Consider the following 144,179-nt stretch of genomic DNA (forward strand, 5'->3'; position numbering starts at 1 on the left):
AAGATTCCGGATCATCACTCAACGGAATCGCGGAGTACATCGCATAACCACCAATCAATGAAACAACATATGAATCAAGTTGCTCAAGTTATAAAGGCTCAACGAAACAAGAAATGAAATAATGAAACGAGCATTGACACATGTTTCAAAGCAACAAACCCCATGACAATGGGTTAACGGTCCACCACTAGCCCTCACCTTCATCAAATCAAGCCAATCGAACAAAACAAACCATATTTCCAATATGCACGTCAAATCCCACTTCATATAACAATATCATTGGCTAAATATGAAAATTAACAATTTATAGGAAAAATGATTATAAAACCATTTCATATTCACATATATTAAAGTCACTCACATTTCATCATAACATACCATCTATGTAAATCAAACACCTTTCGAATATGCACGTCAATTCACATACCACGATCATCATCAGTACACAAGCCAAATCATGTTTGATAAACATAGGTCTATGGCTAAATATATATAAATATATATATAACCACATTTCAATAGAATCACATTATAAGACCAAGTCAAATTCACAGATAATACCAATATAAGAAATCAAGGTAATAACCATATCACATATGTTCAAGTCACTCTCTAACCAATGTAGACCCATTAGACTTCACTTAAGTCTCCCATAGTACTAATTTTATTATTTAGAACATTCCGAGACATGTTGACCATAAATCAATTCTCGGTCAACGATGGGGTCCACAACAATCCGCAAATCAGATTTATGATCCATAACTTCCCAAAGTCCACATTATGCTTCGAGAATAACATACTAAAGTTTCATTTTGATCCAATGGTCGAATTCTCGTCAATCACACACACAAGTGGCGGTCCAAATTGATCACCACACCAAACAATTGAATCTTTGGAAACCAAGCTAGATATAGGTTCACATGGTCACTAGAAGGTATTTAAAACCTAGACAACACTCGTGAACGATCCCACGCACCGCCACACGCGGTGGAAGTCAAGATGGAGGGTTTACAAATCCCGAATTTCAACATTAACTAGATGAGCTCAAATTTACGTAGTAGCTAGAGCTCAACAAGGGAAACACTTTTCACAACTAGGCCGACGATAAATTCTAACCGGAAACCGTCCAATTTCACCGGAGAAAACCGGATTTCTAGGGTTCTAAACACCCAACTCTAAAATGAATATGAAAGCACAAACTAAGCATACCCACTTGAAGATTATGAAGAGTAGATGAAGTTTCATACCTCACTCGAAGGAAATCGTTGCCGGAATCGCCGGAAAAATGATAAAACCGCCAGAAAAGTCGTGGAGACCTCGAACTGCAAAGATGGAAAAAAAATGGGAAAATCTAACATCACAGAGATGTAGGGCTCGTCAAGAGCTTTCCATGGACACCAAGATCATCCAAAACGGAGCTCGGATGAAAAAGATACAAACGGGTCAAGTTTGGTGGGTTTATGGGTCAAATTCTCCCTAAAACGGGTTAGGCAGCTCTCCCCCTTTCATTTTCTAAAAACCTCCCCCTTTTCTGGAGGTTTCCCTCCCATTTATAGCATTTTGGTAATATTACCAAAATGCCACCAACTTTAAACGACTATAACTTCTTCGTTCGGACTCGGAAATAAAATCTGTTTACGCCTACGCGCTCATGAAATCGAACTCTACCTAACCAATTCAAGAGTTGACCGAAAAGGTCGAGAAAATTGGAAATGACTAAAGTAACCCTCACTTCGTTTTTCTCAAATTTGGAGAAATAAAGAACTAGTTCCAATCAAATCTTCGAAATACGTCAAGAATAAAATAAAATAATAATTTTAGTAAAAGTGACTACACATCCTGTATCTCTTATAATCCTTGCTTTGCTAAATTAGAACCAGCAAAACTCACCATCACGGAAGTTACAAGATAATTTGTGTTAGGAACATGTGCTGAATCAAGATTTCCGTTCCGCTCTTTGTAACCCTGATCCATATTATACAAAATTCGAACTTAATATTATAAATTAGGAGTAGAATTTGGCCACATTATTAATATTATTATATATGCCATAAATGTCAGAATATGAGCATAAGTATGAATATGTGGATTAAGATATTTGATTCAAGATTGGATAAGAAGTCTTGTTGAGAATGGATTTGTAATCCATGTTATACTGAAACACTATGTATGAGGAATTGGTTGTCTCTATGGATTCTAATAGGGGAACCCTCGTAAGACTTAGCTAGGATTATTATGCATATAAAGTGGCCTCTACTCTCACAGTTACTATGCTCTATTCTTTTGGACTAAGATCGACAATTAGTTAAGAGCAATCTGATTACTGAAGAGAGGAGAAGGTGCACTGCTACTTTGCTTCAGAAATTGAACATGGCTGCTTCCTCGAATTCATCTGCAGGTAAGTTTTTCCTTATGTGTTGAAGGGGTTATGGACATGGGTTTGTATTTGAAGTATTGTGTTTCATATTGCATGTTTCTGGTGATATGTTTATGTTAACATGTGGTATCAGAGCCTGAATTACATGTTTATGGATTCAGCCTTAAAATCGAATGGTTCGTAAATAAAAAAAATTGCAAACATGAGGAATCGAACACGGGTTCCAAGTTGCAAATAAACAGATAACGACAAAACAGCTTTGAAAATTTACCGTTGGGTTTCTGAAAAATGTTACCGTTAGATTTCCTATAATTATTTTGGATGGGGCCTTTCTGATTAGGTTTCAATTAAAACTTCTTCATATGAAATCTTGTTTGGGTTTTTCCTTGTGAATTAAAAATAAACTTCGTTCAATTGGATGACTGATTCCGCTGCGCTGTTCCAAATTGAAATCATCTACCGAAGGCATGCCTTGTTTTTCATACTGCCTTGTAGAAGTCGTTCATCCAAGTTTATTCTGATGCTTAAATTGAATCTAGGTTTTCTTTTGAGTTTTATCAAAATTCTAATGTAGAAGACAGGATGATCAAAATTGGTTCAAGGAAATTTAACATTCTGTGATATTAATGATGAAGACTTTATATAAAAGACTAACTATTCTGATGAAGGATGCAATTATTTCGATATCTTGCAAAAATAAAAATAAAAAAACCATCTGCAGCATGCATGAGACACTTGAGAACTGTCTATTATTGCATATCTGATTGTGATTTACTAAGTTCTCGATGAGTGTATGCTTGTCAACCATGTGTTGATAAGTCTCTATGCATGGATCATTGACATAAGTTATGATGTGCAAACTGCAAAAGAAATCAGGAACATAATTGGTTCGTGTTTGTGATTTCATCTGCAGTGTCTGCAATATCCTTGAAGACTTTGAACTTAGCAAATATCCCAATTCTCACTGGAGGGAGTAACTACAAGAAATGGAGGAGAAAAATTGGCTTGTTGTTGACAATAAATGAGTATGACATCGCCATTGATACTCAAAATACCAATGATTTTAGATCAAAGTACAAAGGTTGAGAAGACTGATCATGAAAGATGGACAAGAGCCAATAAAGTGGCACTTTCAATCCTGGAAAGTGGCTGACTGATACAGTTTGTGGAGGCATTAAGAAACATGAACTAGCAGCTGATTATTTGAAGGCCATTGAGAAGAAGTTCAAAGAATCACATAAGGCAGAGATCATCCAATACATGTCAACGTTGACAACTTACAAAATTGATAATGTTGGTTCAATCAGGGATCACATTATGAAAATGACTGATGCTGTAAAGAAATTGAATTCAATGGATGTCAATATTGGTGAAAAACAATTGGTCTTCATGATTCTTCAAGCTCCTCCAATGAAGTACTCTCAACTGAAGGTGTCTTAAAATACACAGGACAAGAGTTGGGATGTAGATGAACTAATTGCACAATGTGTTCAAGAAGAAACTCGGCAAAGGCAAGAAAAAGGCAAGGATGTTGAGACTACGAATTTTGTGCAAGGAGGAAGAGGGAAGAAATCATACAATACTAGAAATAATTCAGGTAAGAACTTCAAGAACTCTAGGAATTCTGATAAGAGTGATATTTCTACTAAAATATTTTAATCTTCCAAAGGGTCTAACAATCTTAAACCTAAAGTTAAAAACGTAGCTAAACTTAAATGTTTTTTTCTGCAAAATTCGAGGTCATTTAAGAAAAGATTGTGAACTATTTAAGGACTATCTAAAAGCTAATGGGAAAAAAATAGTTAACTTATGTGTAGAGTCAAACTTAATTGAGGTTCCATTTAACTCTTGGTGGTTTGATACCGGCTACACAATTCACATAACAAACTCAATGCATGGTTTTAATGTTTTTGTGGGGGAAGGGACAAAAGTTGCAGTTAAAGTTGTTGGGTCAATTAGGTTAAAACTAAATTCTGGTTTCATTTTAGAATTGAAGAATGTGCTTTATGTGCCAAAGATAAGAAATTTGATCTCAGCCTCTAAACCTATGAAAAATTGTTTTTCTTTCCTAGGTGATTGATAAGATTTTTAGTACCTACAAAAAGAAGGTTAAAATCACACAAAATACTTGCAAGAGTACAAGGTTGTTGTAGTATAGATGCTCATGCAATGTCGTTCTCCACAAGAACAATTTTAATAATTTATGCAAAAACAATTCCTAATATGAAGCCTAAAAGTTGAGAAAGGAGATTTTGAATTTGCTTAATATTAAAAACAAATAATAAATTCGCCCAAAACTAATACGATAAAAGAAAAAAGTTTAAATACCAATTTATAAAAGTACTAGGGTTCCACCATCACTTAGCAATCCTATGTATTCTTACCAATTACTATGATATACACATGCTACTTTGAAAGTTAGGTTTTCCTAATATACATTCTACTTGAAACCTTCAACATAGAACGTATATCTAACATGCAATCCGTCTAGACATTCGGATCAAATATGAACATAAGAAACTCATTATGTTTTATGAAAACCCTTTGAAAAAACCATGCAACCCTTAAGACGCGTGTTCATTTTAAGTGAAATTACAATTACTAACCACAAGAAGCCAGCATCAATTTCAGGGAACCTTCTAACCAAAATTGCATCAAATTATTTTTCTAAAGATCCTAATGATCACGAATCATTAAGACACTTAGATAGTTTAAAATGGTGATTAATAATTCAAAGAATGCATGCATAATATCATAAGGAAATTGAAAATAAACTACATATTCTTGCTAAAGCTCGTGAACTCGCCCTAGCAAAAGAACGTCGAGTAATGCTATTCATACCATATTTTTATACCACATTTTTATACCACTTTAGGTAGCATCTAATGTGGATAACCACATCATTTGAAAAATTTGCAAAACCCAAGGAGAGGAAGGAGAAAGACTCCTCATATACCACAATCATCATTTAATTAACAAGTTTTTCTTAATTATTAGTTTATTGAATAATGAATTAAGTTTAAAAATCTGATTAATTCAAATGATGTGGTTGTGTACATCAAATGCTACCTAAGGTGGTATGAAAATGTGGTACAAAAACATGGTATGAATAACATTACTCTAGAACGTCACTTTTTCAGCAATATGTGCTGGTCATTTATTCTAAGGCCAGAAAATAACCGCTTAGTGGAAAAATCTGATATTTTGACACAATCAAGCTAAGGGACTCATGAACGTTCTCCAATTGGAATTACTCCAAAATTCATCCATTTGGACACATTTTGCACTAGAGAAAGTTGAAAGTCCTATATTGAAAATATAAAACAAAATATCAAAATTCTTCAAAAATAATAGCCAAAATATACTAAGAATATGGTTAAATAATTAATATAAAATCTATTTATCAGTGATGATGAATGTTTGCAACTTTTTCAAAAGAACTATCTTAATTCCACTTTAGGGATTGCTAGCTTAGTTGAAAACTTATGGCAGTTGGAGTGTAGTGTGGTCTTTAATGTACATCATGCACTATATACAAGCACTAAGACAATGTTAAACACTGACACTTCTTACATTCTTTGGCACAAGAGATTAAGTCATATATCAAAAGAAAGAATCATTAAATTGTCAAAAGCAAACTTGATTCCTTCACTTGATTTTGAAACTGCAACTGAATGTATGGATTGTCACATCCCAGCCTGGGCCCTCACCACATTCCGGGCTCAACTCCACCGTAACACAATATTGTCCGCTTTGGGCCCCGACCACGCCCTCACGGTTTTATTTCTGGAAACTCACACGAGAACTTCCAAGTGGGTCACCTATCCTGGGATTGCTCTCACATGAACTCGCTTAACTTCGAAGTTCCTACAGAACTCGAAGCCAGTGAGCTCCCAAAATGTCTCGTGCTAGGTAAAAATGGGAATATACATATAAGGCTTACAGGAACCACTCCCCTGGGCGATGTGGGATGTTACAATCCACCCCCCTTAAGGGTCCGACGTCCTCGTCAGCACACTTCCGACCAGGGATTGGCCCTGATACCAAATTGTCACATCCCGGCTCGTGCCCCCACCACATCCCGGGCTCGACTCCATCGTAGCACGATATTGTTCGCTTTGGGCCCCGACCACGCCCTCACGATTTTATTTCTGGGAACTCACACGAGAACTTCCCAATGGGTCACCTATCCTGGGATTGCTCTCGCATGAACTCGCTTAACTTCGGAGTTCCTACGGAACCCGAAGCTAGTGAGCTCCCAAAAGGCCTCGTGCTAGGTAGAGATGGGAATATACATATAAGGCTTACAGGATCCACTCCCTTGGGCGATGTGGGATGTTACAATAGATTGTTTCAAAGGAAAGTTAACTAATTTTCAAAATTTTGAAGCCAAAAGAAGTAAAAAAACTACTTGAGATTATTCATATTGATGTTTATGGTCCTTTCTCAACTAAAACGATTTGTGGAAACAATTACTTTGTTAATTTCATTGATGATTTTTCAAGATTTGGTTATACCTTTTTAATGAGTGAAAAGTCAGCTGTTCTTAAATGTTTCACAATCTTTAAGACTAGCGTAGAAATACAATTAAATAAATCCATTAAGATTGTTACATCGGATAGGGGTGGAAAATATTTGGCACGTACACAAAGTCTGGACAACATTAGCGTGACATCTCATCCTGAGATTTATCGTATTTTATTCTCAATATTAATGAAATTATCAAAATACCCCTTAGATGCCACATAAGCCTTCCATGTGGACCTCAATTTGCCTTTCACTTTTCCAATCTTATTTTACTATTTTTGAATTGTATTCATTTTTACGAACTTGTTGTCGCAAATAGAACTCAATTCGGAGTTATAACGAACAAATTATGTTCGAAACAGTGTAAATTTAACTGTGGCTTCATGAAGTAGGCTGCCTTGGTCTTATCTGTCTGGTGAACCTCGTGTAGACTAAAGGCATGCATAGGTTTGAAAAATTGAACATTTCAAAATGACTAGGTCCATTTCAAGTTGACATGGGTATATATATAATCTCAGTCCAAGCTCATTCCTTTTGTCAACAACTTTTATACTTCAATGGTAACTTTATTAAGTATGAACCCTGACACCAAAAAATACATTATTCTGCCAACTCAATCAATTTGGACCATTGAAATTTGATCTAACGGCTACAAATAAGGGGCCTCTTTAAAACTTAATAATAACTTTGGCTGTTGGATCAAATTTTAAAGGTCCGGATGAGGTGATTGGATGAATTTGGAGGAAAGAATTCGGAGATAATCCCCTTCCTTAGTTAACAGCCTAATCTCCCTAAAAACAGGTATAAATCCTAAAAAGCCAAAAAAAACCACCTCCATCAACTAGAAGGATAAAGTGAGAATTGAGAAACCAACAAATACCACTTTTATCTAAAATAAACAAACTAATGACATGTAAATGAAAAATACTTAGGTAGATATTAGTCAAAGCGTCTTAGTAAAATCTTTGAAAGACACAAATGTTTTATAAAAAAAATATGTAAAAAAGAGTGAGGAATTCTAATTTCTTGGAGGACTGTATTAGCCCTTTATAAATGACCTATTTGTCTATTTGCCTCTCCAACATTGAACTTGTATGAAGCTGTCAATTTCACCCTTGAATTGTAATTTTAGTGGATTACCCTCCAAAACTTTATTAATATCTAATTTTCACCTTGGCGTTAGATTTTTACATTTTCATCTAATTTTTCATCTATCTTGCTCATATGAACAACACATGACAATTGTATAGGTCAAAAAGGTAGTTTGCTTTAGTAAATTGGGAAGAAGAAGAAAAAGAAAAAGTAGAGAGCTGCTAGACCCACACTATTGTCTTATTTCCTCACCTATGTTATAACCCTACCCACTGTAATAAGTTAAAAAAATTAAAATACTATTTCCTCACTCACTATTATTCCTAAAGTAACCCTTAATATATGAACAGATGTGAACCAATCCACCATTGCAGCTCCAAGGGACTTGCACTACTGACCAGAAGCCTAACTAATCATAATATTGTAGGCAAAAGTTAAATATAAATCATAGCCATAAAGGTATGCAAATTCAATAAAAAAAACCACTGAGCTATGGGAATGTAAATGAAAAGTTCGATGGCGACAAATTCAATTGTACAGTGCCAACAAGTTCAAATGACCCACACATAAAATTATTCATCTACCTCTTCTGAAAACTTAATTTTCTACTTCTTACGTATAGAAGCTCATCTTCTACCTCTTTAATGAAAACATCATCTTCTAAGTTCATTCTTTTTTGTTTACTATGAATGAAAGGAGGTGGGAGGATGAGTTTGGATTTAAGATTGACAAATCGTTTAAACAGAGCGTGAGAGTTATCATGCCCAAACTTTTCTTTAAAATAAAAAATAAAAAAATTAACACAAAAGAGGGTAAGTAGTCATTTTACAAATGGACAAATTTGTAATTAAAAAAATTCATTAAAAGGTGGGTAAGAAGGTAAGACATTAGAGAGGGAATAACATCACTCAAAAAGTAATATAATGTCCACATTAGGTGATGCAGTGCATGAGGAACATATATATTTAAGGCTATAGTGACTTCTCATAATGATGCAGTGCATGGGGAACATATATATTTAAGGCTGTAGTGACTTCTCATCTCTCCAAACCTTTTTCACCTTCTCTTTTAATTGAGTTGCCTAGTAACTATCCTACTATAAAATATTTATCCTACCAATGCTTTGTAATCTCCCTATTTAAAGGGCTCTCCAAATGTATCTTTAACGAAGTGAATTTAGTGAATTATAATCAATCAAAGAAGAGAGTGAGTTTTCACCTTCCTTAAATCAAGTGAGGCTTGGTCGTATTGAGTGAATCCACTATTAGCAACGTGAGTGATTCCGTTGCCTCTAGTTGAGTGATTCTCAAATTATCATCCCTCGTAAAGACGTGGGTGATTCCGTCCCCCCTGGTTGAGAGATTTCCAGGTTATATCCCTTGTCTTTTTGAGACCCTTGGTCTAGACTAACCAAACGTATCAATTATTGGCTCGGGGAACATGTCAATTATTGCAGGGGTTACATAAAACCTGTAGAATTCAGGGGAAGCATGTCAAACATTGCAGGGGTTACATGAAACTTGTAGAATTCAGTCATCCATATTTACTTGGCAATAAAGTGGTTAAGTAAATATATTCAAATTTATATAATGTTATCATATCCTCTAAGCATTTGGGATTGGAGCTAGTGCACACCAAGCAAGCAATAGAAACATGCAGTTGCAATTTGCTACATGGATAGAATGTTCCCCTCATGGGTTTTAAGTTTAGAATTTCTTCATCTTCTAATTTTGTAAGAGTATCAAACTTGAGGAATTTTTGGATTGGGGAATTTTTGGATTGGCTTAGTTATGTAAAAGAGGTTATGGAGTTCAAGTACATATAAATCCTTAAAATAAATATAATATCATCCATTACCAAAATTTTACACTCAATAATCACCAAAATCTTACAATTATTTAAGACATACCAGCATGGCGATCATAGCTCTTCATATTCTGTGCCTCTTGTGTAAGGTACTCTGCTGCTTTATGCACAATCTTTATTCGTATGACGGAATCCACAACTTTTTGGTTGGACATCACTTCCGTATGCCAACACAAGGATCTCTATTTCATCATCTATCGTCTCCACAACCCCATGAGAATCGCAACCGATATATTTCCTCATGTGTGTAACACCGAACACCCTTGTTAACCATGATGCCCCAAAAGAACCACCTCTCTTGTCATAAACAACTGACACTTACTTAAGCATACCATTTTTACAACAAAACGGCCCTAGAACTCCCAACATTGACCACCACCAACATATACCTGCCCTAAAAGTACATTAAATATTGCTGAATCACTTGAAACTACTAACACCCCAAAGCCTACTTGTTTGATTTGTCCATAATTCCTTTCTCAGTTCCAAGATATGCTGCACCGAGTGCATGCGCCATGGCTACCCAGGTCCAGAACTCGGGATCTGCTATGGTATTTTCAAAAAGATTAGATTGCAAGTATGCAGGAACATCATGACCCAATAAGCCATAAATAATGCTAAATAGCCCTATTTCATGATCACCGAGAGGGTTACCAGTCTGCCTAAAATCTGCAACACCATAACTCTGTATAAGGATATTGTATGCTTCATTTACCACATGGAAGACATATGTGGCATTTACATTCTGTGAGGCATTTGAAATCTCGCTTCCTTTCCCAGAAACAAGAATATTTATTCATGAAAATGAACCAATTCTCGGACAGGAGTATCCTAATTCTGCCTAACCCAAAATTTTCTTTCTTGCTGTCGGGAATTTGACTAATTATCATGAACGATGTGGGGATAATACTTGTAAATTTGAAGTCTTCACTAGAATTAGAAGCAAGTGAAAAGAGAATTGGGGAATGATGTCAAGAGAAATGAAGAGAAGATCATCAGCTTCCACAATCGATAGAATAGAACATGCACAACGATAGTAAGTAACATTAGCACCACAAGTCTCCCACTAAAAACCGTTTCCATGGCTTAATCAACTGGGGCATAACGATAGAATAGAACAATATAACACTGAGAAACAAAGTTTTACTCACCTTCCTCAAACAGTAGGGGTAGAAAACCCTTAAGCCTGTAGTTCATCAACTGGGGCACAGCTATTCCATGTGTTAATTTCTAATTCGAAAGGCTTGAATTGCCTACCTTGACTGCAAGGTGAAACTATATGAAAAATGAGAAATATAATTGGTCTTTCAACCAAACACTTGTTCTACATGATGAAATTTTTTGAAAGGCCAAAGAATACAAAAATCCGTTACAGTTGAAGTTAGCAAATAACTAAATGGTGCCTGGCACCGAGAGAACTTGACCTTTTACGTCCGGTTGACCTTTTATGTCCGGTCTGGCTACATATGCTCTGGGCACTAAACTTTCTTTCTTCAGTGCAAAATACAAAACTAAAAGACACAAGTTTATGAATGGTAACCTGGCTTAGCATACGAAAACTTTACAATGACCTTATTACTGGACACAACTACTTCCCTACCTGAATCTTACTTGATACTGCAGCATCAGATTAGAAAATATTTTCTAGTGCTTTAGCAGAGACGACCTGAAGAAAAGCCTATATGCTAGACTATTCTTTACATAAATAATCAGACTAATAACGTAACTGTAACAAGAGTAGTGTGTGTACACATATTAGTCAAATGAAGACGGTGATAGATACAGTAAGGCTGGGATGGTTACCTTGTTCGAGGAAAGAGGATATACGCTTATCGGTTGTACTGATGCCCCCCTAAGGATATGAAAGAAGCCTTGAAATTTTTATGAAGAGAGGGGGAAACAAGGAGAATTACCATTGTGTATGTTTTTTGTTTCTTATCACAGAAAAGAGAGGAATTCAATTCAGTTAAAACAAGGGAAGAAAGTCTAACAATTCTTTCGTTTGAATGGGCTGACAACATCACAGAACAATTCAGTCAAAACTTTAATAATTATTGATGAACCACTAGAACTAGAGATTGAACTGAATTTTTTTCTTCTGGTAGAGGTTGATGCTTCTTTTGTTAAGTTTAAGCTGAAGCAATCTCCACACTTAACCCCCAATTTCCTCACTGAAGGCTTCTCTTCGATGATTGTTCGATTTCCACGCAAGATTCATTGGCAAAAAAGATAGGAAACAATTTGACGGCCAAAAAGTAAAATAAAACTGTTCCTGACACAAAACGAGGGGAAGAACTATTGCAATCTCAACCTTATCAGGCATCTAGCACACAGTAGTAAGGACGAGGGTTTGAGTAGTCATTCTCCAACAATACATGAGTTATCATTTGGATTCTTTCCCATGTGTAGATGATATATAGCATGATCAATTAGGGATTAAGGTATTGACACAATTCATTCTGCACTTAATCGGATATCCAAGATGTTGCGGTTCAGCACAAATGCACTCCGATGATGATTGAAAATGCTTGGGGAAATGTTGGTAAAGACTCAAGTATGTTCTGCTAATTTATTGTTGCGATTGGTTGGCAGTCAAGACCAGAAGAGCTATCCAGGGATGATCTCGTTTGCATAGTTTGAGTTTATAACAATATAGATAGCAAGCCTTCTCTAGCACATGAGCTGCAGGTTTGCACCATATTTCACTCAATCGTGAACACAACAATATATACAGCAAGCTGGAAAATTTCCAAATACTGTTCCTAGAAATAGAAGAAATCGTTCGCGACCTTGTTTCTAGCAATTTATTTGACTGATAATTATGGTTTGCAATGCATAATGCTGTAATATTATGAAGTTGACAAAAAATATTATCACTCGTGTCGTCGTGTTTGTTATAAGACCCGCAAGAAGGTTACCCCCAATTAAATTTTTTGCACAGATATGAACAAGAAGACCAATTTTCTCATTCAACACAAACAAAACCTTTAATCATCAAGCCCACAATGTCATACATTTCCATTCCATGACATAAACAAAACCATAAATTAGAAAAAACAATACAACAAAAAACTCACTGTATTCATGTCCTTGCGAATCGTCGGATTCATCGCATTCATCGCAGTGCAAAATGCAACACAACTCCTCTGTTTTGCTCTGTTTCCACCCAACTCACCCATGAAACTGGTACACAAGCTCCAAAGCCCTCTCCTTTGAGCCCTGAGCGTCAAAACTCTTCACACTCCCCAAAAACCCATCACCGTTAAGCCGCCTTTCCTCCGCCAGGGCGGCCGCAGAAGGAGAAAGCCGCCTTTTGGGCCGCTTGTTCTTGATGAAGCAATCCCTCATCTGCTCCTCAACCATGTCAATTTTGGGCCCAGAATTCCCCTCTCCAAAGCCATCACAGTCATCGTCGCCTAAAGAAATGGATAAAAAAGACAATTCATCTCGTTGGTTGTATATTTTGCATATGGAATTAACTTCCTGCTGAACATTTCAGCGGGAATTTCTGCTTACACCCAATCACGGGTTGACACGTGTCTACGTTTTGATTTTTTTAATCAAAATTTGGACACATGTACACTCAGAATTGGGTGTAAACAGAACCTCCTGAGAAATTTCTGCTTACACCCAATCACGGGGTGGACACGTATCCAAGTTTTGATTTTTTTAATCAAAATTTGGACACGTATACACTCAGAATTGGATGTAAACAGAACCTCCTGCTGAAATTTCAGCTGCGAAGTCTTGTTCTTTGCATATTACATGGAAATAGCGCAAACAGTATCATTATTAATTAAGTGATATTATTTGAACACACAAAATTAATGCATTTATACAAACACACTTCACATCTTATTTACTTGTCACGTAAAATTGACACTCGTTGACACACTCTTTAATCTAGTACATATGGAATATAATAGTAGGGCCACCAATCTTAGCTAGAGTTTGTGTCCACATAATTTTATTGATACAATAATAGTAGGAACATTTATTTCAATGGTAAACTTCAATAAGAAATCTCAAACCAAGCGTATAAGTGATGTTATAGTGAGTGAACCCAACAGTCAAAAAGATCTTTTTCCATTCTGATTCGCTACGCTCTTTGCCAGTGATGGTAGACATCATCAGCATATCATACCTGAGCTAGTTGTCAACTGATTTCTCATCCACCATATTCTTGTTACTAGACATACCCAACAACTATGTTTATGATGATAATCTTCTTATTCCCTCCCTTGTTTTTGCTTAAAATATTGTTTCTCTACACTTCTTCAATATCTTCACATTTTTTTTCTTTGTTCCAGTCATGCAAAATGCACTTAGATATAAATCGTTAATTATTTTCATACATTACCCAATTAGTCACAACATTTCCCAATTAATCTCTATATAAAAGGAGGATAGTACACACAACTACATCAACAATGTATGTATGCATATGATATACTTGCTTGTCGGCACTTTTTACATATCAATAATTCTATTTAAGCACACTCGCTCATATTTTCTTTAACAGAGGTGGACCCTAGCATGCACGTGGGACAAGGATGCTAGCTAGAACTTGCAAAGACAAGGGTGAGATGTTTTTACTAACAAAAGGTCATTCATTTGGAAACTAACTAACAAGATAAGATAAATAGAGAAAACTAGATTTTAATCTTTAAATAAGATAAAATTTAGAAAAATGTCTTATATAAGATTTTTTTTATTTTTTTATTTATTTTTTTTAACAAACGACAGTATCTACACTAAGGGGGTAAGAGAGTGGGCTAAACCTTACAATGGGCTTGGACCAAAATTAATTTTTAATCTTGTACACAAGATTAAAAATTAATTTTAGTCCCTAGACTCTATTTAATGTCAGCGCATGCATTCAATTTCTTTTTTTTTTTTTTTTTTTGAATAATTTTAAACTTTCCATAAACTAAATTTTATGAAAATATTGTAAATTTAGTACTCTTTTGAATTTCAATGAATTAGCTCTTATTTTTTTAACGTTTTGCATCACCAATTTATGCTAAGTATCTTATATAAAAAATATTTTGGTAGAAATTTCTATGGACTCTCTGCTACTCATATTTTTGGCACAATATTTTATAATGTTAATACATGAATCGACGTTAAACAGTGAATTGGTAGAAACTCTCCTAAGCATATCTCTTCAAGTAATATATTATACCTAGAAATATAGTAACCTTTAATAAATGACCTATTTGTCGACTTCCTCCCCTCAACGTTGTATAGAGTTACCATTTTTCCCTCTGGCGTTATTTTGAAAATTTTCATCCAATTTAATTTCCATCCATTTTGGTCACCCGGACAACACATGGCAATTGTATGAGGTAAAAAAGGTAATTGTGTTTTAGAAAATTGGGCACTTAGCCAATACTTTGTAGCTACTAATTGGACTCTCGTGGCTAATTCAAACAGAAAATTGAAGCCAACTAGCGAAAGATAAAACTATGTTGGAGCCAACTAGCGAAAGAAGAAGGAAAAAGCAATATGCTATCCACTAGGGATAAAACTATTTTATTGCCCTCAAAGATCTACCATGTGACCCAAATGGATAAAAAATAATTGAATAGAAAATTCCAAAATTTAACACCAGGAGAAATTGGTTAATAATAAAAGTTGAAGGATAATTGGCTAAAATTAAAATTCATGGGGAAAATTAGCAACTCCTTACAAGTTTGAGAGGAAATCGGCAAATACCTCTTTATAAATTAATGCATATACGCAGTGCCAACCACTTGGGTTAATCCAATGATGAAGGTGAGTTGAATGATGGATAAAAATAGGATAGGTTTAGAAACCAAACGTATCAACTATTGGCTCGGGGGAAACATGCCAATTAATACATAACCCCTACAGATTTCCAATTGTAGCTAGTGCAGACCACGCAAGCAATAGAAACATGCAGGTGCAACCGGCTATATAGACAGGGTGTTGAATTTGGACAATGATTGTCTGCCCTCCCACTTTCGGTGTCCTCCCGTGTCCTTTTGTTTTGTGTAATCACGGTTAAGCCACGTCAACATTTTATATTGTTTTTTTTATAGAGATAATAAGACAAAAATGAATAGTAATATAAAATGTTGACATAGCTTAACCGTGGCCACACAAACAGGACGGCACGGGAGGGCACCGGAAGTGGAAGGGCAGATAATCCTTGTCCGTTGCATTTCTACATATATGTGACAGTTAGAATCTTCCCTCTTAAATTATTGTAATAATTTCAAACTCTCCTCTCCTTTGAAAAAAAGTAAATCTATGCTGGGTTTGCGACTTGTAGGACATGCTAACAAGAAAATTATCCCCCTCCCCTTAACAATAATAAATTAAAAAGAAAAATTAGGAATGGGTTTGCTACATGTAAAACATGCAATTTTTCCACATGTACAGTAAAATATTGGACACTTATGCCACACACTTATCTTTGGTGTGAAGACAATATAGGTTTGATTAGTCTCTAAACAGTGGTCATACTTAACACTAAACATGTTAAAATTGATTATTACTTTATTAATAAATTTTAATGTAGTGACTTATCATGATTTGTCATTCTGACATATGTTTTACTAACGAGGGCATCCACATGATGATGCGAGGTTTAAAACATTATAAAACATGTAGAAAGTTCTAAATATATATGATATACAATACTATTTATATACATGTGATTCATGTGGAAGCTTAAAAGATGTTGTACAAACTTCCATCAAACAAAAGGACCAAATGTTTAGCTCCACACATTCAAGTGAAACTTGATAAATCGTGCGGAGCACAAAAGTAAATGGAACAGAATTTTGTTGCATCAAGATCAGTGGACTCATGAATTGTGTTCTTGATAATCAGAATATATGATTAAACATAGTGCCTTGCTGGACAATTAATGGAGCCATTAAAAAAAAAAAAACCAATTTACTTCTTCGATCCTAATTACAAAACCAATTGGCATATTGTTAGGTTGATATTTTACATATGTTTTGTATCTCCTTTACTTAATTTTTAGTCATAATTTAGTTGGGTTTAATGCATTTATGCAATTTTGATAGAAATTATAATTTGAGAATAAAACATTAATTTGACGACGAAAATATGAGAAACCCAAAGAGTTATCCAAGTTCACTACAAGAAAAGTGGGCTGAGAACACAATTGATTTGTGTCCTTTTCAATTTCATTGAGCACAAATACATATATGTGCGTTTTGAGTATCATTGAACACAAAACTATTTTATATGTGCTCTCTAAGCAAAAGGAACAGTGGTTTGTGCCGAAAATGAAGTGTATTTGTGCCTATTTGCATGTATCACCTTTAAATGTCAGAAATGAGATTTGTTTATTAATTTACGAAAGCGCAATAAAAGTTTTCGTGCTCTCTGATGTAATATATTGAAATTAAAAGTAGGTTTTCGTGTCCATTGCTTTTACTTTTTCCCATTCTCAATTCCTTTACATTATTAGTTCACGCCTTTCCTCTCTCTCCTCCCTCTTAAATTCTACTCCTTGTCCTCCTCAGCAATCTTCCATTCTTCCTCCCTCCTCCTCTCCCTCCTCTTTCATGCAACAAAGCCGCTGTCCAGCCGTCACCAACGACCGTCTAATTATACCTCTAGAATCCTCTTGTCGTCCTCTTTCCAACTCCCAAGTTTGCTTCTCCAAATTCTTAGCCAAATTTCCTCAATTTCACATCTAAGCAACGGTGATCGTGGGCTTTCCGGCCAATTTCCGGCAAAGGCTGCCGGAATTGGACCTCGATGCAAGAGGTAAAAATGATCTCTCTTTCCTCTTCTTTCTTTCTCATCTCTCTTTCCCTCTCTCTCTCTCATCTATCCTTCTCCCTACTTTCATGTTCTGCTCTGCCTCCCTCAGACTCTCTTTCTCTCACCTCTGTCTCTCTCTCCGACTCCCTTTCTCTCTCTACCTTCCCAGATTCGGTCCATCTCTTTTCCTTTTCCCGATCTGGTGGTTTTTGATGAAACAATTCAAAGCATAACTCCCAGATTCGGTCCATCTTTATTCTCTATCTACATTCTCAAATCCCAAATTCGGTCTCTCTCTAATTCTCTCTTATTTGATTTGATTTTCTTCCCTACTATTGTCTTCTTCAAGCTACATTGATCTGGATTTGATGAAGGAGAATCTTCGAGTCAGAAAGATGTGGGCAAGCAAAAAAGTAGGGTTGCCGGAGGGCGCCCTAGAAACCACCATTGGCATCTTCACCGTCAAGGTAAATTCTCCCTCTTCCCAAACTTTCCCTTCAATTTTCTTTCACTTTCTCTGTAACCAAACAGACAATTCAATCCATAAAGTTTGTATCTTTGACATTATTTGTGTTTTCAAATCGTTAACAATAGTAGCTTTATTACAAACACTCGCTGAGGACTTGCAAGAACTTCATCAGGCTCGCTAGCAGAGGATGTTACGACAACGTAATTTCACAAAATCATCCAGGTTTCATATTTTCTGCTTTTGTAGTGTGTGTATATATATATATATATTTTTTTTTTTTACTGACGGTTAACTTGGAGTTGGGGTAGAATTTCATAGGGCAAGGTGGTGATCCCACCGGGGCAGGAAAGGGTGGCGAATCCATTTATGGGTAAAAAAAAAAAATTCCCTTGAATTTACCCATAATGTATTGAAATTTGCTTTATTATTTTTTACCCCCGATTTTAATTAGATTTGAGAACCATAGTGAAGAACTTGTTTTGTATAATGAGTTTCAGGGGAAAGTTTGAGGACGAGATAAAACAAGAGTTGAAGCATATTGGAGCTGGCATCTTATCGATGGCGAATGCTGGTCCGAATACAAATGGAAGCCAGTTCTTTTTCATGTTGGCACCGTGCCCATCATTGGATGGTATGCTAATTTTTACCCAGTAATGTTAAGACTGTTTTTTACTACTAAATGTGCAGTATTTGACTTTTTGTTTTACTTAATCTGCATAAAAGTGATTAAAAAGCAGTAAACGTTTTTGCCTTAAGATGGTATGTGTATCTTGCGTACAATGTGGTTTGGTGGACTTGTGACCTGTTGACTTTAGAAATTATTTGCACGAGACATCAGTTCATCGCTCTGTGACCTATTAAAATATCTGGAGACTGAAAAACAGTTCTTGCTATACTACCATTTCTTTGTGATTTTGCTATGAGGATTTTATGATTTGACATGCACACGCAATCTGAATATAGTTATGAGTTGTATTTGTGTACGGGAATCTTTAGGCTTTAGTTGACTTTCAGGTGACTATAATAATCTACACCATCACCATTAGGATTCTGTTTGAGTTCTAAAGTGACTAAAGTAAAACTCCTACCCGTTTCTTGATTTAGCATTCTTATGAAAGATTTTGACTATGTATGTTGAACACGAGGTTGTGAAGGTATAAAACCGGCTCCCTGCACTGAATAATTAAAAAAAAAAACCTCAGTGTATTTCAATTTTGTGACTCATGTGATTCCTCCCAAACTTGATTATCTGTATGCCTTGAATTTTCATGTGCCTTGCTAATTGATTGTGATTTATGAGTACAAATTTGTAGTAGATTTAGAAGTGGTAAATCGCAGTTTAGCATAGGGATTTGTAGATTCAAATATCAATGTTTGTTCATTAGTTCCCCTAAACATCACACATTTTGCTTGTTGTTTTCTAGTTTGCTCGACTTTGTCCGTTGGATCAGAAAGACGTGGCCCTTGCCTTCATCCATTTGATGAAAATTTTGCTTCTGTTATTACAGAAGTTTTTTCAATTTATTATTTTTTTATGACTTGTTATTTGTATATAATGTTTGATTTTGGATTATACATATTTTTACAGGATTGATGGGAATATATTATGTTGTAGAGGTGTACTTTACCTTCGTGCTATTTCTCATCTTTGTAAGTGGTTAATGTACCATACATTAATAAGTTTGGTTTTTATTTGCTTGAAATATATACAACATTATTAGAGGTCCTATTAATGTTTTGCTCTTATTATATATAAAATAACTATTTTTTATTTTTTATGAAACTTATATTTACTAAATTTCTTTCTTTTCCAGGAAGAGGATGAACTTCCTTCTACAATTATGGTTCACTGTGTCGATATGGATTTGCTTCCTTGTCTTGTTAAGGTACATTGGACATTTAGTTGTACCAATGGTAAAATGTTCACTTTTTTGTCGGAGAAAATGAAACTCTTATTGTTATAAGATATGTGTAAAGCTAATGAATTCTCAATGTTGATTGGATGTTTGGGTAACATCACTGGAAATATGTGATCCTTTCCATTTTTCATTTTTCTTTTGGTTTGGATTTCCGGAAGGTGATTGCATAATCCACCGAGCTGGGAAAAAGGGTAAAATCAATTATGGGGGGCTATAAGTAGGAATGCATGGATACATTGATAGGAAAATCTCATTATTTTGTTGGTCTTTTATCTTGAACACTTGTAAACATGTTCTTTATTAGGAATATTTATGTAGTTTCATTATAGACATTCCATTTCTCCTATTGGATTGCTTTTTACAGCCAAGACTGCCATCTTTGATTTTATGAAAAATTTAAATTTTTGGTTTTATTTCAAAATTTTACATTTCTCTTTTTTTTTTTTTTTTTTTTTTTTTTTTTTTTTTTTTTTTTTATAGAACCTACTGGGCACAATAACAAAAATAATGCAAACATGGATGGAGAATGTCATCTGACAAGTTGTCAGAACAAGGACACAAAAAGGCCTTTATTTGTGCCTGCCTCTTTGAGCACCAAACAGTCTATTGTGCCCTTTTAGCAATGGTGACGCTCATAGAGGGCACATACACAAAGATAGTAGCTACACTGTTGCTATTGGTCTATGAGCACAATTGTTGGTGCTTTTTGGCCTCAAAGGGCATAGATAATTTATTGTCCACAGTGCTCATTTTTTTTTTTGTAGTGGTTGGACTGTATGAGCTGTGCAGATCGGTGCAGAATTTGAATTATTTGGCTTAGTGCACGTCTGTTTGGCTTCGCGGCTCTCCCAACTCGGATTTCCTAATGTGGTTGGTTTTATTTATTTACCCTGTTGGGTTAGGGTTGTTGACCTAGCAATGAGGTAAGGGTAAGGATTTTGATGCGAAGCTTTCTCGGTTGCCCTAAGTTGATAATGTTTTCCTAATCTAATTGGGCTGCTGCATTCCCAGTCTAGTGGTGCGAATTGGTTTAATTGGTGTCGATTACTTGGCCCATATTTTTAGGAGCAGTGCCTTTGTTTCCATCAACGATTGGGAATCATCTCCTTGTTGCGAGAGACAAAGGAAGAAAAGAAGATAAAATATAAAAAGGATATGTGGCACCAATTAAGGAGAACCTCCCTGCACCACACACGCACACATACAGAGACGGAGAGAAGCCGAGAGCATAAGAAGGAAATGGAGAATTCAAAAGTAATGCATTTGTACAAACACACTTCACTTATTATTTATTTGTCACATAAACTGACACTCGTTGGTGTACTCTTTATTCTAATACATATGGAATATAATAGTAGGGCCACCTATATTCACTACAGCGTGTGTCCACATAATTTTATTGATACAATACTAGTAGGAAGATTTACTTTCAAGGGTAAAGTTCAATAAGAGACCTGAAACCAAACGTATGAGTGATGTTATAGTGAGTGAAACCAGCAGCCGAAAAGATTTTTTTCCATTCTGATTCGCTACGCTCTTTGCCAGTGACGGTAGACATCATCAGCATATCAAACATCAGTTGGGTTTCAATGGATTTCTTATCCACCATTTTCTCCTTGTTATCGACATGTCCCACAACTATGTCTATGATGATAATCTTTTTATTCCCTTCATCGTTTTTGCTCGGAAGTATTGCTTCTCTACACTTCTTCAATATCTTCACGCTTTCTTCATCGCTCCAATCATGCAAAATCCACTGAGATATAGATTATTAATTAATTTCATACATTACCCAATTAGTCACAATGTTTCCACAATTAATCTATAAATAAAACGAGGATATGTGCACACAACTACATCAACAATGTATATACTTGCTTGTCGGCACCTTTTACGTATCAATAATCCTATTTAATACACTTGTTCATACTTTCTTTAATAGAGCTGGAAGATGTTTTTACCAACAAAAAGGTTATTAATTACGAAATTAACTAAGAAACAAGTACCTTGAGCAAAATTGCATTTGCTGGGGGTATTTCCACAAACATGTCTCCCCCCACAAAACCCAAATTATGGGTGGTTCCTTGCAAGTCAGCCACCACATGTGGTTGGTCAAACACAATGCAGTTGATGCTGGGGAATGCATTGGCAATGGCCTTGGCCATGGTTCCTGTTCCTCCTCCAACATCCACCAGGGATTTCAAGCCCTCAAAAACTCCTCCACACTTTTCCACCACCTCCCTTCCGATAAGCTTGGAGTCAGCCTCCATTGCTTCATCAAACAAGTTACCGAACCTTGGTTCCTGAGCTGCAAAATCCCAACAAGGCATTCCATTTTCCATTTTAAATGGTGTACATATAGTAGCTGGATCATCACCACCGTTCATCTGCAACCAAGCTCCCATCAAGTGAAATGGGGTTGTCATTACCTGATAAGGTAAAACCTAGTTAGGATTCCTTGTTCCACAAGTATTGTAATTAACTAAATGTAAATTAGTTTTTCTTGCTTTCCTAGTAATCATAATATTCACTGTCATTAAATCCCAAGACTTGCGATGTATATATAAAGAATGGAGACTTTAGATGCGGTCTCTAGCTATCAATGTTTTTCTGGTTTTTTATCGAAATTTCTGATATTAATGTAATGGTGTGGTTCTCTGTAGGTTATTACATTTTTAAAAATAAAAACTGAAATTTGTACTTGGTTACATTAGTGAGATTTTAAATAAAACCCATAATTTGTGGGATTAAAAATATCAAAAGAATAAATTATGCTTTCCAATAAATTGTATACATATAAACATGGGTAGATTCATTAAAATTATCAAAAAATTATTGTACCAAAACATGAATACATTTTTCAAAACTACACCCAAAAAAAATAGATATGAGGCCTAGTGACATTATTAAATTTCTTCAACCAAACTTGACATGGATACATTCTCAAATCAATGAAATAGAATGTAACAACATAAGTTTAAAAATGGATTAGAAAAAAAAATTGAGTAAATTTTATATATAAAAAAAAAGGGTACATTTTATATTAGAAAATGGTACATTTTACATATAGCAAATTGTATATTTAAGAATTGGTACATTTAAGATTAGAGAAAATTGCAAAATTATATAAATGGGTGCATTTAGGATTAAAAATTTTAAAAATCCTTTTTATAAAAAAAATTTTAAAAAAAAAGTAATGGGTATAAACTTATTCTAAATTTTTTTTTTTTTTTTTTTTTTTTTTTTTTTGGAAATGTTTGGATTGAAAATTAATTAGGTAATAAGGGTGTGAGTATTAAACCCTAATCAACTACTAATTTTTATTTTAAATTTTATGTAACTGACATGTAAATTCGCTAATGTTAGGGACTTCGATCAGAATATGAAAACTAATAAGGTTTCCGTCAATGAACATTCTTAAGTAGGGACCGGCTAATAATTTTTCCTATAAAGAATATTACCCTTTAAATAATATATATCAAATTCAATATACACTACCGGATCGAGTATCATGAGTATAAGTGGTGTGGTGTTTGATGGCCCGTCTTTGAGAAGAAGCCTAGAAGTTGATGTTAGGCTATACAATACAACAGCTTCTTCATCCTCCACATCGTCACAATCATGATGAACATGATGATGTTGTGCAAAGAAATCAGAGTGAACGAGGATGCGCATCAGGCGTGAGACGAAATGAGCTCTTGAAGGGTGGACATTGAGCGCAGCGACGAGCTCGGAAAGAGAGATGCGTTGGCCGTGGTTGTGAATCACATCTGGGATGCCTAGTTGAACTGCACATTTGAGTGCCATTGAGTTTATGAACTGGAACATGTGGTTCCAAATCTGAGCTTGAGCTCCAAGAAGCTCATGACTAGTGGCACCCACTCCACCATCACTCAAACCCATGTGTGTATGTGTGTGTAATAAGTCTGTCGCTTCCACAATATTTTGATTGATTATTCTCTTGCTATATTAGTTTTGAATACATGGGTACATAGATCGGGATATATATAGCACCGCCCAGTGCCCACATACAAAATTGAAGTGAAAAATCATATTACACTCGACACCCTACCTATCGAGGTTTCATCTTTCACGCTTCCTTTAAGCATGTCAATTGCTTTCTAATTATTTAGGGGTGGGCAAATGTGTAGAGGAACCGAAGGTCGGGATGGGTAGTTTAGGTTCCAGGTATGGGCCAATTCCAAATATTTTAGAGAATAAACGGGGCGGGCTGAGGCAGGGCGCTATCAATTATGGGGCAGGACGCTGACATGTAAATATTTTATTATTAAAATAATGACGTGAATAAAAATAAAAAAACCTTGATCAATAACTAAAAAGGAATAATGTTTCAATCAATAAAATAGAAAAAATAAGGAATAAGAACCTAATTTCTTAAAAATAAATAAATAATAATAATAATAATATCAGAACCCTAACCAAACGTATCAATTATTGGCTTGGGGAAAACGTGTCGATTATTGCAGGGGCAACATGAATCACATGAATCAAGTAGAATTATATCATTTGGCATCAATTATTGGCTTGGGGAAAACAAGTCAATTATTGGCTTGGGGAAAACAAGTCAATTATTGCAGGGGCAACATGAATCATGTAGAATTATCCTCTAAATATAATGCAATTGTAGATAGTGCATAGTAGGAATTTTACGTGGGAAAGGGATCCTCTTCGGATCTCTTATTTTTAATCCATCAAATCAGGGAATCCGTACTATTAAAATTTGATACAACGACTATAAATAGAGATCCACTTTAAAAGTTATAATAACTTCCGTCGTTGAATCAAATTTCAATAGCATAGATCCCCTGATTTGGTATATTAGAAGAAAAGGATCCGGATGGATCCCTTTCCTTTCATGTGCGATGGGGGCCATTGACAGGCCATATGATACAAAAGAAAAGATAATCAAATCTTTCAAATTTGACAACGTTTAGAAAAATACAAGACACAAAAGAATTATTTACTCAATCATGTATCTAAACGATGGAATTGGATCAGCTCTGGACCTTAGAGTCTGGAGCTTCCAAATCAAGTAATCTGGGCCGTTAATTGGTGTGCAAGTCAAATCAGGACCGTTGGTTGTGTGTAGTGAGCCAGGAAAATGAATTAATGGAAGCCGTTAGATTAAATTTGTGCAGCACAAATTGCTTGATTTGGAAGCTCGGGACACTAAGATCTGGAGTGGATCCAATTCCCTAAAGGACGGATGAGGATCCTCTTTGTGTGGATTAGGAGGGATCTCCAGATCCCTTTCCTTTTATGTGCGATGGACAGGCCATATGAAACAAAAGAAAAGATAAGGAAAGATACTCAAATCTTTCAAATTTGGCAATGTTTAAAAAAATACAAGACACAAAACAATTGTTTACTTAATCGTGTATCTAAAGGACTTAATCGTGTATCTAAAGGACGGATGAGGATCCTCTTTGTGAGGATCTTAAGAATCTTCACATCATAATTATTCATCGTATATCGTATTGTCAGTTTTCATTAAGTACTACTTATGTTTTTTTTTTTTTTAGAGAAACACGATATTAGATATTCAATTCAAACAACATAGAACAAGTACAAACTGACAACAAACTGAGAATAGTGTACATACTGGGCCTCAATAAAACCTTGTCGAAGCTTTCAATCCAGTCGAAGGAAAGAGCGTATATCCATTGCTGTGCTATGAGCGTCAACCGTGCGGCAAAGTAAGCGACCATGGCTTCCAGAGTCCTTTCCACACGCTGCAAAACCAACCTGAACCACCAGCTGAAAGCCTTCAAACAGGTGCACTCCACATAGAATCAAAATGACAGAACAATGGCAAAATACGAAGTAAAATCTAACAAAAAAAGGCCACCACATGACTGGTCGCCTAAAAACTGGTAAAGTAGTGGCTCATGAAAGGGAGAGATAGCTAGTGGGGCAAATAGCATCTCTACAAAGCCTAATACATTATTCAAATCCGGTACAACTGGAAAACATGCCCCCATAATATTTTAATTATCTTGCTCCAACCCCCGACCCCCGCCTATCGACCCAACCATCACTGACTCCTCCGTTGCAATCACCACCGCCCGCGGTGGACAAACACCAAGCACACCATTGAACCCTCGATAGGAATAATAGGTTGCCACCCTTAGCTCCTCTGCAATAAGCGTCAACCGTGTGGCTAATACTACGAGCACCGGAACCAGATAACCACGGTGCCATACACCGTAAGCAACTTCCGGTCGCTGCTCTCCTAGAGAAACCTAGAAACTGGGGAACCCTAAAGAGCAATTAGGACCCTTTTAGCATCAAAAAATAAAGAATTGAAAGAGGAGAAAGGCTCGGTGCAACACTCATTGTTGCAGCCATGGTGGATGTCTCCACCTCCAACAACATTCCTTTGCAGGGTCTGCGCGAATGCGCTAGGGAAGGGAAGTGAGCAGGGGAGATGGATTTAGCACCATTTTCCTTGGCGCACATAGATCGGAGCCTAGGATGGGGTGCGGGTGGAATATGATGGGGTGAGGTAGAGAGGAAAGGTGGGGGATAAGCACAGGGAAGGATGGAGTCCAAGCTCACAAAATCAAACAGAAAATTGAAAAGGAAAAAACTGAAATTAGAGCAAGAGGGAAGAAGAGAGGAAGAGAGAGGGGAAGAGAGGCTGCCACAGGCCCCTAGCCATAGCCAAAGGCCGGAGGCTATGAAGTGACGGCTGGGGTTTTTTCTTTGCAGAGAGATACTACATATGTTTAATTTTAAATAAAAAATTCAAAATAATTTATGACGATGTACAATGAACAAATAAGAAATAAGGATCCTTAAGATTCCCATAATTTGTATCTCAAATCCAAATCCCTAGTGGACACTCATCATTCTTTCAAATGTCAGAAAATCATTTATCATTGATTTTTGACATTTGACAGAATGTCAAAATGATTGACGAAGATTTTTAACATAATGACTAAAATAATTGACGATGAACAATTTAATAAATCAATTCTATCGATTTTAAATTTTATAGGCCAAAATACGAAATTATGACAATCTTAGTAACCATTTTAGCTATAAAAAAAAAATTTTAAAAATGGCAGTGGAATTTAACTTGATTTTCTGTGCGGCTGTCATGCAGTCCTTCCTGGTGATTTTTGGGGGTCAAGTATACAGGTAAAAGAATGTCACCATTTCAACTAGAAAAACCTAAGTTATTAATATAAAGTAAGAGAAGTGTTATTGGCACTCCAAAAATCTCATTCTACACTCCTCACAAGTGTATTTTTCTTTCCAAATATAGAAAGTTTGGAGTGTAGAATGAGATATTTTTGGAGTGCCAATAACAATTCCCTAAAGTAAACTTGTTATAAGTTCAATTTGTGAGTCATTATTAGGTTTAGTCCACTTTGTTGAGTTAGGTCCATTCATTGATTATTCAACATTCACATCAGATTATTTTTTATTAAATTGTGATCAATGTTATCCTTTATTTATACTAGCAACCGACACACATGCTATACATGTGCAACTCAACTTTCTTTTCATTGTGATATGAGTTATTATCCATGTGCAATGTAAACGCATTTTGAAAATTCTTTTCGTTGTGGTATGAGTTACATAACTTATGGAAAACGAATTACTAACATTAGTGAAATAAAACCAAACTCATGAGTTAAGTAATACTTTGCATGGGGGAAATGCAGAAGATGTGGGAGAAGTTGTTGGGTGATGGGTCTGGCAGAGAGCGATTAGGGTTTTGGAGGAGAGGAAGAGCCTACATAATTTGCAGGTGGGTTAGAGGCAGGTGGGATGGGAGAAGGGGATGAAGGAGGTGGGGTGGTTAGAGCGGTTAAAGAGGATTTGGCGAGAAAGATGCAGAGAGAAGCCAAAGAGAGCTGATGAGAGAGAAGGTTGTGTGCCAAATTTGTAATTTAATTTAGGATTTTTAAATGTTTGTTATTATTACCTAGTTGTGAGGTTCACATAAAAAACAATAAAAATTGGTGATCCTACGTAACACTACTAAATTGCCCATATTTTTATTTATGGTCAGTTTTAATTAAAGGATTAGAGTGATAATTTTATAGAGATTTGGTCAATAACCAGAGTTCTATTAATATATGTAGTTTAGATAAATTTTTTTTTTTTTACTCAATTTTAGAATTAAATTAAAATATTGTATCTCATTCGTTCTAAAGAGCAATTCATGCTTTTTCTCAAAATCCCTCCCGAGTAGGAGATATTTTTCAATGTGCCTAGAATACGAAGTGTTACATCACATGCTACTATACAAGTAGTTGTTGGAGTAAGAGTATGAAACGTAATTGAAGAATAACTATAATATTGAATGAATTATTGACTGGAAAAGTCTTGATAATATGCTCAATTGAATCCTATTCTTTGTAGGATTATAAATGCTTTCAGTGTTCCATTGTGAAAAGGATTTAGATTCTGCATTGATTGATTTTGTACACTTATAATGATAAGGTTTTGTTTTAGAGTTCAACGCCAAGTCTAATAGGAGAATGAGTTGGATTAATGCTGTATATAACCTCAATCACTGCTCTTGCAAAGATTGCTGCTCATCTTGTGTTGAATACCTATTATTCAAAGAGCTTTCTAGTTTTGCTAAAGAGGAGAAGATTGCTTGGTTGTGAAGCTGCTATAGCTTCTTCCGGTTCGAGTTCTGCAAGTATGTTCTTGACAATTTTTGTTCAAGTTTATAGCTTTGTTATTTAGTTTGATTCTTGGAGTGCTGGTGATTCAGTTGGCATATCAATGATCTGTGATATAGTTCTTACATGTGGTATCAAAGCACTGGTTGATGAATTGTCATTAAGTTCGAGACTTTGAACAAGAATTTGGACAAGATGCTATGAACTTAAATTTTTCAAACCCAAAAACGCATAATCTAGTTTAGAAAAATGACACCGTTAAAAAAAAAGGAAAAAAAAGAAAAAGATCGTTATGTTTGCTGGGTCTGCGTCTTTTCCTTTTCTTGTTTCTGGGATTATGATGATTCAAGAAATCTTGTGCTTTTGGTTCCTCTCATTGAAAACCGTCCTTACTTACGACTTGGGTTTACTCCAAACTCATGCTAATTGCATTCTTCGATTGTTTTAAAGGAATGTTTGTAAGTTTAAACTTAAATTTAGGTTAAAAATCTAAGTTGAAGAACACCATGTATCTGCATAATAATACTTGCATCTTGCCAATTCGAACCAAAATTATCAAACTGAATAAACTAAATTAACTATTTTAATGTTTTCGCTGCTGTATTATATTGAGTTTATTGAATTTTGATTCTCGACACATGCGGTGTGATATATGAAAATTATTCTTCTGAATATGATTCCTGAATATGCAATCTTCTATGAATTGTTTACTCTGTATATGGTTATCTTTGTCAAAGTCTAAGACCATATGTATGAAAAAATTGACTCACCATGAGGATTACATGGAGAAATAGATAGAAATCATGAATCCCCAAAGATTCAAAGTGATGATTTCATTGTTATCTTCTGCAGTTTCACTAAAAACAATGAATTCGGCTACTGTGCCTATCCTCACTGGTGAGAGCAACTACAAAAAGTGGAGAAGGAAAATAGAATTGCTTTTGACACTGAATGAGTATGATATAGCACTTGATACACCACAACCTGCACCTCTCCCTAAAAAGAATTCAAAGGCTGAAAAGGTTGAGTTCGAAATATGTACCAAAGCTAACAAAGTGGCATTATCTATTTTGGAAAGTGGGATGACTGATACTGTTCATGGAGGTGTCAAAAGGTGTGATCTAGCAAAGGACTATTTTAAAGCCATTAAAAGCAAATTCAAGGAATCACAATCTACAAGTTTGAAGGGGGTGGTTCAGTTAGAGATTACATTATGAAGATGACTGATGTGGCTAAAAAGCTTAATTCATTAGACATGAATATTTGTGAAAAACAACTGGTGTTCATGATTCTGCAGCAAGAGGAAAATCGATAGAAGCAAGACAAAAGAAAGGAAGCTGAAATTGTCAATTTTGTGCAAACTTCTAAGAAGAAGGATTTCAATGTGAATTTTGGTAAATCTTTCCAATTCAAACACCCTGATAAATCTTTTGTCTGCTAAGAATCCCCATTCCTCTAAGTCTAACAATGTTAGGAAAATGGATGTTAACAGAAGTAAAAATTTTCTTGAGATTATACACACAGATGTTTATGGACCTTTTCCTATCAAAACCATTTATGGAAATTCATATGTTGTGAGTTTAATAGATGACTTCTCCATTCATAGTTACATATTTCTAATAAAAGAAAAGTCAGTAGTTCTTGAGTGTTTTAAAGTTTTCAAAGGTGAAGTAGAAAAACAATTAAACCTTGTGATTAAGATTGTTAGATCAGATAGGGGAGCGGAATATTTTGGCAGACACACAGAGGTAGGACAACAAAAGGGTCCTTTGCACAGTTTCTTAAGCAGTAATTTATTGTGGCCCAGTATACAACTTCAGGCACACCCCAACAGGATGGAGTGGCTGAGAGCAGAAACCAAACTTTGATGGGAATGGTCAGAAGTCTCATTTCAAGGTCAAAGTTACCTGGTTTTCTGTGGGGAGAAGCATTGAGGACATCTAACTATATGTTGAACTGAGTGCCTACAAAGTTAGTGCCAAAAACACCTTTTGAGTTATAGACTGGAAGAATACCAAATTTTCATCATTTCCATATGTGGGGTTGCAAAGCAGAAGCTAGGTTTTACAATCCAAATGAAAGGAAGCTCGATTCTGGAACCAGTTCATGCTACTTTGTGGGATATTCAAAGAAATCTAAGGGTTTTAAGTTTTATTGTCCTCAAGCACATACAAGAATTCAAGAGACTCATAATGCAGTTTCTTAGAAGATCAAGATGTATCAGACTTGGTTCATGGCACTTTTGAGTTTGAAGAATCAGAACAACTCGATGCCTCAATTCCAATGGACTACAATCATATCTCAGTGCTACCAAGAACTCATACAGAGGTAGATGATTTTGATGAAGAGATGACACATGAAATAGGTGCTGAAATGCAAAATAAACATAAGAATGCTTCATGTGCACAAGATATATCCCTAATCACTCAAAGTTCTCATATAGAGAGAGTTACATGTCAAGTCAATGATCAATTAAATTTGAGGAAGTCAAGTAGAGTCAAGAAACCAGCCATTTCAGCTAATTAGGTCTATCTCCAAGAGGCAGAATAAAACATAGGTGACATAGATGATCCAGTTACCTACTGACAAGCAATTCAATGTCCTCAAGTTGCATTATGGAACAAGAGTTGGATTCCATGTCCAAGAATAAGTTATGGACACTTGTGAACTCTATTTCAAATGTTAAACCAATCGGTTGCAAATGGGTTTACAAACTAAAAGGGATGTAGCAGGGAGAATAGAGAGATACAAGGCTTAGTTAGTAGCCAAAGGCTTCACTCAAAAAGAGGGGATTCATTGCAAGGACACGTTTTCACCTGTTTCTTCCAAAGATTCTATGAAGATCATCATGGCTTTGACATCTCATTTTGATCTGGAGCTACACCAGATGGATGTTAAAACTGTCTTTTTGAATGGTGATCTAGAGGATGACATATACATGGTGCAACCTCCCGAATTTGTTAAAAGGGGGAAAAAGAATATGGTCTACAAACGGAATAAATCGATTTATGGTTCTTAACAAAACCAGATGGATGATTGCATCTATTTAAAACACAAAGGATCGAAGTTTATTTTTCTAGTTTTGTATGTTGATGATATTCTGCTTGCAAGTTGTGACATACAATTGCTTAAAGAGACCAAGACTGTTTTGAGTACTAATTGTGAAATGAAGGATTTAGGGGAAGCACATTATGTTCTGGGGATTGAAATAACAAGAGATAGAAAGAAAAAGCTTATGGGGTTGTATCAAAAGGGCTACATTGAAAGGGTATTGAATAGATTCAATATGGAGAAATGTAATAAGGCGGATGTTCCAGTTAATAAAGGTGACAAGTTTTCTAGAGATCAGTGTCCAATGAATGAGAATGAAGTCAAGTTAATGAAGATGAAGCCTTATGCTTCATTAGTTGGAAGCATTATGTATGCCAACATTTGCACATGGCCTAACTTAGCATTCATTGTTGGAATGTTAGGTAGGTTTCAATCAAATCCAGGAGAATCTCATTGGGTGGCTGCAAAGAAAGTGTTGAGGTATATGCAGAGAACTTATCAGTTAGTTAATGGAAGAGATGATACTTTGGAGTTGATTGGGTTTACAGATTCAGATCTTGTTAGGGATGTAGATGAGAGGAAATCAATTGGGGTTTGGGGGTTACATCTTTATGCTAAATGGTGGTGCTATCTCCTAGAAAAGTGCTAAACAAGCAATAGTGTCTACTTCTACAATGGAGGCTGAATTCGTTGTGTGTTTTGAAGGAATGAAACAGGCAGTATAGTTGAGAAATTTTGTTGCTGAGATGAGAATTGTTGACTCAGTTAAAAGGCCTTTAAAGATGTTTTGTGACAATAATGCTGATGTGTTTTTCTCCAAGAACAATCAGAGAAGGGGTGTGATATCCACACACCCCATTTTACTTCTCACACACCCTTCTAATTTTCGGTCGTTGAATCGGATGAATTAAGAAGATCAACGAACAAAAATTAACAAGGGGTGTGTGAGAAGTAATTTAGGGTGTGTGGATAGCACATCCCTAAGAGAACTTCAGCTTCAAGACTAATGGATCTGAAGTTTCTTAAAGTCAGAGAAATGGTGAAGAAAAGAGAGATCGAAATTCTATATTTGTCTACTGAAAAGATGATTGTTGATCCTCTTACTAAAGCCTTGCCAAATAATGTGTTTAAGGCACATGTTGCTAGAATGGGAGTGTTAGAATCTTTTGATAAATGGGAGTAAGCAGTGATCAGGTTTGGGATTATTTTAAGGCTGCAGTGTTTATATGTTGCTACAATTGAAGATTTCTCAAGTTCAGTTAGTTGTGACAAGCTGGTATCTTTATTTAGCTAGTTTTCCAACTTGACTTTTATTTTGGTTTTCCTCAATATTCAATTTATCCGTTTTAGTGATTGGTTGTTTCAGAAAGCTAGTATTGAAATAAGAATAGTTTGAGTTTGCTAGTAAATCAGTTTGTGATTTTATTGAGGTATACTTTGGAACTATTTAGAGTACAGTTTTGTTTTTGAATGGTTGTTGTTTTGGTTGTTTCCTGATATTTTAACTGTGATTGGGTTAAAATTGACATAAATTAGCGGGAGTAATGAGTATTGGCATTACCGTGATTGTTGATTCATATAGTTACAAAATGCAAATTTGGATATGTTGTGATTCTTGGATGAAATCTGAGATTGTGCAGATAAAGTTCCAGAGTTCCATATTTTGAATTGCCTAGGTGAGTTTGAATACGAAATTGAGAGCCTTATTCTTAGACTTAGTGATCACTTCCATGATTCAATTAGTTAATCATTGCGTTTTCATACTCAAGTGGGAGAATGTTGGAGTATGATTATGAAACGTAATTGAAGAATAACTATAATATTGATTGAATTATTGACTGAAAAAATCTTGATAATATGCTCGATTGAATCCTATGATTATAAGTACTTTCAATGTTCCATCGTGAAAAGGATTTAGATTCTGCGCTGATTGATTTTGTACACTTATAATATGATAAGGTTATGTTTTAGAGTTCAACGCTAATTCTAATAGGAGAATGAGTTGGATTAATGTTGTATATAACCTTAATCACTACTCTTGCCAGGATTGCTGCTCATCTTGTGTTGAATACCTATTATTCAAAGAGCTTTCTAGTTTTGCTAAAGAGGAGAAGATTGCTTGGTTGTGAAGCTGCTATGACTTCTTCCAATTCGAGTTCTGCAGGTATGTTCTTGACAATTTTTGTTCAAGTTTATAGCTTTGTTATTTAGTTTGATTCTTGGAGTGTTGGTGATTTAGTTGGCATATCAATGATATGTGATATAGTTCTTACAGTAGTGAGATACTTGTGTTAAAAAATTAACAACTTAAAAAATAAAATTTCTCACTATTTATATGACGACACGTGATGTATTATCCATATTCCGGGCACAACAAAAAATTTCTCGGGAAGAAGGCCATGGGTAGTCCATACACAGCTCCTCTACTGGTACAGGAGAGATTTTTTTTTTGCAGGAGCCGGAGTAGGGTGTTTGTAAGAGGAATATGTAGTAGGTATGGGGTGGTTTTTGTATCTCTGGTTGTAGGCATTCTAGAAAAAATACTGAAAATTTTGAAACCGACCGAACCCGTACCGAAACCAAACAAATCCCGAATTGACAATACCAAAACTTCGGTACCCGAAACCAAACCAATACCGAAAATTTCAATACAAAATACGATATACGATATACGAAATACGATATATATATATATATATATATATATATAATTTTAATTATTATAGCCCGCTAGGCTTGGTTGAGATTTAATCAACCTTTCAATAAAATTAAACCCTTTTCTCTCTCTCGACCTCAACTGTCTGTCTCTTTTGACTCCTCTGCCCAAAGCCAAAAGACTCAAGCTCTCCTCCTCCCCTAACTTCGTCGCCCAATACGCAGTCCACCCACACCACATCCACACCTATCTCTGATTCTCTTTCTCGAAACTCCTCTCAATCTTCATGAACTTGAGCTTTCAAGTTTTAACTAATTTTAAATTCATTTAGAATTTCGGTTTGTAACTTAATTTTTTACTTTTGTGTTTGTAACTTAACTTATTTCATTTTGGTTGCATGTTTAATTTAAGTAGTAGTTGTTAGTATAAAGATGGTAATTAGTAATGATGCATTGATACTAATGAACATGATTTGCTTGTAGTTTGTTACTATAAAATTATAAATTGTGCAAAGAAATGTGGTGATAAATAAAATTGGTATGAATTGGACTGACAAAATTGGCATGAATTGGTATGAATCGGGCGAACCAAATTGGTATGAATCAAATTAGGCTAACCAAACTAAGATAAGTTACACATTCAAAAGGCCCCAAAATTGGGCAAACCAAATTTCAACCCAAATCTAGATCAAATTAGAAAGCCCAAAAATTGGACCTAAAGGCCCATTCCTGATCCCAAACCGAAAAATCGAAATAATTTTTGTATCACTAAATTTCAAGAAACTAAAATTTTGGTTCAGTTTCGATTTTGAAAATTTCATCCTGAAAGTTTTTAGTTTGATTTTCGGTATTCAAGTATCGGTTTGGTATCTCGAACCGAACCAACCCTAGCTGTGGGAAATGTGGTCTGGTTTCCGGACCACAAAATTTCTCCTCAAGCAAATAAGGTATCAACTCAATATAAACAGGCTAATAAACTGCTTCAAAATTATTAGCGTTGGTGAATCACTGGTGGTTAGGGGTAGGCTTGTATACCTCTACAAGTCTTCCCATCTATTGAAAGAATGGACTGTCGTGCTAACCCCCTTTTCATAAAAGAAATAAAAAAAAAACTTTCAAAAATTAGCACACTATAAACATCAATGATGGGTTTGCTACTTTAACACGCAATTTTTCCACATGTAAAACAATATTAGTTCGATTAGCCTCTAAACAATGATCATGCTTAACACTAAACATGTTGAAATCGATTCTTACCTTTTTTATTAAATAATAATGTGGTCACGTATCATGATCTATCATTGTGATATATATTATTTCTACTCACAACCAATCGGCTGATGCACTCAGATTGAAAGTTTGTTATTCTTCTCGGCCAGTTTACAGTTCGTGAAGCTCCTTGAGCTTAATTGAAGAGCATGAGGAGAAATTAAGGGGCTCGTTTGGTACCTCGTATGTTCAACGTTAAGAAAATATTATGCCACCTAGTACTGCAGTCTAATAGTATTGTTCTTTCACTTATAAGTAGGGTCAAATCCTCAAGGATTTTCATGTAAAAATATACAATCATATAACAAAAACTAGGAAGAAGGGTCATGCGACCCTCTTGGCCTTCATTGGCTCCATCAATGCTTGTGAGCAAATAGTTCGTGGACGGCGAGTTTCATTACCAAACTATGATGACATTGCTCAATGTGAGGGTTAACCGAAATCCTCTACCCATTAGTATAAATATATCTGTCTTAAATAAACAAACATACATACAAACAAACATGCAAACAAAAGTACTTATTAGCAAAAGTGTTTCCTGCAAAAGCATTCCTAACAAACCCAAAACTTTGAAGGATAAAATTTGCGATCTGCATCGTAGCTAGGTAAGGGAGCCTCCAAGTTGAGGAATTTTTGGATTGGCTTAGTTATGTAAAAGAGGTTATGGAGTTCAAGTACTTATAAATCCTTAAAATAAATATAACTAGAAAATAAGCCCGCGCGTTGCGGCAGGGAACCAACTGTTCCAGGCGTAATTGCATAAATAAGACACATTTAACCTGAACAAATTCAACACAATCATGAATGAACAGAGGGACACATGAGTGAATGAGGTCGATAAGATAAACAGCTTGACTTTTATATACATTCAACTGAGTTGACATGTAAAGACACTGCACAATTAGTAGGAAGAAACTGAACGTTCTTGATCACAAAGACATGGTTGCCAAAAAAAGTTATGTTTACATAAGAAACAGAAGCAACATGCAGTTCACACATATTTTGCCCTTGTAGTTAAGATGGCAATATATGTGTCCAGCAGGGCAGGCACCTATTTCAGCAGTTAATAAAAAACATAGAAAGTGTTCAATACTTGTTCAAGTAGCTAATTTTCCAAGCACAAATGTTCAAAGCCAAAAATATGCAGAACCCATGTTTCCATATGAAAGAGAAGAAACAGAAGCAACATGCAGCTCACACTTATTTTGCCACTGCAATTACGATGGCAAAATATATGTCCTGCAGGCTAGGCACCTGTTTTAGCAGTTCACAAAAAACCAAACAAAAAAAAAGTTCCGTTCTTGTTTGAGCAGAGCTAGTCAAGCACAGATGTTCAAACCAAAAAATTGAAAAGTCTCCCTTGGGTATGATCGACAAAACCACAACAAAGGTAGCTAGTTATGTTAATATCATGCCACATGATTCGAATTAATTTATCATAACCATAGTCTGTAACACAGTGGAAATATCACGCCACATGATTCAAATTAATTTATCACTAATCTAAATCCTAAAATGGTAAAGGTGAGAAAATATACCTATCACCCTGCTCGCTGTGCTTTGTGTAATCCAAGTTCCACTGTGTGACCGTTTGCACACCTGCGTAACCTCCGGTGGCGAACACCCTGAAAAGGTTTAAATTGGCAGCAGATCGCCAATTAGAACTGAAAGGCAGAAACATCATTCCACATATTTCCACTGTGCTACAAATTCACTACTAAATAACAAAGATATTCAGACTTGAGCTCTTAAGTTGTCTTTTTTGAAAATTTCAAGCATATAGTGAAGAATCAAGATTGGTCCCTTGTAACTCAATTGAACAACACACCTAACTAAGCAACACAGAAAACTTCTTTTTACGAAATTGTGTCTGATATTTCTTTTTCCATTTACATACACCCAGCGATCGGGAAAATGATAAGTCTACTATACAGATGCAAAATAGTGGAAAATGAAGTGTGGAAGTTCGAGCAATAAAAAACTATGGATATGATGCGAATGTTTGTGAAATGAATAAATTTGAGATTAAGTTATACATACTGTATTTTGGAACTTGTAAAAATGATTCCAGAATTGATTGGGGCTGCCTTGGTATTCAGAATTTAAAAAACACAAATCCTGTCAAAATCCACTTTCATGTGAGTCACAATTTTAAATTGGGTAACATGTAACGAGAATGTAAGGAAATCAGAGTATATAACTCATCCCTCCCTGCATAAACATTTAAAAAACCAAATGCCGGTTAGTGGAAAACCGAATTACCTGGCCAAATTCTTCATTTTATTCAAACAGCCATCTCCACTTGCTCTAAATAAAAAGGACGGAGTGTGTGAACCACAACAATTGCCATCTCCATTTGCCCTGCATGCAAAAGAGCAAAAGTGTACAGAGACGCTCTCATTTTTGCCTATGTACAAAGAATAATAGTGTACAGAGATGCTGTTATTTTTTGGAATTCACCAAACGGAATGACTGATGCATGCATATACATTATAAAACTTGATGACTCGAATGCATCAATGGTGCACTAAAAAGGCGGTACGAACGGAATCAGACCCACAAATGCACCAATGCAGATAACACACATTGCGACATTAGAACTTGTATAAAAGATTATGTTCAAAAGATATGAACGATTGTGTCATAGAAGATTAATACGTTTGAAATGGAAAATGGTAGGAAAACTTTCACATACATAATATAATTCACATACAAAAGATCAAAGTCTTTTTTTCTATCTACATGCAAAAATAAAGAAACAAAAGATTGACACATTCCAGTTAGGTAGTTTCTGTGGCTTTTGATTAACAGTCTACTTATATACAAAAAAGGTAAAGTAGTCGAACACAAATGAAAGAAAGACGGATCAAATTATTAAGAAATCTAAGTTAAAGTTGTTAAAATTCACCTTCATCAGTACAATTCAAACTTCCACACATTTGTTCAAACATTTTACCAATTGTGCACACTGCTAATTGCCAAGCTAGCAGGATAATGAATTCCATGAACGAAAAAAAAAACGATACACAACTTCAACTTACCATGCCAAAGAAGCTCCATAATAGTAGCTTCCTCCTTACTTTATGCTTCAAAAGCATTGCAACTGTGGATCCTAGAAATTATAAAAATCCATCCAGTCCAGAGACAATGTAATAGTTGCGGGCAGGTGCAATCAAGAATCTAAGATATACTCAACAAATTAGCGATTCTATTATAATATCACACAAAAAAAAAAAAAAAAAAAAAAAGGATCAAATTTTAATTTAAAGAAAACAATCCATCTGTTAGACTGTTACGGATCGGACCAACCAAATAAGAATCTATTAACATGATTTTCAACCTAACTATAAAAAGGAGCTTTATAACAGCACAATCAACATCATTTCAACCCAACTGAAAAGAAACTGATTGTACGTCATACGTTTATAAACACGGACTAAATATATTAACTTTCATAACTAATTAAAAGCTTACAAACGTCAGGTAAGAACATACTCAAAGTTTCCAAATGTCAGGTAAGAACATACTCAAAATAATGAATTTCACGATACATGTATAATGTATTTCAATTCACAAACCACAAAGAAAGTGAAATTCCCATTGCATCAAATGAAATTCAATCAGAAAAAAATGAAGAAAAACCCAGAAGAGCTATCCAAAAACTAAAAGAAAGCCACTTGCTGTTTAGCTCACCAACCCCATTGAATCAAAACAAATTCAATCAGAAAATAAAATATATTAATGCCACACATGTACAAAATGTTTGTGGGGATGAGCAATACCTTATCATGGCCATGTATAACTTAATCAAAGCAACATGACAATTCCTTAAGGATAAGATTATTTTTAACCATACACAAATTCACATGCTAGTCATTTGATACTTTTCACTAATTCTGCAAGTTGTATTTCTGTAAATGGGAATGAAAATGTAACTTTTGGTCTTATACTTTCAGAACCAATACACATCTCAAATGAGGGAGTCTCAAAAGTTGTTTCATTTATTTCATTCTAAAGAAATTTTTTGTTTGGACAGATATTCGAACACAATACTCTGTGATTGACACTCACTTAGACACCTTAGAAGAACTCACGTTTCTCTACCGCAAAAGGAGTTTAGCGATACGAAAAAACTACTTAATACCAAAAGCATAAACCACACTCAATACAATCAATAACTAAACTAAAAATATATTCAACAATTTATCAAAAACACCATCAAATTAAATACATTTAAACCATAAAAACCAGAGGAACAAACCATATAATTAATGAGTGGTGAGTGCAGACTTTCTGGCATTCAGGGCACCAATCATCCTAACAGAGAACACGTTTTGGTCCTCCTCCTTTGCCATTTCCTCCTCATCCCCTGCATCCCCATCATCTCCATGTTCCAACACTGTCTCGAGAAGCGCATCAGCAAACACCAAGGAGGAAAAACTAATTATTTTTTTTAAGACAAATATTAGTACAATACAGAAATACATCATCTATAATAAGCAAACACGTGAATGCCTGAAAACACTAAAAGAACATAAAACAAATTGTATGATTGAACCCCTGAGTATTCGGTGGCTATAAGAATTACCTTTGTTCAACCGGTTGCAGATGTCTCCACTATTTTTTCTTCATATTGTTTTGACTCTTTTATTACTTCAATCTACAACCTCATGATCATTAAAAGCAAGAAATAATTGGAAAAAAAGTTGCTTATAATCTGTTTGTTAGGTGAAAAACTGCAAAAAGAGAAACAAAAAACTAAAATTAAAAGCAGGAAATAATATATTTTTACAGAGACATCCGTACAAAGATGAAGAAGTTATATATATTTTGGTGGTGTAAATTGCAAAAGAGAACCTGATTTTCTCTTGTACGTTGTTGATGTTTTCTTAATTAGAAAACGTCTCCTGATTCAGACTTCAGTACCTTAAACCAAAATGAGGAATACCTCCACATGAAAAAATTGTACTCTCCTACATTGAACTCCATAATCTTTTGGTAGACTATCTCATCAACAAATAGGAGGTATCAGTTCAACCATGTATAAAGGAATAGAATTGAAGGAGGTCAACAATGTAATCCATTGATAACTCATATAGTCCATTGATAGCTTCATATTGTCTTGAATCAATTCTTACTTACAATTAACAATATAGGTTGAATATTTATATGTATAAGCCATCAAATTACCTATCAGCACCCCCCAAAGAAACCCTTATGATGCCACTAAGAAGCTTAAACCTGAATCAAAATGCCACTGTTTGACAAAAATAAACTCAATATTTACTAATTGAATGTAGACATTGTATTGCATAATATGCCTACTTCATATAATTACTAATAAAAGGAACAATTGCTTATCTTTATGGAACATCAATTTTCCAGGTGTCTGATGCATCAAGAAAGGCCAAAGACAATTGCAAGAGTAAAAAGGTTAAGTGCATGGCAGCAGTTCAGGGGAAGATCATTGTAGGGAGCAAGGACTCAAGCATACAAGTCAATTTAAAGGTCACGTATAAAGTAAATCATGCACTCGTGCACTCATTAAAACAACATTACAAGGCATCTCACTGTATTTAGGAGTTTTCTATGATGAACAATTGGGCGCAAGAGATTAAAGCAGCAATGATTTCCGGAAGCTGCAAAAAAGGCCCACCAATGCAATTGTCACGTACAAAGATTGCCTCTACAGTGGAAGTTCAATCGTGGAAGGTTCTAATTTGAAGGTAAGGATTACAATTAGAAGCTCACAGTGAGAGAAAGCCTTTCATTGATAAATAATATGCAGGAATGGGGAAGACACATCAAACCTCAAACTTCGCTAAAACCTGGAAAAAGACACGTCAACTCAAGGTATTCCAAAACATCCTTGGCAGGCTATAAATTTTCTTTTTCCTCTTCCTCATAACCTTACGTGCCAAAACAACCAAGCCCAACAAATAAAGAACTAATTTTTCTGATTCAATAATAGCGTACATATTATCAAATTATCAATCAACAATTCACATATCATTAAGGGTTAAACAAATAGATGAAGACTAAAAAACACATTTAATATATCCTTGCATTTCTATTTGAAGTCAGAGTACGTGGAAATCACATCAACAAATCAAAGCCCTAAATTTTTATCATCCTGAACTGGAAAAATGTGTAAAATCTAAAAATTTTCACCACATCAAAATAATTACAAATTAAACCCCCTATTCTCTTTAGCTGATAATCAAAACCAAATTAGTAAATTACTCAGCTAAAAGCCTTTTTTCAACGAAAACTCGGAAGGCAAGCATGAGTCCCTAATAATCCAAAATCACATCAAATGGAGGAAAGTGATATATCAGAATCGAATAATCATATACTAATGGAATTTTTTAACCTTAATTTATCTAATTATAGAAATAAAATAAAAAATTAGATCAAGAAAACCAAGAGCCATATACAATTTTGATGCAAAGAAAGCAAAGTTAGAATACCAAGAGCCAGATTATGCTATTATATCAGAGAAAACTGAGATGCAATGGAATATATACAAATCTAATCCAAGAATGCAAACCAAAACCCTTACTTTCTGAGAGAAATTGGGATAGAACATCGTAGAGAGAAAGCAAGAGGAGAGATATACCTGGCTCTGGCTGGAATTGCTGGCGATGAATGTTTGGAGAGAAAAGCTTTACCTTTCACTCGCTTTTGATTCCTGTAGCCACAACAGACACATCGCTTGTGACAGTTTCCAAAGGGAATTCCTAATTCAAAATTCAACAATCTAAACCATAATTAACTCACAAATTAGTTCCATCAATATGATAGACATACCAAACTGTTAACAGACTAACAAAAGTAAACATAAACCCTCCCTAGAAATAGCCCAACGGTAGGATTATGCAGTTTGACTGTGCTGAACTAAAAAAGAAAAAAATCAAGTGATCAAAGCTAATCTAGAGCTTTCTCCGCTCCCAAACACAGCAAGAATCAGAACGTGAGTCATCAATTTCAAGAAATTCAGAGAGAGAAAGAAAGGGATAGAGTAGTACAAACCTTAGATCGAGTGGCCTTGATCCTCTAGATTCCCTCATTATCGTAGCAGAAATCATCAAAAGCATATATACAATGACATTTTATCAGCTACTGGTTGGACTGTTTATTACCGGCCATAAACGGAGAAACAATTTGGTATAAGAATCTGATAAGAATCTCATTCCACAAAACTTCTTCAGTCCGGGCCTAAACAACTGCAAGCAAAAAAATCCCCAAGATTACTTTCATCCAAATCATCCACCGCCATTAACAAAACCACGCCCTATATCTTCCTTCAGCTAAGATTAAAAGAGTGAACTTATCACCCAAATAAAATAGGTAGATTAACGAATATTTGTTAAAAAGTGGAGGAAATCAACAAAACCAATCAAACAATGAACTGTCAATAGAATAAAATAACAAATCTAGATATCTTAATCAAAGTTTTTTCTTTTCTTTTTTTTTTTTTTTTTTTTTTTTTTTTTTGGTCAAATGAAGACTTAAATCTCGCTCAACATTGTTTCTAATCGCAGCTTCCTCTCTACCTGTAAAGCATGGTTGTCTTAGCCAAACATACATTTTGATCATGCGGAATCGAGATGGAGATGTTGTCTTCTAACAATAGAAATGGAAGTTAAAATATTATTGAATCGTCGATTGTTGAAATTACCAATCAAATATAGATAAACCACCACCAGCAACCAAAACAGTTCTTCTTTTTTAAATGAAATTATACGCCTCTCACCCAAACAGCAACCAGTTCTTTTGAATAGCGCATCTGTAAAACACATGAGTACAGATATATTAAAGAGAGCAACAATCACTAAATTTCTAACATCACCGGCATTCACAACATTAAGCATGTAGGGAAACTATTTCATATCATTTTAATTTTAGGTGACACAACTGATGCAAGAAAAGGTCGAGCAAGTAGCATGGCATCAAGAATAAAGGAAGATATTTAGGACGGATAAATTAAAAGTTTCTGTAAACCATTAAATTTATGCTTAGTGAGTATACCAGAAGATCTGCGTGCAACGAAAGTACGGCAACCAGGGGTCTGTGGTTGGCTGGAGAACTCTGGAGACACAAAAATCTCAGGGTCTGTTAGTATACCAGAAAATCTCAGAAATGCATATCAGTCCAAGGTCTCAAGTTCTTAGAGTGGGGAATTACTGATTAGAACAATTATTCTCTGCTCCTTTTTGGGTATGAACTAATTAGCACAGTTAGCCGTAAAAGTACCAAACAAAAGCTCAATAATTATGCAATTTGAGTACGGATATAAAAGGAACACAATACTCAATAAAAGATAAAATTTATACAATTTCCAGAAAAACTCAATACTCAATAATATAAAAGGAACGCAATAAATGATTGAAGCAATATTATACACAACTTATGCAAAAAAAAAAAAAAACCAAAATTACAATCAAAGTATGGATTAATAATTACCTCAACAGTTAACGGAGCCAAAGCCAAACCCCAGAGCTTTGAAGGGCAGAAATGATCACAGAAACAGGAATAGTCCTTCTTCCTTCCCCACTGCTGCTGCTGCCACTTTCTCTCTGTAAAAACCAATTGGAAATTGTTTAGAGAGAGACAGAGAGGAGAGAGTGATGAGGATTGGACGAAAGAAGTATGTATAACCTAAAAGACATGAACGCTTGAATTCGAGTCCTAAATTGAAAACAGAAAGGAGGAGTGTAAGAGCACTTCCAGTGTAGGAGCCCTTCCCCCTGGCTATTCACTATTTAATCCACCTTATGAACAGTAATTACCATTAATAAACAGTAATCACCTTTTGTATCTCCACCGTTGCACTTGAATAGCCCCGGTAATTGGTAATAAAATATTAGTATTTTATTTATTTATAAAATAATTTTATTTGCAATCCAATCCCAATTGGCAGCTCCTCTCTCGTCCCTCCCTCCCTCTGTCTCATTCACTTTCCCAAATCCAATCCCAATTCGTTTTCTCAAGAATACAAAGAGGAGATTTTCTCTGCAAATTTGTGTGAGCTTTGAGAGGATGAAGGCTACGGAGGAAGTTGTGGAGGAAAAAGAAGAGGAGGACGAAGAAGACGAAGAAGAGGAGGACGCCGACGACAAATTTGTCCGAAGAAGAGGAGATTTTCTCTGCAAATTTGTCCGAGTCCGAGTCCAAATCCGACGACAGCGTACACGAAGAAGAGGAGGACGCCGACGAGGACGGCGACGCGGATGAGGGCGAAGAGGACGACGATGACGAAGAAGATGACGACGATGACGAAGAAGAGGACGACGATGACGAAGAAGAGGACGACGACGTCAGCCCACGTCAGACAGCCCTCGGGCACTCGGGCTAGCAGGAATCCACCGGCCTGGAGCTCGGGCTTGCTCGGGCTCGCTCGCCAGCCAACGCTGGACTTCCTCCCTCTGGCAATCAGGCACTGTTCCACGGCCTGTCCCTCGAGCAGTTGCTCCCGCTGGAGCTGCTCTAAGGGTGGCTTACCCAGGTCAGAAGCGGTGATCACGTCAATGATTCAAATTATATTTAAATTGTCTTCTTTAGCTCTAAAACAACAAACCCAGAGGCCTAAAGTTGCATGAATGCAAAACTTAAAAATCCAAATTTCAGACTAATTAAAGAAAAACAGAAATATACAAAAATAAAAAATAAAAAAACCCAAAAGAAATCAAAACATATAATCAATAAATAGTTAATTAATTAATCAAATAAATACAATACCTGAATGCCCCGTTTGAACGACCCGACGCAAGAACCCGATAACCCATCACGGCAAGACCAGACATTTTAGAACTGACTGCGCAGTGAAAGGCCTTCGCCTGTGTGTCCTGAGTAGAACGGAGTGAATGGTGGTGGTTCTGTGGTGATGTTTCGCCGGAAAATGGGGGCGCTGGTGCGCCTCGGTGTTTACAGAGAAGAGAAAGAGGGAGGTCCAGGAGCTAGTAGTTGTTTGATGGAATTGAGGCTGCCGGAGTGGCGAGTTGTGATGTGGACTCAGGCCTCTCGGCCCCTGGGTTTTACGGAGAAGGTGAAGACGGTGAGGGTCGAGAGAGATGCAGAGTCTGAAAAAGAGTGAAAGAGAAAGGGTTATAGAGAGGCTGAGTGTGACAGAGAAGATGGAAGTAAAACGCACCCAGATGATAGACGCGTGTGCTTAGTTCAGAATGGCAAGCCCGCAAATACCCAATGACAGATTTGTAAATAATCACCAAAATCTTACAATCATAGAAGAAATACCAGCATGGCGATCATAGCTCGTCATATTCTGTGCCTCTTGTGTAAGGTACTCTGCTGCTTTATGCACAATCTTTATTTGTATGACGGAATCCACAACTTTTTGGTTGGACATCACTTCCGTATGCCAACACAAGGAACTCTATTTCATCATCTATCGTCTCCACAACCCCGTGAGAATCACAACTGATATATTTCTTCATGTGTGTAACACCGAACACCCTTGTTAATCATGATGCCCTAAAAGAACCACCTTTCTTGTTGGGGTGTGCTATCCACACATCTCATTTTACTTCTCACACACTCCTTGATAATTTATGTCTGTTGATCTTCTTCAATTCATCCGATCCAACGACTGAAAATTCAAAAGGTGTGTGAGAAGTAAAATGGGGTGTGTGGATATCACACCCCTTCTTGTTTATGACACTTTCTTACAACCATCTCCAACCCTTGGCCTAAAACCTAAAATTTTTTGGCCCAGAAACAATTTTTCTACTTCAACCCTTTTGGCCTAAAATTTTAGCCCAGATTATTAAAGAATGAACTTTGGCTAATTTTTTTCTTAAAGTAACTTTTTTAAAAGAAAAAATTATGTAGATTATCCTAATTTAATTTTATGAACATTTTAACCTAAAAATATTTAGATTCTGACAAATACTGAAAAATCATTAACAGACACCATGAAACTCGTTAAACACTATGAAAAAATATGAAACACATAAAAGTTTTTTTTTAATTACTTTAGCCGTTAGATTTAAATTTGGACCGTTAAATTTTTGTTTTTACCTTTGAATTTCATCAAATTAGATTTTAACTGTTGGTTTCAATGAATTTATAAATATCACACTAAATAAAATATACATATATGGTGGGCCAGTTCCACTAATCCTGGGCTAAATCTGGCTTTGTTTTAGGTTTTAGGTCCAATTTTAAGCTTGGGTTTGGTTGGATTGCCCCCCGGGGGAGCCGCGGGGGCCGGGAATATAAGGGGGAAAATAGGTTATAGGTCAAGGTTGGAGATGGTCTAAGCATACCATTTTTACAACAGATAACGGCCCTAGAACTCCCAACATTGGCCGCCACCAACATCTACTTGCCCTAAAAGTACATTAAATATTGATGTATCACTTGAAACTACTAACACCCCAAAACCTACTTGTTTGATTTCTCCATAATTCTTTTCTCAGTTCCAAGATATGCTGTCCCGAGTGCATGCGCCATGGCTAACCAGGTCCAGAACTCAGGATCTGCTATGGCATTTTCAAAAAGATTAGATTGCAAGGATGCAAGAACATCATGACCCAATAAGCCATAAATAATGCTAAATAGCCCTATGTCATGATCACCGAGAGGGTTACCAATCTGCCTAAAATCTGCAGCAACATAACTCTGTATAAGGTTATTGTATGCATCATTTACCACATGGAAGACATATGTGGCATTTACATTTTGTGAGGCATTTGAAATCTCGCTTCCTTTCCCAGAAACAAGAATATCTATTCATGACAATGAACCAATTCTCGGACAGGAGTATCCTAATTCTGCCTAACCCAAATTTTTCTTTCGTGTTGTCGGGAATTTGACTAAATATCATGAACGATGTGGGGATAACACTTGTAACTTTAAAGTCTTCACTAGAATTAGAAGCAAGTGAAAAGAGAATTGGGGAATGATGTGAAGAGAAATGAAGAGAAGATCATCAGCTTCCACAATCATTAGTATTGATAGAATAGAACATGCACAGTGATAGTACGTAACATTAGCACCACAAGTCTCCCACTAAAAACTGTTTCCATGGCTTAATTTATAAGAAAACTAATGAAAATGGCTTAAAAACTTTGAGTTTTAACGAAAAGGACAAAAAGGTGTTGTAAGTGAATGGTACCAGGATTTACTTTGGTTTTTCGTTAAAGTGAACAGTATCGGGAGTGTTTGGTTAAAACTCCCTTAATTTATCTCTTCAAAGTAAATTAAAAAACGCTATTTATATGGAAATTTGAGAAAACCCGCTTTGTTTGCCTTTCAAAGTAATTTTAAAGTCAAAAGAAGTTTTCGATACTAACCATTATTCATAGTATATGCATGTGTTCTTGCGTACGTAAAGCTATTTTGAATGGTGATAGCATGGGAATATATTCAGAATCATTTTTTACAAGTTAAATAGAAATGTTAAATGACTTTTCATTTTGATTTTTTTTTTTTTTTTTTTTTTTTTTTTTTGAGAAGACTTTTCATTTTGAATTTAGCTGCAGTAATTGTATCTTTTCAGTGAAGGGAACATATGGAAATGCTTGGATGGGCCAAAGGGGATCACATGTTTTTCTCCCTGTCATTTCTCCAATATCTTCTCTATTTCAGCTAAAAAACAAAATGTTTAGCAAACGTGCCCCAAAATGTTTATGTTTTGTGCTTTGTGTTTTGTGTTTTGTTGTAAGACTCATTTGACGAGTAAGAGGATCGTTCCAACTGAAGTTCATATACAGAATTCAAGATTATGTTTTTGTGTTTTTGAAGTTTCAGATATGATGAAGAATTACTATAACGAACACCCAATTCATAATTTAACAAGAAAACATACTTCATTGATGATGCAAGACTAAACAATAGTAACCCATAAAAATTTATAGTCAGAAAGAATCTGATTGGTTTTGCCGATGCAAACAACAAGAACAATATAACACTGAGAAACAAAGTTTTACTCACCTTCCTCAATCGGTAGGGGTAGAAAACCCTTTAGCCTGTAGTTCATCAACTGGGGCATAGCTATTCCACGTGTTAATTTCTAATTCGAAAGGCTTGAATTGCATACCTTGACTGCAAGGTGAAACTACATGAAAAATGAGAAATATAATTAGTCTTTCAACCAAACACTTGTTCTACATGATGAAATTTTTTGAAAGGCCAAACAATACAAAAATCCATTATAGTTGAAGTTAGCAAATAACTACATGGTGCCTGGCACCGAGAGACCTTGACCCTTTACGTCCGGTCTGGCTACATATGCTCTGGGCACTAAACTTTCTTTCTTCAGTGCAAAATACAAAAACTAAATGGCACAAGTTTATAAATGGTAACCTGGCTTAGCATACGAAAACTTTACAATGACCTTATTACTGGATAACTACTTCCCTACCTGAATCTTACTTGACACTGCAGCATCAGATTAGAAAATAGTTTTAGTGCTTTAGCAGAGACGACCTGAAGAAAAGCCTATATGCTAGACTATTCTTTACATAAATAATCAGACTAATAACGTAACTGTAACAATAGTGTGTGTACACATATTAGTCAAAGGAAGACAGTGATAGATACAGTAAGGCAGGGATGGTTACCTTGTTCGAGGAAGGAGGATATACGCTTATCGGTTGTACTGATGCCCCCCTAAGGATATGAAAGAAGCCTTGAAATTTTTATGAAGAGAGGTGGAAACAAGGAGAATTACCATTGTGTATGTTTTTTGTTTCTTATAACAGAAAAGAGAGGAATTCAATTGAGTTAAAACAAGGGAAGAAAGTCTAACAATTCTTTCGTTTGAATGGGCTGACAACATCAAAGAACAATTCAGTCAAAACTTTAATAATTATTGATGAACCACTAGTACTAGAGATTGAACTGAATTTTTTTCTTCTGGTGGAGGTTGATGCTTCTTTTGTTAAGTTTAAGCTGAAGCAATCTCCACACTTAACCCCCAATTTCCTCACTCAAGGCTTCTCTTCGATGATTGTTCGATTTCCAAACGCAAGATTCAATGGCAAAAAAGATAGAAAACAATTTGATGGCAAAAAGGTAAAATAAAACTGTTCCTGACATGAAACAAGGGGAAGAACCATTGCAGTCTCAACCTTATCAGGTATCTAGCACACAGTAGTAAGGACTAGGGTTTGAGTAGTCATTCTCCAACAATACATGAGTTATCATTTGGATTCTTTCCCATGTGTAGATGACATATAGCATGATCAATTAGGGATTAAGGTATTGACACAATTCATTCTGCACTTAATCGGATATCCAAGATGTTGCGGTTCAGAACAAGTGCACTCCGATGATGATTGAAAATGCTTGGGGAAATGTTGGTCAAGACTCAAGTATGTTCTGCTAATTTATTGTTGCGATTGGTTGGCAGTCAAGATAAGAAGAGCTATCCAGGGATGATCTCGTTTGCATAGTTTGAGTTTAAAGTATAACAACATAGATAGCAAGCCTTCTCTAGCACATGAGCTGCAGGCTTACAGCATATTTCACTCAATCGTGAACACAACAATATATACAGCAAGCTGGAAAATTTCCAAATACTGTTCCTAGTAAAAGAAGAAATCGTTCGCGAACTTGTTTCAAGCAGTTTTTGACTGATAATTATGGTTTGCAATGCAAAATGCTGTAATATTATGAAGTTGACAAAAAATATTATCACTCTTGTCGTCGTGTTTGTTATAAGACCCGCAAGAAGGTTGCCCCCAATTAAATTTTTTGCACATATATGAACAAGAAGAACAATTTTCTCATTCAACATATTACTACTAATAATGTTTCTATAAATCGATGAAAATCCATAATCATCAAACCCACAATGTCATACATTTCCATTCCATGACATAAACAAAACCATAAATTAGAAAAAACAATACAACAAAAAACTCACTGTATTCATGTCCTTGCGAATCGTCGGATTCATCGCATTCATCGCAGTGCAAAATGCAAGACAACTCCTCTGTTTTTGCTCTGTTTCCTCCCAACTCACCCATGAAACTGGTACACAAGCTCCAAAGCCCTCTCCTTTGAGCCCTGAGGGTCAAAACCCTTCACACTGCCCACAAACCCATCACCGTTAAGCCGCCTCTCCTCCGCCAGGGTGGCCGCAGAAGGAGAAAGCCGTCTTTTGGGTCGCTTGTTCTTGATGAAGCAATCCCTCATCTAATCCTCAACAATGTCAATTGTGGGCCCAGAATTTCCCTCTCCAAAGCCATCACAGTCATCGTCGCAGTCGCCGACTTGCATGGTCTCGTTGCCGGTGGCGGAGGAGAGGGAGTTCTGCCGCTGGGGCTGGGGGAATTTGGGTGTGGAGAGAAAATTGGAGAGGTGGTGGTGGGCTCGGTGGAGGGAGGAGTAGATGTGGAGAAGGTGGGTGGGGTCGGCGGTGCAAGGTAGGCCATGAGGGTTGCTTGTTCTAGGGAGAGGATAAGGTCGGATAGTGGTGGCGGTGGTGGTTCTGGGTCTGCTTCTGCCATGGATTCCATTGGAGAAGTCTCAATCTTTGCAGTGATCAGTATCTGTAGAAATCAATCAACCTGTTGTGTTACCTAGAAAGTGATGAAATTAACTGGAGAGTGATGAAAGCGGCTTCTGTTTCTGCTTCTCCAATAAATTGTTTGCTTACCGGTGTGACGACACTCGGAGATTCTAAGGATCAGATATCGTGTTTTCAGTTTGGCCTTTTGTTTTGATGCCATGCCAATTTGAGGGGATTCTTGGTACAACTGGGATTCTTTTTAATATCTCTCCGTGACTCGGCATCAATTATCCTTCTTTTTTTAAAAAATGAACATCTCTCCTCACATGACATGATCCGAATTATATGTTAAAATATCTCCAAATGCTTTAACCAACCATTCATTATCTTTATCATTTCTAGAAATTAATTTATTTCAAGACCTTTTAGCTATATTCATATGTCGAACAAATCGACGATTACACTAACAGGTAATAACATCATCTAACTTGTTTGATCCATATGAATACAGTCTTGGCATGAAATAATCTAAAAATGGTCTTTAATGATGATTAGTAATAAACAATTTGAATTATAACGTATGTGTCATGAAACAACGTCACGTAGTCATGTAAACGAAGCAGTGTCCTTTGAAGATGTCCGAACCCGGAAATCCCGACCCTCCCTTATCAATCAACTGGGCTTTACAATTGTGTCTATATATCATATGACAAATTTCTTTTAAGTTAACCATCTATAGTTGAAGCCACTCAGTACTACAGTCTAATGGTATTCCTCTTCACTTAGAAATAAGAGGTCTTAGGTTTGAATCTCGTAGTTGGCGAATTCGATACCAAATTAGGTTGTCCATTGTGCGGCTTAGCCGAACTCACTCCCCCTTCCTTTAGTGTAAAAATATCAATGTACTCACACAAAATTAAAAAACAAAAATAATCATCTATAGTTGAAAACCCTAGAAACCAATTTTCCCTTTAGCAGAAACAAGACTTAGGACGTAAATGATGGACTTTACCACGGTACATGCATTTACTTAATAGGACGTAGATAAGATGCACCGATAGCGAGTAGAATGAATTGACTCGTACAAAGCATGAACAGAGGTGAATAGCGCTTATATACAGCATTCAGATTATATGAGTAAGCTCCATTTTCAAACTTTCTACTCTACCTAAAAATTCAGAGTTCTGTCGCACAGTTTTAGTTCGAACGATCTACAATGGATAGCAACATTCTAGGCAACGTAAGAGAATTCTTCAATCAAACCTACCCGGCCTACCATGTGAAACAACTCCCTGCCGATAGGGAAGGAAAAAGAAAGGGCAGTCACCCTACTGCATCTCCACATATGAAGAAGCATTGCTCGCTAGAAGCAATCGCTTTTCTGGTTCCATGGACCATTCTCTTTGATTGTATCAATGCCTTGTTTCTGGTTCTCCTCTAGATGGGGTCGGTTCAGAGGGGTTTCCTGGAGCAGATTCTAAATGCCCTTGGTTGCTAACGTTTCCTGCTGAACGCTCAGTTGTGCTAGGTAATAGCCAGTGATGAGAATGTTCAGTTGAAATCTCAGAATTGTCAAAAGATCGAGCCACGCTAAATGTTGCTGACCTCACATGTTTTGTTCCGAGGGATTCTCTTAATGGTAAACGGCAAACTGGGCAGGTAGATTGTTTCCTCAGCCATGTATCAATGCAAGAGAGATGAAAACTGTGGCCACATTTGGGCATGATTCGCAGTACTTCTTTCTCCTGGTACTCCCCCAAACATATTGAGCACCTGCAAAAGCATACGGATTAGACATTCTCACCAGTGTCCAAAACGCATGAGTTCTCAAGAAAATCTCACAAAAAGGTGTGGCAAACTAGCATCCTCTAAATTCAAGATATTTGTCAATCAATATTAAAATCAGATTTTAAGAAGGAAACGATATGAGAGTTCTTAGGCGCTAGGAGAAATGAAACTGCAAAGCTTACTGCGCATCTTCTAAGGAACTGAAAGCCTTTTGATCGTACTTCATCGTAGGGATTGCAGAAACCACAACTTGTTCAAGGCCACTAGCCTGATGCTCTGGCTGCCAGCAAACAATGCAAACTTAGCACCCATTGCTCAAAACTTAAGTTACCATTGACAAGATGAAAAACTCTAAAATTTTAGTGGAATGACATCAATCTCAATAGCAGTGGGCAAAAATACAAAAGGGCATGAACGAAAATATTTTAGTCTTCGGGTAATCAAAAATGAAAAGCACGAAAATTTAGGTCCATTTGATAACCATTTGGTTTTTAGTTTTTAGTTTTTAGTTATTGTTAGACATATAAAAGGGAAATGCGGGAGAGAAATGAGGACTAAACAATGGAGGAGGAAGAGTGGTAGGAAAGATGTGGAAGGAAAGGAATGGAATGGGAAAATACAAAACGAAAACTAAAATCTAAAAATCAAAAGTTAAAATGGAAAACTAAAAACCAAATGGTGGCCTTTTGGGTAGGAATTCTTCATATTATGGAGCACAGAACAATCAAATATCAAAAAAGCTATTGACCAAATAAGAAAGCTGATAAGAAAAGAAATAAGACAGAATCCCAAACTTGCCCATCATCTTTTATTTGTTCTCCCTTATCCTGCAATTGCATTTTCGGCATACAACAGGAAACTAGTACATTTCAACATCTATTGTTTTTGTTATCATTTCTTCCATTTCTCAGAGTTGACTCTCAACTGCAGCAAAAGTTCATATCAAAACTAGAACATAATAAACACCCTAAAGGTCGTAAATTAGAGTAATTTAGAATAGAATAACGCATATAAGAATAAATACATACATAAAAGCTCACCCAAGTATGCTATTGAGATGCTAAATTGGGAAGTAATCAATCATACATATATACATAACCAAGTCAAAACAGAAACTCCTACAGAAAAAAAATGCTCAAAACTGGGAAAATTACCCAAATCAGATCATTCTCATCTGAGGAAACAAATATAGTTCAGCACAGAAAATCCATCACATACCTGCTCAAGATCAACCCTTGATTCAATCTCGAACATAGGCCGCGATTCGCTACCTCTCAGCCTCCCACAGATGATTCTTGTGCAAACAAACACGATAAATGTTGCACTCATACCAAAACCTATCACAGTAGTAATCAAGTTCATACCCGCACCCATCATCTGCGAAATTCCCAACTTCTCACACAATCCCCAATCACTAAAAAGCTGAAACCCCCCACTAAAATTCTAAAACAATGAAAACCCAGAACTTAAAAATATCAAAAGAAGGGTGAAAACTAATGGAAAATGAAGTTTCACGGAAAACCCAGATCAGGATTTATCCAGAAATGGCTGGTTTTCAATAGAAAGATTCAGGAACAACAGTCTGAAGCAAAAAAGGGTTACTCATTTGGAATCTGAATCGCTTTGGGTGGACTCAAAGCAAAAACAAAGTGGGGTGCTGCATCCTTCTACAAGTATCAACAGGGGGTTGCATAAAAACCCATATGGGTCCATTTCAATGGGACCCAACAAGTATTAACAGCCGGGGGATTGTACATAACCCGACGGTTAAAACTTGGATTTTTTTATTTGATAAGATTCCCATATGTTTGTTTAAGGTACATAGGACTCTCAGAGGAGAAGAGAATCCGTATTGCCTCTAGCATTTGCATCTCTCTGTACTTTCTCAACCACTACTTGGTAAGGCTTGGACTTGGGTCCAAAATAGGGACCTGGCTTTTCTGCCGTCCTGTTCCATGCACTCCCGTCCCGTCATATTTTGTACGATCACGGTTAAGTCACGTCAATATTTTATGTTGATTTGTTTATAGAGATAATAAAATGTTAACGTGGCTTAACTGTGACCGTACAAAATATGACGGGATGAGAGTGTATGGAAACTGAGAGGGCAGAGAAGCCAGGTCCCTTCTAATGAGATGTCAAATATTTATTTTATTATTTTAGCGAACCCAGAGTTACATTAACTATTAAAAAATATTCAAAATTAGTTTTAGTTTTTATTCTATTAGTTAGTAATGGGACTCGTGTATTAAAAAATTAACTTAAATATACTTGACTCATTCTTTGTTTGCTGTAAAAAAAAAAGTAGCTAAAAAGTAAAGAGTCAAATGATTCACATGCTACATCATGTATGGCATATTCATTAAAGAACACCTGAATATTTTTTAATCATATTTGTCATATTTGCATCTCGTTTAAAGATGGTCATGCCAATAATTTGCGTAAATTCTTTTTCTTTCTTTTTTACTTCCATAAATTAGGTTTTTTTTTTAAATTTATTCAATTACAATATTAAACATAAATATAGATGCATTTAAAAAAAAGTCACACTAATACAAATTTTCTGCATTCAAAATTTTATGTAATTGTGTGTCATCTCTCATTGCTTGACACATCTTCAAACTTAATCTCATTTAACTTTGTCATTGTCAGGTCATACTCATACACCAGCTCCAATCGAAAGGACTAAATATAGTCCGCTTAATAATTTATTAGTTTTAAGTTTATACTTTAAATTTATTGGTTAATTTAATTAAACTACCTTTGGATTTTCAATTCTAACCATTGAATTTGAATCAATTTTTGCAGCTGGACCCTAAAAAGGGCTAAGAGGGGATACATTTGGTTGCCGTGATGTCCATAAATTGGTTGGAGATGAGTTTTTTAGCAAATCAAATCATTTTTTGGCTTTTGGACCTTTAGTCATCTTCATTGGAGATGGCCTTATATAGGTTGCACCCCAAGTATATGATGATTGGTTTGTTGAATTAAATCAGTATCGTGGCGCTTGAATTAGACCGGATCTAGTGATGATGTGAGGAGGCGTATTGATTGTTGCAAGATTGACACAAAGAGGGGGAGAGATAAAGATGGAGAGTGAGACACAGTGAGAGGGGGGAGGCCTGGTTGTGGTGATGGAGGGAATGAGATGCAATAGGTTGGTTTGGGGTGGTTGTTGACGGTGGGTGAGTCGTCGTCGGAGGCATGGTTACTGGGATTCTTCCTTCTTTAATTTTTGCTTCTAATTTTATGTAAGGGTTTAGAAATTTGGTTTAAAATTTGGTCTCCATAACATTATCTTGTATTTAATATTATTAAGAGTTAATAGAGTTAGATGGGGTTAAATTTGGAAACAGATGTCGAGCAATGAAGTAGGAGAGAGGCCACAAAGAGTTTTGGGTGTAGAAATTTTGGCCTCTCGTTACACACTTGGAACTTCCCCAATGGTGTGTGTTGTTTTTGGGGGGGTGGGGGGGGGGGGGGGGGGGGGGGGGGGGGTGGTTGTGAGTGGTTTATCCTCCATAAGACTACTACATTCGAAGCCCTAGTGAAAAATTGGATACCCAATGAGCTAGAAAATGGGACTAGATCCACCACTTGGGCTAAAAATTTTCTTCATTGGGCAGTAAAAAATTAAACTACATCTAGCCCAAAAAAATAATAAATTTCACGAAAAAAGTAGCAACTCATGTGAACCAAATTGTGCCACTCTTTCCCCCACTAGCGAATACATTTATGAGAAGAGAATAAAAAAATTGTCACAGTTGTAATTCAACAGTTGGGAAGATGTCAAGCTACGTGTCCTATGCACTAGATTCTCATTCTCATATGAGCACCTTGCTATATGCATCTTTGTTTTCGTTACGTGATGCTAATGATAGTAGCTCATGCACGTCAATCGGATGACAATACAAATATCTAACAGTTTCATTAACATATATTTATTTTTTGGAGGCCTTTAAAGAAAGGGATCCCAAATTTTTATAAAAACAGAGATTAGTTATAGGATTCACACCACATAGAACTTCAACAATTTGAACCGTCTATTTTTTCAAGTTGGACCTCATAGATCATCCTTGCAAAATAGTAGCCATATTTGAAGTATCTAATTGAATTCAAAGAAATTGACAAACACATTGTTTTACAATAAACAATGAAATTTCGTCGTGATAATTAAATAAGCAAATGATTTCGAATTAAATTGAATTTTTTCAAGAATGATCTATGAATCGAGGTTTACAAAATAAACAATTCGGATAGTTGAAATTCGACATGAAATAGGCATTACAACTAGTGCATATTTTTGTCCAACAATGAGGATCCCTTTGGATAAAGGGCACGATTCTTTGCAGCTAAACATATATACCATCTATACTTTTATTGATTTGTTGGTTGTGAAAGACGTACAAATGTCAATATAAAGCAACATCAATTTTTGCTTTATGTCTTCCTCTTGGGTTTAATTGGAAGGAGCCAAGGTAGGAATGAATCTTTTAACATAAAGCTATTTATTCGGTGTAATTTGTCTTTTGGATCGACTCGTGGAAGGCATGATTGGCATCCAATTAAAATATAAGTCATCGTATGTGTGTGTGCATATATATATATATGTGTGTGTGTGTATTCTTTGGTACATAAAGGGTAAAATAATAATAAAAACAAAGACTAAAACTCAGTTGACATAGTTTAATGGTTTTGGTTATGGAAGGTTATAAGATCTTAATCAGTTGTCATATAAAAATTCCACCAGTCATACCTACCAAATTTGACTTCGCCTCACTTTGGAAATTTGAAAGTTTCGCTTTGCTCTGATTTTTTTTTTTAAAGGTCCATGGTCTTGGAGAAGTTGGAAGTTTCAATATTTAACTATAATTTTGGAGTACGAATAATTTTCTAAACAGTAGGGTTTTGTAAGTTAGTAGCAGAGTTAAGGAATTTATGTATAACGTTCATATGTCATTTGAATGTAACCCGTAACTCAAAGATTATCTATACTTAGCTTTTTTAGTTTGTACAAAGAAAGGACATCATTCTCCGTGTCAACGATAAGTGCTTGGCTATTTTACTCACGCCTGCGTAAGGATGACTTAATCGGCACAAAAAAATAAAAATGGTGATGTGACAACTGTGCGCAGTTTCTTTGAACATTTAGCTGCTGAAGACGGACCAATTAATTAAAAGGAAAATTAATAAAATGAATTCGAAAATTTTAAGTTTTAAGAATAAAAATAAAATAAAAGGTAAAATGAATACTATCAGGATTGACTTTTTAGTATAAAAATGTAGTTTTTCGTTAAAATGAACAGTACCGTGAGCTTTTCATTAAAACTCCCTTAATTAAAAGAAAAATTAACAAAAAGTTTACAAAAAAAATTTAGTTTTAATAAAAAAATGACAAAATAAATGTATAGTGAATGGTAGCCAGAAAAAGTAAAAATGTTGTTACATCCCGGCCTGGGACGGACCACTTCCCAGGCCCGCTTCACCACCGTAGCACGATATTGTCCGCTTTGGGCTTACCATTCCCTCACAGTTTTGTTTTTGGAAACTCACGAGCAACTTCTCAGTGGGTCACCTATCATGGGATTGATATTGTGACATCTCACATCGCCCAGGGGAGTGATCATTAAATGTATATTCCCATCTCTACCTAGCACGAGGCCTTTTGGTAGCTCACGGGCTTCGGGTTCCGTAGGAACTCCGAAGTTAAGCGAGAAGGGGGCTAGAGCAATCCTATGATGGGTGACCCCCTAGGAAGTTGCTCGTGAGTTCCCAAAAACGAAACCGTGAGGGAATGGTAAGCCCAAAACGGACAAAATCGTGCTACGGTGGTGGAGCGGGCCTGGGAAGTGGTCCGCCCCGGGGCGGGATGTGACAAATGTGGTTTTTCATTAAAAGTGAACAATACTGGGAGTGTTTCATTAAAACTCCCTTAATTAAATGAATAAAGTTTTGGGTAATGTTAGAGAAATTAAATTGTAAAACAAATAATGTGGATGTTGATGATTTGATTATTACATAAAACTATCTTCAACCCATAGGATAAAGCTTAAAATATAAGCTTTAAAACCCCTACAAACCATCTTTAATCATTAGGCTAAAATAAGCTCTAGGGATAAAATATATATTTGGGCTAGATTTCCTCCAGGATTTATACCTGGCTTAAATTATTTTGGATCCACCAAATTGTCATATTTCAAACTTTTTTTTTTTTACTTATAATCTAACGGATATGATCAAATGAGATCAAATCTAATGGTAAAAAAAGATTTGACGGTTCAAAATTAAATCTAACGTCTAAAATAATTTAAGAAAATTATTTAAATCAAATTTAACTTAAAACTTTATAAATACATATGTATTTGTATGAATTTTAATTACTTATCAAAATTTAAATATTTTTATATTAAAATGGTCATAAAAATAAATTAGGATATTCTACATAAATTTTATTTTCAAAAAAGTTACCGAAAAGAAAAAATTAGGTTAAAATCATTATTTAGTAATCTTGAGCTAAAACTTTAAGTCATAAAGGGTTGGAAAAGAAAAACAGTTTCTGGGTTATGACTTAAAATTTTCTAGCTTAAATTTTTAAGCCTTATCCCCAAGGGTTAAAGATGGTCTAAGTATTGATTACCGTGCTTATTTTCTATTGATAACACATCATTTGCTTTACACATTTGATTTAAAATTTTGATCTTTCTATCATTATCATTAAGTTCTTATGCCTTCAACTACTAATCCTTCAAGCTACCATTTTTTTCAGTGCTACGTAGTATTATATGGTACGAGCATTGAATGATCTAAATCTACAAGACCTCAACACAAATAATAATTCAAATAAATCTAAATCATTAAGAGTCGTATCATTTAATGCTACACAACATGGAATAATTTTCTCATTTGTTGATATATTTGGCTAATTCTTCTTCCTTGGTTTTTTTTTTCTAAACAAAAGCCAGACATTAGAGAGTCCAAAGAAACCAGCAAACACCTTATAGTCTAGTACACTCAACCAAATGATTATCAAAATAGTGGCTGGACATATCTTGAGAAACGGCAAATAGTAAGAAAAATAACAAATTTCCAACAACAGGAATATGAGAAATTTTTCATTGCGACGAGAATACAAGTGGTATATCACATGTTTTAATAAAAGTGATGAGAAATTTTATTTTTTAAGTTATTAACTTTTTAACACACGTATTTTATCATTTATATAGTGATACATGATGTGCAATCCCGTGTACCAATAACATTGAAAAATCTCTCCACTAATATACCCACACAATGATTACTTTCATATCTCAACAAATTAAACACGATAAGTAATCTTCTCAAAGTCAGTTTACTTAAATTGATGTTTATCCGCCTCTCATTGTCAATTATTTGCCCGCAATCCTTCCTTGGAAATCCACCCGGATTCCGGCTTCTTTCAATAATTAAACCACTCAATGACCCACATATATGGGAAACCGAATCGATCAAAATAAAGAGTTACTACAATTAGGTCAAATAAGAACCTAGATTCTCTTCTGATCTTTTTTATGAGGATTCTGGAAATCTGTAAATTATGTTCGTTCATTGTAAATCGTATTGTCATAAATTATTTTATTTAAAATTGAATACAAACAGTACCTGACGAAAATTGATTGCACGATATATGATGAATGAACACGATTTACGAATCTCTGAAATCTTCACAAAGAGGATTCGAAGAAGACCCTATTGGGTCAATTACAACTAGAGCACCCTAGCTTTTCCAAATATCTCAATTTCCAAATTGAAGCACGCCAGCCCCTTCGACTCCATTTCCAATCATGACACTTACTTGTATAAGCTCAATTGAAAATACTCTAATTGCCCCCAAAACGCGATTCCTCAGTATCAAAAACCAAGTTATCCAACTAATTAACGTAATTGGGATCGAATTGTAAGATTCAAAATCCCACGGACAAAACCCTAACCCTAGTTGCCCTCTTTTTCCCATATCCTCATCCTTTAAAAAAAAAAAAAAAATAGTTAAGTTGATGCTGGGATATTTTAAGAATATTAGACCATCTTCAACCCTTGGGCTAAAAGCCAAATTTTTTAGCTCGGAAAATTTAGCTTTTAGCCTAGAAACAGTTTTTTTGCTCCAACTCTTCTGGCCTAAAATTTTAGCCTGAGATTATTAAAGAATGAACTGAGGCTAATTTTTTTCTTAAATTAACTTCTTCTTTTTTTTTTAAATTATGTAGACTATCGTAAATTAATTTTATGAACATTTTAATCTAAAAATATTTAAAAATTTGATAAATATTGAAAAATCACTAAATCTTTCCACAAATCAAACATTCAACTTTCACCAAACTTTCAACTTTCACCAACCGTTCAACTTTCATCCTCTATATAACACACAGGTGTTCAACTTTCATCTTCTATATAAACATAAGTCCAATATCAGTTGATCACACAATCTTTCAACCTTCAATCATCCTCTATATTCACCAATCTTTCAACTTTCAAAGTGTTTTTGTTTCCTAAAAATCCTCAATATCTCATTAATGGGTGATAGAAGAAGGCGTCGCAAGACAATGCAGATGGCACAATACCAAGCAAGGCTTGACATTAAGGATGTTGAAATGATCAACGCTGAAGCTGAACTTGCAAACTTGCTTATGTAATATGAGCACCATGCCGAATCTAGCAATCGTGGTTCTGTCACGGGACGTTCATTTGTGCAGCATGATAGAGAAAAATGTCATGATTGAATAATGAAAGATTATTTCATAGAGCATCCGAGATTTCCTGCTTATGATTTTCAGAGACGGTTTCGGATGAGGAGAGAGCTTTTTGATAGCATCTTGAACGTAATTGTCAATCATGACCACTACTTTGCAAGGAGGATAGATGTCGTTGCCGACAAAGTCTATCACCTCATCAAAAGCTCACTTTTGCATTTCGGATGCTAGAAAGATAAATTGGAAATGGAAATAAATGGTAGAAAGATAAATTGAAAGAATTGTAGGAGAAAATTGAGTTTTTTTTTTATTTTTTTTATTTTTTATTTTATAGATGTTTGAACAAATACATAGGTATTTATAGAGTTATTTTTTTTGGTGAATTTTGAGTGAAATAGTTTTTTTTTAAAATTATTTTAACCGTTGAATTTAAATATGGGGCGTTAGATTTTTTTTTTTTACCATTACATTTGATTATATTTGATCTCAGCCGTTGGATTCAATGTATTTTAAAATAACATTTAAAAAAAAAAAAATTTGAATCTAGACCGTTGGATCAACCAATGGTCCTTAAATTCTTGCCATTGGATTCGGAAAAGAGCCGTTGGGCTCGGGGATGTGGCCGACAACGGCCCTGATAGTGGGCCCTCTGATGTCAGGCGCGTCGGCGAGTGAGCGGGCCAAGATTGGGCCTTTTTTGGGCGAGTCCACATGTGTGCGGGGGGAATCTGGGGGGGGGGGTGCATTTTTAGCATTCGGCTTTTAGCCCAATGTTTTTGCTTGAGTTGGGTGGTGTTTTTCAGGGCAGGGAATAAATGAGGTATTTTGGCATTTAGCCCAAGATTAGAGAGAGTCTTAGTGGGTGGGAAAGTCAAATTTTTTTGACCTTTTATGAGGGTGAAAATGTACAGGATTGCGAGGTGGGTGTATCAGTTTTCTTTATTATTTTTTTATCTTTCTTTTGAAAATCACCTTTTGCGCTAATAAGAAATAGGGCTGGCATCAGACTCATACGTCGCCGCTCGATTGACTTCTCCTCTTTTAGACAAAATCTGTCCGAAAATTGTCTTGGAGCTACAAATCGATTCCACTGAGCCCATTCCCAATTATTCCTAGGGTTTCTCTGAGCTCTCTCCATCGCCATCGACTTCAAGGTACGAAAACTAAGCTCAGATGCTTTCCTTTCAATATCTTCAGCAGATCTAGGTTTGTTCTGCTCGTTCATGCTAGGGTTTTACAAATTATCCTCTCCCTGACTAACTTTACTCAATTTTCTGTGTAATTAAGCTTCGTATCATTTAATTAGTTGCTAAAGTCACAATTTTACACTTTTTATCTATGGAATTTTATTTCTGTTTTTCCATGTTGTACATTTGGTGCTGTTTGGAGTTCGAAAGCTCACCAAGTGTTTGTAGAAATGCCGGTGACAAAACTACTTACTTAATTGTCTAATTGTTGTATCTGGAAGGGTTGGAAAGTTTGAAGCTTGAAGAAATGAGGCCAATATTTTGCGGCAACTTGGATTTTGACGCGCGGCAGTCAGATGTTGAGCGGCTTTTCAAGCGATATGGGAAAGTTGAGAGGGTGGATATTAAGTCTGGTAAATAAGTTCTCTGGTTAAATAATTAAACTTTCGCTGTGTTTTCGTAACGGTTTGTTTTAGTTCTTTATCGGGATTACTAGTTTTGTTGACTGTTGGTAGCATAGTTGTTGTGCTGTGTTGTTTCGTTTACTTTTTATTTTTATTTATTTTTAGTTGCATATGAATTTACTGGCCAAACTTAAAGCCTTGTAGTTATTTTAAGCTATTGTGGATTTTAGAGCTATATTATCTGATTTCTACTTTTGGTTCCAAGGTTATGTTCGAAAGTTTCGTTATGTTTATTGTGATGAAATCTGAAGAGGGTCATTACTGAATCATCCTGCTGGGATATGGTCTTTATAGTTGGTGCAGATTGGGGTTTGAGCACCTTCAATTTATCCCTATGAGATGATAAGGATTTTGGGTAGAGAAAAAATAAATGTGTTTTCGGGGTTTATCAGCAAGTCCTACAGCAGCAGAGTTATTTAATGGGGGACTTATACCACCGTGCAAATGTGACAGCTGCTACTTTCATGATTTTCTGCTGTGTGTCTGAAAGACTATTCTGGCTTTATTCGCCTCCTGGTATGTCTAGAAAGGAAAATGTGTGTATGACTGCAAAAATGAAAAATGACTATTTTAAGATTGGCTCATTGACCCTTTTTGTATAGCGGCAAATACATGCATAAAACATGAAGTCTGGTTTTCTTCCTTGGCCCTTTTTCCATTTCTTTTCAAAATCTTGATATGCAGAAATTCCCTTTCTCTGTAAATTGAAAATGTATGAGAGATATGCCTTTATGGAAAAACTAGGATGAGATTGCAGTGCATTCATGCACATGACATCTCCTTCACGCTGAGAACTGAGAAGCTTGAGCTCTTTCTCTGGGCTGTTTGGTTGGAGTAAATTCTAAAAAGGACATGTTTGCAAAGGAAAGATTTCAGCTGTTACTCAAAAGGGCAATATGTTATTCGTTAGAATATTATTTGGATGGGTGTACTCGCTATTTTCCCTTTCAGAGAAACAGGTTACTTTTTTATTGCAGTGCAAACCCCTGTACTCAAGAATTTCTTTGGCGCAGGATTACTTGGAATGTCTATGCTCTTCTTGGATGGGTCCGCTTATCTACATTTCTTTTGTAGCATGTGCCCAAGCATCACTTATTGTATTTTTCCAGAAGAATTAATCTGATCTGCCTTAGTCCTGCCATCATACTTTCCCTCAGACACCATTGCTTTTTCATTCATCATGACTTTTGCTCCATGTTCAATTTCCGACATGTTCCAACATAGATTCCATGATGATATCGCACCCACTGGCAGGTTTTGTGTTACTTCCTACCAGAAGATTTTGTATGCGTATAATTTGTTTAGTGTATGAGATGTTAAAATTTCCTTATATTTTAGATGTATGCCTAACAAACTTGCATTAAAAAGTATGTTTTGGTGACTTTGTTGTACAGTCTGTGGTTACTTCACACGGTGGTTTTAATAGATTGCTTCCATATATATATATTGGTTTAAATAGGATTTGCTTTCGTCTATATGGACGACGAACGAGATGCTGAGTATGCAATTCGAAGACTTGACAGGACAGAATTTGGTAGGAAGGGACGGCGACTTCGTATTGAGTGGACCAAGGTAAAGTTGAACATGTGGTTGGGTTTCAGAAAAATGATTTAGGATTTTATGGTCAGTTGCATAGCATACTTCTGAGAATGTTGGCATTGCACATAGCACAATCCCTATCACATACAAGTATAATACTAGAATTTGACTTTTCTGTCTAACATGTGACTTCTTACTTAACCTGTTCCTTTTCATATTTTTTAATATTGTGATTGTGTCAATCAAAGCCATATCTTCTACTCCCTTTCATTTTCTAAGTTCATGCATGCAAATGGTACGTATGTTGTAACTGCTTCATGTTTCTTTACACTTCTTTCAATTATATAAATTCATACTACATGTGATAAAATGGATAAACTATATGTGATAAGCTTTACTTGATTATTTTCTTTGACTTTTTTCACTCATTTAGTTACACTATTCTGTGTTGAAGCATGAAAGAGGGATTAGGAGACCTGATTCAAGAAGACCTTCTGCTAACATGAAGCCCGCAAAAACCTTGTTTGTTATCAACTTTGATCCAGTCCATACCAGGACAAAGGATCTGGAGAGGCACTTTGATCCCTACGGGAAAATAACGAACATAAGGATTAGAAGGAATTTTGCTTTCATTCAATATGAATCACAGGAGGATGCTACCAAAGCTCTGGAGGCAACAAATACAAGGTTCTGTTTTCCTTGACAACTTCTATAGTGCTGTTTGCTTGATTTACAAGTTCAGATATTTTTCCTTTGGACAAATTGTTTGGAAGTGAATTCAAAGGGAGAATGGCCCCTCAATTTCAAGCCATCATTGCAACAGAAAAATTCTGTAAAATTTTTTACTTCAAAAAGCCTCTAATGCTTGTAATGAAAATTAAATGCACTGATTTGGTTTGTCATCAAAAAAGGTCTTAAACGAAAAGTGAAATATTCAATGGCTTTATTTTGCAAAAGACTACTTTGTCTGAATCCATCTCTACCAGTGTTCTAAAAACCTAGTTTTAGGACTCACCTGCGTGGTTTTTGGGGCGGGGCTATGAAGAAAACGCCTCTGCCCAGTGGGTGTGGGCTATAGACTAGCCTAAATGCATAGGCGACCTGGGCATTTGAATTTTTATATATAAAAAAAAAGACAGCCCAAATCCAATAAGACGACGTTTTGGGCAGGGTTTTATAAAATTCATGCTAATTTTATGTTTCTAACGTAGTTTCTATTAGTTTATTACGACTTTATGATGTGAATTAGAAATAATAATAATAGTCAAATATTTGATTGCTTGGCATGCTTGCTTGATTGTTTTACAAAATTATGTTATATTATTTCTTCAAAAAAATGTACAATATTATATGTATGTATGTGTGTGCGTGTATACATACATACATACATATACATATATATATATATATATATATATATATATATATATCAAGTATTATAATAATTTTAGGTACCGTGAGGCTGTCACCTAGATGAGGCTATCACGCCTCTACGATTACAACTTGCTTTATACTAACTTTAGTGAACTTATTTTTGAAATTCAGCAAGTTCATGGACAGGGTTATTTCTGTGGAATATGCTGCTCGTGATGATGATGATGATAAAAGAAATGGGCACAGTCCTGACAGGAGGGGCCGTGATATGTCTCCTGAGAGAAGAAGCAATGATCGTGGGCGATCTCCAAGTCCATACCGCAGAGATAGGGGAAGCCCTGATTATGGCCATGGTGCCCGAGTAAGTTCTAGAACTGAATCAAGAAGAAGTCCTGATTATGAGAGAGCTGCAAGCCCAGTCAATGATAGATCCCGTCCAAGTTCTAGACGCGGTCCTAGAAGAAGTCCCGATTATGAGAGATCTGCAAGCCCAGTCAATGATAGATCCCGTCCAAGTTCTAGACCTGAACTAAGAAGTCCCAGTGATGAGGGAGCTATAAGCCCCGTCAATGATGAATACCACAGGTTTGTTAAGATCTCAACTTTTAGTTCTCGATTGTATGATCTTTAATCTTATTATCCTTTAAGAAGTGTGGGGGTGCTCTAATGCATTAATGAAATCATGTTTAACTATGTGTTTAAATCCCTAGAGGACACCGTCACAATCCATCTCTTTTAACATGGATTATTTCCTTTGCATGATTTGTCAAGATTGTATTTATATGTGAACGTATACACATACTAGCACCATTCTGAGTATATTTTTGTTGTTGATATTGCAGCCGTTCACCCCCACCACGGGAAAGATCTCGTTCCTGAGAACCAGCCAGATATGCAACCTCCTTGTAGTCGTTAGCTGGTGTTATCTTTAATTTATAGTTGACATTCCGAAGTTTGGTTATTCCCTCTTTATTAGTATTCAGATACATGATCAGTTTGAACTTGAACATGTTTTCAAAGTGGTGAATTCGAAGTTTATTTAGTAGCCAATCATGGTTTATCGGGTACATCTGTATTCGATTCCTAAATTGTTATTTTTCTGTGAGTTTGACAGTAGTCGCAATTTCGTGAGCGTGGCTTTGGCGTGAATGTTGTACGTTGCACCTCTTTTAAATGAGACAGAACCGTCTCTTTTGGCACTTGGCACTGGATTTTCTTGGGTTTTGCATGATTATAATTTATACTTCTTTAGGGTTTGGGGTATCAAATGGCAGGCAAGTTATCGACATTTTTGAAGCTACCAAGGTCGATGCCGGAAACCACCGCTCTTCGGTTTTGTATGTTCTGCATTTTACTCAAATTTTGCGTTATTTGACTTTGAGGGTTTACCTATTGAATTTTGAATTACAGTATTGCAATAGGTTTTTCAATCAAGCCTCCTTTTTCTTTTCTTTTTAAATTCGGTCAACGGCAAGAGGGGATCCGAAGTTGGAACTTCTTCTGATATTAGAAAGAGAAGTATCACAGAAACAATAGCAAGTTGGGACCTCCTCTTGTGGCCTCCACGACTCCTCCAATGTAGAGAACGATGATTAAAAAACGGGTGTTGAAATGCTACGGTTCTTCAGATGTTGAGATGGTGCAAATAGCAAAGAAAAAGAATGTTGAGAGTAGAAATTTAAAGTAATCCAATTAGAAAATGCTGTTTGCGAAAAGTTCTACTATGCTTTCAGTATGGCATGCATCGTATCAACAAAGTGTTAATGCTTCAACAATGTCAAATATTTTGGTATATACTATACTAGGAAACTATATGTTTAAAGGATTACACACATGAGCACAACTTATATCCGGCGTCAATGACAGTCACTTGGATAAAAATTTACCCATTTTTAATTTATTAGCACGGAACGTCATTGTGATGTTATACCTATGCATAAGGAAGAAAGATTTACATCAAACGAGTTCACTGTCACGTGATGTTCTCATCTAATAATGCATTATTATATACAAATTTTTTCCACAACAATATTTCATAAATCGAGATTCACAACAGTAAATTTGTTCTATATAAATTGCTCCCGTCATGAGTAAGTGTAGTAGTGGTATTCGTAGCTTGATGGTTGATAATGATGGAGTGAGTGAGTGACAGAATGGGTGAGGAAAAGTGGAGCGCGAAAAGGACAAGAGAACGTGGGAAGGACACAAATACAAGAATTTAAAAACAAACAAACAAACAGCTGACACAGGAAACAGCGTCACGTCCAGGCCATGCATCGCCAAAAGCCCAAGGCCAGGGCGTCTTGGTTCACTCGACGAGAGTACGGACGCTCCCAAAGGTTGGCTACTTTGTGTCCGCAGCCTTGGGCAGTTAGCACCTTCGACGTAATGACTTAAAATCATTAGTTTATGGATTTTTGAAAATAATTTACTCATTCGTTAGTCAAATTCGGTTAGAAATTATTTTAAAATTTAAAATTAAATATAAATAGTACTTAACGAAAATTGATCTCATGATGTACGATGAAAAGTCACGATCACAGAATCCTTAGAATTCTCAGGAAAATGATCTGAGTTTCCGTAAAATCAGTAGCCCAACAAGTGCAAAAGTCAATCCAGCAAGATTCATATTTCTCTCTTTCTTTTACCAGTATACATACAGTAACATTAAATTTTTGTAGGTCACTTGTAGGCTTAGGGGGCGATTGTTACATTATATTATTTTAGATTAGACTAACTTATTTTTACATTATATTATTTTAGATTAGACTAACTTTAGAAATTAAACTGAACAGACTTAAAATAGACTAAGCTGAACTCATTTAGTGAAGCGTTCAATACAATGTCCAAATAAGAAACAAGATAATTAACAAATTTTAGATTAGACTAACTTTAGAAATTAAACCGAACAGACTTAAAATAGACTAAGCTGAACTCATTTAGTGAAGCGTTCAATACAATGTCCAAATAAGAAACAAGATAATTAACAAACTTTAATTATATTATTTAATTCATATTTATTAATTTTGTTATTAATTCTTTTTTTTTTCCCCATAAACATCTGTCCCCTCTCCCTTTCCCTCTTCCTCCCCTCTCCCTATTTTTCTCCATCTTTTCCCGTCCAACTCCCTCTCGGTTCCAATCTTTATTTCTCTCTACTCCCTCCCTCTCTCTCTCTAGATGCACGGATCTTGCGGCTCACGTTCAACGAGGACCTAAAACTTGATCCACCCAAGAAGCGTTTTGAGCAAGAAAATGTGGTTGCATGGGAATTCAAGAAATTGTGGTTGCAGACGACAATGCAAAGTAGACACGAAGGGTTTGGCGAAGCAGATGACACGGTGTGAAGCAAACACGAAGCATTTGGTAAAGCGGTCTTAGTAGCCCTCTACTTTTTGGTGGATCTCACTAAGACCACGCAGTGAAGCATTTATATAGGGGGCGCAACTTGGGTTGGGCCAATCCAAACCTGCCCATTTCCAACCCGACTTTAAACCCAAACAAGTGGGGTTTTTTTAGTTATAACCTACTCGAACCCAACCCAATTTCAACCCGTTCATTGATGAGGCTGAGTTGCGTTGATCATTTGCCCGTCCATCTCCAACCCTACCCAATCCGCCTAACCAAACCCAATTTAACTTGATTGTAACCCATATCAATTAATGTTCATACTACACCCAAGTGAGCAAAGTCCAAAAACCAACGCGCTTTCTAATATATATATATATATATTAATAAATTACCCTTTATAATTACTTAAGCTTTTAGGGAATAAAAGGCTTTGATTAGTTAGCCCATATTTGTAGTCTCTAAATCCTAAAGTTTTATAGTAGATGGATTTATGAAATTAAAGTTAGCTAGCTTTGATGCTACTTGGCTTAATTTTTTTAGGAATTCTTGGAAACTAAGTTGTTACAAAATTAAACTTGAAAACGTTGGGCAACCTGAACCCAACCCAAGTAAACCCTAACCCAAATGAACCCGAATGAAACCCAACACGAACCCGAACCTGAATTGTAAAAGTTAGGTTAGGATTAGGTTGATCTTCCAACCTGCCCAACCCGACCAAGTTGTACCCCTACATTTATATAACATGAGTTCATTTTTTTTTAAATTTTTTTGGGAAACTGGTAGATTAAAACCCGGGCAAAGATGTCAAATAGTACAAGGAAAGCCTACAACGAGGCAAGCAAATAGTAAGCAAAAAGAAACAACGGGCAGTAGAGGGAGTTACAAGGAAGACACAGTAACCAAGTTAGTGCGTCGCCCCTTCCACTGCCTTTGCTACCTTAAGGAGGACAAGGTAAACCATCATTTTGAAGCACATGAACTAATGAAGATGGGGATCTGTTGACCCAAGAAACATCACACATCTCTGCAACCCCAATGCATCCGCCGTCATGTTGGCTGATCTTGGTATCCAAGACCAGCGACAGTCTTGGAAAGTTTCCCCTAGCCTTTTAGCTTTTAGTAAGGAAGTGTAAGCTTCCCATCTGCCTTTGCCAAGCGAGTCCAACATAGAGGAAATGGATTCATGGGAATCAGACTCCACGATAACCATTCGAAGCCCCGATGATAAACCAAACTCAGAGCCTTTAAGGAAGGCCAATGCTTCAGCTGCACCCACACAAGGAGCACGAATAGCGTACCTAATTGCTACCCCAAAAGATCCCTCGGCATCCCACAACATAATTACAGTGAACCCGGAGCGCGTTGGCTCCGAAGAACTAGCTTCAACATTGATTTTTGTATACGGCATGGTAGGGAGAACCACTTGGTTGATCGTCCAGCCACTAAAAGGATAGGAGCAGGTTGCGAATGCTTCTCATGTACAACAACACCAAATGCACCCGCTGAGTTTGTAATTGCACATAAAACCTGTGTGGGGTTGATTGGTCGCTAATTAAACAAAAGATTGCACCGAGCCTTCCATATATGCCAACACTTGAAGGCTACATACAAGGGCAAAGACGGTCGGTCACCACTGGCTCCCACCTACAGATTAGAGATTGAGTCGAACCACTTCATCCAACTGGAAACCCCATTCCAATCAATCTTGAAATTAAGTATCCCTCCAAACCAGATGGGCTCCACCCATAGTCATAATAAGAATAGGTGTTCAATTAAATCCTTCTGGTTTTGGCATATTAGGTTAGGGGCAGATCAATGTTTAAATGATTCATCTATCGTGGCCAGAGCATGGTGGAGGGTTTTCCACATGAAATTCTGGATTTTGGCTGGGGTTTGCAGCTTCCAAATAATCTTCCAAAGCCGATCCGGGGTGGCTCAGGACGAAGAAGGGCGTTGTGGCGTCGGGGGGCAAGCTCGATGTAATACCCTGAAAATTTAAATATATGAATATATGGAGATAATCGAAAATAAATCGATTTATGGTTATGAAAATTTAATCGAGAAATTTTAAAATTTTGTTATCGGGAATTATTATAATTTACGTTGTAAATTTTATTGATAAGTGAAAAAGATGGAAATGGCCTTAGTGGGTTTAACGTAATTGTACGAGGACATATTTTATACTTATACATATTAAATTATTTCTTGTTAATTTTGGATAGAGCACGACCCTACGAGCGCATAGGCGCAAACTGTTCGTGAATCGGAGTTATACCGAAGAAGTTATTAGTGTTTAAAGTTGGGGACATTTTTGTAAATTTAACCCCTTTAGAAGGCTCCAGATTTTCTGAAGCACTGAGATTCTGCCACATGTGTGGCTGAGATGAGAAGAAAAGAAAAGAAAGGAAGGAAATGGATGGTTGTGATGGAAAAGAAAGGACTGAAAAGGGAGGGACATGGATGAATCAAGTGGGAAGGAAAGGAGGGGAAAGGAAGGAGAATGAGGAGTGAGAATCAGATCCCCTTACCCTACCAACTCGACCCGGTTCCTTGACCCGGTCCTACCTTCCTCATCCGATGTCCGTTGGAGGTGATTCTAGTGTCTATGGAAAGCTCTTGACGAGCCCAACATCCCTATGGTGTTAGATTCTTAAATTTTCTTATCCAATTTTACGAATCGAAGCCATAAACCCATGATTGTTCCAACGGGTTTCACCTTTTTTCGGTGAATTCTGAAATGATTCCCATCAATTAACACCACCTTTGGACTCCTCTTGAGGTCTAGAACAATGCCCATGAATTAGTTGATGTGTTGGAATAGTTTTGGAGTCGAATCAAGAACACACAAAATCAAGGGTTTCAGGTGATTCGAGGTATTTCCCGGCTGAATTGGACTTTGACCCAGGTATGAAAGTTGTTCCCCTCATTAAAATATACTTGCTTGTAAAATTTGGTAATTTTTAGAGTTAGTAAAAAAAATTGGGTTTCCGTTCACCAAAACCGCCACCCGCGACGGCGCATGGCCAGTGGGCCGATGCTGTCATTTTGTGAAAATTTTAATACTTTAAATATGAATTTGTTATCCAATTGATGTGTTCGTTTGTTAAACCCAATGTTGGTTATTTCGGATACTTGAGTAGTTTCGGAAGTCGATTGAAAATGAAAGGTGAACTACGAAAGGCTTGATCCCGTATCAAGGATACGTAGGTAGTCTAACAAGGGTTAGATGCAGCCTTTAATGTTTGAGTTTAATCTTTTGCTGAGATTTCGTTTGAAGGAAAGAAACTTTGGTGAATTATTTGGATTTTAAATCTTATGATTTGGGAAGTAAATTATGGGCTAGATTTTATGAAAGATTTTGAGAAAGATTAGGGAATTGAAATAAAGACTTGTGATAAATTCATAGTTAATTAAATAAGAGTTTAATTTTGACCTATCATTGGAATTATTTCCGGAAAATAAGTATTTTGAGGGCGTGATGTTACACTCGACCCTGAGCCTAAAGGTACCAGGATTTCACCGTGTAAAAGCCATTCTTGGTGGCTAGCCAGATGAACTGGTCCCCACCCATTGAATTACCGATATAAGTATCATTGATTGCTTTTAGCTCTTCCACACGCATGAAGGGTTTGAGGGAATTTAGGTCCCAGGTTCTAGAAATTGGGCATAGAAGAGTTCCCACTCTTGTATTCTTAGTGACTGACACCGCTCCCCTTGGAATGGGGTGGCCTGAAGGCAGGAAGGGAGCCAACTGTCTACCTAAATCTGTACATGTCACCCATCCATGATTTTCCAATGCGCCCCTTTCAAAAGTATATCTCTACCTCCAAGTAGACTGGTCCATAACTAAGATGCAAGGCTTCCCCATTGGGCATTAAGAAAAGAACAATGTGGGAAGTACCTGGCCTTGAGAACTAAAGCCTATAGTGAATTCGACTCCATTATCATCCTCTAACATTGCTTGGCAAGGAGAGCATCATAAAAAATTTTAAAACTCCTAAAACCCATGCCCCCTTCTTGTTTCAGGTGGCCCAACAAATTTTTTGAGACCCAATGAATTTTTCTTTCTCCATTTTTCTGACCCTACCAAAACCTCAAAATCATAGAATCCAGCTCGTTGCATATTGCATCCAGAAATTTAAATAAGTTTATAGGGTATGCATGAATAGCCTGAGCGACAACTTTTATCATGACCTCTTTGCCAGCTTGGGATAAGGTGCATTGCTTCCATCCTTAGATTTTCCCCATCATTCTACCTTTCACATAGGTGAGGCCATGGCTCTTAGATTGGCCCCAAATAGTTGGAACCCCTAGGCAAGTCCTCGGATTGGACACCACCGGTATACCAAGAATATTCCCAGTTCATCCGAAACTGCCGCTGGGGTGTTAGCACTAAAGAACACACACGATTTCTACAAGTTTACCACCTGACCCGAAGCCAAGCAATATGACTCAATGAGTCGGCCCAAATTGTTGCAGTTCGACGTATCAACCTTTAAGAATATTAGGGTGTCATCAGCAAATAAGATATTGGATATAGACGGGCCATGAGGGCTCATCCGTACCCCATGCAACTGCTTAGTCTCAATAGCTATGCTAGTTATCTTGGATAGGACTTCACTAACCATCAGAAATAAGTACAGAGATAGCGGGTTACCTTGCCGTAGTCATCAGCGGGTCACCTTGCCATAGTTATCTCGAAAGGGTAAATTTGTTGCTCGGAAGATCGTTGAGAATCACAGCAAAATTAACCGAGCTCACGCACCCTATAATGAGCCTTCGCTAGCTGGGATAAAACCCCATCTTATCCATTACCACATCTGGGAAGTCCCATTCCACTCGGTCATAGGCTTTGTGCATATGAAGCTTTATGCCAAGACTTAGATTTGGTTTTTCTGAGCTTGAGGAAGTAGAATGGCTCATGCACAATCCCGATGTTGTCTTGAATTTGTCTTCCCCCAACAAACGCATTCTGCATGGGAGAAATAATCCTCATGAGTAAAGGCTTTAGTCTGTTAGTTAAAACCTTGGAGAGCACCTTGTAAGAAAAGTTACATAAACTTATAAGCCAAAATTGAGAGACTGACTCTGGGTTCGAAACCTTTGGGAGTCCTTACTCGCTCCAAATGCAAACTGAGAGTCCTACGTAATCCAGTCCAATGAAGCCTAGTGATGGCAAACAAATGTACCCTTAAATTGAAATTTCACACCATATGGACAAATAGTTTAAAATATTGCCTTATAGAAAAACATACAAGATAATTGAGTAAAAAACAATGTTTATGATCTCAAAACATATCAAATTGTCGTGAGTGTGGATGCAAATTTCCGCCTTCTTTTCCTTTGATGAAAATGCACTTGCAAAATATTAACACCTAAGATCAAAGCCAAGAGTCTCACGCACCCACGATGAATGGGGGCCTTTGGCCGAAGAATCTCCGATGCCAAAGTTAGAATTTGAGAGAGAAAGTGTTTAGAGAATTTTAGAGAGAGAATGAACTTGCATTTTGGTGTGAAGATGGGGCTATATATAGGGGTGGGAAATTTTGCCATAAACCGATTTACTGACTGAACCATACTGATCTGTTCATAATGGTATGGTATAGTTTTGGCATTTTTTCATAATCGGTTGGCATTATACTGAACCGACAATTAATGGTATGACTTTGGTATTGGATATATAGCAATACTTGCATTTTTCCAGTTCTTGATATATATATATATATATATATTTCTATTTAGATATTTTATGTATTTTTTACATGCTTGACATATCAAGAACTGGAAAAATGCAAGTATTGCTATATTTTTTTTCTTTCTAATTCTAATTAGAGTACTTCAATCCAATGTTTATTGATATTTTTAATTTATTATTCAATATTACTTCTTATTCTAATCATACTTTTTTTTTATGTAACATTTGGATTGAAATAGTTGATGGTTCTACATCTCAAACAGGAACATCAATTCCAAGTGCTTCGACGAATTGATTCATGGAACATTTCACATGCATTGGTTGTTGCTACTTCAGTGATGTTGCATTATCAAAACAAGAAGTTATTGGCTTTGGGATTATAATAAGGGGATCTTATAACCAGAACTTTTGAGTTTTGAGTTTTTTTGTTTATACATTCGTTGCTACAATTGAATTTAGACAATTATATTAGTTAGACATTTGAGTTTGTGAACTTGTAACTATTTGGATTATGTTTGTTGACATTGTTGTTGGCTTATTAAGTTTTGATTTGATTTCCATTTTAATTTGTTAAGTCATGATTATAGTGACTTATCATCAATTGAAAAATTGCAGAAGCAACTTCTTTTTCTCTTTTTTGGTTTGTTGTTTACAGGTCGGTACATGGCCTTGAGCTGTTGTTTTTGTAGCTTATTTGCAAACCATCAATTATGCCATTTACCAATCGAACCAGCCAACAATTTTGGTTGAACCGATTTTTGGCAACCACAAGAAGACGGTTGGCTAGCGGTAATTGATTTTTGGTAATTATGTATATGTGGCTGGCAGGTGGCACAAAGAATTTTGTACAGTTTGCCAACCGAACCCAACCCTACTTATGGTGGTATTTTGAATATAATTGCAAGATATTATGTTAAATAATATCTTGCAATTAATTTGGTAATTAATCTCAATTTGAAAAGAATAATTGGGTGTTACCTTGTGGGTGAAGATTTGATGAGGAGTGATGAGAGGGTTTTGAATAAATACCATTTTGATCACCTTTGACCTTGATTGCGTCGTTATTGTCTGTTACATGCGCGTGGGAATCCCGGTGTGCCTCAAGGGTAATTTTGTCTTTTTCACCCAAAAGTCCACGTGTCGCCTCCATAATTTTATTGATTATTTTTGGCTCCATAAATGCCCTTACACCTGTTGGGCTGTTCGCAGGAAAAGGGTAGCAGGTATAAAGATCTTCTCTTGCTTTAGGAAACGTAAGATTGTTTCCTATTTTTATGTAGATTCCCACATTAGTTGGAAATTAGACCCTTCTAAGAAAGAGAAATAAATCACTTGTAAAGTCTATTTAAGTTTACCTTAAGTAGATGATTAAATCAACTTCAGAGAGTAATTTATTCTACCCTACAAGAGAGAGAAAGATAGAGGATATTTGTTTCCCCTCCCCTAACAATCATCTACACTTGCCTGTGCAAAAGACCGTTTTTCGTTGCTTTCTTCGTCTTCTCCGCGCCGCACCGAGGTAAGAAAAATTTAATTTTCCTTGTTTTCTTCTTAGATAGTGATGTCGCGGGGCAGCCGTCACGGTGGTGTGGCACGTCGGCTGGCAAAGGCCAGGAGTCAGCTTGGCATGGGCCAAAGAATGTTGTGGCAAAAACCATTGCTTGGGTTGCTCGGCTTGGCTAGAGCCAAGGGCAACTGTGTAGCTGGGGCTGCGAATTGAGGTGCTGGGTGCAGTGCTAGGCGAGCCGCATGGCTCATGTCCTTTAGGCTCTTGTACTTGACGCTGGCCAGGCTAGTGATTGAGAGAAATGAGGATGTTGCAGGCCTTATGGGCAGCTGAAATGCTGGGCATGCAAGCCTCAAACCTGCTGATTCAAGAGAAAAAATAAAGGAAAAGCCAGTATGGGTTGAGCTCCCCCGCTGAGTACCATGAATGGCGTTGCCTGCTTAGTCCTCTTCGTCGGGATAAATATGGGTTACTCATGAGAAATGAGATAAAGAGGATCAAGGCGTGCCGTGGAACCTATTGTGAATGAAGGTGGAAAGAAGAGATCTTCCCAGCCTACTCAAGAGAAACCGGTTGAGAAAAAACTGAAGACTTCCTCCGCTGCTCATGAAGGGACGCTTGCTGTCAAAAAGCTTGTGATTGACTCGACTTCTTCTAATGGGAAGAAAAATGAGGCTACTAGATCTAAGCCTGTGGCCCCTACCATGCCGAAAATGGCTAGTATGATTGCTGATAGGATTGCTCAGCATAAAGGTTCTGTCATGCCTTTAGTGCCGAAGTTTGTACCAAGACGTCTGTTGGCAGCTAAGTCCAGTTCACCTCTGGAGAAACTTGTTACTATAAAGAGCGATAATATGGACCATGTTGCTAAAATGGCACCAAGGCCCACTCCCCTTACTGCTGAGACTGATTTGCCTGCCGAGAATGAAGAGACTGCTCGCATGGGCAGTTGTGAGAAATTCACCAAACATGTTTTTGGGGTGGCTGCTAAGATTTGTGCGCTCTTGAAACTAGATTTTCTTGAAGACATGGACACGTGTGCCAAGCTTGTTGATGGCATTAAAGCGGTTGTTTGCCCAAGTTTATTTACGAAGTATACGACCGAATATAGAAGGACTGCTTTGCTTGCTATGATGCAGAAAACGACAATTCTGGTAGCCGAGTCTATGCTCCTTGACCAAGAGAATACCCAAGGCTGCCAAGGAGGTGACGAAGACTACGGCAGCTGAAGCTTATTCCTCTATCGAGAAGATTGAGAGTTTGGAGCTCGTTACTTTGAAGGGGTCTAATATCTTTGCCTCCACTTCTCTGCAGCTTATACCGCTCGCCAAGAGATCGTTGACTTGAAGACTAGGCTTGATGTGATCCAAGTTTAGTATGAAAGTGCAAAGAAGGAGATTGGATGTTAAGTACCTCAAATTCAAGATCTTGAGCGTACCGTTTCTGAGCTTTATTTCGCTGCTTACGCAAAGGATGAAGAGCTAATTGCTACTTATAATCAAGTGATCTACTTCAACACAAAAGCTTCAACACCAAAACTTCACCTACAAAACTTCAACATCAAAGCTTCACCAAAAAAAAAAAAAAAAAAAAAAAAAACATTTTCGAAAATTCAAAAAAAAAAAAAAAAAAAAAGGAAAGAAAGAAAGAAAGATGAGTCTAGGCTTTCCTTTCTTTGGGCCTAAACAACTTTCATACCAAATATATATAAAGGAGGAGTTTTGGGCAACCACTTAGACAGGAAAATGGTGAAGTTTTGTTTGCAAAATTGCCTACTAGCAAGACACCTCATATCATCTCTTCTCCCTGTTTCTTGTCTTTATCCTTATTGCTAAATGAGAGACAGGGAGAATGAGTACAATCAGCCGGAACCCAAGATCAACCTACCGATCTAAGACTGATTGCTTGGAACCCTGATTGCTTACCTTGTCTGTCACCTCCTTCGGCAGATCTCCTCGCTTAGAGACTTGGGGGACTCCTACTATATGGTTTGTATCGCACTTGACCAAACCCGAAACTACAAGTAAGCTTCAAATGAAAATGATACATTACCTTGTGCGTCAACGCCAACGAAAGATACCACTCTTGGATGACGGAAAAGTACTTCCAAGAGAAGATGCCACATCTACTTACAGGACAGAGAAGGCAAGTAAATGCGACACCACACTTCGGTACTTGGAAGTTTCGTGATTACTCAATGGCTTGGATCTTGCAAGTCCCCAACCGAGAAGCTTCCCTTACTCGGGAACTTAGGGGAGCACTGTTTGTACCATACTTGACTAGTCCCGAAACTACTAAGCACCGGTCAACAGCAAACCGTCAAGGACCACAAGACTTTTCCTCCAACCAGGAGGCCAATCACAACATAACACATGTCGGTATCAGAAGCCAATCACAGCGCAACACGTGTCGATATCAGAGGCCAATCACAACACGACACGTGTCAATGTCAGAACAAAGTTAGAAACTCTCTTCTATAAAAGGGGATCATTCTCCCACAATAATCCCTAATGTCATTTGTACTAAACTATTCACTAGAACTCACTAAAAGAGAGCTTGAACCTATGTATTTGTGTAAACCCTTCACAACTAATGAGAACTCCTCTACTCCGTGGACGTAGCCAATCTGGGTGAACCACGTACATCTTGTGTTATTTGCATCCCTGTCTCTATTCATTTACATACTTATCCACACTAATGACCAAAGCAACCTAGCGAAGGTCACAAACTTGACACTTTCTGTTGTACCAAAGTCCTCGCCGATTTTGTGCATCAACAACACCTAAGATCAAGGCCAAGAGCCTCACACGCCCATGGTGAATGGATGAGGGTTTTGGCCAAAGAATCTTCGATGTCAAAGTTAGAATTTGAGAGATAAAGTGTTTAGAGAATTTTAGGAAGAGAATGAACTTGCATTTTGGTGTGAAGATGAGGTTATATATAGGGGGTGTGGCCGGCCCTATTTGGAGAAATAGGGACCGGCCACTTATGGTGGTATTTTGAATATAATTGCAAGATATTATGTCAAATAATATCTTGCAATTAATTTGGTAATTAATCCCAATTTGAAAAGAATAATTGGGAGTTACCTTGTGGCTAAGGATTTAATGAGAAGTGATGAGAGGGTTTTGAACAAATACAATTTTGATCACCTTTGACCTTGATTGAGCCGTTGTTGTCTGTTGCATGCGCGTGGGAATCCCAATGTGTCTCAAGGGTAATTTTGTCTTTTTAACCCAAAAATCCACATGTCGCTTCTATAATTTTCTTGATTGTTTTTTACACCACAGTGAGCATGAAAGAAGAAATAACTCGTTCTGCGTAAAAAACCAAGTTGTTTTCGGTTGCCCGAGCATGTTCATTCTTAATGAAAATGTCCCACAATAGATGAAATTTTTTTACTGTTAGTCTCAGAGTGAGTCCACCTGTTTTGCCATGACAATGGATAGCGGACTAGGGCAGTTGCTATTCACGCTGAATAATAATTGCCTAAGCACAATTTTTATTCACAATTTGTTTTTTCTTCATTTAAATGCATAATGACATTATTTAATAATTATCAAACGGGTAAGATTAGTCTTGAGCAGGACATTCAAATGTGTCCATAACTATATAAAATATATATATATTTGATCTGATTTTCGATAAGATTTATAATTGCACTTGACGCGTTACGTGTCATTATCAATTTAAAATCTTTGCTCCAATTTCTGATAAGAGATTCAATTTCTTATGTCGTGTCACTTGTCCTTAATTTTGACATTGCCCCTTTGTTGCCTTCTAATTCATGTAGTATTTGTCTACTCGGTTGAAATAATTTTGTCTTTTAATTCATCTCTTTAATAAATTCCACATGACAATTTACATATCGGTCAAACCAAAAAACTTCACAACTTTTAGTATTCATATTCAAAATTTGAACGTTTTTGGAAAGTCAATTTGTGCACAGGAAATTAGGAATGTAACGATTGCACCGACATATGATATTTTTAATTCATGTATTATATTAAGTGGATGACGTGATTAGTATATGGATAATACTTGTGAAACTTACTCTCGGGCAAGTGGCGGAGCACGGCAGCTCCAGCGATCGTTGACAGAAAGAAGAAGACGGAATATTCCATCAACTTTGACATAATATTCCTAGTGGCATTAGCATCTACTGTCAAACCGAAGGTATACTCCTTTAACTTTAACTCCACCGTCACGCTTAATTGTGACAAACAATTCCGTCTGACAATAGATATTCTAGCTCTGTTAATGGAATATTTCTTCTCCAGCGCTCGTCAACAAGTGCAGGCACATTACGACGCATGGGTCACTACTTTAATTCCTGAAAAGAGCAAACAAAGGAAAAAACTTAGGTTACTTACATTAATTTTTGTTAGTGTAAAGATTAGTATGGTCGTTTCTCATTTAGGAGAAACTTACGTCAAGAATGAGCTTAAGCAAGGCGGCCATGACCCTGCAATATTATTGTAAGTAGGTCTTTGATCTCAAATTATATTATTTAGTTTTCTTAAATATGCTATAATTGAACGTATGTGATGCCATATCTTACCTCTAGAAATAATAAGGTCTTATACCTTACTGTTTTGTTATATTTCTCTGCATTTGCAACCCATGGAATGTTCTTACTCGTGTTATTTCTGCTCATTATAAGTGTCTGCACATAGTGTATAGCCTTTTTATTAGTCTTTCTTTTTAAGCAACAATACTTAGCTACTAAAAAATGAGTAAGAACTCATACTTAAAATTCTTTGTGTTCGAATCACAGAGTTTTTGCTTATGATCAGAACCGTTCATATTATGATTCACTTTGTAAATATTACATTTGCAAAACATGAATTATAACTAAGGTCATTTGGTCAATCTATTGTAACAAATACATAGATGGTTCGTAATACTTTTATCAATTCTGTTAATCTATTTTTATACATAACTAAATGACCTTAGTTTTAATTGATTTTTTTGCTGAAACAATTTTTATAGAATGATTTATAATAAGAATGATTTTTTATTATAAATACGAAGTTCTATGATTAACAATAAACAATTTTAAATACAAATTCTTACTCATTTTATGAATAATCAAGTATTATTTTTTTTTATGTCGCCCACCACATCCATCGAAGATATACTCAAAAATGAAAATGCCTTTTATGTTTTTTTCTTCATTTCATTTCCAATTTTCAAATAAAATTAAATAAAAAATTTAAGGGACATAGAATAAGCAATTGTGTCATACAAATCTGCAAAAATCATTTCATATTCAAATTCATTCAAATGGGTTCTAAATCTGCAACGATGCCAAGGGCTATATGTGTAATTCCACCCACTATGTCATTTTCAAAACAACTATCACCCTCACACGTGTGACCTCTTTGAATGGCAAAAAGGGAATGGATCCCCTCCTGAACTTGCTGAACAAATCACATGAGCTGCTAAATTTTGATACAACGATTACGATCAGAGAATTTATGTAAAAATTATAATAATTATAATTGTTAGGATCCGTTTCCTCACAAAAAAATCACCTTGAAATGTCACAAAACCCCAGCTCACACGTGGAAAAGATTCACATCGGAAACGTAAAACAATTCGAATAATAAAAAGAGAACATTCAAAATTTACCAATGCCCAACGGTCGGATTTTCTGCTTCACTCGCAATCGTAGCCGTCGAGTCTTCAATCTTGCTCGACATTTAAGGCCAGCTGCCCAAACTTAAGCACGCATTTTCTCTCTCGACAGAGAATGCGCAGTAAAAGATACTTTCTTTTTCAATTTTATTTTCTTCCATATTAGAGAGAGAGAGACAGTGACATTTTGTCATTTCATTTGCTTCCTTTTAGAGAGAGAGAGAGAGAGAGAGAGAGAGAGAGGAGATTTGAATGTGGATTTGATTTTGTTTGTATAAATATTCACCTGTTGTCTGGTTGTGTTGGAAAAACAAAAAAAAGTTCAAAAATTTGAAGTGGGTCGAGTTTGAAATCGAGCTAGCTGCTTCTGCCGCTGGTTTTTAAAAATTGGGTTTCGAGCGTTTCCTCCTGTTTCTCTAATTGCAACCAGAAATTGTTTCTGGGTTGTTTCTGAAACTGCCACTTGAATGTGAGTGACTGAGATGCAGAGAGAGAGAAAGAGAGAGAGATTAAATCCAGTTGCTTTGAGGATTTTGGCAGCATTTCTGAGTTGGGTTTTGTAATTTAGAGAGAGAGAGAGGAGGAGGGTTTTAGAGAGAGGGGGGGGGGGTTTGAAGGTAAATTGATCTGGGCTCTGCTGAAGTTGATCACAGAGAAACTGGGAGGTTTGAAGTGCAAGCTATAGTGGGTTGCTTTCTGAGGAAAAAAAGAGAGGACAAGCTTCTGTTTTCTGAGTCTTAAAGGTTAGTTCTTTAAATTCTCCACTTCAGATGTAAAAGAAGAAAAGTTTCATCCCTTTTACACTTTCTGGAATTTATCATATTTACTAATTACATGTAATTCTGGGAATCATTGCTTTCCTTTTGTGTTGCAGTAACAAAAGGGACTGATAGCGAGAGAGAGAGAGAGAGAGAGGGAGGGAGAAGAGGGCATTTGTCTCATCAGTTGTGGCTGTCAATGGTGGAAGCCTTTGGATTATAATCAAAGTCAATTTAAATTGAGGTATTTGTTTGATGATTTTTTCTTTGAATTTTCTTGAAAGTAGTTTGTGGGGTTTGGTCCGTCCATCTAGCTGAAGTTTTAGACACACTCTATTTGTACAACGTGGGATAGATAGAGACTTGAACCTTCTCTTCAAAGTAAAGCCTCTCTCTCTCTCTCTCTCTCTCTCTACCCCCACCTAGCTTCATTTATGAGTAAAAATGGTAACCAAGCCAAGAATCCCTACTTTCCCATTCTCCTTCCATAAAATCGTGACCCTTGAATATCGATCAAGGCTCGTTATAATTTTTTACAAAGCGATATTCTACTTTAATCTAATTTAATCGGTAGAAAGATAGATTCGAACAAAGGATCAAGATCAAGTTTTCTCTTGATTGATCTTGATCGTGGTTGAAAAGTAAAGTTGTAGCTTTAAGTTTCACTCACCAATATACCCGTCTTTAGTCACATATATTTCCCTCATAACATCTACTAGAAGAGAAGACTGATTTGATTTCACTCACCAACTTTAGGCCCTCTTAATTGGACGGCACTGCTTTCTGCTTATTAGCATTTAAAAGCAAACTTTTATAATATTAGAAGTTTTTAATGGTCATTAAAAATTAATTTTTTTTAGGATTTAATCTTGGTTTGGGTCATTTAATGATGGCTTGCCAACAGTATGTCCTTGGGCATCTTTTAGGTAATTTCCCATATGGTTGGTCGAATATTGTTTTCAGCAAAGCAAGCTTGCTGTGATCATATAAGATTCTCGAAGCTATTGATGTCGCCCTATTTGTTTTTATTTACATCTAATAATATTATCGCATAATTTATATTTTTATGATTGCAACTGCTCCACTGCCTTTTAGTTTTATATGCACTTATCTTTACTTTGCATCTTCTTATTTGTTAGCATTCTAACAACCCTGTGTTTTCTTCCAAGGTTCAGTTGCTTGAGTTCTCGTATCCAATTTGATTGAGATCATGGTGGAAGAAGGCGGCAATGAGGTTTCGATCTATACACGATCAGCAGAAGAATGGTTGTTACATGCTCGGGAGCTTGTTCCATTGGCACTGAACAAGGCAAGAGAGGTTAAGGGGTTTCCGGGTCGATGGAAGATGATCATTTCGAAGTTGGAGCAGATCCCTTCGCGTTTGTCGGATTTGTCTAGCCATCCGTGCTTCTCCAAGAATGCTCTTTGTAAGGAGCAATTGCAGTCGGTATCTGAGACGTTGAAGGAGGTTATTGAATTGGCAGAGTTTTGTGTGGGGGAGAAACACGAAGGAAAACTTCGGATGCAGAGCAATCTGGATGCATTGTCTGGGAAACTAGATTTGAATTTGCGGGATTGCGGGCTATTGATCAAGACCGGGGTGCTTGGTGAGGCTACTTTGCCTTTACCAATGGCCGGTTCCTCAAGTGAGCCGGAGGCTGCTGCCAATGGGAACATAAGGGAGCTGCTTGCGCGGCTTCAGATTGGTCACTTGGAGGCAAAACACAGGGCTCTCGACAGTCTCGTAGGGGTCATGAAAGATGATGAAAAGAATGTGCTGTCAGTTATGAGTCGTAGTAACATTGCTGCTTTAGTTCAGCTGCTCACTGCAACATCTCCTCGGATCCGAGAGAAGACTGTGACTCTAATTTGCTCACTTGCAGAATCTGGAAGCTGCGAAAATTGGCTTGTTTCTGAAGGTGTTTTGCCACCTCTGATAAGGCTTGTTGAGTCTGGCAGTGCAGTAGGGAAAGAGAAGGCTACAATTTCGCTTCAGAGGTTGTCAATGTCTGCTGAGGCAGCACGTGCAATTGTTGGGCATGGAGGGGTTCGTCCACTGGTTGAGATCTGCCAAACTGGTGATTCTGTTTCTCAGGCTGCTTCTGCTAGCACTTTGAAGAACATATCAGCTGTCCCTGAGGTTCGACAGACTCTAGCTGAGGAAGGCATTGTAAAAGTTATGATCAATCTCCTTGATTGCGGAATTTTATTGGGTTCAAAAGAATATGCAGCAGAATGCTTACAGAATCTCACTGCAAGCAATGACAATCTCCGAAGGTCTGTAATATCAGAAGGTGGAATTCGGAGCCTGATGGCTTATCTTGCTGGCCCGTTGCCACAAGAATCCGCAGTTGGGGCATTGAGGAATTTGGTTGGTTCGGTTTCTATGGAGGTCTTGGTTTCTCTTGGTTTCCTTCCACGCATAGTTCACGTGCTTAAATCTGGTTCACTGGGGGCACAGCAGGCTGCTGCATCGGCAATTTGCAGGGTTTGCAGCTCAACAGAGATGAAAAAATTGATCGGTGAAGTGGGGTGCATTCCTCTCCTCCTCAAGATGCTCGATGCTAAATCAAACAGTGCAAGAGAGGTTGCTGCACAGGCAGTTTCGAGTCTGATGACCTTTTCGCACAATTGCAGAGAAGTGAAAAGGGATGACAAAAGTGTGCCAAGTCTAGTCCAACTGCTTGACCCTAGTCCCCAAAACACAGCCAAAAAATACGCAGTTTGTTGCCTTGGATTACTGTGTTCGAGTAAGAAATGCAAGAAGCTGATGGTCTCATATGGAGCAATCGGGTACCTCAAGAAGCTTACCGAGATGGACATCCCTGGAGCGAAGAAGCTACTCGAACGGCTGGAAAGAGGGAAGTTGAGAAGTTTCTTCACAAGAAAATAGAGTAAGAAATGCGAAGTGTACTTTCGGTAAGCTTTGTGAAGCTTTTGATGTCTGATGCAGTAGCTGTTTCATGGTCTATATGAAACGATGTAATCTATGTTATGTATGTTCTGTTATTTATAAGGTTTATGAAAATATAAAATCTCTGTAGTTCTAATATGTTTTTCTCCTCTGCTATCTGGTGCAATTTCTGGGATGCCATAACAATTTTAGCCCTTATATCAAAGCTTCCCTCTCGTCGCTTCACGAGCGATTCTTAGATATCATCGGTTGCAAATCATGTCTCTTTCTCTGATCAAGTGACATGGTTGTTACAACCCGTGAAAGGGAAAATTTTGTCTCTCGCCACCTATCGATTGATCAATATAAATGGTGCAAGCTGTACAAGTTTCTTATTATGGCATACATTAACCTCAACATTTACATTTCGCATCAGTCCATCTGTATATAACTAATATTTATGTTGTGTTTTGGAAGGTCGACTATCCTCACAGTTTAGCAAATCCTGCTATATTTCTGATAGTTTTCTTTCATTTTTCCATCTCCACCAATCCAAATTGATTCCAAAGAAGCAGACCAACACGCTTCTGATAATTAGTCAAATTGCCCAATAATTTAATCTCATTAGAACTGCATATGCATTTGGGTGCCTCATTGATTGGTCCAGAGCTAATCTATTGCTTTTCCAAAATCTACTTTCCAATGAACACTTTTGCTGAGAAGCATGTTTTAGGGACATGCTTCAAATCAAGTGCTAGGCGTTGAGAGTATGAACCATGCATCGGAGAAAAAGTAATGTCTAATAATTTATATAATCACGAACACCTTTCTCCTATTACCAATTAGTTTTAGAGTAGTTCATATTATATTACTACATAATTACACTTGTATATTTTCCCGGTATATTTTCGCGGAGAATGAAAATTTGCATTGCAACCCGTTATAAGTTTTGACCCGTTTATGTCAAACGCTACTGAAAATACTTTTAACACTCGGACTAGTTTATAATGAAGTTGTTACTTAATTTTATTGTTGAACTTTATTGTCAATTTCCAATTTTAGTAGTTAAAGAATGCTGCCAAAGATCCTATCCACTGAAGCTTATTAGAGGTAAAAGATAAACTCCAAAATCTAACTCTAAGTTTTAGTTGTGGTTGCATCGCATGCACAGAAAATAGGAGAGAAACATATATGACATCATGGAAGATGTGCCCCATCATTATTTGCATCATGCTAGCGCAACTTCAGGGATGAGGATCCCATCCGGATCCAAATGGTGGGGATCCTAGGAATCCTCATATCCTACCCGTTCATCGTATATAATATGATCAGTTTTCGTCAGGTATTATTTGTGTTTAATTTTAAATAATAAAATTCAAATGATTGCTAACCGCACAATATACAATGAATGGTTAGGATATGAGGATCTCTAAGATTCTCCCCATTTGGATCCGGATGGGATCCTCATCCCAACTTCAACATCTGATTTTGTTTTGGAAAATAATTTTGAGCAACCTGATTTTATTTATTTTAGGGTTTCTAAACTATAAGAGGATGTCCCTTTGTTTTATGTTATTTTGTACAACATTTTCACACTGAGTTGAGGAGCGAAGAAATTGTTTATGAAATGCATTGCAAATCTAAGGTTTGAAAAAGGCGCTAGGTGCTAGTTGGGTGGCGAACAGGAGTCTAGCGCTTATTAATTTTAATTAATTTCATTATATAACATATAAATAAATGTCTACTTATACTTAAAAAATATATATATATATATACACACACACACACATACATAACTGTACTGAGATATATAAATTGCCAAATAGAATGAGATATAGATTATAAAATATTAAAACATATTGAAAACATGGGGAACAAAATATAATGAGTATTCATCCAAGTATTAAACAAGTCTCTTACAATTTATTGAAAAATAAAATGCAAAATGAAAGTTATCTATTTTCTGTTTAAGTGAGTCAAGACCAAGTGGTTAGGCGGGTGCCTAAGTAAGTCTAAGTGCCCTTTCTTAATTTTTAAACGCCTAAGGTTTAATGAGGCTAGACTTAGGCATCGTTAGGCGGGAATTTTTAGAACAATGTCAAATCTAATATACCTAGCTACAATGTTCTGAGAAGGAGAAACAAATAATAATTTGGAAGAAATGCAAGTACTTTTTGTAAGCTTTGTGAAGTTTCTGAAATAGCAGCTGTTTCATGGTCTATATGAAACTATGTAGTTTATGATATGAACAAGAATGCGCAAGCCCGGTGTAATCTATGTTATGTATGTTCTATTATTTATAAGGTTTATGAAAATATAAAGTCTCTGTAATTCTATTAAGTTTTTCTTCTCTGCTATCTGGTGCAATTTCTGGGATGCCATAACAATTTTAACCTTACAAGCTTCCCTCCTCGTCGCTCCATGAGCGATTCTCAGATGTCATTGGTTGTAAGTCGTCTCTTTGTCTGATCAAATGACACGGTTGTTACTTGCCACCTATCGAATGATCGAATTAAATGGTGCAAGCTGTACAAATTTCTTATTATGACATACATTAGCCTCAACATTTACATTTTACATCAGTCCATCTGTATATTTATGTTGTGTTTTGGAAGGTCGACTATCCTCACGGTTCAGCAAATGCTGCTATATTTCTGACAGTTTACTTTCAGTTTTCCACCACCACTAATCCAAATTGAATCCGAAGCAGCAGGCCAACACACTTCTGATAATTGGTTAAATTGCCCAATTATTTAATCTCATTAGAACTGCATTTGTATTTGGGTGCTTCACTGACTGGACCAGTGCTAATATTGCTTTTCCAAAATCAACTTTTCAATTAGCATTTTGTCACGCCCCGGACTTGGGATCAGTAGATAATCCAAATTCAAGATGTGAGCTAAATTAAAAAGAAACTAAAACGAGATGAAAATAAAAATAAAAAAAAATTCCTCTTATATAATTACCAAGAATTTATTACAAGGCTACAAGGAATAATAAAATTCCTATTCTTACAATGATAAAAGAAAATTCCGAAGTCTCCTATCTAATTTGATCTCATCACGTCTACCCTTTTCAGTTGCCTAGTTTGTATGCTTGCAAAATTTAGTTAGGGTGAGCTTAAAAAGCTTAGTAGGACTGAAACCTTCATATACATATAGCTGACAAATTTCAATTATCAAAGTAGTTAAATATACGTACGAAATAATATGCATGAAAGCAATACAAAACACCTTCTCCACTCCCGTTAATTTGTATAATTAAACAACAAAACCTGTATGTCCCATACCATGCATTTTACTACTATAATGGTGATCTAGAATACTCAACTACTAACTATATGAACTAACTGCCTTCTGAAACCTCTCTTTTGTTAATTGTCTTGCCTAATTCTTCATCACCAGTCCTAAATTACCGAATAAAGATCATGTACACTTTAAGTTAACCTGAGACCTGACCAAGAGTTGAGCCGCTTTAACTACACAAAAACCCTAGTCACTACCATAATTCCAAACTCCCCTTCTCAAATAAACCAACAACCATTTCCTACACATGAGTAGCTGATAAGTATCCAATTCATTCCTTACATAACAAACATAATTAAGTAATCATCCAGAAAACATCATTGGAATCCAATTCACATTCAGAATTGGCACTCACATCCAAATAATATATCAAACAATATTCAGATGTAATATTAATATAAATAATCGTAAAATAGTAATAAGAAGGTTTCCAAGTGAGTGATGAGTGCCATTCAACACATTTCTTCAACTCTTACATTCCAATGAAGAAGGAAGAGAGAGGTCAATCTAACTCAAAATTGGATTAACATTCAATTATTATAATTTTTTTGTTGTCAAACAATAAATTTTGTTGCAAAGAGTAAGGAGCAAGGGCCAACATACATAGATACATTATAAACTTATATGCATACAAAGCAACTAAAAGAATCTCAATAATTAAAAATTCTGTATTTTATATGAAAATAACTTTGAAATAAATATGTAGGTTTTTAAATACAGGTCTTCACACACTTTTACTAAGAAGCATGTTTTAGGGACATTCTTCAAATCAAATGCTAAGCGTTGAGAGTATGAATTTTCTAATAATTTAAAAATCACAAACATCTTCCTCATGTTGCCATTTAGTTTTAGAATAGATGCTCACATTATAATACTACAGAAATACAATTGTACATCTTTCTAGAGAACGAAAATTTGCATTGCAACCCGATAAATGTTTTTGAACTGTCTGTTAAACGCTACTGAAAATGCTTTTAACAATCGGCTAGTTTATAAAGAAGTTGTTCCTTAACTTAATTTTGTAGTTGAACTTTATACTCAATTTCCAATTCTAGTAGTTAAGAATTCTGCCAAATATCAGCTTATTAGTGGGAAAACATAGACTCCAAAATTTGTCTCTGAGGTTTTAGTTGTGGTTGCATCTTGCATGCACATAAAAGATGAGAGAAACAAACATGACATCTTGGAAGACATGGTTTGTTATATTTGATAACTAAAGTGCCCCCAACGGGCCAACCCCATCATTATTTGCATCATGCTATCACAACTACTTCAGCATCTGATTATATTTTGGAAAATAATTTTGAGCAACCTGATTTTATTTATTTATGTAATTATTTATTTTAGGATTTCTAAAGTATCAAGAGGATGTTCCCTTGTTTAGTTGTTTATGTTATTTTCTACATTTTCGAATTGAGTTGAGGAGAGAATAAATTGTTTATGAAATGCATCTCAAATCTAATATGCCTAGCTACAATGTTATTAAAAGAGAAACAAATAATAATCATTTGATTATCTTATCTATGTTGCAGTCCTATTAGATTAGGAATGTGATTGTGTAAATGTTGATGTATCTAGGGATACCTTGGAATATTCCTTAGGGTTAGATATTATTATATTAGAGTTGTAATCCTAGTAGGGCAATAATTTAACCTTTCCTACTACTATAAATAAAGGCATAATAGGGTAACATAACACACACTTCACAAACACGTATCTTGCTGTCGGCCCCTCTCTCTAGCCCTAAATATAGTTCAGTAAATTAAGCCTACAACAATATAAACTATTATTTAATAATGACATAATGGGATGATATAACACACAATTCACAAACACATATCTTGCCACCGGCCCCCTCTCTCTAACCCTAAATATAGTTCAGTAAATTAGGCATACAACAATCTATACTATTATTAAGAGAAAGTTCTTAGTCTTTATTATGTTTATGTTCAAACTTACGTAACTTTTGGGATTTTAAATTTGACAGTTTGGTGTCATTGTTCTCTTCATTCCTACACGTTTGGTGCCCCCTAGAAGGCAGAACGAAACTGAAAAAACAAAAAACAAAGTGAAACAATAACCAAACTTAGGGAAATTGCCAAATTTTTCTCTTTCATAAAAGATTTATGGTTAAGAATACGGGGTGGAGAACTACTGCAAAAAATAAAAGAGGTATTGGCCAATTTATTCTCCCCCCCCCCCCAACCACACAGGAACTTATAAGAAGCTACTACAAGTTTTCATCCTGAACTTTAATTTTAGTCGACTAGTTCCTGAACTTTTATAATTGGCCAATTTCTCCTGAATTTTATTTTAGCCGATTGCCCCTCTTAACTTTTATAATTGGCCAATTTCTCGCCTGAATTTTAACTTTCCCTCTAAACCCTAAAACTCAAATAAAAAGTGTATGAAGTGAACTAGTGGAAGAGAAGAAGAAGAAGAAAAAAAAAAATATATGGTGTCCATAGTAAGGGTAAAATTACCTTTTGCAATTATAAAACTAAATCTTAGTAGCAAAATTGGCCAATTATAAAAGTTCAGGTCGTAATCGACTAAAGTTAAAATTTTAGGGAGAAATTGGTCAATTACAAAAGTAAATGGTAAAATTAAAATTCATGGGAAAAATTGATAGCTTTTTACAAATTTAGAGAAAATATCAGCAAATATCTCAAAATAAAAATGAGGAACCAAAGAAATGAAACTAAGATGGAGAGGAGGAAATACTTCAAAAGGCTGTAATGGAGTTTAATTCCAAGTGTGGTTGCATCCAAACATTCAATGTTCACATGTAGTGCCACAAACGTCCAATGCTCCATCTCAATCCATCACCACCAGAACAAGAAAACTAGATAAAGTTTACACAACACAGCAAATAAATTTTTTGATTAAAAAAAATTGCCAAGAAAATTGAAAAACCAATCAAGCAATCAGAAACCCTTATCTAATACGTATTCTCTCTCTCTCTCTCTCTCTCTCTGCACGAATAACTTTCATTTGTGCTTAATACAATTAAGCATTGAAGTCCAAAGTTAGATAAAATCATCTCAAATTACAATTAGACATTGAACTTATCATAAATGTATGCTGCTTGCAACTCCTTAAGAGCATTGAGCTCCTGCATTCAAGATTTCGAGTTCGACTCTTCTTCCTCAATATTGCTCCTCTTTTTTTTGGTCCAATTTGTCAATATTAAATTGCATAAAAAAAATTTATCATAAATATGTGTCATCATTGCCAACCACGTCTGTCTGTCGTGCGTAAGACTTCAAATTCAATTAAATAGTGACAAATACAAATAGAATACTAGACAAAAAACTAATTACAACATAGATAGTAAGTCAAAAGTTCATTGTTCAATAATAATACATGAGAGACTTTTTTTCAACGTTAGCAATCTTTTCACTTCAATTATCTCGCTCTGCCTTCTCGACTCTAATTCTCATTCTGCAGTGTTACTTGATGATTGGAATCGTTTACTTTTTAAATCACTCCTTAAAGATCAAGTTTGCAAAAAACCAACCAAATAAAAAAACATTTAATTGTTCGATTAATTTTGTCAATTCATATTTAGAGTTTAAATGAGAAACAAACTTCTTCTATTTCCTGGATCATAACTATTATATGACTAAATGATTCCAATTATTAAGCAACGAAATGAGAAGGAGGACCGAAAATATAGAACCAGGTTCAATCGTCATGTGTGAAATTAGTAGCATTCATTTTTCTTTTTCAGTAACTGAATGGGTAGGTGGTTAATAACTTTGAATATGAAAGCACATCAATATTTTGGGACCATCCCAATTTCATTTACTTTACCTATAAATACAGAATAATTTAAGTTAATATTTTATGTGATAGCCCGTTCCGAATTATTTGTACCGTAGGAGTGAAATGACGGTTTTGCCCCTAATGGTTATGTGTCGTTGTGTGGTTTTTTGGGGTTTTGGTTGGCTGCATCTGGACCACACACACACACCCACACTTTCATCCTCATTTCCTGCCCTGTCCCGTGTCTTTCTCTCTCTCTCCTTCTTCATTGTACGGACAAGACCAAAAACCTTCGAAAACGTTGCAGATCGAGGTGGAAAACTATACCTTTGTGTTCGTGAGGTTCATATGAGTTCAACCATACCCATTTCAGGTAGGAAATCCTTCGATTTCACGTTGAACCATGGAACCCCGATTTTGGTCACTGTTCATGCACACGTGAAATGTTGTTTTTCAGGTAATTTGAAGCTTGTAGGAAGCTTAGTAAGGTCCTTAGGAAGCTCGGGGTGGTTCATTGGAAGGTTTTGGACGTCGGGATCGTGAGTTGCAGGTTTGGCAGGATTTTGTGAAGTTTCTCCGACGAGATTCCGTGAATTTCAGAGCTTGAAAGTGGTAAGGTTTTGTTTTATTTGTTGTAAGCTTCATTTTGGTACCAATTTCATGAAATTTGGTTGAAAAACGGGTGGGAAACGAAGGTTGGAAGTTTTTCCGGTTTTCCAGCGATGACGACAACACCGAAGGTTTGCATGAGAAGAAGACGGAATTTTCCTTCAGTTTGGACGAAATATTCCTAACGGCGTTAGGTTAACTTTAATGGAATCTGTTAGTTTTAACGGAATATTCCTGACGGTGTTAACTGACGCCGTCAGCGTGCCTGGCACATGGCCGCGTGTGGTCGGCATGTCTGGCCGTGCCTTGGCCGGCGCGTGGGAGGTGAGAAAATTATTTTTAAAATATCGGGATGTTCGCGAGGTTGAGTAGATCACGTTGGTGTATTCATACACCCCATTTGAGCATTGTATGAGAAGTTATTACCTAGTTTTGGTTATGTGCTTTAAAGTAACGTTTTTATAGTTGTTTCGCATATAGGTGAGACCTATCCAGAGGACGAGCGCAGTCACTTGAGGTAAGGGGGTTACGACCGTTCTACATACCAGTGAGTGGACTTTTGGTTTTCCGTATTTACCTATATACTTGTGATTTTCCCAGAAAATGATATGGAATGTTTATATGTTTTAAATGACATACGTTGCATTTGCCTATTTATTTATGCATTAGTAGTTGCATATATGTATGTTTGGTGCTGCGGACACACAGGTAAGTGCCAGTTAAGTTATAGTTTATAGTTGTGACGTAGTAGTTATGTGTTATGCTTAGAGAGCTCATAACCTGCAGCCCTGATGTTAGTGCTCTCGCCCAGAGTAGGGCACAGTCCTTCACGTGATGTTCACCTCCCGCACCACATGCTTATCTTGGATCCAAGTTAGGTGCACAGTCTTGCCGTACAGACCACTATACGTGGTTCCGACTCGTAGGTGAGCCGCGATTATTCGCCCAGTCTTCACGTGATCGTAGCACTTGAGCGTATTTATTTACACCCAGTCTTGTTGTACATACCACTTTAGGTGGTTCCGACTCGTGTGCAGGAATAGTTAGTGAGTTGGAGATTTGAGCTCTAAATTCAGCCGTACAGGTCACGTTAGGTGACTCCGGCTGACATATTTCATTGCATTGATTGATATTACCTGAGTTACTTACATTTTGTGTAGAGGCATTCGACATGGTATATTTCTGAGCATGTTTTCTATATATGTGTATATCCTATTTTCTAGGAAACTATACAGATTTTACGGCAAGGGGTTAGAACTTTTGATAATGAAATGATTTTGAAAAGCTTTATTTTTGCCCACTCACACTTTCTGTTTTGCGCCTCTCCAGGTTCTAGTTTGGATTGCTCTTTTGGTGGCTCACGAGGAATTCACGGCATATCTGACAGATTTTCACCAGTGTAGGACCCCCTTTGTGCGTGTTTAGTTAGTATTTGTTCCTCTAGACTGCACTAGGTTTTCTGTGATCTGAATATTGTTTTTCCCACTTACGCTTGCACATGTATGTTAACTACTTTGTGTGTAGTTTGGTTTTTATTTGTTCGTACTTTTAATATTATTCTTAGCTTCCGCACTGTGCACATGGTTACGTCACCCTCATGTGACGGCCAACATGCTCTGATTTCGGTCGGGGTGTGTCATTTTAGATGTATGCAAATTGTGACATCCCGTCCCGGGATTATTAAAACGTACGTGTGAAATTACAATTTTGCCCCTAGTGTGTTTTTCGTCACGTTGTGGGGTTGTTTTGTGTGTTGTGGCATGTGTTGGGCCACACACACACCTGCACATTCACTGTTTCTCTCCACTCTCTCTCTCTGTCTCTGTCTCTCATCTCTCTCTCACCCTTCCCGTTCACCCTATTACGTACGGACAAACCCACAACCCACCAAATCCTCACAGATCGAGGAAACCAAGGACACCATTCAACTCGTGAGGTCGAGGCGAGCTCAGACATACCATTTTCAAGTGAGAAATACTTCGTTTTCACGTCGATTCAACAATGGCCGATTTGTGTACTGTTCATGCAAAAGTTATACATTGAGTTTTTGGGATTTCTGAGCTTGTAGTTGTCTTTGTGAGGTTCCCAGGAGCTTGGGAGTAGCTCGTTGGGTGAATTTGGACGTCACGATCGTTGGATGTAAAGTTGGCCGAACTTGGATCGTTGTTGCAGGTATGATCGTGTAATTTTTAGGCCTTGAAACTAGTCTATCGTGATTCTACTAGTCCTAAGCTTCATTTTGGTATAAAGATCGTGAAAAATGGTTGAAAAACGAAGGAGAAAACTAAGTTTGAAATTTTCCCAGTTTTCCGGCGCCGTCGCCGGCGCCGGAGAAGAAAGGGGAATATTCCGTTAAGTTTAACGGAATATTCCTAACGGCAGTTGACGGCGTCAGTTAAGGTTAACGGAATATTCCGTCGGTTTAACGGAATATTCCTAACGGCGTCAGTTGACGCCGTCAGTGTGCATGGCACGTGGCCGCGCGTGGGAGCGCGTGGGTCCGTGCCTGTTCTGGCGCGTGGGGGCGCGTGCGGGGTCCAAAAATTATTTTAAAAATATGGTTGTGATCCTGAGGTTGTGAAGAGCACATTGGTATATTCATTTGTCCATTTTGAGCAATGTATGAGAAGTTATTACGAGAAACGGGTTATGTGCTTTAAAGTTAACGTTTTTATAGTTGTTTCGCATTTAGGTGACACGTACCCCGAGGACGAGCGTGCACACGCGAGACAGGGGGGCTACGACCCTTCTACTTACCAGTGAGTGAGCTTTTGTTTTCCGTATATACCTATATACATTAATATTCCCAGAAATTGATTAAAAAGGGTTATTTACATTATGCCATGCACTTTATTATTATCGTTTACGCATCATTGCATGCATTATTAGTGGCATACATATACATATGCATATTGGGTGCTGTGGACGCAAAGGTAAGTGCCAGGTAAGTGACATTCACGTTTATGTTTCAGTAGTGGTTGAAATGCCTAGAGAGCTCATAACCTGCACCCCCGGTGTTAGTGCTTCCGCCCAGAGTAGGGCACAGTCCTTCACGTGATGTTCACCTCCCGCACCACACGCTCAGCTTGGATCCAAGTTAGGTGCATAGGCCTGTCGTACATACCACATTAGGTGGTTCCGACTCGTAGGTGACCCGCGATTAGTCGCACAGTCTTCACGTGATCGTAGCACTAGAGCGTATATATATGTTACACCCAGGCCTGTCGTACAGACCACCTTGAGTGGTTCCGACTCGTGGGCAGGTTCAATTTTAGAGTTGAGAGTTGAGCTCTAGATGCAGCCGTACAGGTCACGTTAGGTGACTCCGGCTGCCAGATATTATGATGTTGATATGAGTTTATACCTGGGCACTTACATTCATTATGAGGCTTTGGCATGGCATATCTTGAGCATGAATGGCATACCCTGGAGCATGTTTGGCATATTTATACATACGTATATATGTTTATTTTCTGGGAAGTATACAGGTCTTTACGGCGAGGGGTTAGAATGTATTTTGCTAAATGGTTTTCAAAGAGCTTTGTTTTTGCCCACTCACGCTTTTGTTTTGCGCCCCTCCAGGTTCTAGTTGATTAGCCGTTGCGGTGGTTTCCCTTGAGAGCTTTCCGGCGTTCTGACAGATACTCCACATTGTAGGGTCGCCTTCGGGCGTACTACTATTGTCGTTTTTGTTTGGGCTGCTATAGACCTGCTCTGAAATTGTATCTCACTTACTAGCACTTATTTTAGTACTTTGTATGCTAGTTTCTAATTATTCGTACTTTTATATTACTACTTTATTAGCTTCCGCACGTGCACATGGCTACGTCACCTTTGTGTGACGGCCAGCACGCTCCGATCTCGGTCGAAGTGTGTCACAAATGCTTTGAATAAAACACTTAATATATTTTCAATAATATGCATATATTTTCTAGTATATTTGAATTTTTAACCGTTAAATCTTTAGTTAAATATACAAAATATAACAATTAAAAATATTAGAATATAAGATACTTGGTAGCACCATAGAATTTTCAAAATGATTGACTTGGAATATAAGATAGTTAGGGGTTGTAAGTTTGATCTCATTGTTGACAGCTGAACCAATTTATAGCTTGGTATTATCTCTGGACTGTTTATTTTCTTGACTGCAAAAATCATCCTTGCGATGTGATTTATATATTAATATTATTTATGTGGTGGAAGAATTCATAATACCCGTTAGTTTTATTTTATTTTATTTTATTTATAAATAATGTTAGGAAAATTAAATTTGTAGATAAAATTTGTAAAATTAAATAACATGTAAGTTGATGATTGAATTATTACTTAAACATTCGTGATTCAACAAACTTCAATGTCTAAAATATGTATAATTTTCTAATTCACATAGATAAACTAAACAAAATACAGAGGGGAGAATGGGTGCGAAAGCAAAATTCAATGCATGATGACGTGTGTTTTAAGATATATGAATATTTTATTAAAGAAATGAACATAGTATTTTGTTTGTACATATCGGAAATGAGAGGACCACACAAGCCATTATCAATTATCACGGCCTATCAAACACATAAAAAAAAACCCAACAGTCTCTAAACCAGCAGCCCAAAGGTTACCCCTTTCCAGTTTTTGCTGCTTTCGAGGTCATTTCCTTGGCACTCTCTTCGGTACTCTCTCTTTCTCCTCTTACTTTCTGGATTTATAGATGGATTATCACAAATTATAGAACTTTGATTGTCATCCTGCACTCTAGGAACCAGAAAGAACACAGCTTTAGGTACACACACTCTGATCTAAATCTCAAGCTTTAATCTTTATTTATTTTTATTTTTTATGTGAAATTTTTTTAGTTTTGATGATTTGGCTGGTGGGTTTTGATTTGTATGATCAAAGTTTGATTTGGGTTATTGGGTATTTCTTAATTTTGTTCATTTCGTTGATTTGATGTTGTTATTGATTGCTCACGAGCTGCGGAAAGTGAAGGAAAAAGAAAATTGATTGCTGTTAAATTATGTGTGTGTCTCTGCGTGTGTTGGAGCGAGAGTTCAGCTGGGTAGACTACAGAATATTATTGCTAAATTTTGGATTGACAAGGTAAAAAGATAGATATTGTATATGATTAGTGAATCGTTTTGCTTTCTTTGTCACGGCAATTGTTTGCTTCTGAGTAATTAAGAAGTTGAACAATACAAAATTATAGTTGTTAGATGCTAATTAAAGTATTTTTATGCGTTTGTGCCTGTGCGCGCGTGGCTAGAATTCATCTGAAAGGGGTATTGACTGTATTGTATATTCATGGTGGATAGACTAGATTGCAAGATTTAGAGCTTTTTGTTATAGACTGCCAAGCAGAAAAGCTGAAAATTGTGTATAGTCAATACGGTTTTTTGATCTCTTTGTAATGAATCTATATGATTATTTACAGATATTATGTGCGCCTTAAAAAGTTTGTCCAAAATTTATAGAGTTTTCAGATGGTGGGGATGAATACTTACTTTCGTAATCAGATTAAACTCAGGGTTAGATATCACAAGTATATCAACGAATAGTTGGCTTATTTCTTTTTATGTCAAAACTTAATTGAAAATTAAAGAAACTAATTTCTTGACTGATGGTTAGAATAATTATTTTGGGAAAATCCATGTGTTGTATATGTGTATTCTTTACATACCATTTTGCTGTGTTGATTTCCATGCTATCAGTTGCTTCCCAAACTTGTTTCATATTACAATTTACTTGTATTTCTTTCATTAGGTCTTGGCATAAAAGATGAGTACACTAGATGCAGCTAGAGCCGAACTTGCTCTTGCAGTTCTGTACCTGAACAAGGCTGAGGCCAGAGACAAGATATGCAGGGCAATACAGTATGGTTCAAAATTCTTGAGTAATGGAGAACCTGGAACTGCCCAAAATGTTGACAAATCGACTAGCCTGGCAAGAAAAGTTTTTCGCCTCTTCAAGGTTAGGATTTGTGTTACATATGCCCTTTATTATTGTTTAAAACATTCTTTGTGGCTATTTGCTCCTTTTAATTTTTTGGAAGAACCAGAGGGAAAAAGGGATAATGCTTCCCATGAGGCCTTCCTTAAGTTTTTTTATCCTCTCTCTATGCTTATTAGGAGGACCTTTAGAGGTGTATTCAATTGAGATTTTGAGGGATTTTAATGAATTTATGAATCCATGGATTTTGATGGAGTTTAATTGAGGGGGTATTCAATTGGGATTTTGAGGGATTCTAATTCTTTTAATGAATCTAGAGGTATTCAATTAGGATTTTAAATGATTCTCTGAAATTCAATGGGTATTCAATCAAGATTTTAAGATAGTTTATTAAAATCCTTAGAAATCTTGGTGTATTCAATTAAGATTTTATAGAAGTTTATAACATTCCAAGTGTATTCAATTATAATTTGATTTTAAAGAATTTGAAAAGGTTGAGGAATTAGAGGGAATTGGAGAGAATTCGTAGTGTATTTTAAGCATCCACAAATCTCACATCTCCCCATGAGATCTCGAGGGAATTGAATCAAAACTTTACATGAATCTCTACAATCAATTAAACTTCTTAAAAATCCATAGATTTATAATTTGTAGAGCTTCCATGTAATTGATCCAATTCCCTCAAAATCTTAGGGGGAAAGGTGAGATTTGTGAATGCTTAAAATTCACACTATGGAGTCTTGCCAATTCTCTCATATTCCCCAACTTTTTAAAATTCTTTAAAATAAAGTCCTTATTGAATATACATGAATGTTATAAACTTCTTTAAAATCCTAATTTAATACATCCGGATTTCTAAGGATTTTAATAAACTGTCTTAAAATCCTAAGTGAATACATGTTGAATTTCAAAGAATCACTTAAAATCCTGATTGAATACCCCTAGATATTTTTTTAAAGAATTAAAATCTCTCATAATCTTGCCACGTAGTACTAGTATTCCTCTTTACTTGTAAGTGAGAGGTCTTAGGTTCGATTCTTGCCAAAGGCAAATTTGAACCAAATTTTTGTGGTACACCCTAGTTTTCTAAGCGAAATATGTCATAGAACTTGAATTTCAAGCCTTTCTTTTCTTGAACGTTTTATGAATTGTCTGCTTGGTTCCAGTTTATCAATGATCTGCATGGTCTTATTAGTCCAACCGCTCCAGGAACTCCTCTTCCGCTTGTTCTGCTAGGAAAGGTATGCATATAATCTACTTCCAACTAGAATCGAGATTCTTCATCAATTTTTTTTTTTTTAATGACATTCTAAACTGATGCTTTACAGTCCAAAAATGCATTGCTGTCAACATTTCTGTTTCTTGATCAAATTGTCTGGCTCGGTAGAACAGGTATCTATAAGGTATGTATGATCACATACTTTTTCCATACAATTGTTCTCTATTGAGTTCTGTGGCAATCTGTGGGGTAAAAGTTTAGATATTGTGTTTGCTATAGAACAAGGAACGTGCTGATCTGATTGGCCGGATCTCTCTTTTCTGTTGGATGGGATCCTCAATTTGTACCACTTTGGTTGAGGTTCGTTGCTCCCTAACTATGCTTCCCTTACTAGTGCGTATTGTTTTTTCCGAAATATACATGGCATGAACAATGTATTCTAATTGCTTCGTAAATCAGATTGGGGAGATAGGAAGGATTTCTGGACAGCTTAAAAAGTTAGAGAAGGATCTGAAGAACAGTGAGAAGTATCAAGTATGTTGACCACGTACCTTGTAAATGCAATGACCATAAAATAAGTCGCGATGGTTCAGAATACGATGTTCTTTACATTTTTCGTGTGGCTTTGACTGCAGAATGAACAATACCGTGCTAAACTCAAAAAGTCAAATGAGAGATCGCTGGCCCTGGTTAAAGCAGCATTGGACACAGTGGTAGCAGTTGGGTTGCTTCAGTTGGCACCTAAGAAAGTTACTCCTCGTGTTACCGGAGCCTTGGGATTTACTACTTCTCTGATCTCATGCTATCAGGTTTTTATACTTTCTTCAATGAACATTTGTTGTTATGAATATGCAACGGATCCAAAGGCGTTTTTCCTATTGTTTTTTTACTGAGTCTCCTTTGCTTCTGCGATGCAGTTGCTTCCAGCACCAGTGAAGTCCAAGGCACCCTAAAGATCGAAGTCCTGTTTGCTCATTGTGCTTCAGTGTCCGTTTAATAATTGTAGTATTTGTTAGTGCAAACGTTTGAGCAATTCGAACACTTTCACCATTACTTCGTTAACGTCCATAATGCTCTGTGCAATAGTAATAAATTAAATAATATATGTTTTTTCATTTACAATTGTATCAGCTGAACCTCAGCAGCATACTTACGTTAGGGTTTTCGTTTTCAGCAGCATTACTTTTATTTCCGGTTAAACACGTCTTAATCGGTGTATTTACGGGTTGCTTATGGCCTGTTTGGTATTCAACTAAAAACCTTTACACTATGTTTGGATGAGGGAAATAAACATAGAATTTTGGTAAAAGTCAGAATTTATAAATTAACAGGCACTAATTCTCTTGTTTGGATTTATAAGCATAGAAATTTAGAATTTCCGCATAGAAAAAAAACTTGGAATTTGGGACATCCAAATTCCAAGTTCAAATTTCATGTAAATAGGTGTCATTTCTCAATTTCTATGATTGAGAGTTTAAAAATAACAAATTCTGTATTCAATTCCATTGTTCTTTTAGGTTAACCAAACAAGAAAATTTACAAATTCTAGAAAATAAAATCTCGTCATTTCAATTTCCGTCATTTTTAAATTCTTTAGTAATCTTAAATTTCTTAACTCAAACATAGTGTTAGTCATTCTTAAAAACAACTTAAAAAGGAATTGAGAACAAGTTTTTCAGAATCAAAAAATTTTATTTGGTTCTCAACTTCCCCACCTCATCCCTCACGGTTGTCGGCACCGTCCAACACCAGCAACTCCCCTAACCTTTCTGCGTAGCAATAACTAAGATCGGCACTCGCGGAGAACACAAATTGACGCTGGCGGTGGACTCGAATTGACGCCCGGAAGGCGGGACTCGATCGACACTGGCAGCGAAGATCGGGTGAGGGTCGGTCTGTAGAGTGGTGTTTGGAGGTTGTGCTTGAAGACTTTAACAACATATTTTTTGTGTTTTTATCATATAAGCATTGTTTTTATGTTGTTCTTAAATTCAGTTTTTAAAAACATCCAAACCAAGGAAGAATTTGAGTTTGGAATTCAAAACTTGTTTTTGAGTTATAAAAACTGTATTTGAATTGAATACCAAACAAGCTCAGTTTTTCATGTATTCAAAACCCTTCATCAACCTTTCTGTGTTTCGATGTTGATCCGAATTTGTTTCATCGAAGGTGCAAGTTTGATTGGAAAATCTATTTCTAATTAGAAAATTCTGAAATCTGAACGTTTTCGAGTGAAATTGAATGGCGTTCAACAAACATCCCTAGTTTAACCGCGAGTATTGCTCTATTCGAGTAAAACCGAACCTAACAGAAGAGTGACTTCGGCTTGGTTTCCAGTTTCGGCAAAAAATCGAAACGAACGGAATTGAACTCACCCCTATTTTCAGGTTCCAGACGGGTTGTAGAGTTCAAATAGAAAAACCCTATTTTCATTTCTCAAACAATGAAATATACGCCAAAAACATGATGAGAGAGATCTTAAATATTCAAACACCTCAAATATACAAGCAGCTAAAACTTGCACTTAGCAGAGATTATCACTGTTTCAGCTCCTCAAATATAACTCTACAGCAACTGTTTATGACATTCACTCTCACTTTGCCGGGGCTAATACACTCGAGAAAACTAGCCCCCGACTTGCGGAAGTCCAATTCAACGAGAGGACAGAAGCTATGGTTTAGAAACAATCAATGAAAAAACCGCTACTTTTGACATACAATTAGAGGAAATACTCTTCATCAGATCCCTCCTCTTCCTCCCATTCATATTCCCCCTCGATCCCTTCTACATTCAAATTCACAACTGGCAGCATGTCATCTCCCATATTCTCCAAATTAACAGTGGAGATCACAACAGACTCATTCTCGGGAGGTTGGTTGTGCAACTTGGCCTGCACGTCGTTCTTCAACACAATCTCCCCAGATGGTTCATGAATTTCAACACCAAATGCAGGCGATAATGGCTTCCCTTTGACTTCAACATGACACACACTGCAGCACGCAATAGATTGCAATAATGCACACAAAATTAGAAAACATGCAAAACAACACTCTGCCATAACAAAATGGGTGATGGAACCAGCAAGTCAAAACAAAGAAATTTAATTCCTGCTCGCTCATCTATCTCATCAAGGAATTCCCTTTCCTGGGGTAATGCTTCCATCTACAAAAGTTTTAGATTGCCGTGTTCCAATCCCAAAACCCACATGTCATGACAGCAAAAACATCTCCCTGGCCTAATGATCCTAAAATCTTACAAATCCTGTTCTTTCCCTCTATATTGTTCTATGTTTGTCAATTTCCAGTACATCAACAGACGACTGACCACCAAAGAATAAAAATTAAAAGAGGGTGTGAGGCTTTTAGATACACGATACTGGCACCCGGTGGGATTTTTCTTTCTTATTAATAGAAATATCATATCATAACATCATCAGAGACAAATAGTACATTTCTTAAACACTTAAAAGAGAATATACAGACCAATGAAAAATAATTGAAGAAATGCATAGATAAAGCAAACATGTTTCCTCAGATAATATATCATCAGGCATCAACAAACCAAGGCACAAAGACATGCACATAGCAGAACAAGCAAGCATCACTGATCAACTGAAGCTAAAACAAAGAAAACGAAAGTAATTGTTGTTCTAAAGACAAAAGATACGGAAAAGAGTTCACATGTAGAAATATTTCAGTTTCCCATCCTGCACATCAAAACAACTAAATCCAATTCATTTTCACCATTCCAACAAAAGTTATTCAACTTATCCTGCCAATTCATATCACCTTTTTAAGAATCTACAAGCAATTTCATAATGTAGGTGAATTTGTTCTACTATAATAAAAAAATCAAACCATGCGAACTATACCATTTTGCAGGCTTACTACAATAAAATTTTAAAGCCAAATATCCAACTGACAGAAAAAGAGTGATGCTATTACCACCACCAGTGTTTCCCATCTCATAATCTCTTATTCTATGTAACATTACTCAATCAGCATTATCACAGGCTTAATGTGCCTCACAGTCAAAGACACATATTGAACCAACAAAGGAAAAGAGTCGCAACATTAATTTGTAATTAAAACAATTGCAACATGATTCCGGTAGAAAAACACTAGTAACATTTCTATAATATTACTTAGTTCTCTTTTTAAGTTTGTCCTGTTAAATAATCATCAAGATAGTCATTAACAAATCAACAAGTCAATTGGGTAAGCATTTGGGGGATGGTAATAACACTTAAGAAAATAAACGCAAAACTAACCATATATAGAACAATCCGTCCATTTCTTGTCTCTGAACTCTACCCAGAAGCTCAATCTGTAAAATTCCACCTATGCAAAGAACTGGTTCTGGAAACTTAAATGTCTGCAAGCGGTTCTCCTGTTTGTAAGGAAGTCATACATTAGCTTATTTAAGTCAAGTATCTAGTCAATCATAAACTAGAAATTCTAACATTTCAGAGCTGCGTCAAATATGATACAAGTCATAATCTACAACTTCAAATCCAGAATATCTGGTTTCTATACTGTAAAAATGTCTAAAAGATCCAGAATTTTCAGTTTGTACTTCTAGGATGAATTTAATGGCCCATTTTCTCTGCTGAAAAGTTTCTTTATAAATTAGTGGAAACATTAGGAGTGCGTCATTTCTTCCTCCCAAAAGGAGAGAGCATTTAGTATTAAAGGAACCATTTCACAACAAATATGCAGAAAGGCAGTTGAGAAGTACAGATCAGGTGGTACACACCTGAGTCATTCGGAACACTTCTGAAGTGTAGGTCCATACAAACTTGTTTTCATGACATGATTCACCCTTTGAATCACACTCTACAACCACAGGGGATTTGACATGACCCATTCGAAATCGCACAGCATTGGTTGAATATATTGGTAAACCTGCCTGGAAAAAAGCTGCAAATGGGAAAAGACAAAGAGACCCCAATCAGAGAAATTTAAAGGATAAAAGAATGGCAAACACAATTTGGAAATTCAAACACTTGCCTTGGAAAGGATGTATGCTGATTTCATTAATTACAACCAAATCAGACACCAACTTGTATATCAGAAACTCAGGCACTGCGGGGTCACTTTGGCCTTTACTGGACCAATACGAAGCTCTCCGTCCCACCATGTCTCTTGGTTGTAGAGTATTGTGAATGGTTTCTTCCGGATTATTGTCAGTGCTGGAAGCACTGATTGCCTCGGAAATAGAACTCCTAACATCAAAAGATATAAAACCACGAGCTAAAAAAGCATATACCCTATGCTCCCTTTCCAAGGTTTCCAATTCCTTTGAATTGCTAGATCCAACTTCTGCAAACTCTTGTGCGTCGGGGCTGTTTAACTCAACCACACCAGCAACTCTAGATAACTGAGGGAACATTCTCAAGCACAGCTTTTTACAAAGACCATTTTCTATCACTGAAAAACATTAAAAGTTACAAACTCTTCAGTCTCGTTTAGTAATACAGGAGATATAATATTAATAAAGGAATCAATCCAGATATACAATATTGATGGAGAGCAAAGACAACAAGCGCAGACTACTCACCACCTACAAACAACTTAAATATTGATGGAGAGAAAATGACAATAAAAATCAACTTTATATCTTTCCTGGACTTAAACACTAAGCTACTCATAATGTGTATAGAACATATAATCACAATTGGACTTGCACATTAGTGAACTTAAAAAAGAAACCGAATATATGAAACCGATTCAACTCACCAAAATGACGCCAAGAGCGCGAGACAGAACTAACGCGAACAAGATCAGATTGATCGTCAAAACAAGTTAGGACCTTGAAGGACATGTCAGGTTCAAGCCAGTTCAAGAAATCCATACAAGGAACCAATACAAGTAACTACTAGTACATATAATAAACGAACCCCGGGTGCCTTGCGAGCCTCAAGACCTGATTTCAGATAGCAAGTGACCACAATCAATACAGTACATAATGATAATTGAAAAAAAGAAAAAGAACAGAAAAGTAAAGCAATTCATAAGTAACGCAAATTCTGCCATGTATAACGAAACAACATAAGCTATAAGTCTATTGAAACAACAATCTAACAGCAAAAGCTAAAATTAAGCAAAATTAAGAAATGCCATTAGAAACCAATCAAATTGATCACACTCCTGTCATTCATGGCATCAAATTTCACATCAACGACTGTAATTTAGTGTCGAAGATGGCGATGATGATTAAGATATTGGTGTGTATTAGGGAACATCCCAAAATTTTTATATTTTATTATAATTTCACATTTCACATCAATTACTGGAATTTAGAAAGAAAAAAAAAAGATTGAATCTTGAAACCAGAATTTATAATTGCAAATTGATATGTTGGAAAAGTTGAAACAAATCGAGGAAATTGAAGGAAGCTGCCGGTGAAAAGTGAGTAAAAGTAGAACAGAGAAAAACTAGAAAATTGGAACAAATTTATCTTTTCAGAAAGTCGAAAGCGCGCAAAGAGAAGGAGGAGAGTAAGAAGAAACCATCGAATTCTCACCTTCTGTTGACGAGCAAAAGTGTCCCTGGAGTGCCCGAATCCTTAGAAGGTGAACGAGAGACTCAGAGAGAGTGAGAGAGAGAGAGAGGGGGGGGAGTGTTGGTGACAAGCGCCTGATAGAGATGGCGTGTAACTGATCGTTTCGGGATTCTTTTAATTATATTAGGACCCCTTAAATAATAACTTTAATTATTTTTTTTTAATTATTTGTGCTTAAGCCTCTTTCTCGTTTTAATGAAAAACGGAGTTGATTGGATTCCAGTCACTCACCATTTTTATTTTCGTAAGTGGGTCCAGGCTTTTTTCAGCTGGTTTAAGGGCTGGTTTGGTATTTCTGTGCTTTGAAAAAACATTGATTCTGCTGTACTGTGAGAATAAGCGGCTGTGAAATAAAGCAGCAGAGTGTTTGGTAAACTTTTTTGTAAAAGTGCTTTTGAAAAAAAAAAAAAAAAAGTATTAGAGTGTTTGGTAAACTTTTATGTAAAACAGATGTGAAAAAAAAAAGCCGATTTTTCAAAGCTGGGTTTTGCAGCTTCTTGTTTTTGGCTTTTTTTCACCCAAAACTGTGAAAAAAAGCTGAAGCTAAATGTTTACCAAACACAAAAACAGCTCCCAACTTTTTTTGATACCAGCTTTTTTCAGAATCACCTCAGTACCAAACCAGGTCTAAGGGCTGGTTTGGTATTGCTATGCTTTGAAAAAAAATTGTTTCTGCTGTGCTGTGAGAATAAGCAGCTGTGAAATAAAGCAGCAAAGTGTTTGGTAAACTTTTTTGTAAAAGTGCTTTTGAAAAAAAAAAAAAGCAGTATTAGAGTGTTTGGTAAACTTTTATGTAAAACAGATGTGAAAAAAAACCGGTTTTTCAAAGCTGGGTTTTGCAGCTTCTTATTTTTGGCTTTTTTCACCCAAAATTGTGAAAAAAAACTGAAGCTGAGTGTTTACCGAACACAAAAACAGCTCCCAGCTTTTTTTTATTGCAGCTTTTTTCAGAATCACCTCAGTACCAAACCAGGTCTAAGCCCCATCACACAGCTCTTTAGTGTTAAAGTTTAGTCGTATTTTTCTTCATTTATAAGTGACAATTCTTAGATTCGATTTTCAGCAAAAATGAATTTGAACTACATTATTGCTAATATATTATGAGATTAAGCCTACCTTTTCTTCCTTAATATAGATAACATCGTTTGTTAAAAAAAAAAAAAAAAAGAATTTTTGCTTAAAGTTTTTTATTTTTTTGTGCTAGAAATAAATAGAATATATGTAGAATGAAGAATAGAAAATGATGAAGTGAGATGATGGGAGATGATGGGAGGATTTGAGAAAATTTTGTGAACATCCAAAACAAAAATTACATAATATACTTGTTTATTTACAATTGAAATATCGCAAGCAAATACTTTCTAGTACATAAGCAAACAATTTTTTTCATCATAAGTATTTGCTTGCTTAGTTATTCAATGTATATGTCAAACAAGTTTTCATTGATTTTACATTGAATTGACTGTTATTGTGCGTGCATGATTTTTTTGGTTCACGTTTAAATGTATAAAAATGCTGGACTTTTTTTTTTTTTTTTGTCATTAAGGTGGAGAACTGAACCAATAAATCATACATTAAATTAACTTTTAGTGTGCGTGCATCATCAATCGAATCACTTGTTCAAGAAATACAAGACATTTGAGTCATACAAGTAAAGAGATCCATTCATTTATAAGAAAAAGAAAAAATGTGAGCGGTGATTGGACTAATGAAAAGATAGAATGAATAGAGGCTCGTGGGATTGACACAAGGGGGTAGGGATGGCTATATTTATAGGGGCAAACTCCAAGCGAATATGAAGTGCATGGATACAAGTTATGCCTTATAATGAAAGGCAATTATGAATCCACTTTGTCTGTAATATCGCTTAGTTTTTAACTTTTCAGAAATATTTTAGCTAAGAAATTAGTAGTTGTTCTTGTTTGTTTAGTACCTTCAGTAGTTCCTATACTCTAAACTAATTTTTAAAAAACTCTCAATTAGATGCTAGAGATTTCTCATGATTTCAATTCAATATCTCTTGAAGCATTACGTCGTCATTTTGGACTCCACCATAACTACTTTGATGCTTTTGTGTTTTGATAGTGATGCTCTTATGCGCATTAAAACACAAAAAAGCAAAAATTGAGATTTACCTCACTCTAAAAACATATGCGAAAGAGAATAATGTGTTCTAATTAGGCACAAATTATTAGTTGTGTAAACCTCAAACTTTGAAAGCTTAAGATGTTGCTATACTATTAGACCATCTCCAATGGTTGGGATAAAACTCAAAATTAAGCTTCTCCCTACCAGGCACACTGCACGATCCACCAGGCAACAAAGCTTCAGCGTTGGGTTCTAGCAACTGACAACTTTGTTGACCATTGCATCAAAGCCAACAACTCTTTTCTTCATCGACCAGTTGAGATGAACTGGCCATTGGTTGATCCAACGGACTAGATTCAAAACTTCATTTTATAATTACATTAAATCGAACAATTAAGATCGAATAAAAGCAAATATAATGTAAAAAAAAAAAAGATCTTATTGTCCAAAATTAAATCCAACGGTTAAAATAATTTAAATTTTTTATTTAATTCAAATTTCACCCAAAAACTCTATAGATACCTAAGTATTTGTTCAAACATCCACACAAAAAATCACTTTCCTCATAAAATTATTCCATTTTTTTCTTTCTATCCACTTCCAAAACTATTTCGTTACTTTTTCAAAATTTTCAAGATGCCAAAAGATCATGCTGGAGGACCTAATTGGTCAAATGATGAAGAAGTTGCTTTGTGCATGGCATGAGTTCCTATTAGCGAAGATGGTGCAAACAGCATAAACAAACAAAAAAGCTATGCAACTTGTGGAAGGGAAGCTTGGAAAGTGTCATGGTTGATGCCACTAAAGGAAGGAGTTTAGAAGAACCATTGAGTGTCTCCCTTCATAGTTTATTTTTCATGTGCACAATCTTTTTTTCCAACTAATTGATCTTTAATCCTTTCTTGCGTAGATTGAGAAAGTAATGGTGATTTACAAGACAAGGGTTACACCTAAAAAAACTCCGTTTTTAAGTTGTTTCATGCTTGGGACATCCTCAAGGATTGTATGAGGTGGCGGACCAATGCGGATCAACAATGGAATAAATGTTAATTTGGCGATGATGTTGACGAATGGGTGTCCTCATCTTCATCTATAACAAGATCGTCGGGACGATAAAAGCAAAATGAAGCAAAGAAACAAGGAAAGATGCAAGATCCAATTGGTGCCAAGCTTTGTTCCGGAGTTGAAAAAATAATTGAAAGGCATGAGAAGACAACGGAAGAAAGGGTTTGAATGCGCTTATTCATGGAGAAGCAAATGGAAAAGGTAGATGCAAGAGATCTTTTAAAGCAAGAAAGGTTACAAGGGTTACACCTAAAAAACTCCGTTTTTTAAGTTGTTTCATGCTTGGGACATCCTCAAGGATTGTATGAGGTGGCGGACCAGTGCGGATCAACAATGGAATAAATGTTAATTTGGAGATGATGTTGACGAATTGGTGACCTCATCTTCATCTATAACAAGATCGTCGGGACGATATAAGCAAAATGAAGCAAAGAAACAAGGAAAGATGCAAGATCCAATTGGTGCCAAGCTTTGTTCTGGAGTTGAAAAAATAATTGAAAGGCATGAGAAGACAACGGAAGAAAGGGTTTGAATGCGCTTATTCATGGAGAAGCAAATGGAAAAGGTAGATGCAAGAGATCTTTTAAAGCAAGAAAGGTTACAAGGGTTACACCTAAAAAACTCCGTTTTTTAAGTTGTTTCATGCTTGGGACATCCTCAAGGATTGTATGAGGTGGCGGACCAGTGCGGATCAACAATGGAATAAATGTTAATTTGGAGATGATGTTGACGAATTGGTGACCTCATCTTCATCTATAACAAGATCGTCGGGACGATATAAGCAAAATGAAGCAAAGAAACAAGGAAAGATGCAAGATCCAATTGGTGCCAAGCTTTGTTCTGGAGTTGAAAAAATAATTGAAAGGCATGAGAAGACAACGGAAGAAAGGGTTTGAATGCGCTTATTCATGGAGAAGCAAATGGAAAAGGTAGATGCAAGAGATCTTTTAAAGCAAGAAAGGTTCGAGTTTGAGGTAATGAAGGAGCACTTCAACAAATATACTCCAAGGAGGAAAAAGTTCTTCCGTGATAAGCAAGCGGAAAAGCAATTTTCTGAGTTATGACTTAAAATTTTATGATTTAATTTTTTTAGCTTTATCCCCAACCATTGGAATTGGTCTAAGTAGCCCATCCTAATTGTTCCAAAACCCTTTAATACACAAAAGCAAAACCCATCATCCACACAATTATCCAAATTCTCAAAAATAAATATCTTTCAATTTTGCAAGAAGTGTGTAGCTCAAGTGATTAATAATACTTATCATTACACTAAATTATGTTTTCATTTTTATGCTATATTAATATCGCTTGTACCAAAAAAAGGAAAACATCCCAAACCCAAGTTATCCAATGCTCGAGCATTTTCAAAATTGCTTATAAAAGAGCTAAAATCATTTAAAGGCAATCAAAAACACTTCTAACTATTGGCTAAATATTTTATTTCCTACCAAGGAGGTTTGAAAAGGGACCAAAGATATGAATTATAAGAAGCAAACAAATAACACATTCGAAAAAAGAAAAAAAAGAAGCGCTTATTGGCTAAATATTTCCTACCAAAGAGGTTTGAAAAGGGACCAAAGATATGAATTATAAGAAGCAAACAAATAACACATTCGAAAAAAGAAAAAAAAGAAGCGCTTATTGGCTAAATATTTCCTACCAAAGAGGTTTGAAAAGGGACCAAAGATATGAATTATAAGAAGCAAACAAATAACACATTCGAAAAAAGAAAAAAAAAGAAGCGCTTATTGGCTAAATATTTCCTACCAAAGAGGTTTGAAAAGGGACCAAAGATATGAATTATAAGAAGCAAACAAATAACACATTCGAAAAAAGAAAAAAAAGAAGCGCTTATTGGCTGAATATTTCCTACCAAAGAGGTTTGAAAAGGGACCAAAGATATGAATTATAAGAAGCAAACAAATAACACATTCGAAAAAAGAAAAAAAAGAAGCTCTTATTGGCTAAATATTTCCTACCAAAGAGGTTTGAAAAGGGACCAAAGATATGAATTATAAGAAGCAAACAAATAACACATTCGAAAAAAGAAAAAAAAGAAGCGCTTATTGGCTAAATATTTCCTACCAAAGAGGTTTGAAAAGGGACCAAAGATATGAATTATAAGAAGCAAACAAATAACACATTCGAAAAAAGAAAAAAAAGAAGCGCTTATTGGCTAAATATTTCCTACCAAAGAGGTTTGAAAAGGGACCAAAGATATGAATTATAAGAAGCAAACAAATAACACATTCGAAAAAAGAAAAAAAAGAAGCGCTTATTGGCTAAATATTTCCTACCAAAGAGGTTTGAAAAGGGACCAAAGATATGAATTATAAGAAGCAAACAAATAACACATTCGAAAAAAGAAAAAAAAGAAGCTCTTATTGGCTAAATATTTCCTACCAAAGAGGTTTGAAAAGGGACCAAAGATATGAATTATAAGAAGCAAACAAATAACACATTCGAAAAAAGAAAAAAAAAGAAGCGCTTATTGGCTAAATATTTCCTACCAAAGAGGTTTGAAAAGGGACCAAAGATATGAATTATAAGAAGCAAACAAATAACACATTCGAAAAAAGAAAAAAAAGAAGCGCTTATTGGCTAAATATTTCCTACCAAAGAGGTTTGAAAAGGGACCAAAGATATGAATTATAAGAAGCAAACAAATAACACATTCGAAAAAAGAAAAAAAAGAAGCGCTTATTGGCTAAATATTTCCTACCAAAGAGGTTTGAAAAGGGACCAAAGATATGAATTATCAGAAGCAAACAAATAACACATTCGAAAGGATGATGATTGATAAGTATAGACAAACATAAATTACAAAAGATTACTACAAAGACAATTTCCTCATCTTTCAAGCCAAAATTCCCCAACCAATCACCCCATATGTCATATATTACAATCAACTGGCCAATTAATTTCCATAACAAATATCAAAAATTGGAAAAAAAACTAAAAATAAATTTTCATGGTCAATAAGTGTCACGCAATTATTATGACTAGTCTATTGCGAAGTTTAGCATACTATCTCTTCTAATGTAAATAATATCAAATATATTTAAAAAAAAAGGTTGGAAATAGGGAGCCGAATTTTATGATTTTCTGTGTTGTGGCCAATGCATATTTTGAATGTACTTGAATTTTTTCCTTTTCCACATAAATTCATAGATTACTTTCCTTTTCCGCACAAATATGTACATTACATTCATTAACCCATAAATCCGTAAATTACTATCCTTCTCTTTTCTTTATTACTTTCCTTTTCCATATAAATTCGTACATTACTTCATTTTTCTTTCTTTCTTTCTTTGTTAATATTTTTTTCCATTCATGATAAGCGTTATAAACTGTCCATAATGCTCAAAATGTGTATATCACCAACCACGTTTTTAGTACAAGATGGTCGTAAAATTACGGTTCTATAATTTTGCATTTATTTACAAATGACAAATATCTAGATTGATAATGGAAAGCTTCTTACTATTTTTGAATTAAAGAAATCTAACAGTTGTGGTATATGTGAGTTGAACTTAAAATGTCAACAATCACCGATCACATCAGTAAAAGTTGGTAGGAAAACCATCATCTTGCAAAGTAAACAAGCAAGCATGTGTTGGTTAGTCAACCGATTTTGAGCTCCACCACACCACCTCCAACACTCGAAAGAGTCGAGGAATCTTTCTTTTTCCGGTTGTAAAGCGGAAGAGGAGGGAGAATGGGCACAGCCCCACCAGTAGCCCGCATTTTCCACACGGGTTTTCTTTTAGGCAGATGTTCGCCGTAGGATCAACAAGTACTTGGAGTCCTCGCAGATATAGCATGTGCGCTATGCAGGAAACGCTTAAAGCAAGTACTACGAATCACGAGATTAGACAGTTGTGATGTTCTCCTAACACCCATTCTAACATTGCTACTGATATAAGCTTGATTTGTGGGTCCTCTAGTTGGGTTGTAACTTCGTCAGGTGTCAAATGTGATGCTGTACCTGGTCATTTAACTTAGATGTCTCCTCATTTCAATGGTTTAATGCCAACTGTCTCTTATGGCAGTCTATTGGACTAAAACGTCAAACTACTAAACCTTTGTACGAGTTTTTCCATACTACAAAAGATGACGACAATGTTAATTCCCAATCATTTAGGCATTAAAGGCCTCTTGCTCTCCTTTGAGTATTGTAATCCCATGTAATTGTCTTGCCTGCAGAACCCAACAAGGGTTGTAACTCAATACAGTGAGTGGGAAACCTTGTATACGCAAGCATGAGAATAGAGATCAGTCTGTCTTGTCTTAGACGAGCGCTCATCTTTACTATCTTAAAATAAAGTGTTTGTGATTGTTCTAGAAGAAATGAAACAAAAGATACAGTAAAGTTAAGATAGTTATTATGTTGGCCGCTTATGTGTCTTCTAGACACAGTCGTGCTTAGTATGTGCCTGTGATGCCAATGATGGTTTATAGATATGACATAGCTCAATACTGACTACCTACCCTTACCGGGGCCAGAAAGGGCTAATTAGATGTCCCCCATGCTACAGTGCCCTGTAGTCCGAACCTTGTGCCATGACAATAGAAAGATGCGTTGATGTTCCCTTTTTTTAAATTCTAGCTATTGATTGATTATCCCTATTACGCAAGTGCCTCTCTATTGATTTCTTCAATTCTGATGAGTTTACGAAGGCTTTGAGTAATGCAGGATAGGCTAATCACCAGACTGCTCTGAAATATGTGAATCGCTGGAGATAATCACAAGAGATCCCTCTTGCTTTGTTGTTTGAAACTGAATCTCGGTGACCTCGAGTGAGGGCTTTAGGGCTAATGAAAACCACTAACACTTTCCTCATTGGGCTCTACGCAAAGGGAAAATGCTCTAAAAAATCAGCCTAGGCACAGAGGGAAAATGCAACATTTTGGTCTTCTTTTGTAATTGTTATCCTATGAGAGTCCGCCACCTAGCATCCTATTAATTAAAGGGCTTATGAATATGCCGACAAAAAAAAAAAAAAAGAGGATCCTCGCCGGATCACATCCATTCATCATATATCGTATGATCAATTTTCATTTGGTACTGTTTATATTCAATTTTAAATAAATAAATTTACAATGATTTTTGACCGCACGATGTACAATGAACATATATGATTTGAGGATCTCCGGGATCCTCATAAAGAGAATCTGACAAGGATCCTCACTCACAAAAAAATTAGGAGGTATGGTGCCAGATGTCTTAGAGCAGTTCCACCAGAAGTGGAATACCCCAGCACCCAGTCAAAAAACCAGGCTGGCACCCTATCAATTCACTCCAGCCCAGCAACTTGCCTGCCACCAAGCCCAAGCTGGTCTATAAGCCAGCCCAAAATTGACAGACCAAGGAGCCGGCCTATTTACCTGGCATGTACAACTTACTCGCGAGTGAGGGCAAGTAGGGGACAAGGGTGTAGGCGGCAGGGCTCGCTGTCAGCCCACTTGTGCTTCACCCAGAAAGAGGCGACGTGGCCTTCTCAATGCCGTTGGATTTCCAACGGTAAAAAAAAAATTTAATTTGACTTTTAAAATGGACCGTCCGATCACAGATTAACGGTCCACGTTTTTTTCACCAAAAATAAAAATAATATAAATTAAAAATGGCCCAACGGTCAGAATTATGACTGTTAGCCACGTGGCAGCGCCTTGGCTCTTGGATTTGAATATTTTTCAAATCCAACGGTCCAGATTAATTAACTATATTAAAATTTATTAAAAACTATGAAAAAATACTGAAAAATTATTAAAAAATACCTAACCCTCATCTTCCACCTTACACCATATTTCAATATTTTCTACACTTTCTACCAAAACTTTCATATACTTTTTGTGTGAAAAAAAATACCAAAAAGCTCATCCTTAATTTTTTTTGTCCATATAAACCATACATCCTACATTCATCTTCATCGTTTTCAAATCTTGAGTTTTTTTTACAATGTCTTCTTCAAGGAGAGTGCATAAACAATTTGTGGAGCAACAAAAAAGATTGTTGGCACAACAAGAAAAATTGATCAATCTCAAGGAAGGCAGATGGCCTCACATTCCCGCCGTGTCATGGAATCTGTGGGTCAGATAGTCAAACCCAGACGTGCCGCAAACTTCAATAGAAAAAGGGAAAGACAAGGTAAAGATCTATTGGAAGATTATTTTATTCCCAACAACGTATTCCCTAATCATGTTTTTAGACGTCGTTTTAGAATGCAACGAAGTTTGTTTAACAAACTCATGAGTACTATTTGCAACCATGATCCATAATTTGTGCAAAAAGAGGATGCTTTTCGTGCTCTAGGTCTTCTTCCAAAGCAAAAAATTACGGCTGCCTTGCAAATGCTTGCATATGGAGTATCTGCAGATCAAGTGGATGAGATCGCGAGGATGGGAAAAACAACTGTTCTGGAGTCCCTGATACGGTTTTGCTCTGCAATTGAAGCCTTGTACACCAATGAGTACCTCCGGACACCCACGCCAAGGGACATGCGAAGGCTTCTGAGGAAGGGTGAGATGCGAGGCTTCCTTGGCATGATTGGAAGCATTGACTGCATGCACTGGACTTGAAAAAATTGTCCAAGTGCGTGGCAATGAGCTTATGGCGATAGAAAATGAGTCAAAAGTATCATTTTGGAAGCGGTGGCTTTATTTGATACATGGATTTGGCATGCTTTTTTTTGTGTTCCAGGAGCTCAGAATGACCTAAATTTCCTTACTCAATCTCCAGTGTTTGACGATCTGCTGCAAGGAAAATCGTCGAGATGCACATATGGGTTAATGGCACTAAATACGATGGAGCATATTACCCTGCAGACGACATTTACCCAAGGTGGTCTACGTTTGTCAAAACAGTGCCACATCCACAGACTGAAAAAGAAAAACACTTCGCAAAATGTCAAGAAGGGTGTAGGAAGGATGTGGAGCGTTATTTTGGTATCCTGCAAGCTCGTTGGGCGATTGTTAGGTCTGCTGCTAGAATGTTTGATGTCAAGGCTCTTTGATTCACCATGATGACGTGTATTATTCTCCACAACATGATTGTGGAAGATAAGTATGATTATGATGTCGTCGATGAATATGAGCCGAATTCGATGAACAACTCAAGAACACATATCTAATGTGCTCATGACCGGACCGAAGATCCCGTACAACACGAGCCGTTGGAATGGGATGGATGTTACAATGAATTGATCGTTCAGCGGTACACTGATGTGCAAGAGCCATACTAGCACGTAACCCGACAGAATGACTTGATTAAGCACCAGTGGGGATTGGAAGAAGGTGAAGATAATTAAAATAAGCTTGTGGTTGAAGAATAAAGTGTATTTGATGAGTTTATGTAATTTTATTTTAGTGTGTTTTTTTTTAAGTTTATTTGATGAGTATGTAATTTTATTTTAGTGTGTTTTTTTTAAAAGTTTATTTGAAATTTTATCCGAAATTGGTTAAAAATCTTATCCGAAAACAACACTATTTTTTTTATTTATTCTTTTAAAAAAAATATAACATATTTTAAATGGGCTGGGTGTCAGCGCATTTTGTAGGGGTGGAGATCGTTTGTGCCGTCGCATTTTTAGACTGGGTGCCAGTGCATTTTTTTAGGGGTGGAGATGCTTTGACCTATTACTATTCACTGGGGTCTATTACTGTTCACTTGAGTGGATAAATGCGATGGGTGCTAGCGCAAAGTCTTTAGGGGTGGAACTGCTCTTACATCAATCACATCTCCAGGCCAATGCTATTTTTTCATGGTGTTACCCCATTAATTCTTTTAAAATTTTATTATTGTTGTAAATCAATGGATGCCCACTCAACAAAAGGAATCCACACTCAACGGCTATCCACTAAACAAGCAAAGCTATCCTTCCACTAGGAGTGGCTGATACTTGTTTTCATTACCCTTGTTTTTTTATATAAATATAAGACATATGGAATGAAGAAAAGAAGGAACATCAACTCAAGCCACACGGTTGAGAAGAGGGGGATACACGGCAGAGAGAGGAAGGAATAAAGAGGAAGAAAGAAAAGAAAGGAAGGAGAGATGAGAGAATAGATAGGGTTATCTTTGTAATCTTATTACTTCAAATTATTAATGAAAGCATCACCGCTGTCCTGAGGACATACTCTAGTCACACTGACTATAGAGGAACCTCGTAAATTTTGTGTTTTGTTTTATTTATTCCACTGCACACACCGTCAATTTTACAACAATTATAAATTTATACACTTTTGAAAATTATTTCATAAAGCACTACAAACTCGTAATCACTTGAATTTTTCATCTTATACCATCAAATTACTAACATACCAAAACTATTTTTGTATGTTGTATGTTAAATAATAAACTCAAATTCCTAAAGTACAGTTTTTCTAAGTGTAAATAGGACCTGCAAGTGGCGTTTTACCATAGTGGTGAAAATGTGTTGTGCCCTTACATGACGGCGTGGGTTCGAACCCCGTTGGTAGCTAATCTAACATTTAACTTACTAACGCTATCATTTCATTCAAAAAAAAAAAAAAAAAAAAGCGTAAATAGGACCTTATTTATATAATGTCATAATTTAACTCAAATCCGCTTAGTTCGCATAGGCGCCTAAGCGCTAGGCCTTAGCCCGCCGCTCAACTAGCGACTTTTAGAAACTTATTTTTTAATATAAAATCACTAAACTGAATAGAAGATTATATTGCACTACTTAGTACTACGGTCTAATGATATCATCCTCATTTGTAAGTGATATGTCTTACATTCGATTTTCAGCAAATGCGAATTTGAACCACATTATTGCTAGCGTATTGCGAAATTTAGCTAATTTCTCACTCCTTTAGCGTAGTTAATTTCATTTATTGAAGAAAAAAATTATATTGTAGATTTTAACGAATAAAAAATAAATATAAAGTAAATATTTTTTATTTTTTATTAGAAAGGACCATCGCCCCATTTCGACTAATAAAAGAACTTTTGAATGGGCACGTCACTTTGCCAAGTAATATTATTGGTCGAGACAAAAATCATTGACAAATATTAATGGTTACATCAAATAATAAAGCTTTGGTTTTTTAACGTTATGTAACAACGAATCATTAGGCTGTCAAGGTTAATTAGCAAAGTATTTCTCACATTGGATTATACAAACTCGACAAGTTCTTAATCCATTATTTTTAATGACTTCCGAAATATATTGACTATTAATTTAGAGAACTGTTATGAGCATTTTAAAATTTTTATTTTATACTCGTCACAAGTGTATTTTTTTTTGTAATTATATAAAATTTGGTATTTAAAATGAAAATTTTAAAATGCCAATAACAATTCCTTTAATTTAAAATTACAAATAAAACAAAATTAGTCCTTATATCGCAATTAATTACTCATGTGCGTTTATGATGACGTTCTCTATTTACATCTTTAGGGAAATGTGTCAATGGGCGGTTCACCATTAAAACAGGTAAACAACAATTACGAATTTTTTCCTGAAGCGAGCGAACAGCGCCTTCCATATCAAGGAATTTCCATCTCTAGAGCACGAAATGTGATGGTGGGAAAATTCGATGAATTTCAAAAATCATACCAAATGCTTTCCATATCAAAGTCATGCCTGTGGCCTGTGGCCATAAAAGCCCGCTCCCACTATCGCATTTCTCACCGGTCACAGCCACCACGCTATCACATCGGTCGGATCCATCACACTCTCCTTTAATACCCATTTAATTTTTCTAAAATAGATTATATTCAAAACTCACCAACCGAAAATACTATGGTTATTTGTCTCAAAATCTAAACTTAAAACATAGATTGATTTAGATAGGGTTTCAAGGAGATTGCCTATGCTCTTATGATTTCCTCATTCGTTGATTCTCAACTCGTAAAGCTTTAAGTTCATCTTTATGGGCGATGAGGTTGCATAGTGGTAGTCCATACCATTTCAGCAACCTCTATGACCTTCTTCTTGATATTGGGGGCTTGAGTTGTAGGGTGGAGTTTGTGGTTTTACTTTGGGTTTGGAGGTGATGCTCTGATGGGAGCCGATGGTGGTGACCGTTAGTTGGTGGAGGCTATGCTTCTATAATCTTCTATTGGTATTGTAGACAAAGTAAGTCTAGTTAATTTAACAGATTTTTTAATAATGCTTGACAGATACGACATTATTAATAGGTTGAATACTTGTTTGAAATATTTAAAATGGTTGAAATCAATTCAAAACAACACTAAAGGGCTGCTGGGTTTTAAGTACTTAAGCCTTAATCTTATGTAAAAATATATCAAGCTTCAAAATTAGGAGTAGCTTTCTACTACCCTTGTACCCAAACAAACCAAAAGGGAAAACACTTGCAAATCTCTACCTCATCCTTATCTCTTCATTTTTGGTTGCTAAAATTAAAGGGGGTGTATTCAATTAGGATTTTAAAGGATTTTAATTCTTGTAATAAATTTAAGGGTATTCAATCATGATTTTAAGTGATTATCTGAAATTCTAAGTGTATTCAATTAGAATTTTAAGATAGTTTATTAAAATCCTTAGAAATCCAAATGTATTCAATTAGGATTTTAAAGAAGTTTATAACATTTCAGGTGTATTCAATTAGAAATTGATTTTAAAGAATTTTAAAAAGTTGAGGAATTAGAAGGAATTGAAGAGATTTCGTAGTATATTTAAGCATCTACAAATTTCACCTCTTCTCTTGAGATTTTGAGGGAATTGAATCAAAAATTTATATAAAATATCTACAAATCAATTAAACTTTATAAAAATTCATAAATTTATAAATTCATTAAAATTTCTCACATTCCCAATTGAATACACCCCATAAGTTTTGGAGCGTGGCATTTCCATGTGAGTAAGAAAATTTCCATCTCTAGAAGCAGAAAATGAAGAAAGTGGAAAATTCGATGAATTTAAAAATAATCATACTATATGCTTTCCATATCAAAGTCATGCCTTAGGCTATAAAGCCCACTCTCACTACCACATTTCTCACACCAGTCAAAATCCATCACACTATCAGAGCAATGTCAAAAATATAGCGCTCTCTCTCTCTCTCTCTCTCTCTCTCTCTCTCTCTCTCTGTAGTCATGGTCAAAAACAGTCTCCTTCTCCTCCACCCCAAATGGCGGACGTCAGCATTAGCATGCTCCCTTGCGACGGCAATGGCCTTTGCACTGTCATTATTTAGTATGTCACTTGACAAATCATCGATTCGATGTTTAAATTTGCCCGTCATGCAATGAAAAGCTATACCATCTTTCGTTTCATCTTGGTCTTCAATGGCCTCTAAAACTAGCATTTTTCTCAATAAAAACCAAAACCTAAGGCAAAGTAGACCAAGATAGTTGGGAGGGCTTAGAAATAACAGGACGGGCTAATTTAATTATGATAGTTTTCGATTATGATAGGAGTTACTTATTCATAGTTTGTTTCTATAATTCAACATGTATCGCAACGCTTAATATAAAGAATTGGATTACAATAGGACTTACTTTTACGTCCAGTGATCCAAATTTAAGCACCAAACAAAGAATTTGGCTTTAAAGTCCAAATCATACTTTTGTAATGCTCTTGTGCTGCATTTTCTAATTCTTTTTATCTAACTTTTTGTGATTCATTTCTTATTCGTCACGCCCAAATCCCATGAAATTTGAAAGTCCCTCACCAGAACATACTCATTGGTAACGACTAACCCTCTCCTCGTGCAACCCCGGTACCCCATCGCAGTAACGTACTTTTGGAGTTCCATATGAAAAAAAAAAAAAAAAAAAAAGTACGTCATGAATCATATCTCACTACACTTCACCAAGTTCAGTCTCATATCTATACTCAGAAACAAAATACAGAAGCAAATACAGTAGGAGTTTAATGAAAGCAATGGACAATCTGCAATTCAACTTCCCTGATACAAGCACAATTCAGTGCTGTTATTTTGGAAAAATAAGATCCTCTCACTTCCATTCCGTCGACGCCCAAACCCGGCAGCTACAGGTTTCTTCCTTCTTTGTCTAAAGGGATTATTGAAGAGTAGGGAACAAAAAACAAGATGAAAACTCTTCGTCAAATTAAAAACATCTGGTAACAACTCACTGTACATGAAGCATTCTCTGCAAAACAACACTGCAAACAGAAGATTTACATATACACATTTCACTTCTAAACGACATGATATGCCCCTAAACGCAACCGCTAATTTTCAATCTCTTCTTGTTCTCAAGGCTGCCTCACATCCAAGGGGCCGCACACTTCCTACAACTTGTAATTTGCAGCTCTGCCTGCCTACGAAAAATGAGCTAAGGCTCTTTCGCTACACTACTAGGGTATATCAACACCGAATCCACGCAGACACCGCCTTTAGTGTGGGTGCAATCGATCTGAGTCATCGAGTACTTGATCTTGATCAAATCATGAGGATTGTCAACAACAAAATCTCCCACATGGTAATTGATCCAGTTTCCAGGATTGTCCAAGTAACATTGGGATACAGCACGGTGACCATTAGAAGTTGATAGCTCAAACCTCACTGGTTTTATGTCCCAGCCATGAACATGCTCGGAGTTGCAGACACGGCGACCTAGCCTCTTCAAGGATCTGCCAAGGTGGAGCCTAAAGAACAGGCCATATTTCCCTAACGGAAATTGAAACTCAAACTCCCCATTGACTTCAAACCACCAGATTTGTTGGAGATAGGCAACTGTCTGGAATCTACACAAATGGAAAAGAGAACACAACATGTCAGATTCTTCCATCATTTCGGAATTTATCGCACAACAAAACTGAGGATTACTGAAACATTACATATCAACTAGATAGCTTGCAAATTTCGGGCAAAGATGACAATTTTGAAGCTCTTGCTCGTTCCTGGCTCATCAAATTCGAACAAATAAGCAAATTTAAAAAACTCACCTGGATTCATCATTTGCTATGAAATTCCAATACCTCCTATCATCTATCCCAGTAATCGACAACGCCTTTGAAGAAATCGACAAACAAATACCACCCTTGTGCTTATCAAGCCAAATCACCTTCACAAAAAAAAGAAGAAAAAACCCAAATCAAATTCAATTAAATCCATGTAAATTGCAAAAAGCAGCTCTTTAGAGAGAAACAAGACAAAAAGATTAACCTTTGTGCCATCATCAAAGGAATTAGACCTGCAAAGCCTGGCATAGGTATCCCTCTTCCCTGAAATCTTGCTCTTAGTACTTTCATCAAACACCCTGTCTACAATAAACCGATAATTCGGCGGCAACTTGGATTCCCAGATGAAATCGGCCAAGGAAGCACCCCGAAACGCCCGGTTCAACCGGGCCAACTTACAAATCTCCGGCGGGTCCATCTGCATCAAAATCAATGCCACACAGCTCTCCGGTATATCCCCAAGCCTTGGCTGCAGTAAACCCTCCCCATCCGAAACGCCACCCGATAAACTAGCACCCATCCCGAAACACAAAATACCCGAAATCCCAAATACGACTTTCCAAACCGAGATACTCAAAACCCAGTATTTGTTTTCGGGTTAATCCTTGAGTTTGAATCTGAATTTGTAAATCTTTTGGGAGAGGTTTAGAGAGAGAAATGTGAAGCAAACGGAATCCAACGCTGAATTCAGATCTAAAGACATGGGCTTTTCCTAAAACCCAGAAAATTAAAATCTGAAAACGCAAAAACGGTTCGATTTCTTTTTTCAATTCCCAAAATCTAATCTACTCTAATCTATAAATCCCTGAAACGAAAAGATAAAAGAAAAAAAAAACATCTGAAGCTGAAAGCTCAAATCTTTGGCGGGCGTTTATGGAGTGATGCACATAAATATCAGTTCCCCCGAACAATATGTCCTTGGAGTGACAACTACGGTCGGACACGTATTCCGCCGCCGTTTTTGTCTTTGTCGATGACAGCTTTCTCGGGATTGGCGATTTCGATTTCGATTTCTGAGGTCGACGAAGAAACAACCATGGAGCTTATTTTAACAGCGAAGCTACGTACGGGAGTTGGGGTCGCGTTGGAACACGCGCGCTTGTTAGGAAGTTGACGGCGGTTAGTTGGATATTTTGACTCGCTGTCTTGGACGCGTGGCGACATTTGGTTAGGGGAAAAGGGATCAAATCAAAAATCGGGTTTTTTGGCCTAAATAAAATCAGAAAATTTTGGTAATTAAGAACTGCCTAGTTGCGTTCTCGGATTCTCTTCAAAACTTTCGGAGGATTTAATTATTTTTGTTGCAACTTTTTTGGAAGGTTGTTAATGAAGTTTGTCTGTTGGTCCGACAGTTTGTTCAAATAATTTTTAGGATAAGCATGAATGGGTAGTAGACTCTGATCAATTTAGAAATTATTTTGATTCCATTAATAATGAGGATTCAGAATACCATATATTGATCAATCAAAGAAAAAAAAATAAAGAAATAGGTTTTATCTCATGAAACGTTTATATCTACCGCAAAAACGTTAAACAACCATTTGAAAAAAGCAAACTCCATTTCTGACTACCCCATTTTTGCTAGCAAAGGAAGCCATCGAGTGAGCAGTTCAGTTACAACGTCGAGGAGCATACTTCCAATTGTGTAGGTAGCTTCAAAATATCAAAGCATATGCTTTCAATGGATGTCTCAACCATTCTTTCACCCCTTAGCATTAAGATCAAATTACTCGAACCGGATTTCACGATCACATTTTGAAAACCTTCTTCTATACAAACTACTATGGCCTCGCGCACTACCTCTGCCTCCATGGCTAAAATAAAACTCGCCAACAAGCCACCACGCCCTCCACCCATCCCCTCATGACTCTGGGCCACACAGCCTACTCCACCCTTGCAAGTTGCAGCAAACCAAGCACATCACAGGTCACTTTCAACTGTCTAAAACATTGCTCGGTTTTTTAAAAGTATTCTCCTTTGTATTTAAATATCGGAGTTCAAAACTCACTTCTCAATATGACTTGAATATAAAAAAAATAAAATAGTTCTGATAATTCCTGTAATTCACTTAAAATGAAAAATTATTTAATGAACCGACTTTAAATTATATGAAATAGCTTTTTCGATCTAATCTTATCCATTCAACTAACCTTAAATCCTTAATCATTGTTTGTTTTTTAACAGTGTCCGCTATTCTTTTCACTAGACCCTCACACTCCACTCACTTTTTCTCTTAATAATTCTGTGTCCGCTTCTAAATGCTTGTCACGATACTTTAAATGTATTCATAATGCGCTAAAACAACCAAAATTGTGTACGGCCTTAATGAACTCTCCTCCAAATATCACCAAAAAAAAAAGACGAGAACATTGCTGCCACACATGAGATGACAGGTGTAACCAAAATATGTCTCTGAGGAATTGTTCTGAATTATCCACTCACATGTTCCTCTCTTTTTCTTCTTCTTAAAATGCTAGTTAATTTGACAACAGCGATGCTAAGAGTATAAATACCGCATCGAAAAAAAATGATGGATCTTCTTGTAAGTGCTGTGAATTAATTTAATGGTGGAACTTTATCTTTCTTCATAGTTTTAAGCAAGTTGCCTCTCGTATATAGCCTAACGGCCACACTCTATGCCACTCGATTTGTATTGTCCACGTGCTAGGCTTGAAATTCGTCACACGTGAGAGAGCGTGTTGTAAGTATAAATACCACATCTGTAATGAGGGACTTTATATGTGCTTATAAGTAATGAGGCTACTCATCATATTATCAATTGGTTTTATAGTGGAATCTCAACTTCTTCAAGTAGCTGCATAACATAACGACAGGGCAAAAATTCTTAGATGCTTCAAAATACTGAGCATTTTAAATATTTTAACCGTTAAATCTTAATTTTTATATTACTATTTTTAAATCCAACGGTTACAATACGCAAAGTTGAGATTTTGATGAAATCCTAAACAACAAGTGTTATGTTTTATATGATCTACCACTACTTTTCCAGATTAAACAAATAAAAAGCAACACAAAAGGGTTCTTTAAAATGGAACCGGATCCCCTCCTAAGCTTAGGAGGTTGAGTCTCATGAGCAAATCACACGGGCCGTTGAAATTTGATCCAACGGCTGCAATTATTATAACTTTTAGAGAGGCCTCTTGTTTGTAGCCGCTAGATTAAATTTCAACAGTCTGAATCTTTTGCTCAGAAGGCTCAGTCTCCTAAGAAGGGGATTCGGTTCCCTTTAAAATAAAGGATTAGGGTTCCAAGTTGTTGCCTTTTGCATAATCTGATACTAACTAATGACAGGTATAAAAAAGGATAGATATGTGGAACTGAGTCATGGAAACCCTTAGAGCAACTCTAGCGTTGGAGCCCTCCTCTCAGGCTATGCACTATTCAATCCACCTTATGAACAGTAACTGCCCTTAATAAACAGTAATAGCCCTGACAATAACATTTGCATCTACACCGTTACACTTCAATAACCCTGGCAATAGGCAATAAAATATTAGTATTTTTTTATTTATAAAATAATACAAAATAATTTTAATTGTAATTTCGGATAAGATTTTTAATCGTTCTCGTTGCGCCACGTGTTATTATCCGAAGTATTATTAAATAATACAAAATAATTTTATTTGTAATTTTGGATAAGATTTTTAATCGTTGTCATTGCGCCACTTGTCATAAAATCCGAAAAGACAATTATTGGGGATGGATTTCCGATAAATAAGTAACAAATAAATAATACAAAAAAATAATTATAATGTAAGTAGGTAACAAATAAATAATACAAACAAATTATTATAATGTAAGTATGTAACAAATAAATAATAAAAACAAATAATTGTAATGTAAATTTGGGTATCAAATAAATAATATATTGTTACTTGATCCGAGTAATTTTCCCCACTTCGAATATTACTACTAGCTTGTGCCAAGGCGTCTCTCCACGTACTAAACAATTGGCTAAGTAATTTCCAACGACTGGACATCGATTCTTTGGTTCTTTTCCCACCAATTTTCTCAAGATAATTGGTATGAATAAGACTCCACATTTCTCGCAACTGCATCTCATTACCCGTAAGCGAACTATGAGTAACTTCAACCCAGCTAGTACACAACACAACATCTTCAAGAAGCGACCAATTCGTACCTGCATCAGTAGTCATTTTGTTGAAAAAAAAAATAGATTGAAACTTTGAGAGAAAGAAAGGAATGTGATTGAAAGTAGTTGAGAAAATATGAAATTGTTGTGTAAGGTAGATGATAATGAGAAGGTATTTATAAAAAAGTAAAAACAATTTTTTTAAAAAAAATTTCAGATTTTTTTTTGAATTTTTTACAATTTTTTTAAAATTTTTATTCAACTAATTAATCTCTGCCGTTGGATATAAAAAAAATTTGAATTCCAACACTCCAGATTGTGCCACGTGTCACAACGGTAACTTTTCTTAATTTTAAAACTATTTTTCTTTTATTTTTTTATTTATAAAGCATATTAATATCCATCGTTGATCTCAGATCGAACGGTGGATATTAAATAAGACTTTTTTATTATTAATTTTTTTTTACTGTTGAGATCGAACAGTCCATATTAAAGATCCGTTGAGATCGAACGGACCGTGGGAAGCCACATGGCTTCCCAACGGTAACTGAAAAAGCACTGTTTTTTTTCGGATTTTGTGTCGGTGACGTGCCCCCACCCGCGAGTGGGGTGCACGCGCCTGATAGAAAAAAATTAAAAAAGGCCTGACGCCAGGCTGACGTCAGCGCTGGCGTCACATGCACTTGGGCTCTCGGGCTGGCAATTCTCCACGGGCTTGGAGCTCGGGCCTCCACCTCCACTCGGGCTCTCCAACGCTGGAGCCGGTCCACAGGGCCTCGAGCCCCTCTTCTCTACCCGAGCAACCAGCAACGCTGGGCTTGCTCTTATGGATCAGGTGCCACCTTATTCGCCAACAGAAAGTGAGAATAATAAGATTGAGATTTGATCTTATCCATCATCAACAATGATTTTCTTCTTTTGAAATAAAAAAGATATAATATATATATAGGACGTATAAGTGGCACTATCTTTTTTACAACTTTTGACACATGATTTTTTTGAAATAACATTGAATTATATTCTAACGATTCAAGCCATCTATTTTTGTAAAAAAATTAGACAAATTTAAAACTACTAAGACATTTTGAAACAAATAATAATCCCAAAAATCCACAAAGCGACACGTAGTTTTTTTTAGGGAGTTTTAACGAAAAGCCCGCTGTACTGTTCACTTTAACGAAAAACCACATTTTTACACTAAAAAGTCAATTCTGGTACTATTCACTTTACCCTTTATTTTGTCCTTATCTTTAAAACTCAAAGTTTTTAAGCTATTTTCATTAGTTTTCCTTTTTTTTTTTACTCAAGAAAGACAAAATTGCCCTCATTAAATGGGTAGACTTTTCAAATACTCCCACACACATCTCAGCATCCCTGGAAGTTCAACTTCAAACAGTTGACTACAACAGATCAAAGGTCATTCTGCTCGTGGCAAGGAAAAGTCAAATGCATAGGATTAATTACTAAATCATATTTTTAATACATTCTCATTTGAAGATCAACTCTATCAAGTAAGTAATCCATATTTCAATCAATTAGGATACTTCCACCAGTTTCCTAATATGTTATCTCCTAATTAATATATTGTGAATATTCTTACCTTATTTCTCCAATGGATGACACACCTTGGCCAATAAAATGCCACCATGTGCAGGGTAAAACTCTAGCATCTTGGCTGGCCACCACCTCTTATAAATACCTCTATCTCCATCAAATTTTGGGAAAACCCTAAACACTCACTCTATTCAAAGAAACTAACTTAGGCATTGAAGGTTCATTGGCCTAACCTCCGCTCCTCGTGAGCGGGGAGGTTTAGGTCTTTGATCAAAGGAGTTGTTTGTTTTGTAAGTACTTTTTTCGTAAGGTTGAAGATAGCGGAAATTGTCTACCACAACATTCATTTGTAACAAACAAAATAACGAATAACGTTCTGCAAAAATAACTAAATACTTAATCTAACGGTCATATGATTTCAGATTTAGGTGTTTTTAGTAGACATAATTTTTTAGAGAATACTTAAATGATTGACAGTTCAAATCATTGAAATAATTTCGGAGTGTGCCCTCCAAAAAATGTGTCTAAAATTAGAAAAAATGGTGCAACAGATACATATACAGATGGAACAAAGCTTTCAAAAGTTACCTTGATTGTTGTGGTTTGGAATATTTCAAAGCTTTAAAAGCCTTCTGTGTGTTTAAACTGTCGGGCAGTATATTCAGTTGCGGATGAAGAAGAATCACTGGTTTCATAAACATATACGTAGACATATATATATATGTGTGTGTGTGTGTGTGTGTGAGTGTGTGTGTGTGTGTGTGTGTGTGTATATGCAGGTAATACTTTGCGTGGCAAATTAAGGCGACTTTAAATGGAATTTGATCGATCCAAACGTACAAATTGTGGGTTACAGCTAGAAGGATGTGACCCATCTATAATGCAGAAGATATATATTTTGCATGAAAAAATGTGATTTGTGGTGGACCTGCAAATCATTTTGCTTTCTTCTTAATTTTGGCCATGAGATACAAGGAAAGAAACAGCCAACCCCACCAGAAGAAATGAAAATGATAAACGCTTAAACTAAAGGTGGGGGAAATTGAACAATCTAGAACCAGTTGGCTGCAGAAGGTGGAACACCCTAAGATGTGAGATTCTTATAGCTCCTAATATTTATTGAAGGGTTAAGATCCTAGACACAACTTTTGATACATGATTTAGTTAAAAATCAAAGTACCAAACGGACGAACAAAGAAACTACGAATATTATTAAGAAAATAAGAATGTCAAACGACTACAAAACTCTTAAGACTACATCTTGACTGACTTGTTCTCAAGTGATAACAAGCATCATATTTATAATAAACTAAACCATAATTTCTAACAAAAACCTAATTCTAACGGGCTGGGCTCAAATCCTAAACTCATATTTTGTAGGACTTACTTCGTAATCTATTTTAATGATCCGAGTCAACTATATTTTAGTACATCATTTATAGATCATTTCTGCAAAAAATTAGACAAATCCAAAACCAGTATGACATTCATTTGAGTGAAGAAAATAGACGAGTACAGTTCTACAGAGAAACATTAATTTTAATCAAATGGTCATATGGTTTCGAATTTGAGTGATTTCTTGTAGACATGATCTTTGAGGTAGACATTAAAGATAAAAGGTTGAATCCAGAGCCGGAGCTGAGGGGGTGCAAGTGGTCCCACCGCACAGGACCCCCAATTCGGAAGGGCCCCCGATTTTTCAATTTTGCATGCATATACGTATATATTATAGTATGTGTAGAATATTGCAAACTTGAGCCTTAGCATAAGTGGTATTATTGCTTCTTTACATCGGCCTAAGGGATGGTTTTGAACCTCGTCTCCATCATTTTTTAAGTTTATTTTTATTAAAAGCATAAACTTCCACAAAATAATAAAAAAATTCCACACAATAACATGAAAATTCGAATCCTGACCCTCTAAATAGTTAAGGTAAAACAAAACGCCACATTTCCACTTGTTGATTTGTTAAATTTGTTTATGCTATTAGAATTTATAGAAGCTTAATTGAAAACTAAATTTATTTTTTTGGACAAAAAAAAAAAAAAAAATCTTAGCACTTCTTAGGGCCTCCAATTCACTTTCGCACAGGCCCTTGAAATTTCCGGGCCGGCCTTGGTTGAATCATTTCAATACATTAATAATTGGGCCCCACAAAATATGTGTCAAAATGTGTATCAAAAATTGTATCTTGAGTCCTAACGCGTGATTGAAAACTAAATGACCATCATTAAATAGTATGATATCTTTTGATTAAACTCTAGTAGTAGATTAGACTTTGATTTTGGTCCTAGCGTATGTTTCATTTCCGGGCCAAGGGTTCAAAACGATTTTTTTTTTTTTTGTCAAACGATAAATTTTGTTAAATTAAATGTTAGATTAGCTATAGACGAAGTTTAGAACGAATTGAAAAGCTTGAATATACCTTTCCATCACTAAATCATTGCAGTGCCAAATAAAACAGATTGAAGGCTCTCTCTTGTACTTGATGGCATATTTTGTAAGTAAACATCCAAAGTTGTGAAACATGATGAAGAAATCAAACGAGCAAACTTTAGCAAGCACAGCAGTTTCTGATTTACTGTAATTACCTGAATGCCCTCCCCTGCTAGTCCAACTAATGCGTTTGCTAAGTTTGAAGTTCATTAGGCGATTTGTCTATACAGATCTTTTAAAAGGCCCCTTGTAGATTAGGATTTGGCCCATGGGCTTACTTACCTTTAATTTGTCCTTTTAGATTGGAGAAGTAATATGATTCTTTTATGAATAAAAAAAAGATATGATATTCATTAAGAATGTAACGAACATAACAATGATATGGTACACAAAAAATGTGATCTCATTAAAATTTTGTTCGAGTTTTTAACCTGCTCGAAGAAAAAAACAATCATTATCACACACTAAAACAAACTAAAATAATCCCTGTAGCCCCATTGAATAGAGATGTGATAAGGTGAGTGAAAGAAAGCAGAAAATCATATTATTTATTGCTATGAAGTCGTCGCGATAAAAGGAGAGACCTATGGAGTTGCTCAATGATGGTATAATCGAGATAAGTGTTTTTAGTTGATTATGAGTTCAATCTTACACCAACAACATCTCCCAAACTAAATCCCACAAATTAAAGGATCAAATCAGTGATTTAAAATCAAGTTTCAATCCTTTGTCTTAAACATTTGGCACAACAGAAACTTTCTAGCCACCAAAACGCGTTTTGTTCACGATAAAGCCTTGAATGTCCTTGATGAAACCTCAATCTCGACTCAAGATCAATTGTTTCATTACCCTTGGGTGATACTCAAAACTCAATCGTGTAAAGAACACTACATAAAAAATTATACTTGAACACATAAGGATTGTAGCCCGTATTTATCAAAATTAATGAAATTATTTATACATGCGTTCTTATCTCATTCGTAGGAAAACTTTTGCATTTACATAAAATGTGTTTCATCCAATATAGAATAATACTTGCTTTTACAATACTCAAGTTGTAAACCCGTGTATGTGTAATTGTGTGTTAGTGCATACAACAACAGCGTACTTTCCTTCTGTCTCTTGTAAACACAGAAAGGATCAGTCGGCCATTCTCTATTTAATTAAAGTCCTCCTGGCCATTTAAATTTGAGATGAGGGATGCATGGATATGGACTTGCCTTTCCCTCTCTCCAATTTGCTGATGTGGGTACTGGTGGTAACACATTTTGAATCCGATTCTTAGCGCTGGTGAATCACACGATGAGACTGAAATACTTCTCTGTGAGTCTTCTCGGCCCTCAGAAACGTGATGGCAGTGGCGAAGCCACCAACTAGTCCTTTTTTTTTTTTTTTTTTTTTTTTTTCTAAAGGTACTGGTGGTAGCTAGTTCCAGGACAGTAACGGATGTGTGCCTAACTTATGTTGCATTTTAATTTTTATTTTGATGTATCCAAACATATGGCCTGCAAGAAGATGTGATGTATCAATTAAAAGGGAATTTGGTAAACAGTTCCAGTAGGAGTTGGTCGCCTTTTGCCATGATTCATGCCATGAAATCCAAGTCACCATATCCATATATATGTCGGCTAGGGCAACAATAACTAGCCTTTTGCCCACAAGACCTCTGCAAATGAAGTCCCAACAAAAAAAATTCAATACACACACTCATATATAGGTTAAATAGCCAAAATGGTTCCTGAGATATGCATAACACATCACTTTAGTTCCTGAGATTGAAAATCAATAGAAATGGTCTTTAAAATTGTTCATCATCCATCATTTTGGTCATTCCGTTAAAAACTCTTTGGGCAATTTTCAAAACTTCGTAACTCAATCGTTTCTTAACCAAATTCGACCTATAATATATCAAAGTGAAGATAGGAAAGTGTAGAACAATATTATACTTATTTGTAAGCCTAATGGTTGCCAGAGATGACCGGAAAATAGCCTCAAAGTTGACTGGTCTGCGGAAAAATTGAAAAACGCACCGGAAATTGGGTAAAATTTAAACGTTCATAACTTCTTCAATACTCAACGAAATTGAGTGATTCAAAAATGAAAATCATATTTCTCGACGAGACGAAGAGAATGGTCCTTCTCAATGGCTAACTCGTCGTTTTTTGGCCAAAATACGGTGAATTAGCCATCTATAAAGGTACCACTCTCTTCATCTCGTTGAGAAGTATGATTTTTGTTTTTAAATCACTTGATTTCGTTGAGTATTGAAAAAGTTATGAACGTTTAAATTTTATCCAGTTTCTGGCAAGTTTTCCAGTTTTTCCACGGATCAGTTAACTTTGAAGCTATTTTCCGGCCATCGCCGACAACCATTGGGCTTCCAAATAGGTATAATCTTGTTATACACTTTCCTATCTTCATTTTGATATATTATGGGTCGAATTTGGTTGAGTTACGAAGCTTTGAAAATTGCCCAAAGAGTTTTTAACGAAATGACCAAAATGATGGACAACCATTTATATTGATTTTTATTTTCAGAAACCAAAATGATGTGTTATACATATCTTACAGAGATTATTTTAGCTATTTAGCCGCATATATATTACTTTACCACTGAGCTGCAGACTGTACTAAGATTCTTCGGGCTTGTGCCACTTTCCAAAGGGTTAGGTAAGTTAGGTTAAAAAATGCAAACAGAAAACCTCTACGATTTGGGAGCAACAATTCAGATTTTTTTTCTCGATGAATATATTTGTAAGTTTGGTTAACTTGCAACGGAAAAATAAGCAATAATATTTGATCTTAAATCATTGTTCAAAAAAAAAAAAAAAATTGATCTTAAATCCTTTTTCATTCGTACTACTAATTTTTCTCCCTATCAATGAGGTAGAGAATTTGAGCTTGAGGTCTTCTCCGATATAGAGAAAAATAGTACCACTAAATAAAAACCTAATTGCTTGTTGGCAGCAAATTTAAAAGTTGAAATTATAGAGTTATAGTCGATTGAGAAACCTTTTTTTCTTTTGGTTGTAAATTTAAATGTTAAAACGTCAAAAGAAAAGGAAATAATATCTACACACATCATTTTTTTTCTCCATGCACACTTTGTTTATTACTGGCCTTTGAATTGAGTATAACAAAGAAGAATCAAGAGACATCGATGAACAAGATTGCATAAAGAGAAAAAGAAATGTGTATAGTTTTTTCCCCAAAAGAAAAACTGATATTCATTTCATTAGAACATGCCTCGTTTGCCACTACCCATATTAGCAAAATGGAGTTAATTAGGCAAGTCCATGGGCCAATCCGAATTTAAAAGTGGCCCATAATATTGCCATAACACAGCCCCTGATCAAAGAAAAAGAAAAAGGATAATCAACAGCCCAAAAATAAATAAAAAATGTATAGAGTGGTTGACCTACAATAAGGTTGTGAAGTCTTCCAGCTAGCTGTTTGGAGATCAACTACAGTGTTACTGACAATAAAAAGTGCTGAAATTGCAATGAAATTCAAGGGCATTGGCAGGGATCCGCACAAGCGGTGGAGCATATAATTTTATTCGATGCAAAGCGAAAAACCTTAGACTTTGACATTCTTGAAAAAGAGGGGTGCCTTCATGAACATGGATGCATGTGGTGCATGGTTGTCAATAGGCCGTGCTGTAAGGTGGTGTGTTAAGGGTTGCAATCTTATAATGGATTAATAAACTAACCTCTAATTAAAAATAAATAAATAAATAAATGATTAAGTCATTGATTGAAACTTGATATAGAGATGCTTCAACTTATCTAATTCTAGACTTCTAATGTGAAGGCTTTCACTAGTACAAATTACTATAGCAGTTGGGAGTAAACTAATATAACTAAAAACAAGTAGATCACTGCAACACATAAAGATATCAATATGTTGAACAGTCGGAAGTGTATATACATATTTCCCTAAACTATATATAATCCTTTCCCCTACCTGCTTGACTGCTTCCCCTGATGCTAATCAGATGATTACTAATCTCAGAAAATAAATATTATATCTACAGCTAGCACTTGTAGAACATTTTCATTGAGTCCAGTATTTTAAAATGTGTCATATTTTATGATTTAATGGGATTAGGACCTGTATGTTTCTCCCCAGATATAGCTTTCATAATTTGTTAATGCGACCTGACCCCAAATACACCTATCCTACTCTTAATCATCCCCCTCCTTCACCACGGGGCTAACCCCAGTGGCTTGTCATCAGTGTCGTCATGAGTTCCCATTTTTGTTTTACTCTTCGTCGTTGTTTTACAAGTATAGAGCAAGGCTGCTACAACTATATGTTATATTTCTCTCTTTTACGTGCATGATGGGCTGAACATGATGAATCTGTGGTGATGTGAAGGTAAAAGAGTCTTACATCATGATGATGTAAGAGGTTATGTTACTCCTTATATTTCTCTCTTTTACTTGTAAGAGGTTATGCTACTTCTTATATTGTCAATTGGTTTTATAGTAAAACTCCAATTTTCTTCATGATGATGTAAGCTCGATATATTATATATTTTTTTTAAATGTATAAACCTGATGTACATTGTTGACCCGTCTTCTTATAGTAACAGAAGAGTGAAGCACAAATAGGTGTCTAAGAAAATGAAGATACGAACCTAATATTTAATCTTTTTGTTTTATCAAGCAACATAATCTTAATGCTTAAAATAAATTAGAAGCGTCTCATTCTGTATTTGCTACAGCTGGTAAATGATATGCATGGTATTGCCATTGGTATGGGCTGTGGCACTCAAAGTCTTGATTCAGAAACAATTTGTGGCGCACTGAGAGGTTGAAGTCAAATTTCACCAAAATTTAGTATGTCTGTAACTGCTCTTTTGAGTTTTTGATCAATCTAGTTGGGATATATATATAGGACCCGCCTAACCTACTACGAAACTACCACTCAAGGCTACTAAAAATCTCAATTTAATCTAATAAATAAATAATTAAGCAAGAAAAATTACTATCATATTTGCCAGTATACCTAACAATATAATAGCTCAATTTTTTTATGAATTAGCTGTGACGATGTGAGTTTATTGTGCACGTGCAGTTTGAAGAATGTCTTCGCTAATGGTAATTACGTCAAGCCAAAATGCAAAACTTTTGAGCTGCTTCATATAGTCACCATTATGATCAGTATGGTTTGTGGCATGACTTCTTTCTATTTTGGTTATATATGTTGACTAAATGCAATATACTGGCCAACCCTTAAAAAAAATTGCAAATCGTGAAGGCCATGCTGCATAGGAACAGTGGCGGAACCTTTGTGATATAGTCATCTGCCAAGTCATATTGCGCGGCTGTCGATAGATGCCGACAACTTCTAAGCGAATTTATCAACAAATGTCGAGATAAGCAAGAGAACACCTTGTGTGCATGAATTGAAGTGGTTACCACCCGGACCACCAAGGCCATCCCCAACAAATTTTCCGGCCCCCACGAAGTCAACTAACTCCGTTGACATCATTGTAGATCTGCCAGTGATTAGGTGGGTAGTCAAGTTCTTTTTTCTTTAACAAAAAATAAGATAGTTTATACTAAATTTATTTTATGAATCTAATTGAGTTAAACTCAAATCTATAGTTGAATGCATTTTTAAAATAATTGTAAATTATAAACAGAGTATTGAGTGCACAATTTGGGTTGATTTATATAATTATCTTTGTAATATGCTAATATTAAATTTTGAATACTTAAACTCAAAATGTTTAATTCGTAAATTGGCCATTTTTACATAATTCAGGATTAAATTGACTGAAAAATTAGTTTAAAGGAAAATTTGTCACTCACGTAATGATTCAAAAGGCGAAATGGCAATTTACCATGATTACAGTATATCAACACCGAAAAATCAGTCGAGAGACTGATCTGAAAATATGCTATTGTTCTTCTGGTCCCCATTGATTTCACCAATGCACAAGAAACGCAATATTCGCGTCCTCTATTCAGTTATCGTAATATTCGAGTCGTTTAGTTAATATATTTGCATGCCGCAGAAAAGTGTTTCTGTTGGGAGCTTTTGTAATCTGCATGTAGAAGAAGCCAGAAGCACTTTTTATGACTTTTGCAGACAAAGGGGCCGGCTTTATTAGCTCACGCGCCTAGAGAGTCGAGTACCTCAGCTGCCAAAAGTGGGCAATGCCATTATCAACCAAAGACCACACAATGGACACTTTCTACACAACACATTCAACTTTGTTATGACTGTGAATTAGATATATAATTATCTTTTACAATATTCTTCGATTCAGTCGGTTGCGACAAAATATGTGATTTCAAATCAATTGATTAATTATGGGTTGCTTAATTAAATAGCAAACTACGGTGCCCGGAACTTGAAATATTCAATCCTATTATTAGCAGATAAGTTTAAATAGTAAAGGATTTTGTATTGACACTGCTCCAAATGATTCCATTTGCTACTGTTTTATAACTGCCAATAACTGTGTTTCTATATACATAGAAGTATGATTCTCTCTTCTCTTTTTTTCCTCTCATTCCCTCTCATCTTATTTGAACAGTTACGGTTAAACCAAGTTAAGTACTCTTTAGCAATGGAGGCAACGCAACTACAAATAACAGATCTTTTTGTTCGGTTGGGGAGCATATCATAATCAGAGTATTACATATCTAGTGCCTATCATAGTCCATTGCAAACAGTGTGGGGAGCATGTGAGGCTATTAGACTCAACATATAGATAGTTGGATTTGGTATCATGTTAAAATAGAGCATCTAACTCAAAACTAATTGCTCGTGAAGAGACTCAAGACCAATTTTAATGGCTTTCAGTCTTCTATTTCCAGTGTGATCATCTTCTAAATTCCTAACAGAGAAAATGATTAAATCACAATTTAAACATATATGTGGATGTATTATAGAGGAAATAAAATCACAATTGTTATTTTTGAGAGAAATAGAATCACAATTCAAACATTCAGGACAGAATTTTCATGTAAATACAAGACGAGAAAGTAACTGTGCCGTTTACTTATAACTTTTTACTTTTTCTGGTATCAGCTTACAACAATTAACGTGGTTTTAGCAGGATGTACATACAGAAACCACTACAACTTATGGAAGTGATCAAACTTAGAAAATATCATTAGCTATTTTTACTTATCCGAGAAATAAAATTTTAGAAAACATAAAGGAACGTAATTTACCTCCTATTTACTATGAGACAAAGATAAATGTTTCTTAGTTAAGCAATTGCCAATTAAACAAATGTTAAGAATTATAATTACCCAATGATAACTGCCCATGTGAAGAAAAAAATTTGCTTACATTGAAGAGACAATGTATGCTATAGTAAAATAAGCTATTATTGGCATTCCAGAAATCTAATTGTGCACTCTAAATTAGAAATTGATTTAGTGCATTGGTATAATAATTTACCTTTTCACTCCTATGTAGGATCATAAGTTTTACTCTCGTAGATAGTGAGTTCGATACTAAATTATTATGTCAAGCTCATTATGAGGCTTAACCCAAATCACCCACCTAAAAATATGTCTTTGTAGTAAAAAAATTGTTTAGTCAAAGGTCAATCAAATCTTTACTAAATAGCCATCTGTCAATGACAATTTCTTTTTGGACATAATCAATGAAATATTTAAAATAATTATACATAGGTCAATGAAGCATTTCACAACCCACATGGGTTTAGGGTAGTTAGAAAATAATTATTCTACCCTTATCTCGCTTAAATTTATTGATTTCCTTCTCTCATTCCCGCTCTTATCCTTATATACTCTCTTATCTCCATGCCTTCGATCTCATGTCTCTCCCCCCTTCCTTTCTCACTTTCTCCCGTCCTTATCTCATCCTCTCCCTCTCATCTTTCTTTTTGATGAAGAAGTGGTCATTGGTGACGCGAGTAGCACCATATCACAATGGCTCAGTCGATTAGCGACTACAATATTGTCGTTGACAAGATTCATTCTAGAACCATCAACGACCTCCATGAGATCGTGAAGCAGATGGTGGCGGCGGGATTCAGGGAAGATGACCGCACATCAAATGTCGGAAAGAATTTCTAGAAGAAAGCTTGTCGAGGCTAAGGTGATAGAAGTTAAACCTAAGTATCGATGAGGTTTAGAAGATGTCGTGGAAGGAGCTTGAGGACAAAATTAAGCGGTGGATCAAATCTTGGGAATTCATGTTTCAAATTTTAGGTCATTTTTACTATTTAATTTGTAATGAATATGTTTGGAATGGTGGAAGGCAATGTTTGCATCTCTAGGAAACTTGAAGATAATCCATAGGAAATTACAAAAAACAGACATTGCATTTTAGAGTCTGAATCCAAATGTAAAAGCATCACAAGAAATGGAAGCTGCAGAAGATAAACTAGAAACAGACACTATAATGCAGTGTATGAATCTAAATGTAAAAAATAGAACTAAGAAACAGACACTGCGTTGCAACGTTTGAATCCACAAAGTCATGCAAGGTATGAACGTATGAGACATGTGAGTGATGCATGGGATTGACCTGATTTAAAATATAAAAAAAGCTGCATGATGCCAGCTGTAGCGGCATGAATTAGTAAATTTTGTTTGATTAAGGTGCTATAATGTATCTCAAAGTCTCATTGACCCACTTATAATGAGAATAAATTTGATTGATATATTGTTAATTGGGGCTGGTTTAGTTCGGTACCAAACCAAAGTGGTTGATCCGAATACCGAACCTAAATTGTTCGCAAATGAAGGTTGAATACTGATATCGAACCTAAATTTTGGTTTTCTCGAAATTCTATATACTGAAATTATTTTGATTTTTCGGTTTGGTATCCCCAAAAATCAGAGAGTCAGCAATCGAATACGAATATCAAAGAAAAACCCATGATCAAAAACAGAAAATTGAAACCAAATACAAAGAAATCAGGTAGTTATTGAAATTAGGGATTTTCTAAACCCTAATTCCACTCCTGAATCCTTAAATCTAGAGAGAGAAAGACAACTAATAGTTCTAATAAAACACAAGGTAAGGTTTTCTTAAGAGAGGAAGAAGACAGAGTCCATTTGAGGAAAACAACATCTATTTTGCAGATGTTAGGAGTGGAGCTCCAATCAAGAGCTATGACAATGGCTTGGGCGACATTGATAGCCGCATTGTTGTTATTGCTGCTCTTCCATTGTTTTTGTCCACTATTCTAAAAATACCGGCCTATTGCTACCTACGCCATTCCAAGGCTACCTTGATTAATCCCTAGGTGTTTGAAAATTAAGATAAATGCCTAAAACTGCCTAGGAGGCACCCACCCAGACTTACTTAGGCACCTGCCTAAATTGCAACTCTCACTTAGATAAAAAAATAGATAATTTTCATTTTGCATTTTATTTTTCATTAAATTGTAACATACTTGTTGATAATTTGATGAACACTAATTATATGATTGTTCCCCATGTTTTCAATATGTTTTAACACTTTATAATCTATATATTCTATTTATATATTACATAATAAATTAATTATAATTATAAAATCTTCTATGCGGGACCCGACTAGCGCCTAGTGCTTTTTGAAACCTTGTTTTTGCCTTCTAGTTTTTGTGGTTTTAGCCCCCAAGGGTTTTCCTTTGTTTCTAGAGAGAGAAGTGAGATGATCGAGCGTTTACTGCAATGAAAAGAAAGAACCCACTGTGTGTGGAGGAGAGAGAGAAGAGAGAGAGAGAGAGAGATCAAGAGGAGGAGATATCGGGGATTCAAGGTTCAAGGTTACGCGGAAGATTAGAGAGAGAGTGATCAAAGTGAGGTGAGGGGGGAGAGAGAGAGAGAGAGAGAGAGAGAGAGGTTAATTTTGATTGAACAATTGAGATTAAATCTCAACCAAATCCGAAAACTTTTCATTATTGTCGATTCGAGATTTGTTTGGTTCGGTTTCGTTACGGAATTGAATAACATTTATAATGCACAATAGTAACTATAGTAAAAGGAATTGAATAACATTTACAAAGAAGGAATAATTTGATGATCTTAAGAATTACATAAAATCGCAAATGACGCTTTACCTCAATGGAGAAAATCAATCATGCTTATGCATTGTAGTGTGAGTTTGATCTCCACCGATTCTCCTCTCCCCTAACAATTAACTAATTAACCCACTAAAGTTATAGTTATATATATATATTATTGCATTTATATCTAAATTCACGTCATTTCGATTTAAAATTATATTTTTGTATGATTTGATGGGAATTCTTTTGAGCATAAAAGATATGTTATACTAATTTACATGGAAAGAGATGGAGGGTTTAAACTAAGTACGTAGTGAATTGAAAAAAAAAGACGCTAACCACTAAAATCATTCACCACTTATTTTAACTTGATATCGCACGAACTACAGTGTTTGACCCACCTCACAATAGTAGTTTTTTAATGGCTATAATTAATTACATATATGAAAGAGCATTCAAATATAAATAAATTCATTTAACTATAATCAAATAAATAGACAAACACAATAAATACAATAACACTAAAAATGTGATGATACAAATTCAATAGCAAATTGGTTTTCCAATTTTTGTCATTTTTTTTTTCAGAAATAATCTTTAGTGCGTTTATTAAAATTCCTCGTATTTTGATGGGAAATCTTAATTATTAATTATAGTGAAAAAAACCAGAAAGAAATTTCAGTGGACATGCCAAGAAAGGCAAATTCCGAAAACAAATGGGCGTAATAAAAGGTGCACAGAATCCGAAGTCAATATGGACTTATGGTAAATGCATTGTTACCTTGAAATCCATATTGACTATGCATTTACTATAGTAAGTACACATTCACACACATTGCACGCATTCTTTGAATAAATTCCTACACTCTCGTCTCGTGTGCATGAGGCAAACTATGTTCTTCAAATCAATACCAAGTTGTCGTGGTAGCGTCGGGATCGAGAGAGACAGACACAAGCGGATACACGTTTTTGTTGGTAATTTAGATTCCCGCAAGCTCTTGCGTCAACAGTTTCATATTCAAACAGTTAAGTTTCAGCCGACCATTAACAAGGTTATATATATTCTACTGGCATACACGGGTGTATTTCACTCGCCTCTTCCAAATGGACAGGTGTAGAAAATTTTTATAATATCAACCTTGAAACCCTCTCACTCAAATCATCAACCTCTTTCCCTATATATATATACACACACACACACCCTCTCACCCTCTCTCTCTCTCTCTCTCTCTCTCTCTCTCTCTCTCTAAAACAATGGCTTTCCAAACTCCACTACAGTACTTTTCACTGAAACCCAAAAGAGCCAACCTTTATTTCATGACGGTAGCCGCAGTCCTCTGCACGATCTGCTACCTCGTCGGAATTTGGCAGCACTCAACCAGCCGCGCCGTAATTAACACACCTGTCTCCGCCGTCGCCTCATGTCCTCCAATCACCACAAACACAACAATAACTCTCGACTTCAACGCCCACCACCGCGCCGAGGACCTCCCCCTACCTCCCGTGGCTGCGCGTGTGGCTCACCTGCCGGCCTGCGACGCCAAGCACAGCGAGTACACCCCGTGCGAGGACGCCACGAGATCGCTCAAGTTCGACAGGGATAGGTTGGTGTACAGGGAGAGGCATTGCCCGGACAAGGAGGAACTCCTGAAGTGTCGGATTCCAGCACCTCACGGCTACACGGTGCCGTTTCGGTGGCCGGAGAGCCGAGAATCGGTTTGGTATGCAAACGTGCCGCACAAGGAGTTGACCGTGGAGAAGAAGATGCAGAACTGGGTTCATTACGAAGGGGATCGGTTTAGATTCCCTGGTGGCGGGACCATGTTTCCTCGCGGTGCAGATGCGTATATTGATGATATCGGAAAGTTAATTAATCTCAGAGAGGGGTCTATACGGACCGCCATCGATACCGGTTGCGGGGTAAGCAAGTTTTGTTTACTTTTTATTTATTTATTTATTATTTCGGTTTGAAAAGCTATCATGGTTATGGTTACGAGTTTGGTGAATGGTAGTTTGGCTATGGCCGCAATGTTCATTTGTAAATGCATATGTTTGTTAGGAGTAGGTAGGTTGGTTCTTTGTCAATTGAAACGATAATGAGTTGTATTTTGGGTTGAGTATTTCACATTCTTTCTTTGGATATGTGCTTTGATTATCTGACAAGAAAACGTTTATGCTGCATAACTTGTCCGAACTGTGATCTGCCAGCCGGAATGGCCGAATCGGCCAATATGACCCTTTGGTCTGTTTTTTTTTTTTTTTTTTTTTTTTTTTTTTTTCTTTCTTTTTAATTGAGGATTGTTTGAGTAGAAAGTAAGCGTCTTAAAGGTGATAGGGTGTGAGGGAATTTTCTTTTTATTTGTTTCCTTTTGTTTTTGATAACTTGAGTAATTCAAGGAAAGAGAAATCCTAAGGAAAACTACAGAAATTTCCACCTTTTATGGGCAGAAACTTAATACTAAAAAATAAAAATAAAAATAAAAAAAAGGAAGTTGCAGCTCAGTTTAATTTTTTTTTTAATTATTTTTTTTATAACTATTTT

The 144,179-nt window shown here is 36.1% G+C and overlaps 10 protein-coding genes, 1 long non-coding RNA gene and 1 pseudogene across 29 annotated transcripts in view; 6 read left to right on the plus strand and 6 right to left on the minus strand.

The window, feature by feature from the left end:
* Window positions 1-10,310: 10,310 nt before the first annotated feature.
* On the minus strand, window positions 10,311-13,225 carry LOC137719828 (probable protein phosphatase 2C 58). The gene is made up of 3 exons (XM_068458838.1): window positions 13,038-13,225; window positions 11,014-11,048; window positions 10,311-10,531 (listed from the first exon to the last, which is right to left on the minus strand). Exons 1-3 carry the CDS (start codon window positions 13,223-13,225, stop codon window positions 10,311-10,313), a joined length of 444 nt encoding a protein of 147 aa, XP_068314939.1.
* Window positions 13,226-18,027: 4,802 nt separating this feature from the next.
* LOC137719525 (peptidyl-prolyl cis-trans isomerase CYP18-2-like) lies at window positions 18,028-20,109 on the plus strand (annotated as a pseudogene).
* A 1,292-nt stretch (window positions 20,110-21,401) lies between these two features.
* Window positions 21,402-24,142, minus strand: LOC137720857 (trans-resveratrol di-O-methyltransferase-like). The gene is made up of 3 exons (XM_068459969.1): window positions 23,519-24,142; window positions 22,027-22,449; window positions 21,402-21,776 (listed from the first exon to the last, which is right to left on the minus strand). The coding sequence occupies exons 1-3, from the start codon at window positions 23,921-23,923 to the stop codon at window positions 21,450-21,452; spliced, it is 1,155 nt and encodes a 384-aa protein (XP_068316070.1). The 5' UTR covers window positions 23,924-24,142; the 3' UTR covers window positions 21,402-21,449.
* An 11,945-nt stretch (window positions 24,143-36,087) lies between these two features.
* Window positions 36,088-51,416, minus strand: LOC137719623 (uncharacterized). Of its 15 annotated transcripts, none has more exons than XR_011066422.1 (17): window positions 50,555-51,397; window positions 48,619-48,742; window positions 47,072-47,162; window positions 45,919-46,112; window positions 45,403-45,743; window positions 44,128-44,240; window positions 43,693-43,752; window positions 43,343-43,450; window positions 42,694-42,887; window positions 42,281-42,558; window positions 41,413-41,489; window positions 40,250-41,300; window positions 39,923-40,060; window positions 38,703-38,841; window positions 37,924-38,022; window positions 37,200-37,286; window positions 36,088-36,712 (listed from the first exon to the last, which is right to left on the minus strand). XR_011066422.1 is itself a non-coding variant. In XM_068458655.1 (14 exons), the coding sequence occupies exons 3-6, from the start codon at window positions 48,674-48,676 to the stop codon at window positions 42,777-42,779; spliced, it is 342 nt and encodes a 113-aa protein (XP_068314756.1). In that variant the 5' UTR covers window positions 48,677-48,742; window positions 50,555-51,182; window positions 51,290-51,416; the 3' UTR covers window positions 36,088-36,712; window positions 37,200-37,286; window positions 37,924-38,022; window positions 38,703-38,841; window positions 39,923-40,060; window positions 40,250-41,300; window positions 41,413-41,489; window positions 42,281-42,558; window positions 42,694-42,776. The 15 variants fall into 15 exon arrangements, 12 of the variants coding, with proteins under 12 accessions (XP_068314756.1, XP_068314760.1, XP_068314762.1 ...); XR_011066421.1 differs by adding an exon at window positions 45,166-45,249 and having other exon boundaries at window positions 45,919-47,162; XR_011066420.1 differs by having other exon boundaries at window positions 45,919-47,162.
* Window positions 51,417-52,239: 823 nt separating this feature from the next.
* On the minus strand, window positions 52,240-54,742 carry LOC137721242 (RING-H2 finger protein ATL5-like). The gene is made up of 3 exons (XM_068460344.1): window positions 54,149-54,742; window positions 53,113-53,210; window positions 52,240-52,915 (listed from the first exon to the last, which is right to left on the minus strand). The coding sequence occupies exons 1-3, from the start codon at window positions 54,305-54,307 to the stop codon at window positions 52,555-52,557; spliced, it is 618 nt and encodes a 205-aa protein (XP_068316445.1). The 5' UTR covers window positions 54,308-54,742; the 3' UTR covers window positions 52,240-52,554.
* A 7,881-nt stretch (window positions 54,743-62,623) lies between these two features.
* Window positions 62,624-67,311, plus strand: LOC137720600 (serine/arginine-rich splicing factor RS41-like). Of its 2 annotated transcripts, none has more exons than XM_068459690.1 (6): window positions 62,624-62,807; window positions 63,122-63,253; window positions 64,764-64,876; window positions 65,298-65,530; window positions 66,389-66,802; window positions 67,060-67,311. In XM_068459690.1, the coding sequence occupies exons 2-6, from the start codon at window positions 63,148-63,150 to the stop codon at window positions 67,094-67,096; spliced, it is 903 nt and encodes a 300-aa protein (XP_068315791.1). In that variant the 5' UTR covers window positions 62,624-62,807; window positions 63,122-63,147; the 3' UTR covers window positions 67,097-67,311. The 2 variants fall into 2 exon arrangements, with proteins under 2 accessions (XP_068315791.1, XP_068315792.1); XM_068459691.1 differs by lacking the exon at window positions 62,624-62,807 and adding an exon at window positions 64,318-64,558 and having other exon boundaries at window positions 63,119-63,253.
* Window positions 67,312-83,009: 15,698 nt separating this feature from the next.
* On the plus strand, window positions 83,010-86,450 carry LOC137720596 (protein ARABIDILLO 2-like). Of its 2 annotated transcripts, none has more exons than XM_068459686.1 (3): window positions 83,010-83,153; window positions 83,285-83,412; window positions 84,338-86,450. In XM_068459686.1, exon 3 carries the CDS (start codon window positions 84,379-84,381, stop codon window positions 86,059-86,061), a length of 1,683 nt encoding a protein of 560 aa, XP_068315787.1. In that variant the 5' UTR covers window positions 83,010-83,153; window positions 83,285-83,412; window positions 84,338-84,378; the 3' UTR covers window positions 86,062-86,450. The 2 variants fall into 2 exon arrangements, with proteins under 2 accessions (XP_068315787.1, XP_068315788.1); XM_068459687.1 differs by having other exon boundaries at window positions 84,344-86,450.
* Window positions 86,451-93,410: 6,960 nt separating this feature from the next.
* LOC137719977 (uncharacterized) lies at window positions 93,411-95,140 on the plus strand. The gene is made up of 3 exons (XR_011066453.1): window positions 93,411-93,746; window positions 94,224-94,260; window positions 95,073-95,140. It is a non-coding gene; the product is annotated as an uncharacterized lncRNA (long non-coding RNA).
* A 3,134-nt stretch (window positions 95,141-98,274) lies between these two features.
* On the plus strand, window positions 98,275-102,027 carry LOC137720152 (peroxisomal membrane protein 11D-like). Of its 3 annotated transcripts, none has more exons than XM_068459164.1 (8): window positions 98,275-98,413; window positions 99,501-99,707; window positions 100,853-100,927; window positions 101,015-101,089; window positions 101,185-101,265; window positions 101,365-101,439; window positions 101,541-101,714; window positions 101,823-102,027. In XM_068459164.1, exons 2-8 carry the CDS (start codon window positions 99,516-99,518, stop codon window positions 101,856-101,858), a joined length of 708 nt encoding a protein of 235 aa, XP_068315265.1. In that variant the 5' UTR covers window positions 98,275-98,413; window positions 99,501-99,515; the 3' UTR covers window positions 101,859-102,027. The 3 variants fall into 3 exon arrangements, with proteins under 3 accessions (XP_068315265.1, XP_068315264.1, XP_068315266.1); XM_068459163.1 differs by having other exon boundaries at window positions 98,371-98,523; XM_068459165.1 differs by lacking the exon at window positions 98,275-98,413 and adding an exon at window positions 98,669-98,840.
* A 1,380-nt stretch (window positions 102,028-103,407) lies between these two features.
* LOC137720845 (F-box protein At4g00755-like) lies at window positions 103,408-107,533 on the minus strand. The gene is made up of 6 exons (XM_068459952.1): window positions 107,431-107,533; window positions 106,644-106,830; window positions 105,915-106,334; window positions 105,661-105,824; window positions 105,176-105,294; window positions 103,408-103,895 (listed from the first exon to the last, which is right to left on the minus strand). The coding sequence occupies exons 2-6, from the start codon at window positions 106,756-106,758 to the stop codon at window positions 103,625-103,627; spliced, it is 1,089 nt and encodes a 362-aa protein (XP_068316053.1). The 5' UTR covers window positions 106,759-106,830; window positions 107,431-107,533; the 3' UTR covers window positions 103,408-103,624.
* Window positions 107,534-122,655: 15,122 nt separating this feature from the next.
* LOC137720147 (F-box protein PP2-A13) lies at window positions 122,656-124,573 on the minus strand. The gene is made up of 3 exons (XM_068459155.1): window positions 123,745-124,573; window positions 123,525-123,643; window positions 122,656-123,323 (listed from the first exon to the last, which is right to left on the minus strand). The coding sequence occupies exons 1-3, from the start codon at window positions 124,057-124,059 to the stop codon at window positions 122,912-122,914; spliced, it is 846 nt and encodes a 281-aa protein (XP_068315256.1). The 5' UTR covers window positions 124,060-124,573; the 3' UTR covers window positions 122,656-122,911.
* An 18,314-nt stretch (window positions 124,574-142,887) lies between these two features.
* LOC137720850 (probable methyltransferase PMT15) overlaps window positions 142,888-144,179 on the plus strand; it is a 4,926-nt gene continuing 3,634 nt past the window's right edge. The window contains exon 1 of the mRNA XM_068459960.1: window positions 142,888-143,557. Coding sequence (XP_068316061.1) covers window positions 142,892-143,557 — 666 coding nt within the window. The 5' untranslated portion in view covers window positions 142,888-142,891. The remainder of the gene's footprint in view (window positions 143,558-144,179) is intronic.

Source organism: Pyrus communis, chromosome 16 (genome assembly GCF_963583255.1).
Source record: "Pyrus communis chromosome 16, drPyrComm1.1, whole genome shotgun sequence".
NCBI classification, from domain to species: Eukaryota; Viridiplantae; Streptophyta; class Magnoliopsida; order Rosales; family Rosaceae; genus Pyrus; species Pyrus communis.

Bases quoted from the DNA above. Each gene is read 5' to 3' on its own strand.
- LOC137720857 (XM_068459969.1), bottom strand. From the start codon at position 23,923: ATGGGTTTGAGTGATGGTGGAGTGGGTGCCACTAGTCATGAGCTTCTT. The intron at 22,450-23,518 runs GTAGTGTATATT...TTACCTTATCAG, and splicing joins TACTCATGATACTCGATCCG to GTAATGACAACCCCATTTCA. The intron at 21,777-22,026 runs GTACTTGTTTCT...TCTATATCTCAG, and splicing joins CAAATGCAATTTTGCTCAAG to TGGATTTTGCATGATTGGAG.
- LOC137720152 (XM_068459164.1), top strand. From the start codon at position 99,516: ATGAGTACACTAGATGCAGCTAGAGCCGAACTTGCTCTTGCAGTTCTG. The intron at 101,266-101,364 runs GTTCGTTGCTCC...TTCGTAAATCAG, and splicing joins TTTGTACCACTTTGGTTGAG to ATTGGGGAGATAGGAAGGAT. The intron at 101,440-101,540 runs GTATGTTGACCA...CTTTGACTGCAG, and splicing joins AGAACAGTGAGAAGTATCAA to AATGAACAATACCGTGCTAA.
- LOC137719623 (XM_068458655.1), bottom strand. From the start codon at position 48,676: ATGCCCCAGTTGATGAACTACAGGCTAAAGGGTTTTCTACCCCTACCG. The intron at 44,241-48,618 runs GTGAGTAAAACT...TGGTTTTTACAG, and splicing joins ACCCCTACCGATTGAGGAAG to AGAGAAAGTGGCAGCAGCAG. The intron at 42,888-43,692 runs GTATACTCACTA...TTTTGCTTGCAG, and splicing joins CGTTGCACGCAGATCTTCTG to TTGTTTAGGCCCGGACTGAA.
- LOC137720147 (XM_068459155.1), bottom strand. From the start codon at position 124,059: ATGGGTGCTAGTTTATCGGGTGGCGTTTCGGATGGGGAGGGTTTACTG. The intron at 123,644-123,744 runs GTTAATCTTTTT...TTTTTTGTGAAG, and splicing joins CCTTTGATGATGGCACAAAG to GTGATTTGGCTTGATAAGCA. The intron at 123,324-123,524 runs GTGAGTTTTTTA...CCATTTGTGTAG, and splicing joins ATAGCAAATGATGAATCCAG to ATTCCAGACAGTTGCCTATC.
- LOC137720596 (XM_068459686.1), top strand. From the start codon at position 84,379: ATGGTGGAAGAAGGCGGCAATGAGGTTTCGATCTATACACGATCAGCA.
- LOC137721242 (XM_068460344.1), bottom strand. From the start codon at position 54,307: ATGATGGGTGCGGGTATGAACTTGATTACTACTGTGATAGGTTTTGGT. The intron at 53,211-54,148 runs GTATGTGATGGA...GTTTGCTGGCAG, and splicing joins CAAGGGTTGATCTTGAGCAG to CCAGAGCATCAGGCTAGTGG. The intron at 52,916-53,112 runs GTAAGCTTTGCA...ATGCTTTTGCAG, and splicing joins AGTTCCTTAGAAGATGCGCA to GTGCTCAATATGTTTGGGGG.
- LOC137720845 (XM_068459952.1), bottom strand. From the start codon at position 106,758: ATGGATTTCTTGAACTGGCTTGAACCTGACATGTCCTTCAAGGTCCTA. The intron at 105,825-105,914 runs GCAAGTGTTTGA...TCCCATTTGCAG, and splicing joins CAGCATACATCCTTTCCAAG to CTTTTTTCCAGGCAGGTTTA. The intron at 105,295-105,660 runs GTGTGTACCACC...CCTTACAAACAG, and splicing joins AAGTGTTCCGAATGACTCAG to GAGAACCGCTTGCAGACATT.
- LOC137719828 (XM_068458838.1), bottom strand. From the start codon at position 13,225: ATGGTTGAGGAGCAGATGAGGGATTGCTTCATCAAGAACAAGCGGCCC. The intron at 11,049-13,037 runs GTGAGTTGGGTG...GATGAACTACAG, and splicing joins CTTGTGTACCAGTTTCATGG to GCTTAAGGGTTTTCTACCCC. The intron at 10,532-11,013 runs GTGAGTAAAACT...ATGGTGTTGCAG, and splicing joins ACCCCTACTGTTTGAGGAAG to ATTTTAGGCAGACTGGTAAC.
- LOC137720600 (XM_068459690.1), top strand. From the start codon at position 63,148: ATGAGGCCAATATTTTGCGGCAACTTGGATTTTGACGCGCGGCAGTCA. The intron at 65,531-66,388 runs GTTCTGTTTTCC...TTTGAAATTCAG, and splicing joins CTGGAGGCAACAAATACAAG to CAAGTTCATGGACAGGGTTA. The intron at 66,803-67,059 runs GTTTGTTAAGAT...TTGATATTGCAG, and splicing joins GTCAATGATGAATACCACAG to CCGTTCACCCCCACCACGGG.